Source organism: Mus caroli, unplaced genomic scaffold (assembly GCF_978045245.1).
Source record: "Mus caroli unplaced genomic scaffold, Mus_caroli_1 scaffold_14, whole genome shotgun sequence".
Classification (NCBI taxonomy): Eukaryota; Metazoa; Chordata; class Mammalia; order Rodentia; family Muridae; genus Mus; species Mus caroli.
Genome location: NW_028227269.1, coordinates 100,865,754 through 100,995,526, shown reverse-complemented (window position 1 = coordinate 100,995,526; position 129,773 = coordinate 100,865,754). Strand labels below are relative to the sequence as shown.

Below are 129,773 nucleotides of genomic sequence, written 5' to 3'. Positions count from 1 at the left end.
AGCGAGCCGGAAGGGCAGACAGTTGCAAGGGTGGGGAGCATTCAAGTTATGTAACCAGTAGCATCAGTAACACACTCCTGAGTTGCAGGCACGATGGTAATATAAAAAGACCCAAGAGAAGCTGTGGTCCATTATTACAAAGAACCTCAAGGCAGAAGCGCCCTCGGGCTGTTTAAAAGATAATCTTGGTGTTCCATATTCTTTTTCTTTGGTACACATTTAAATTATAATTTAAATATTATATATATATATACATACATATTAAAAAACTATAAAAGCAGTTTTCATTTTCATAGATTACCTTTTATTTCAAGATCAACACTCATCATCTCTCCTGAACCGCATCCAGACATTCTTTTCCGATTTGAGACTGTGTATTGATATGTAACTGAAGCTGTCCTAGGAGGAGCCCTATACTCAGGACTGGCCTGGTACTTCTGCTCCTTCTGTGCTACCAAATATCTAAAGAGGAGCTTTTGCTCTTCAGTGTGGGTATCAGACTACAGAAACAAGAAACCCCAAGAGATTGGAATTTTACTGGGAGGCTCAAGCTGGGAGAAGGGCAAGGCTGGAATGTGGGTCTGGCAGACGCCTCATCTCCCAGGAAGAGACCTCACAGTTCTGACACCTGTCAGACCACCTGGAGGAGGAGACAGCAGCTCCAACAGGGCTGGTGGCCATGCCCACACTTTGACCAGGACTGCTTACCTCTAGGTAGCCCTCATCTCCCCTCTAAAGCTGCATCTCATGTCAAGACTCTGAAGATGGACTTGAGGTGCCCGGGGCCTTTTTTTTTCCCTTGCCGAGGCTGTCACGATGAGTAACTCTCCTTTTCTTGCTGTTTACTGTTTCTTTGTCTCCTTAAATTGGCCTACTGAGGACGAGTGACCTGGGTAGTGAGAGCTGCCAGGGCACAGGCTAAGGCACCATAAACTGCCTCAGTTTCCTGAGTGTTGCACCACCATGACTAGCCAGGCAAAGAAACTGACAGGGGATCAAAGTTCATCCCACAGTGAAAACACCAGTTTTAAATCCATGGTCTTGATGGTTCTTTGGGCCCTTCCTTGCTGTTTTTCACTCTATGAATGCTTGCTGGATAGTTGTATCTACTGGCGCCTGTGAGAATACATCTCTATACCCAACAGCGGGATGTTTCTATCGCCAATCAGCTGAGCATTGTTTTTGCTATATTCAGTGGTAATCTGGCTGGCAACCCAAGTCTCTGTGTGCCAGCCACGAGCCATAGGTTGGTAGCTTTAAGCTTTGGGACCCACCGATGCCTGGCTCTAGACTTTCAAAGTCAGAGGCTTATTGCAGCTAGAGTTATATTTCTGAACTTTCAGTGCCCAGCCCCTCAGCTTTTAGCCACTCTGGGTAGCTGGGCAGTACCCTGCAACAGTTCCAGCAGCTTGGGCTAGGGGCTTTTTGCAGCCTCTTGCCTTCTGCAGTTTCCGGCTCTGCAGTTCTTCCTCTCTATAATCTCCAGCTCTCCTGGGTATCTTGTCTCCTTAGCTCTTCCACAATCCCCAATGTTTTCTCCTTCGGAGCTAGCTCTCAGCTGCTCTCTGAGCTCTTCCGCTGCCCTCTAGCTGCTGCTTTGGGCTGTGCCTGCAGCTGGCAGCCTGAAAATTTTTCTGCTCTTTGGTGCAGCCAGCTCATTCTGCTTGAACTATATACCACAAGCAGGCGATGAAACCATTCAGAAAGGCTTTCCTGAGACCTGAGGCTGCAACACTAGCTAGCTGTCAAGGACGGAGGAGGTGCTATGATGCTCAGGAGCTGCTGAGGGGGAGGGAGACACCTGCAGTTCTTGCAGACAAGGTCACACAAGGGTTACCTGAAGCTGTCAAAAGCAGGGTGAAGTCTCAGAGCCACCACCACGCGGAGTGAAGCTGAGTTTCCCAAAGCAAAGCTGTCATTACATAGGAGGACATGACCGTTGTGACAGTTTCTGGGGGCTATAAAGAAGTCTCTGCTCGGCATCTCTGGCTGGACGGAAGTTTCTGTGAACAGCAGTGAGGTGTAAAACAGTGGTCACAATGACATGCTGCTCCAATAAGCAGGTGTCTGAGAGCTGCCACACTGTTGCAGCTGCTACTGCCCCAGCACACCTTTGGGGGCAGCTGCAATCTTGTTCACTGTTGTCCTAGACTCAGGGACCATGGCCCCCAACAGCAGGAGTTACACTTGGTTCCCAGTCCTCTCTGATTTGGGGCTACTTGGTCAGGTTCCTGGGCTGCTGCTGCTGCCTGAAGGGCTTGACAGCTGCCAATTAAATGGCTAATCTGCTAGGCTATAACATCTTTAATCATTTAAAGGAACAAGCACATTAAAGAATAACTTTGACAGAGACCTAATACAAAATTAGCATAGTTTTCAAATAAACTTTGCCTAATGATAATTAAGTACCAGCTAAGTACCTTTAGGGGAGGGTTGGGTGTCCTGGTCTATCTTAGTTGTGTGGTAGCACAAAAGAGTTCCATCCTTCCTAGGCAAGGCTAACCTGCTTTCCTAAGTATTTCTCCTCTTTTCATTCCCACCAGCAGTACAGAAAAAAAAAAAAAAAGTAAAGTTCAGATCCTAATCAAATCTCACACTAAATATTGTTGGGGTTTGTTGATCATTTGCTTGTTTGTTTGAGAGGTCTCATTGTAGCACAGGTTGACCTTGAACTCAGCTCACAGCTAGAGCTATTTTTTAATGTTTATTTACTTTTATTCGTGTGTGTGTGTGTGTGTTACTCCACGTGTCTTAGTATATGTATGAGAGTTGGAGGACAACTTATGGGGAGTCCAGCTCTCTCCTACTACCATGTGGGTTCTTGGGATTGAAGTCGGGTTTTCAGGTTTGGTGGCAATCACCTTTACCCACTAAGTCATCTTGCCTGCCCAACTTGCCTATCTTGTCTTGTTTTCTTAAATCAGTCGGAGCCATGAGTACTAGCATGGGTACTTCCTTTACATTAGCGTGTTTGCGCCCCCTCTTTGTTTCTCTTTATTTGGAACTCTTTGTTTGTCCTCACAGTCCATTTCAGGACCTCATGTGTGCTGGAGGCTGACTCCAGGGTCTTCACCCACGCTAGAGAACTACTTCACTGAGCTATAGTCTCAGCTTTTTCGGCTATAAATTGCAAACACCTTTTTCTATTGTGTGTCTTGTCTTTTCATACTCTTTTATATATTTTGAGGAACTAGATAGACATCACTATTTATAAACAAGAGTTCACTATGTAGCTCAGGCAGGCTTCATACTCCTGCTGCCTCAGCCTTCTGAGGACCTAGATTACAGGTGAATTGTTTGTTTGTTTGCTTGCTTGCTTGTTAGTTTTTGAGAAAAGGTCTCATTTTGCTCAGACTAGCCATCAACTTACTATAGACTGGAGGTTAGATTTGAACTCCTGAATTCCTGATCCTCCTGCCTCCACAGCTAAATTTGGGATTATGGACACAAATGCTACTATGTTCTGAAGTTCCATGAGCCTTATGTTTACTTTTTTGTTGGTTTGGTTTGGTTTTATCCCTTGAATTAAAACACAGGCCTATAATCCCAGCAATTGGGAGATATGAGCAGGATAATCAAGAGTTCAAGATCATCTTGGCTATACAGAGATTGAGACCAGCCTTGGGTACATGTGACCCTATCTCAAAAAAAAAAAATCTTTTCTTCCCCAACTCAATTAAGCTATCCTCTAATATTAGTTTCTAGAAACTTTATTAATCTTATTACTTATGAATGCAATAATTAACAAACATTAATTTATTAAGCATTATAACATTAATTCCTGTCCTGGACATTTAAACAATTTTAAAGATTTAGTCACTTATTTTTATGTGTATGGGAGTTTTGGCTGCATGTATGTATGCATGTACATGACATGTATGCTTGGTGCTCATGAAGGTCAGAACAGGACACCATCCAATCCCCTGGACCTGGAATTACAGATGTTTGTGAGCAAACACCACCACTGCCCAGCCAAGCCCCCTGCTTTTATCCACTTCCAGTTAGTTGAAGATAAAATGAGGAGTTAGAACCTCTTAATGGCTCCTAAAAAACACTAAAATGGGGGTTGGTTTAGATTCAGAGGCATTTGAGGACACATACTCAAATGTTGAGGCTTTCCTCTCAATTTCTGTCTCTTTCTCTGTTCTTCTTTCCTAATGCCCGTGCATGCTCGTCTTAGTAGAAACAACTAACAATTAACAATTAGTTAGAAAACAATTAACATAGTCTTTTAAGGTCATGATTACAGAGAAATCTAGCAAGGGGAAATAACTTCCTTTGGGAAATTTTTTCAGAAAAAGGTTCTGATTGACAGGATTGTGTCACGTGCTTATCTATCTCGGATTCTATGTTTTCACTGAAGTATGAACTGTATACTCCATAGGCTCATGTTTTCAACCGTTGGTCTCTAACGGGGATGCTATTCTGGGAACTGGTGGAAAGTTTAGGAAGTCGGCCATAGCTGGAGGAAGAAGGTCACTGGGAGCTTACCTTTGAAGGTTACCCCTGGTCCCCAGTCTCTCTCCGTTTCTGCTTCCTAGCCATCAGGAGGCAAGTACCCACAAATTTCTGCTGAATTGTGCTAAACACCAGGTCAGAACCCATGTAAACAAAGATTGCTGTTAGAAACTCTGAAGTCCTTTTCCTATGTTTATGGTTCAGTAAAAGCAAGTTAGTGACGGCTCATTTTAAAAGATTTTAAAAGTTGTATGTGTATAGGTGTTGTCTGAATATCTTTGTGCACTGCATGCGTGCCTAGTGCTGCCAGGGGCTGGAAGAGGGTGTCGGATACTCTGGAACTGGAGTTACAGCTGGTTGTGGGTTGCAACGTGAACACTGTGAATCAAGCCTGGGTCCTCTGAAAAAGCAGCCAGTGCTCCTAACTGTGGAACCATCTCTTGATCCCCTAATGAGTGTTGTTCAATGGATATAGACAAAGCTGAAGTTGTGGGAAATAGTGGTGGGGGGTCCTGACTGTAGAGACCATGCAGTTATAGACTAGAGCTATAGAGGGGGACCTAGGAGGTCGGCATGAAAAATGACCCATCAGCTCCAACCAGATGGAGCAGTTGCCCTTAAAACGTTTTTCCACTCACCATTTGTCTATTGCTCACATCTGTGCTGCCAGTTGCTGACACTCATCAGCTCTAGGGGAATCCCTCTCCCCTTTGTGACGGCTTTAGGGGGTTTCTCAGTGCACATGAAACCCTTTTGATCCATTTTTGTTATTGCTGCTGTTGTTGCACAGCATGGCATCAGGTTTGGTGACTCCGATGGCCAGCTGTGCTGCTTTTCCTATGGTTTTGAGTTGTTGAAGGAAACACTGGGAGTAATCCCAGCACAGTGAGATGCCCTAGCTGTCCTGGAACTCACTCTGTAGACCAGACTGGCCTCGAACTCAGAAATCTGCCTGCCTCTGCCTCCCAAGTGCTGGGATTAAAGGCATGTGCCACCACGCCCGGCTTTCGTCCAGCTTCTTGATGCTGTGAGTCAGGAGCTTCCAGAAACCAGTGGGCAGCATGTACCCAGTTCTCTTGTTTCATAACCAAATGTTGAGCATCAGAGTCTGGCCCTTGGATCTGCACACATCCTGTTGTCATTACCCCCGACATTACTGTCATTTCTGTTAGTTCTCCTTAACTCTGACATATCATTGAGCAGGGTGAATTTCTGGGTCCTCCTTTGGGTGCTCTCAGGCTTTCTCAGAGATCTCTAACGTCTCATAGGAGATGGCAGCCACCTTTAGGTGGCTCTGGAAGCAGGAAGGAGAACTGGAGCAAACAGAATCCTTTTTTGAACAATAGTTACAGTTTCTGATATAATTGACAGACCTTCAGGAATTAGAATAGGGGCAGCCTGCATGCTGCACCAGGAAACGGTAAACTAATAAATCCAAGAGGAGCTCCTTTTTGAAAGAAAGCAGTTAATAATTCAATAGGGAAAATACAATATACTTAAAAATGTTTTTAAAAGGTCAGGAAAATATTCAAAGAAATAACAGTTCTTCTATTAGAAGTTGACAGAAACAATTTATGCCCTTTAACTGAATACCAAATCACTAAAACAAGAAAGCTCAAATATTCTTTTACAGAGACTAGGAAGATAGGGGTATAGTGCTTGCCATGCAATTGAATGAGATCTCCAGAACCAGTGGAAAGCTGCACACAGTCTCTTCATCTGTAATCTCGGTGCTACTTCAGAGAGATGGGAGACAGAGAGCTCACAGGCCAGCTGGACAGAAATAAAAAGAGACCTTACCTCACTGGGAAAGGGTAAGACTGACTCCTGAGTTTGTCCTCTGTCCTGCACGACCACACACACACACACCCCACCACCACATATTGAATTAAACAAAAAAGAAAGAAAGAAAGAGAAGGAAAAGAAAAAAAAAAGAAAAAGAAGGGGCTGGAACCCTTTTTACCACAAAACAGAAAGAAAGAAAAAACAAAACAAAACAAACAAAAAAAAACCCCAACCCACAGAAGCCAAACCCATGACAAAATTTCATTGCTTCTATCCTTTGAAACTTATCTAAACCTGTACACAATATACCAACCAGGAAAAAAGAAGAAGAAGAAGAAGAAGAAGAAGAAGAAGAAGAAGAAGAAGAAGAAGAAGAAAAAAAAAAAAAAAAGACTTGCAAAACACAGTGTTTATTCATAGAGAGCCAAGGGCATAGAACCTCAAAAGCAAGTTTCAAATCCATCTCCCAGAGAAGTGGAAAAGGGTACATTTATTGGACCAAGTTCCATGAACTCTAACTTGACTATCATGACCCATATATCAGCAATGTTGCACACAGTCAACTGAACGAAGTAGGTCATCAAGCAAAGTGGATTGGTGGGCCTGATGATACACACCCTTGTAATCTCAGTGCTCTAGGTGGAACTAGGAGCAGGAGTTCAAGGTCAACTTCAGCAAGTCAAATTTTAGCCTAGGCTACATATGGGTCTCAATACAAATACTTTCCCCCTCCCACTGAGAAAGTAAATAAGTGCTAAGGGCTGGTTAAATCTTTAATTGACTAGGTTAAATTGAGTTAATTTATTGAGGAACTAAGGACAGGAGCTTTTTATTCAGAGGTCCTTTAAAAAATGACCATAAAGAGGCCCAAAACATGGAACAGTGATTTAAAGCACTTGTTGCTTTTGCAGAGGGCCTGGGCTCGATTCCCAGCACCCACATGGTGACTATACCACCATCTGTGACTCTAGTTCAGGGGATCTGTGGGCACGCATGTGGCGCACATACATTCAGGCAAAACATTCATACACATAAAAAATTAATCTAACACCATCAAAAAAAGAAACGTAACAGGAAAGACTGGGGAAAGACGGAAAACACAAATTCCTGAAGGACAGACACAGCCTGGATTCTTGGCTTGCCTTGCCCGCTTCCCTAGCTGTAAAACAGTGATAAATAACGCCGGTCCCAGCTACCTCAAAGGGCGGTTTTGGCATCCAGACAGAAACCATGTATTTAACTGTGTTTTGAAAACTGTAGGGCACTCCATAAATGTAAGCCGGTTTTGTTACTGCCTCGCTGTAATTATGGCAAAATCACAAACAAGGGCTGTTTATGGAAGAGATCTGGCTCTCCCATGGGGGGCACTGTGAATTCCATCAGCCTAGTTCTTTGTTACTGAAACTTTTCAGTATCTTTTTTCCTCAAATACTAGGTAACTAGCAAAGTACTACCTATAAAAGTACCAAGAAGACAAAATAGTTTTAGAAATTCTTAACAAAAAAGAAGCCACCGAAACGCAAAGTCGGCCAGGAAGGAATTTTCCTCCGGATCGCAGTTCTTTTTGAGGCAAGCATTTTATGCCAACACCCGGTGGGTGGCGGCTGCCCAGAGGAAACGAAACAGTGGAACTGGCCTTCCCCTGCATAGCGATGATTACTCCATTTAGATACAAAGAATAACACGCTACAATTCCCGGAGCTGTGCAGGATGCTGCAACAAGTACCCCGCGCCCCTTCGCACCTCCCTCGGGCAGGCAGAGCCAGAAGAATGCGCGCGCACTCGCCTCTTGGCCTGAGCCCCTGGGAACGCGCCTCCCTAGCCTGCCCCTCCTCCCCAAGCCGGCGCGCCGACGTCGGGTCACGTGACGTGGGCGAGCCGACAGCGGGGGCGGGCGGGGCCGTCCGGCTCCGCAGAGCGGCGCAGGCGCGCCAGGGCCGCGCGAGGCGAGCCCCTCCTGCTCCCTGTCGGAGTCAAAATGGCGACGGGGGGAACCTGGAGTGGTCCCGGAGCCTAAGCCACTGACAGGAGAGGGGAGGGCGGCGGCGGCGGCTGGAGGAGAATGGCCGCGGGGGCTGGCGCCAGTGCGGACGGCGGCGCTGGGGGCGGCGGCGGCGGAGGCGACGGCAGCGGTCCCAGCAGCAGTCGCGGCGGGAGGAGCCTCCGAGGTGAGTGTCCCTCGGTGTCCCAGGCTTGAGGAGCCGTCTCGCCGGCCCCGCGCGGCCCGGGACGTCCGGCTGCCGGCAGGGGCGGTGGTTGGGCGTGGTGGCGCCTCGGCCTCGGCCCGGACGCCGCGGGGTTGCCGAGGCTCTAGCCAGCCCGGCTGTCTAGGGCCCAGCGCGCCGGCGGCGGCGGCGCGGGACGGGGGCCGCCCTCCCGGTCCCCGCGCCCCGAGGGGCGGGCCGGACAGCGCGCCGCCGAGCGGGCCGTGACCCAGGCGCGGCGCTCAGGGCCGGAGGGCGCGCGGCTCCCCCACCCCCGCCCGGGTGGCCGCCGGGACGAGCTCCTAGCGTCGGGCTGCGAGGGGCGGGACCCGCCGCACCCGGCGCTCGGGAACCCACACCCGGCGCGGACTCCTGTTTACGGGCTTGCGGGGTGGGCGTGAGGCCGCTGGGGAGGGCCGGAGCTTGGGGGGAGGAGCAGGCCTGGGGAGGACCACTCCCCGCGGGCGAAGTGAAAGCGTCCCGGGGTGAGTGCTCTGGGAGGACCGAGACTGGCGTTGAGCTTTGACAGGTAGGTGGGGGAGACAATACCGAGCGGAGCTTCGGCTGGAGCCGCGGAGGCTAAGCTAGCTTAGCTCCCCGGAGGACTTGGCGAAAGGCGTGCCTACCTTCTCTCCTGCTCTGCTGTTTTCTCCCTTCCACGCACTCACACTCTCGCTCTCGCTCACACTCCAGGGTGAGAACTTTCTCGCCGTCTTCGGAGAAACTCCGAGGAGTGTTGTATCCGCTTTGAACCACCACAGCGCCTCTCCCATACCAGCACACATAATAAGTACTCTGGAGTAGGCCTAATTTGCAGAGCAGTCTCGGTTCTCTGGCCCAGGGCACTGGTCCCTCGGCTCAAGCTTCTTACTGTGACGGAGCAAGGAAGAAGCGGGTTTTTTTTTTTTTTTTGCAGATAAATTAGCTTTTCCAGCAGACGTTATCTTTTGTCTCTGCGTAGCGTCTATGGCTCACCTATTACTCACATTGTCTTCTTTGTAAGTCTGGAAGAAAGACTTGAAGTTCTATGAACCGTACATTCTTCATAGCAGCTGTGATTCGACTGGTCTTGGAATTTTGGAGTCAGGAAAACCTTTAGAGATTGGGCGTGTTCTAAAGTGGGGGAAATGGACGCGGAAAGGTGCCATTCCGTGGGTCTTGTAGCTGGGGAGGGGTGAGACCTAAACTAGGATCTCGGCTTCTGCAGGTGAGGAAGAGCTCTTTTCACTCCACTCCAGCACTACTGTTTGTGGGTAGCTTTCACCACTGCTGCTCAGCTCAATCCCTAGGCCTTTGCACAGTAAAGTTGAACACAGAAACGAGTATCTCTCTCTGACCCTCGCAGCTACCTCAAAAATAGCTGCTAAAGAGGCCAGCCCACCCAAAACCATATTTAATAAAATTTAGTAACATTTCACTTGAAGTTGTCTTAGGTCCATAACTAGATTTTCATCAAACTATAGCCTGGCTCACTCTTGCATGGGTTCGTTCCTTCTGTAGTTCTGTAAAACCTAACTCCTATTAGTGTTCTCTGTCCCAACATGATTAGCATTAGCGTCTCAAGTTCTTTGTATCTGGCTCCAACCTTAGGATTTAAAACAGTGCTTTTCCAGGTTATGCTGCCTAGTCCCCTTCTCTCCTTTATTTGGGCTTCAGAATTTTGTTTATAATGTGTCACAGGTCAACTTTCAGAAATATGATAGAATCAAGTGATTATGTTTTCGTATTTTACTCACAGGACTCAGGTTATGTACAGTTATTGAAGGTCTGCTCTGTGTTTTCATTATTCCAGACATAGGGGGTAGGAGTCAAGAAATGTAATATATAGTAGGCTTTGCCTCAAGGTTCTTATTGGAAAAAGATGCACTCACATGAGTCTAGAAGCCAATCTAGTGAGTTCTACTAATATAGAGAATGCTGTGGGAGGTCAGGGTAGAAGGAGTTATAACCGGGCCTTGGGAGTTTAAATAACTTCCTGGGACACTTGGAATGTCAACTGGCCAATGAGTGTTTATATTTACAGAGAGATTGGAGCAGTTACTTTGTGACCAGGGTGAGGGGGTGGGGTTGAAAAAAAAGCAAGTGTATAAACTGGAGTTTAGTGCTAGGGAAAGGGGATAGAGGGAGACAAAGGGAGCAAGAGTTTCTCCTCTCAGGAGGATATTTTACATGAGGTACACTAGGTAGCCAGAAGGCTGACTCTGTAGAAGGATTTGAATGCTAAATTGAAATTTGGATTTGTCTTTTGTGCAAGTTATAACAAACCTTTAAAGGTGCTTATTATAAGCTGTCATCCACAGGTTGAGTTAAAATAAAGCAAGAATCAAATGAGCTAAGAAGACAGTAGCTAGTCATTTTACTACCTGACTCGGAGATGGTATTCTACACGAGGGTCATTTCTCTGCTTCCCAGATGCTAGGATTACAGATTTGTGCAGCCACACACACAGCAAAGTTCTCTCAAAATATTTCTTTGTAGTGCTGGAAATCAAATCCAGGGGTGTTCTACCTCTGAGCTAGGTAAGGGAAAGTCAGTAAGAAGGATTACCTAGCAGGTACATGTGTGTCTGTCTGAACACTTACTGAGGTAAAATATAAGTAATTCAATTTGCTATCCTAACTGTTGAAAATTGTACAGTTCTGTACCTGTTTACACTGGTGTACAATCATTTCCATTGCTATCTGCTGAATTAGTTTTTAAATTGTGTGTATGTGTGTCATTTATTTATTTTACTTGTTGTGCATTGGTGTTTTGCCTACATGTATGTCTGTGTGAGGGTGTCAGGTCTTCGAGTTATAGAATGTTGTGAGTTGCCATGTGGCTGCTGGGAATTAAACCTCTGGAGAAGTCAGTGCCTTTAACCTCTTAGCCATCTCTCCCACCCCCATAATTTTGGAGGGGGGGTGTTCGAGACAGGGTTTCTCTGTGTAGCCCTGGCAGTCCTGGAACTCACTTTGTAGACCAGGCTGGCCTCGAACTCAGAAACCCACCTGCCTCTGCCTTCCAAGTGCTGGGATTAAAGGTGTGTGTCTAATTATCTCTGTGTGTTCATATGAGTACAGATGCTTGTGGAGGCTAGATCCTCTGGAACTTAGAGTCACAGGCAGTTAGGAGCACCTGATATGGATGCTGGGAATCGAACTCAGATCCTTTGGAAGAGGCTCTTGGTTAAAATGGCTCTTAACCACTGAGCCATCTCTGCAGCCCTAAAAAAAAGTTACTTTTCATAGATTTTATTTTTTGTTACTGAATATACATGCATGCAGCCGAAGATCACAGGTGAAGTCAGAGGACTGTTATAGTAGTTGATTCTCTCCTTCTACTGTGTGGGTTCTCAGGGATCAGGTTCACCAGCTTGTGCAGCAGATAATTTACGTGATAGATGCTGTTGCTGGCCGCATAGTCAGAATTCATTATTCCCCTGTGCTGAGATTTGAACTGAAGGTTCCGTGCATGCTAAGTTTGTTTTCTCAAAGTGACACACCCTCATGTGAAGAATTGAATTCTTTAATCTAAACTGAAAAAAATTTGTACACTTTAAACAGTACCATGGTTAACTTCAGCAACTGAAATCTGTTATTCTACTGTATCTATGACCTTGACTAGGTAGAAGTACAATCATAGAATCTAAAACGTAGTATTTTTCTTTTGTGACTGGATTAATGGTCCATTCATGTTGTACAGTCTCAAAATTTCCTTCCTTTTTTAAAGCTGAAAAATTCATTCTAAGTATATACTACATGTTGCATCTTCATCTGACACCTGAGTTGCCTCTATCTCTTTTGACTACTATGTAAAATGCTGCTGTGAACATGGTAAAAATGACCTGTTCAAGACATGCCTTTAGTTTAGTTTGGATATTTTTCAAGCCAAAGGAAGTTTATATTCCCACCAGTAATGCACAAAGCTTGTGTTCTGGGGTGTGAAGAGTTCTCGTCCTTTTATAAGCCATTCTAAAGAGTATATGTGGTTCTCATTGTGTTTTAACATACATTTACTTAGTGGTTGGTGATGAATATCTTTTCCTGTATTTATTGGCATTTTGTTGCCTCATCTGTTGTTCCTTTGGGTTTTTTTGAGAGGGGTTTTGAGGCACAGGCTAGCATCAAAATGCTTAACTTTCCTAGTTCTGGAGTTAGACTACATCATGCCCAACTCCTTTGCCTGTTTCTTAAATTAAACGTTCTGTTTGGTTTTTGGTTGTTGAGTTGTAGGAGTTCTTTGGTTTTTCTGAATGTTGATCTCCTATGAAAATGTAAAATTACATTTTGTGTGTGCACGCACACTGTGCGACATCCTTGTGGAGGTCAGAGAACAGCTTGAGAGGAATTGTCTCTCCTTTCACCTTGTAGTTGGGGACATGGGAGAGACTGAATTCAAATCAGGCCCGGCCTAACGCCTACAACACAATACAAATGTGTTCTGCCTAGCTATGCTTCCTTTTCTTCCTTTGATATGGAAAAATTGCTTATTTGCTGGTTTTTTGAGACCAGGTCTTACTATGTGGTCAGGTTGGCCTTTGAACTAGGGGCCTTATTTCTATAACGCAAGCTGTGGGATTGCAGGCATGTACCATCACACCCAGCAAGAACTTAAAAAAATTTTCTTTTCTGTCATGCTGGGACAAAATCCCAACTTCAGCCGCTACTAAAGCTACACCTCTAGTCTATCAAAAAGTTTTTAATTATGATGAAGTCCAAGCCGGGTGTGGTGGCACACGCCTTTAATCCCAGCACTTGGGAGGCAGAGGCAGGCGGATTTCTGAGTTCGAGGCCAGCCTGGTGTACAGAGTGGGTTCCAGGACAGCCAGGGCTACACAGAGAAACCCTGTCTCGGAAAACCAAAAAAAAAAAAAAAAAAAAAAAAAAAAGAATTATGATGAAGTCCTGTTTACCTCATTTTCTTTGTTTTTAAAGATTTATTCATTTATTATATATAAGTACACTGTTGCTGTCTTCAGACACACCAGAAAAGGGCATCAGATCTCATTACAGATGGTTGTGAGCCACCATGTGGTTGCTGGGATTTGAACTCATGACCTCTGGAAGGTCAGTCAGTGCTCTTAACTGCTAAGCCATCTCTCCAGCCCCTCATTTTTCTTTTTGTTGTTTGTACTTTTGGTGTTGTGTGGAAATCGTTGCCAAATTCATGTCATAAAGGTTTTCTCTTTTTGTTTTCTATTAAGAATTTTATAGTTGTAGATACTCTATTTATGTTTTTAAGTATAAGTTTTCCCATTAGTTCAGTTTTCCTGGTACTATTTGTTTAAAATACTGTCGGACTCAATGGCTTTGGCACCTTAATGGAAATCATTTGAGGAATGAGGTATATGGTATAGTTGTAGTGAGTATGCTTACCATGTACTAGGAAGGAGAAGGAGGGAGGGAGCTCGGAACAAATACAATAATCATTGAACCATAAGTGCTAGGTTTTGTTTGGGGCTCTCTGTGTAGGTCTCTTCGTATTGGCACCAAGCTATTTTAATAACTACTTTGTCGTTGAGATTTGAAATCAATGGACATGAGAAACCTCTGCACTTTTTAGTGATTGTTTTGTAGTGAGATCTTTTGAGATGCCATAGAAATTTTAAAAGATTTCTTTAATAAGGACTATTGGGATTTTGTTCTATTAAATAATGAAAATTGCTTTGGGTAGTATTAACCTTTTTGCACTTACTTTGTATGTATGTATGATTGTGTATAAGATTGTGAGTGCACATGTGTGCCAGTGCTCTCGTACAGCTGTAGGAGTCATGGCTCTCCTTCCCACTTAAGTGGGTTCTGGTTATGTCTAATGTTGTAGATCTTAGAAGGAAAGTTTTTAGTCTTTTACCAGTGACTGTCAGTCTGTCTGTCTCTTTCTCTTTCTCTCTTTCACACACACACACACACACACAGAAGAGAGAAAAGGAAACAGACAAGACAGAGACAAGGTCTCAAGTTAGCATAAGTTTTTGTGTATAGCATTTGTTATATTGAAAAGTTTTCTTACATTCTAGTTTTATTGAGCATTTTAGCTGTTGTTTGTTTGTTTGTTTGTTTTTTCACTGTGAGTTTTTCAAGAGTTTCTCGCCTGATGAATGAGAATTGTGATGATGTTGACAGAATGATATGGCGGTCCTGGGGCTGGTGAGATGGCTCAGTGGGTAAGAGCACCTGACTGCTCTTCCGAAGGTTTGGAGTTCAAATCCCAGCAACCACATGGTGGCTCACAACCATCCATAATGAGATATGATTCCCTCTTCTGGAGTGTCTGAACACAGCTACAGTGTACTTATATATAATAAATAAATCTTTATAAAAAAAAAAGATATGGCAGTTCTGGCTTTATACATATTTTGTTCTGAGCTAAGCTCTTCCTATGTAGCCCAGGCTGGTCTGGAACTCTCAGCATAGCCCATCTATCCTTTAACTAATGAGGTACACCCTACCTCAGCTTCCCAAGTACTGAGACTAGGTGCAAGCCACTATATCAGGCTTATTTATGAAACATTAAAAAAAATTTTATGTGTATTTTTGCTTTAAAAAAAAAAAACTGACCGTGGGCATCAAACCTCTCTTTACAGTCTGACTGCTGTTTATAGTCTTTTGATTTTGTTTTCTTTTTGATGGCATCACACTATGTTACCCAGGCTGGCTGTTCTTGAACTCACAGGCACAAGTGATCTTACTGTTTTAGCCTCCCCAGCAGCTGAGACTATAAACCCACACCACTGTACCAGGCTCCAGTCACTTTGCCATCTCAAGTAAGTTACCTAATTTCTTTGAGGGTTAATTTCTCTCTTGTTATAAAAGAAATAAGGACCAGCAAGATAGCTTAGCAGGTAAAGACACTTGCTAAGCCTGATGGCTTTTAGTCTAATCCCTGAGATCCTCGCTCATAGTGGAAGAAGAGAACTGATTCCCACAGCTGTCCTCTGATTTAAACATGTATTCTAACATACAGGAGCGCACACACACATTAAAAAAAATAGTGCTGGATGTTGTGGTAGACACCTTTAATCCCAGCACTCAGGAGGCAGAGACAGGCAGATACTCATAACTTCTGAGCCAGTCCTAGTCTATATAGTGAGTTCCTGGCCAGCTCAGGCTACATAGGGAGATTCTGTCTCAACAAAACAAAACAAAAAGACAATTGTCTTGCCTAGATTTTTAGAAATCCAAGTGTGGATTTTAAATCCTGTCCTATTCTTTTCCATTCCTCTCCTTACCAGTCAAACTGTTGTTCAATAGCCACCAGCTAAGGCTGGGCCATTTCCCCCTATCCTCCCCACCTATCTCTGACTATTTTTGTATTTTTAACTTATTTTTATTATTTTAATTATATGGGGGTGGGGGAGCGGGAATATGTGCACATGAGTGCAGGTACCTGCATAGGCCAAAGGTGTTAGATTCCGCTGGAGCTAGAACTGCAGGTGATTGAGAGCTACCTACATACACTTAATCACTGAGCTATCTCTCCAGCCCTTCACTGTTCTTAATAATACTTCCACAATAATACTCCTAGGAAGCATAATTGTAGTATCTTTTCTACTTAAAAAAAAATCAGCAAACTTCAAAAAAAAAAAAAAAAAGAGTGCAGAATGTGTCCAGTCTTACATCTCCCATCACTCCAGCTGGACTAAGCTGTTTCTTATTTTCTATCCTTCCTTCCATCTGTGGTTTTCATCTGTTTATCCACGTGCTTGGAGTTTCCTTATTCTTTGTTATCAACTCTGTTAGCTGCCCATCTTCTGTCTCCATTTCTGACAAATATAGGGCTCTTGGAGATGAATCATCACCCACTCCAGGGTTAGGTTTTAGTTAGTCTAAGCCAATCAGTTGCATTCCCTTGTAAACTGTTACTTGTCCCAGTCAGATTGAGGTGAAGGAGACAGGCTATTTCTGGGGAAAATGGTTCTTCTTTCTCTTCATTTTCAAGACCAAGAAAACATGAGGCCCCTGTTGCTGTTGACAGTTGTCCTGTAAACACAGGGGATAAAACATTTCCTGAAGATACCAGATCAGAGGTAGGAGGAGTCCAAGTTCTTGGTGGATCATTTAGTTATCATGCCCTGTACCTTCCCTACTACAGGATTTCTTGTAACAGATACATTTCTTACTGTTTACTTATGTAAGTATGTGTATGGGTGTTTTGACTATATGTTTTATACTGTGTATCTGCACAGGCTAGAAGAGGGCTTTGAACCTCTCAAATTGGTTAGCTGCCATGTGGGAGCGGAGAATAAAATCTGGCTCCTATGGAAAAGCAGCAAGTGCTCTTAACCACTGAGCCATCTCTTCAACCACAAAGTTCTTGTTTAAACAAGTTCTTTGGAATTAAAAAATGTTCTGGTTGGTATGGTGTTGTTTATTCTCAGGGTCTAGTTATTTTATCTTTACCAACAGTTGTCTACTCTATTGACGCTTTAGACCTTTCTCCTATCCATATCAGCATATTGTAATCACTCACTTGATGTGTCTGACTGTAAATCAAAGTGTATAGAATGTAACATGTCTGTTCATGATAGATACCTAGCAAGTGACCTATCTAGCAAGTGACCTTGGGATTAAAGTAAAATGATTGTATAATTGTTGCATAAGCAAGTTTAAGATAAATGTAAGGTGTGTTACGATCTTTTAAGTCAAATTAATATGAAAAATTTAGACTAGATATTGTTTGGTGGCTTTCTCACAAAACAAAACATAGCAAAGCAAAACAAAACAGGGTTTCTCTGTGTATCCCTGGCAGTACTGGAACTTGCTTTATAGAAGAGGCTAGCTTCAAACTCTGAGATTTGCCTGTCTTTGTTTCCTGCGTGCTGAAGCACTGAGATGAAAGGCATGCACCACTGTAATTTAGTTTTGAGAGAGATCACTCTATAATTGAGGTTGGTCTTGAACTCACAGGAATTCTTTTGCCATAGTCTCCTAAGTGCTGGAATTAACTATGTGAGCTACTATGCCTGGTTAGATATTTCACTTAGAAAATGTGGATCGTGGGACAAGTGAGATGGCTCAGTTAAAAGCAAGTACAGAGGACCACAGTTTGTTTCCCAGCAACCACATCAGACAGTTTATTACCACCTGTAACTCTAGTTCCTCAGGCCCGATGCCCTCTTCTGGTCTCTGCAGGCACCCACATTCACATGCACAGATACACACATATACATCATTTAAAAATAAAATAAATCTTGGGAAAAAAAGAAGTCATTTGTTTGTCTCTTTTTAAAAAAGGAAATATGGTCTTATCCTGTCATAGTCCCTTATGAAAGGATATTGAATTGAACTTTTATAGTGCTATTCTTTCCTTTTTTAAGTGAGAAACATATGCCAGAACTAACTTCAGATATATCGTATGTGCATGTGTGTGTCCGTGTGTCTGCACACATGCATGTGTATGAAGCCCAGAGAACAGCTTCAGATGTTGTTCCATAGGACTCATCTCCCTTGGTTTTTGAGACAGTCTTTCACCAGTTGAGACCTCAGCAGATAGGGTAGATTAGTTGGCCTCCAGTGTAGAGCATTCACCTATCTCTGCTTCTTTGGTGCTGAAATTACAAGCACACCTGGCTTTAAAAAAAAAAAAAAAACATGGGTCTGTAGAATAAAGTCAGGTCCTTTCTAACTTGAGACATTTCTCCAGTTCTTATTGTGTCTTTTTTTTTAATGTTTTTTTAAAAGGCCATAATATTTATATATACTTATGGGGTACAATGTAATATTTTAATCTTCATATATATTAGATAATATGTGCTTTGAAAATTGTAGTTAAGTCTGTTCTGATGGCTAACCAAGACTAATGACAATATCCTGTATTGTTTCAGAAAGTTCTGGGGCTTAACTGGCCAAAGTCTAGTAAGGAGGTGTCTTATACCTGGCACTAGGATTTTCATTTAATCACCTCTGGTTTCTGGGAAGAACATTATATACCAGTGGAGGGTACCTCCATTCAATATTGTTGAGCTGGATCCAAATTCAGGCATCTTGGCTCCAGAGTTCTTCATCTTCACTGATAATACACTTCCCTTGCAGTGTAGTTGTCTGTTTATTGCTGTGCTCTGCTAGACATTAAGCACCTTTGGAACAAAACTTATGCTACGTTTTGTTCATTTTATGTCCCCAAGTGCTCAGCACTTATATAACCAGAAAAATGTTTTGTTGAAAGAAAATCTTGTACTTGGTTTTGATAATCCTAGGGCTTTAACCCAGTAGCTCACATATAAGCTAGGCAAATGCGTTACCATTAGATCTGGATGTATGTGTATGTATGTGTGGATATATACATAGATACATACTTACACATGTGGCCAAAAATTCTATGTAATTTGAGAGCAGAGAGGGTCTTGGGTGGGGAGTGACCAGGGTTGAGACAGTGGCTTCCTCTAAAGCCCAGATTGGTTTCCAACTCTGAAACTGAGGATGACCTTGAACTTCAATCCTCCTGCTTCCATCTCCCAGGTGCTGGCGTAGATCATGCCTGGTTTATATGGTGTTCGGGTCATATCCAAGGCTTTGTGCAGCACTCTGTCTACTAAGCTACATCTTCTGCTCTCTACTAACCTTTTTAATGGATATAATTTCTGTGTGTATTATAAATGTACCTCATATTTAATTTGTGTGTGTTGAGGGGGTGGGTGCTGGGGATCAAACCAGAACCTGTGTAATGTTAGACACTACCACTGAGCTTTACCTAAAAGATCAATGACATCATCATTTTCTTTTTCTCTAGTTCTTCTTCCTGTCTCGCCTCTTTACCAGCCCTTATATATTGTCATCCATATTCCTATTTTTAAAAGATTTATTTTAATGATATCTGTGTGTAGGTATGTGCACATGTGTGCAGGTGCCTTTGGAGGTCAGGGACATCAGATCTCGGAGCTGGTACAGATGGTTGTAAGCCACCTGACATGGGTCAGAACAGAACCTCAGTTCTCTGCAAGAGCAGTACCCGTCTTTAACTACTCATCTGAGCCATCCCTCTAGCCTGATCATTTTTTAAGTATGTTTTATTTCAATAACAATATGAAATCTGCCATCTTAAATTTTTAAGTGTATGATGCATTGATAAAGGTACATTGTTGTACTATAGATTTCTAGCGTTTAATTTCCTTGGTTATCTGAAACTTTATTCCTCTTGACTAATAAACTTCAATTCTTTCAGTCTACCACTAATAACCATTGTGATTCTGTGGATTTAACTAGTATAGTCACTAGTCAGTCTGGGTAGTGACCAAACCTAGTTCGATACCTTATATAAATGAGCCTATACAATATTTCTCTTTATATGACTGTATTACTTCACTTATGTCTTCAAGATTCATCTATGCTGCCAAATGGTTCCTTCTTTAAGGCCAAATAGTATTCCACCTTATATATGTACTACATTTTCTTTGTCATTTATCTGTTAATGAACATTCAAGTGGTTTACACATTGGGTCTTAGAATACTAAGTCACTACCCCAAGTCTTCTCTATATTTTGATTTGCTACCGAAAAGAAAAATAAATGAAAAGTAACACATCAAGATTTCCTCTTCCTGAAAAGATTTAAAAGCCAGAAAACCGAATTACCATAGTTACTGCACTGTAACTGAGGTACCCACTGTTCCGTGTGTGTCTCTTAAATTCACTTTCACCCCGCAGCCTGCACAAGAACACTTGAGACTTGTTGACACTTACTTAGGTCAAATCAAAAGCTAGAAATATGTTGAAGTGTTTTCATTTACATTCAAACTACATACACAGTTACTGGTGACAAGGTAGGAAGAGTCCTAAGAGCATAGAGTTGGGGGAGTTAGTAGAAGAGAAAGATACATCATAGAACTTAGCATATATATCTTATTCAAAATTAACTCTGTTCAGCTTGCTACATGAAATTCCAGCAGGAAAGAAAGTAAGATTTATGCTGAAGTCACCCCTTTGTCATACCATTACATGTTTTAGCATCCTTGGGAAGGGCCTCTAAGAATTGCAGGGATCTCTGAAGGTTTCCCTTGGTTTCTCTCTTCTCTATAAGACCAGTACTTCTTAGTTATTTTCTTTCAAGCCAGGAATAACTGCTGCTTAGGAAATCTGAATTTTGACACTGCTGTCTCTACACAGATACAAATGTTCACTCCTGTTGCCTGTAAGGAATGCTTACTACCTCTGGCCTCTCACAAGATCCTTTTACTTCTGTCCAGGGCCCAGGGCAGAGCTTGCAGTAGAGAGTTTGGAAACTTATCTCTAAGGTTGAGAGGTTATAAAGGGCCTTTAGTAACATTTTTCAGTGGAAGCTTGCTGAATTCTCTGTAATTTTTTTTTGTAGGAAAAATAGCGATCAAAGTGGGATTTAAGCATTTGTGAGTAGCCCCAGGGAAAAATATGTTGTCTTGAAAAATTTTACATCTTCTACTCCAGCAAATAGTAGTGGTGAGCCTGATACTTGTTCATAAGCTGACCTCTGTGTTGAAATGTCTATATCTTCATTCCTTAGTGTTTAGAGGCAGCCAGAGAAAGGCTGGCTTTCTCTAATTCCATGCCATAATCTTTCTGTCTTTTTTTCTGTATTCACTGTATCCTGTGTATCATTTTTGTATATGAAATTGGTCTTTTTTTATTTTTTTAAATCCCCAACATTACCTGGCTACATGGTATCTGAGTACTTGTTTGGTACTTGTGTCATTATCACAAGGAGACAAGAGGAATTAGTAAAGAGCAGAGGAAGGAAAATTGAAGATGGAATTCTTCGTATGTGCTACTGTCTCCCCAGTTTTCTGTGAGTCTTTCCTGATTGCAGTTTCCATTTCTAAGTACCTCATTTATTAATAAGTATTCACTACCAGCCAGGCATTCTTGACAGTCCTTGGCATACATAGTTAGTAAAGTGAGACACAGTTCTAATCCTGTGGGGACATAGTCTGCTGAGGGCTTAGACGGTGTCTACTCCTTTACAGAGAAAGAAGCATTGCAGCTGAAGTCTGTGTACATTTCTGGCAGCAGAGGAGAGGGATGCTCTCTCAGTTTTAAGTGAACCTCATTTAAATGCCATTTCTTCCCTGTAGCCTGTTCTGGCCCCACCCAGCCTAATACATGTTTTCCATACTTTTCCTCATTTCTTCAGCCCCAGCATTTAGTGCCTGTTCATTTTTCTCTGCCCCTTCACAGAATAGTCAATGTCTCAGCTGAAATATCCCAATTTCTTTAAAAAACTATTTTGAGACAAGGACTCTCACTGTAGCCCACACTAGCTTTGAGTTCACATGATAAGCTGCTTGTCTCAACTTCCCAAAGTGTGCACCACCATGCCTGGCTAAAAAACAGCTTTGTACCTTAACACCAGCTCAATACTTATCTCAAAATAATGTAGACTGAAGTTGGGGAGCTGAGGGAGAGAGTTAGAAGACATTTCATGGTATACCATGGTGTTTCTGCATTGGGACCCTCAAAACCAATGTGGTACAACTCTTACCATGGCCAAGAATTATTAAAACAGGAATACAAAGGCAAAGGGATCATAGGGCACAGTCCCAAGGGAGACGAACTAAGGCTCCCTTAAGTCTTCTCCTAGAGGAGACATGCAGGGCATATTTCATCCAGTGTGGAAATATGGCTGTACATGTGAAGTGTTGTCTCTTACAGAAGTTGATTGGAGACACAGTGCACAGAGTTTTTATTGAGGTCTGATCACAGAGGCCTTTTGACTTTACTTCTGCCTAAATTCTAGGTTCACAAGAGGAAAACAGCAATTTAGTATAAATTGTATTGCTTCCCCAATCTATTGAGGTTCTGTGAATCGTCCTGTCAAACAGTTAGGGGATGGAGGGAACACTCATGACCCCCGTACTCAAATAACTGCCAGGGCTAACCTGTAAACAAGCTTTTTGGGGAATAATAGGCTGGATGAAGCCTGCTGTCTATTTTCACTGAGCTCTGCGTAGTACCTTGGTTTTTTTTTTTTTAATCAATTTTCATATTTGTTATTTTCTTTCAAAATAGATCATTAGCTTAGTGCTACTGACTTTCATAGTGTAATTGAAAGTACCTTCCATGGAGCACTGTCTGTAGCTTCTTATTGGGCTTTGCTAGAAAGGTTTGTACCAGATTTTTACAACTGCTTACTGTGCCCTAATTCCCCATTACTACCACTCTGTCAGTAATTTGTCACTACCCATTCTTTCCCATTGTATCTTGTACCTTTCATGGCATTTGTCCCATTGTTTAACTTAATGTAATTATTTGTTTAGATATCTGTTGTCTCTCACTCAAATTTAGGATCATTAAAACCTAACACTGTGTAACCTATAGTTAGTATTCAGATATTATGTAGTGTGTAGGTCTCCATAACTGACCAATAGTTCCCAAACTGATCATATTTTGTGGTAGGATGTACATAATAGTAATATAAGTACTAGAATAGTTTATACTATGTAACGTATACAGTATAAACAGGAGATACGATTTATAACTAGAGACTTGCACTTTCTATTTTTTTAGGAATTTATTTTTAATTATTTGTATGTGTGTGTATCTTTCTGTGGGTATGTGCCTATGAGCGCAGGTACCTGTGGACCCAGAGGTGTTTGATCCTCTAGAACTGCAGTTACAGTAGTTATGAGCTGGTTGGCGTGGGTGCTAGAAATCAAATACATAGCCTCTGCTCCTAACTACTGAGCCACTTCTGTATCCCTTATTCTGAACTCTTAATTGAAGTTGTTATTTTTTAGTAAAATAGTCTGTTGGTATGCTTATGGATTAAACTGGAAACAGTGGAGAGAGAAAAAACACAATTTTGAAATAAATGACTTGGTCTAAGTTTGGTGAACCACTTTGGTATAGAAAAGGAGGAGGAGGAGGAAAATACCTTGTTTTGACTCTAGTTGTTCATGGTGTTTCTTTAAAAAGATACTTGCATAAAGTGTTAGATTTCTTCCCTACCATGTGTTTCAAACATAACCTATTTAAAATCCACTATGTGTTAGGTACTTAATCCTTTTTGTAGGCTGGGTGTGGTAGTACATGCCTGTAATCCCAGCACTCAGAAAGTACAGCAAAAATCATGAGTGTCAGAACTTCAAAGGGTATGGACAGAATTAGAAGTAAGTAAACACTAACAAAAACCCTAATAGTTTTAAAAGATTCATTTGTATATTCTCACATACCTGCATACATATATACATGCACATACATGCATAAAACATACATGTATTTTATGTTTATGAGTGTTTGGCTGCATATATGAGCATCATGTGTATGCATTGCCTATAGAAGGGAGAAGAGGGCATCATATCCCTTCAAGCTGAAGTTATTGATAGTTGTAAGCCATCATGAGGGTGCTGGATCTAGGTCCTCTGGAACAGCAAGCAAGTGCTTTTTTTTTTTGGTTTTTTTGAGACAGGGTTTCTCCGTATAGCCCTGGCTATCCTGGAACTTACTCTGTAGACCAGGCTGGCCTCGAACTCAGAAATCTGCCTGCCTCTGCCTCCCAAGTGCTGGGATTAAAGGCGTGCGCCACCATGCCCGGCCAAGCGAATCATTTTAATCACCGAACCATTTATGTAGTGCCTCTCTTGATATTTTAACATCAACTAGAATGTACTGCAAATTAATAACAAGAACAACTGAATTGAAAAGTGGGCAAGAAGGGCCAGCAGAACAGCTCAGGGGGCATCAGACCTGGTGGCCTGAGTTGGGTCCCTATGAAACACATGCCAGGGCATGCTCACTCCCACACACACAGGCAAAATAAATAAATATTTTTAAATGGACAAAGAGTATAAAGCAACACAGAAGTTAATAAGAATATTGAGAGATTAAGTTTCATATATATGTGTGTGTGTGTGTATGTATGTATATGTATAGAATAAAGATAGGAGACTCATTTCCCTTACTCAGAATGTAAAGATTAAGAATTGTGTTTAGCATTTTGTACATTTTCTTAGAAAGTTATTAGTAATCTAAATTGCACCTTTTCTGACAATATATCTCCAAATTACTTTTTCTCCCCTCTCCTTTTTCTTTCCTTCCCTGCTTGTGTCCTCCCTCCCTCCCTCCCTTCCTTCCTCCCTCCCTCCCTCCCTCCCTCCCTTCCTTCTGACACAATCTCACTGTAGCTCTGGCTAGTTCTGTGGCCTGGAACTGCCTATATAGACTAGAGTAACCTTGAGCATACCTGCCTCTGCCTCTCAAGTGGAATTAAAAGTATGTGCCACCATGCCTGATTTATATATCTTTTTAACCCAGTAGTCCTTATCTGTGAGCTATCTTAGAGTAGTCAAAGACATGTAAATGGGTAGCAACACTCCTTATAATAACGACCTCATGTGGTTATGATTAAGTATGTTCACAGTGCACCTCTGTGTTTGGATATTTAAAAGGCAAAGAACAGTGTTTTTATGTGGCTATGTTTTCTTCAACCCTGATATGTTTTGAAATGAAATTAGCTGTTTTCAGAACTGTCTGTATGAGTACCCTACTTAAAACTATTTATGCCAGGCATGGAGCCACATAGTTTTAACCCCAGTATAGAGATCAGAGGATCACAAGTCTGAGGGCAGCTTGAACTCTACACAGATCCTATCTCCCCAAATAATAATTATGTTCAAATACTAAGAAAGGAAGAATTGGGTTATTTCAAGTTTTCTTGGTGGTTGGGGGGGGCAGGTATAGGGAATTACCTTTTTATGTAATGTTCTTTGTATTTGGAAACAGTTTTAAACAACAGATTATTCTTATAATTGAGTAGGGAGTAATTCTGATTCTGAGGTGAAGGGAGAAGAGAACATGGAGCAGGTAAGTTCTTTGACATTGTGATTTGTTTAAATAGCTGAGTCTCTTGACTCAGCAGAGTATATTGGCACTTTCAAGATCTAATAGTAGACAGAAACACTTCGTTAAACCGTTAAACCTAAGGATAGCCTGCAATAGTCACACACACTAGCTTTACATTTTAATGTACATCTGAATGCATAATATTTTTCAAGGTTGAGCTTTAATAAATTTTAATTTTAATTTTTTTTTTTTTTTTTTTTGAGACAGGTTTCTCTGTGTAGCCCTGGCTGTCCTGGAACTCACTCTGTAGACCAGGCTGGCCTCGAACTCAGAAATTCGCCTGCCTCTGCCTCCCAAGTGCATTAAAGGTGTGCGCTACCACGCCCAGCTTATAAATTTTAATTTTTATAAATCAAATAACTATATTTATATTTTATTTCTAGTAATGTAGTCGTATATCTCTTTTAAAGATTCATTGTTTTGAAGTCCCCCTCCCCTTTTGAGCTAGGGTTTTATGTACCCCTGGCTGGCCTGAAGCTCCTGATTCTCCTGCCACTGCCTCCCAAATGCTACGATTACAGCCTTGTGCTCCTATGCCCTGCTGGGTTGACTTTTTCTAACCCTATTAAGAATGATCTAGGGCTTGAGAAATGGCTTCATGGATAAAGTGCTTGCTGCATTAGTGTAAGAACCTGAATTTAGGTCTCAAAACCTAATAAAAGCTAGGTATGATGGCAGGATTGAGAGGAACAGAGACAGGTGATTGCTGGAGGCTTGCTTGCTAATCAGTCTAGCTAAAATGCCAAGCTCAAAGTTCAGTAAGAGACCTTGATTCAAAAAATAAGTTATAGATGAACTGAAGAGATGATGACTCCGTGGTTAAGGGCACTCACTATCTACTTTTCTAAGAGGTTTGAGTTCAATTTCCAGCATCCATATAACAGCTAACAACCACCTATAATTCCATTTCCAGAGGACTCAACACCGTCTTCTGGAATGCACATGCATACATGCAGGCAAAATATCCACATACAAAATAAAATAAATTTTAAAAAAGTAAAGTCATAAAGGAGTACTTCCACTGCCAACTTCTTCTAATGTTTACACATACATGCACACATGAATGAATGCCTGTGTGCCCATGTTCACATACAATTCTATTTAAAAATTAAAAAAGAATGATTATGAAACTTTCCTAGCATCTATTCCCTAGGTTTTTCATGACTTTCTTTTGTTGTTGGGTAGCCTGGATTGTCCTCAAACTTTTGCATATGTGACTCTTTGAAGAATATTAGCCCAGTGTGATGACACACATCTTTAATCCCAGTACTAGGGAGACAAAGGCAAGTCAATCTCTGTGAGTTGGAGGCCAACCTGATCTACCTAGCATGCTCCAGGCCAGCCCTGTCTCAAAATAATAATAATAATTTTAAGAACTAAGAAATTTCAGACCATGTACATTGTAACCAATAATTAATTTGAGAATATTTCATAACTAGAAAAATCAGGAACACTAAGAATATACAATTTCATTTTAGGAGGAGAAGTCAGCCAACAATTCAGATACCACCTACTCCCCAAATTAAAATGTGTCTTCTGTAAAGCCAAAATTCTAAAATCCAGACTCATGTCATATCTCTGCAGTCATTTCCCTCATCCTCTGGTTTGAAAACCATTTCTTAAAATTACATGTATAAGAATGTCACATAGATAAGTGGGATGTTATGTACATTTATGTTCTTTTAAAAATGCATTTTTAATAGAGTAAGGAAAGTATCACTAGGGGACTGACAGCTGTTTTGACTTAAATAGGCTATATTTTAAAAAGAAAATTTTAAAGTCCGTATGAGCTTAGTAAGGTTCTCTTAAAGCTGAATGTGATAGCACATTCATGTTATTCTAGCACTTTAAAAGTTGAAGGCACAGGGAATCCTTGAGCTCAAGGATTTGAGACCAGCCTTAGAAACATGGTGAGAACCTGTCTCAAAGCAGGGACAGGGTTAGATACTTTTAACATTCGTGAATAAAAAGTTTTGGGGCTGCTTTTTTGTTCAGTGAGAAGTGGATAAGGGAAAAGACCGACCTCCCTCTCTGCTTCCCTCTGTCTCTACCTTTTTCTTTGAGACAGGGTCTCATGGAGACTAGACTGGCCACAAACCCATTTTGTAATCAAGAATGGCAAGCTTAATTATCAGAACTGGAGAGGAAGCTGATCATGGGGGTCATACACCTATAATCCAGTACTCTGAAGGTCAGGCAGGTCATGGCAAGTTGGGTGCCAACCAGAGCTGCTGATTGAGAAACGTGAACAAGGGTGAGAGATGGCTCAGTTTTGAGGACTTGAGTTCAGATCCTCAGTGCCCACCTAAAAAGCCGGGAGTCTGCAATCACATCTTTGGGGAGGTGAGGACAGGAAAATCACTGGGACTGACCAGCCAGCTAGCCTCACTGAGGCGAACTCTAGGTTTGGTGAGAGATCCCGCATAAACAAATAGAGAACTGGGCATAGTGTCACACATCTTTAATTCGAGCACTAGTGAGAAAGAGGCAGGTGGATAAGTTCAAGGGCAGCCTGGTATACATAGAGAATTCCAGGACAACCAGGGCTACACAGAGATAGAGACCCTGTCTCAAAAGGGAGCGGGGGGAGCAATTGAAAAAGTATCCTCTACATGCATCCACACATGCGCATGCTTCCTATATACATACCAAAAAAGAGAACTTGTAAAAAATAGAATAAGCACACTACTTGTTGATATCTAGCAGTTGTAAATAAATATACTTAGGTGTTGGGGTGTGGGGCATGAGAGGTAGGAGTTACAAACTTGAGTATTGTAAGGATAGTACTCAAAAAGGGATTTGGAGTTTATACATAGAAGAATAAGTAAGATTATGGTTAAGGATTCAGTAAATAAAGATAGTACCTAATCATTTTTGGAAATATCTTATTTATAGCTTTAATATTGAGACAGATAGTCAATTAGGTAAACTGGGTTTATTGGTGCAAGCTGTAATCACAACATGCAGAAGGCTGAGGCAGGAAGATTGAGAGCTCCCACCTAGTGCTTGCTACATAGCTTGTGAACCTACAAAGTAAAATAAATTGACAGAAGCAGGCAGAATTGTATTATAAGGTCTTACCAGCCAGTATGCATAACATGGGATGATAGTTAACTACAAGGGATTAAAATGTGTCCAATATGCGCGCCTGAACTCAAATTCTTAAAGTATGTCTAAATGGTTTAAAGTATGTTTCACTGGCCACCTTTAAAGAAAAATGTTCTAGTTTGTTTCTGGTTGTTTTCAAACTTAGTAAGCATGGACAAAGAAGAATTCAGCCCCTTCTATGCAAACCGTAGGACTGGCCAACTGAGTAATTGACAAGCTCTACAGAATTCTTCGAGCTAATGATTAAAGAAGAAATAGGTTTTGCAAACCCTAACAAATTAATGACTCTAGTGATTACTGGTGACTGTTAAACCGTTGAGAGTTAGTAGAAATTTTGTACCAACAGTTTGAAGTGCATTCCATAATTGTACTTTGCTTTCTGTTGCTGTGACAAACACCCTAAATAAAAGCAACTTGGAGAGGAAAGGAGTGATAGCATCTTACACCTTACAGTCTATCATTGAGAGAAGCCAAGGTAGGAGCTCAGGCTGGGAACTACAGCAGAGGTGACCGAGGAGCATCACTTCCTGCCTTGCTTCCCAGCCTGTTAGTGTATAGCCCAGGTTCTCTCACATCAATGTGACAATCAGTGACAAAAACTAACTTGGACAGTTACCCATGAGGCAGTCTTGGCTCAATAAATACACACATATGTTCATAAGCAATGACACTAAGGGCCGGGGAGATTACTCAGGGTAAAGAACTCGCCTACTCAAGCTTAAAGACTTGAGTTCAGATCCCCAGTAGCGTAGGCATTTCTAATCCTAGTATGCCCTACTGAGAGGTGGGAGGTGGAGGAGACAAGGCGAGTCCACGATGGAAGCTTGCAGGGAGCTAGCCTGGTTTCAACAACAAAATGAGAAAAGACTCTTTCTTAAATAAGGTAGAAGGGGGGGACCAACACCCAACACCAAGACTGCCTTACAACACATCTGCTGTGGTTTGCCTAAGCCCACACTCACTCTCTCATACACTTTAAACACACTCAAACACAAGAATGATACTGAATCTAACCACATTTCTAGATATGTCAGTTCACTGTAAAAGAAGCCAGGGGAACATTATATTCAGTCTCAATGAAGTGATTTATTTGGCAAAATCTAAACTGAGACAGTCAGATAACTTTCTTTCTTTCTTCTTTTCTTTTTTCTTTCCTTCTCCTTCTTCTTCTTTTTTTTTTTTTTTTTTTTTTTTAGTAGGGTGGGGGTTCAAGACAGGGTTTCTTTGTGTGGCTTTGGCTGCCCTGGAACTAGCTTTTCAGACCAGGCTATCCTGGAACTCAGAGATCTGCCTCTCTGCCTGTCCCACTTCCTCTACCTCTCTGACCCTCTAAACCTCTGCCTCTACCTCCAGAGTGCTGGGACTAAAGGTGTGTACCACCACCTGGCTGATAAGCCCATTTCTTTTTTTTTTTTTTTTTTTTAGGTAATTTCCTCAATTACATTTCCAATGCTATCCAAAAAGTCCCCAATACACTCCCCCCACCCCCAGTCCCCCACCCACCCACCCCCACCCCTTGGCCCTGGCATTCCCCTGTACTGGGGCATATAAAGTTGGCAAGTCCAATGGGCCTCTCTTTCCAGTGATGGCTGACTAGGCCATCTTTTGACAAATGCAGCTAGAGACAAGAGCTCTGGGGTACTGGTTAGTTCATAATAATGATCCACCTATGGGGTTGCAGTTCCCTTTAGCTCCTTGGGTACTTTCTCTAGCTCCTCCATTGGGGGCCCTGTGATCCATCCAATAGCTGACTGTGAGCATCCACTTCTGTGTTTGCTAGGCCCCGGCATTGTCTCACAAGAGACAGCTATATCTGGGTCCTTTCAGCAAAATCTTGCTAGTGTATGCAATGGTGTCAGCATTTGGAAGAGCCCATTTCTTAATAGACATCAGAAAATTACATGGAGGAAATGGAGATACAAAATGAGAGAGATTTCAGGGTTGTCATTCTTCCACTCACAGTGTGTGGGCCATATTTAGACCTTGATTCACACTGAGAAAAGGAAGAAAAATGTGAATCTGTGAAGTTCCTATTAAGGAACTACCATTGTTCTAGGTGAGGCTACTGTAGTTATTTTATTCTTCCTTTTAGAGGTTATATATATATATATATATATATATATATATATATATATATATATGGTTTACAAATAAAATAATATGCAATTTAAGAGTGTGTCAAAATAATTCAGGATGGAGAGGGAGAAGGTTCAAGTAGAGTTGATAAGACGTTGCTACAATTCAACTACCTTTCAAGTTTACTGATGAAAATAGTTTCTCTGCCTTTGTGTATTCTTCCTATAGAAATTGCAAAACTATCCCCCTGCAAAAGAGGAAGGGCTGAACATTTCTTCTGTCTGAATGTGATATTTACAGTGTTTCAATTCACAATCAGGAAACTTCACCGTTCATAGATAATTCAAAGTACTAGAAAGATTGTGATGAATCCATTTGGGGTTGGAGAGACAGCTCAGTGGGTAAACTGCTTGCCTCACAGGCATGTGAACCTGAGATTTGGATCCCTAGAACCCATGTGAAAAGCTGGATGTGATGGTTTGCCTTTTTAATCCCAAGGATGGTAGATGAAGGCAGAGATGGTTGATACCTGGAGCCTCTTAGCCATCTATCCTAGCCTTCTTGGTGAAATTCTAGGCCTATGAAAAACACTGTCTCAAATAAAAGATGGAAGGCACTAAGGTATGATACCTGAGAGAGTCCTCTAATCTCTGCACACATGTGTGCATACATGTATTCATATCACTTCATATATGATATGCACCCATCCACACAAACATACCAAGATGATTCCCTTTATCTCAGGTGGGTGATAAAATGCAGACTTAAGTGGCATAAAAATAGAGAACTAAAAAAAGCAATGTGAAAAGCATAAGATGCAGCAGTGCCCTTCAGAAAGACTATTTGCATTGAAGCCTTTTGAACATAAGATTAGAATCACTATTCCTAGAATCCAGTAGTGGCTTTGCCATTTTACTCTATTTTACTTGGAGTAAGGTAGTTGTAATGGCTGGTTTTAATTGTCAACTTGACACAATGTAAAATGACTTGCAAAGAGAGTCTCAGTGAAAGACTGTCTAGATCAGATCACCCTGTGGTTATGTCTATGAGATATTATCTTGATTATATTAATTGATGTGGGAAGGCAGCCTAAAGTGGGTTTGGATCCTGAATTGTATAAGAGCAAAGGAAGCAAGCTGAGCAGTAAGCATATGTGCATTCATTTTCTTTCTGTTTTTTTTTGTTGTTGTTGTTGTTTTTTAAAGATTTATTTATTATATGTAAGTACACTGTAGCTGTCTTCAGACACACCAGAAGAGGGCATCAGATCTCATTACAGATGGTTGTAAGCCACCATGTGGTTGCTGGGATTTGAACTAAGGACCTCTGGAAGAGCAGTCAGTGCTTTTTAACCACTGAGCCATCTCTCCAGCCTACTTTTTTCTGTTTTTGATTATGGATGTAAACAGCTGCTTCAAGTTCCTGCCTTGATTTTCTGACAGTGATGGACTGTAACCAGGAAGACTAATCCAAATTGACCCTTTCTCCCTTAAAAATGCTTTTGTCAGGATATTTTATCACAGCAACAGAACCAAATCTAGAATGAAGGTTTAACTTCCACCTTAACATGTTCATTCAGAGAATAAAAAATAGTACCTGTTCTGTTTACATGAAGAACTTGTTTTGAAAGTAATCGCTGCAATGCATGAAAAGAAAAGCTCTTTGAAAATTCTGCATCCTTAGTGTCTGGTGTGTAATAATCCTACTACAGTCATTAAAAGAAATTTTTCATTGGAGAGAATGTTTTTTAAAAACATGAATCTGTGTCATTGCTTTTCTATTTTAATATTTTTCATTTTCTATGTGACATAAAATACATAATTACCATTCTAACCAGTTTTAGTATATATTTTATGACATTAAATAACTCACATAGCTGTGCACCATCTCTAAAATACATTTTCCACAAATGTATTTTACCTGCTCATTAAATCCTAACTCCATAACCCCTGGTAACCACCATTCTAGTTTCTGAGTTTGAATTTGATTATGCTTCATATGAATGAAATCATGTACTATTTGTTCTCTTGTGACAGGTTTTCCTTACTTTCTACAATTTATCAATTTATCAGTGCTTTAGCAAGGGTCAGAATTTCCTTTTTAAAAACTCATTGAAAAAGCTTACTGCAGCTGGATGTGATGGCACACACCTTTGATCTCAACACTTAAGGTAGATCTGAATTCAAGACCTGCCTGGTCTACATTTGCCATCCAAGGCCATATAATAAGACCCGTTCTCAAATAAAAAAGGGGAGGGGGAAGGAGAGGAAGAGGGAGGGGGTAAAGAAAGAAAAAAGTTATTTCTAAGGATTGGGCCTAAGCCCTCTCAGATATGAGATGAGCACTTACCTCTATCAAGACCACTTTTCTTTTTATTACATAAAATATCCTATTTTATATATATATCATATTTTGTTTATTCATTCACTCTTCACTGGACACTTGAGTTGCTTTCACTTTTGGCTATTGTGAAGATTGTTTTTGTGAACATAGGTGCATAGATATCTATTTGAGCCCGTTATCATCTTTTCTGGACTAGATTCCCAAAGTAGGATTGCTGGATTATATGATAATTCTATGTTGAGGAAACTGTACTTTTAAAACTATGTATTTAAAACATCTCAGCAGTCACATTTGATGCTGTTTGTGCACTGAGTCCTTTTCCTGAAAATGTTTTTAAGGCTTAAGAGTATGAACAAGGAATATGGTTCCCAAGAAACAATTTTGAGGCTGCAGAGACTAAGGTCGTTATGATTACCAGTCAGCAAGTATTTGTTTACTTTGTGCTTACTTCTAAAAAGCGTATTTCATTCAGTTATTTTTTATTTAGTTATTATTTTTATGGATTTGAGGTTTTTTATTTATTCACTTTCATCCTGATCGAAACCTCCCCTCTGTCCTCTGCTCCCCATCCCACCTTCACACACCCCTCCCCCACTACCCTCCCTTCTCAGAGAAGGAGAAGTGGCCCAATGGCACCAACCCATCATAGCACCTCAAGTCATAGGAGGACTAAGTGCATCTTCTCCCACTGAGACCAGATAAGGCAACTCAGCTAGGACTGGAATCCAATGGCAGGCAGCAAAATCAGAGACAGCCTCCACTCCAATTGTTAGGGGACCAGCATAAAGACCAAGCTGCACATCTGCTACGGATATATAGGGGGCCTAGGTCCAGCTCCTGCATGCTCTTTGATTGGTGATTTAATTTCTGTGAGCCCTCATGAGCCCAGATTAGTTGACTTAATGTGATGCCCTTGCCGCACACCCCTCCCCAGTCCTTCCCTTCACTCTTCCACAAGTCTCCCTGAGCTCTGCCTAATGTTCGGCTGAGGGCCTATCTTAGTTAGGGTTTCCATTGCTGTGAAGAGACACCATGACCAAGGCAAGTCTTATAAAGGACAACATTTAATTGGGGCTAGTTTACAGGTTTAGAGGTTCAGTCTATTATAATCATGGTAAAAAACATTGATAACATCCAGGCAGGTATGGTGCTGGAGGAGCTGAGAGTTCTACATCTTCATCCAAAGGAAACCAGGAGCAGACTGGCTCATTCACATTGGTAGGAGATTCAAAGCCCAACTTCAAAGTAATACACTTTCTCCAACAAGGCCACACCTCCTAACATTACTACTCCATATGAGCCAAGCACATTCAAACCACTACAGACTCTGTTTCTATCCATTGCTGGAGACAGTTGTGCTAGGCTTCTGTCTTCAAGCATAGCAGAGTATCATTAATAGTGTCAGGAGTTGGCTCTCTCCCATGAGATGGGTCTCACGTTGGACCAGTCATGGTTGGCCATTCCTTCAATCACTGCTCTATCTTTATCCCTGCACATCTTGTAGTCAGGACATATTTGGATCGAATTTTTTGTGGGTGGGTTGGTGGCCCCCTCCCTCCACTGGAAATCCCACCTGGCTACAGGAGGTAGCCACTTCAGTCTCGATATCCCCAGCTGCTAAGAGTCTCATCTAGGATCACCCCATAGACTTCAGGGAGCCTCCCCCATCCCAGGTCTCCAGTTCTTCCCAGAGATGCCCCCCCATTGATTTCCATTCTCTTCTCCCAGCCCTCTCCTGCCTCACCCCAACATTCCCCCCACACCTGATATTCACCCCCATCCCCACCCCTATTCCCCTGTCCCATCCAGTTCCTTCTTTCCATTTACCTCTAATGTCTATGTATGTTATATTCCCTTCTGAGTGAGATTCAAGCCTTCTCCCTTAACCACCCCCCCCAACGTTACTTAGGTTCTTTGAGTCTGTGGATTATAGCATGAGTATCCTATACTTTATGACTAATATCCACTTATAAGTGAGTACATACAATGAGTGTCTTTCTGGGTTACTTCACTCAGGATGATATTTTTCTAGTTACATCCATTTGCCTGTGCCCTTGTTTTTAATAGCTGAGTAGTATTTCGTTGTGTAAATGAACCACATTTTTCTTTATCCATTCTTCAATTGAGGGGGATCTAGGTTGTTTCCAGTTCCTGGCTATTAGGAATAAATAAATAGATCTGTTATGAACATGTTTTGAGCAAGTATCCATCTTGTATGATGGAGCTTCTTACAGATGTATGCCCAGAAGTGGCTTAGCTGAATCTTGAGATAGGGCTATTTTCCATTTTCTGAGAAACATCCAAATTGATTTCCAAAGTGTTTGTACAAGTTTGCACTCCCACTAGCAGTGGAGGAATTCCCCTTGCTCCACATTCTCGCAAGCATGAACTGTAGCTTGAGTTTTTGATCTTAGCCATTCTAAGATGTAAGGTGGAATATAAGAGTTGTTTGGTTTGTATTTCCCTGAAGGATGTTGAACACTTCTTTGTTTCATGGGCCATTAGAGATTCCTCTTTGAGAATTCTCAATTTAGCTCTGTACTACATTTTTTAATTGGGTTATTTGGTTTGTTGGTATCTTAAATTCTTGAACTCTATATATTTTGGATATTAGCCCTCTGTCAGATGTAGGGTTAATGAACATCTTTTCCCAATTTGTAGGCTGTTGTTTTGTCCTAATGATGGTGACCTTTGCCTTACAGAAAGTTTTCAGTTTCATGAGGTCCCATTTATTAATTGTCAATCTTAGTGCCTGAGCTATGGGTGATCTGTTCAGGAAGTTGTCTCCTGTACCAGTGCTTCATTTAAGGCTATACCCCACTTTTTGTTCTATCTGGTTTTATGTTGAAGTCTTTGATCAACTTGGACTTGAGTTTTGTGCAGGATGATAAATATGGATCTATTTGAATTCTTCTTCATTCAGATACCCAGTTAGACAGGACTGTTTATTGAAGATGCTTTCTTTTTTCCATTGTATGGTTTTTACTTCATTGTCAAAAATCAACTGTAGATGTGTGTGGGTTTATTTCTGGGTCTTTGATTCTATTCCATTGATTAACCTGTCTGTTTTTATGCCAATACCATGCAGTTTTTATTACCATTGTTCTGTAGTATAGCTTGAAATCTGAGATGGTGATGCCTCCAGAAGTTTTTTATATATAGGATTGTCTTAGCTATCCTAGGTTTTTTGTTTTGTTTTAACATGTAAAGGTGAGAATTGCTATTTCAAGGTCTGTAAAGAATTGTGTTGAAATTTTGATGGGAATAGCATTGACTCTGTTGATTGCTTTTGATAAGGTAGCCACTTTTAATCCTACTGATCCAAGAACATGGGAGATCTTTCCATCTTCTGATATCTTCCTCAATTTTTTTTTCTTCAGAGACTTGAAGTTCTTGTCTTACAGGTCTTTCACTTGCTTGGCTAGAATTGCGCCAAGATATTTTATATGATTTGTGGGTATTGTAAAAGGTATTGCTTCCCTAATTTCTTTCTTGGCCCATTTAGTATTTGTATAAAGGAGGGCTACCAGGGTGTTTGTTTTCAATATACATTTAAACTTTTCCACATCCATAGCAGAAATCCTAGCCCCTCAAATGGCATTCCTCTTATGCTAAGCTACTGTTGTCATTTTTCAGCAGTAGTATATATTTCCTTAATTCTTTAAACAACCTTGTGTTGTAAGTGATTTTTTATCCTTTTTTTAAACGGAAAACTAGGTTCTTTTTAACACTTTTCTAAGCAGTAGCAAGACTTCTCTATTCTCTGGCATGAATGTCTTCTACCTTTAGGCCATCCAGTAATCGTTATAAAATACAAATACCCCTTCTTTCTCCATAGGCTAACATTTAATATAGAAATACGTCTCTAACCCCATCCTTATTTCCCAAGTCAGTGTCAAGTCACACCTTCCCTTTTAGAAACCCTATCTCAGCCTTCTTATTTTATAGGTGCAGAAACTAAGATCCATCAAAGTTAAGAGTAACTTGTCTCATGTATGTGGTAATCAGTGACAAAATACAGCCTCTGGTAACATAAACTTCTACCATTCTGGCTTCTGCTAAAAGCAGTAAAAAGTGTTTTTAAACTTCAGTCAGCATTTCTTTCTAGGCTGCAGTTTGAAGTTCAGTTCTTTGGTGCTCTGTAAGGAAGTAGGGTTCCTTCATAGCATGCTGAGAACTTCCTCCTCTCAGTGAACCGTAACACTTTGAAGCAAGGAAAAGTCCTGAGGTAAAGAAGCACCTGAGCCGGGCGTGGTGGCGCACGCCTTTAATCCCAGCACTCGGGAGGCAGAGGCAGAGGCAGGCGGATTTCTGAGTTCGAGGCCAGCCTGGTCTACAAAGTGAGTGCCAGGACAGCCAGGGCTACACAGAGAAACCCTGTCTCGAAAAACCAAAAAAAAAAAAAAAAAAGAAGAAGCACCTGGCTTTTTTTTAAACCCTGCATTTTCCAAAGAGGGAAACTCTTTGGAAAATGTTTATGTAGACTTTGTTTGTTGAATGATAGGGAGATAAGAAGTTGGTATATATGCTTTTTTTTTTAATTCTCACTCAATTGTTTGTTTATTCTGTGTGAGTTTTCCCACCCAGCTTGCATGTTTAACAGCATCCTTTGACTGGGACTGATCCTATTGAGAGTTAATAAAGGATACACCCCAAAATGGTGGCTTTAGAAAAGGAACTTATCCATTAAACTGATAAAGATGGTGACAAACACCTTTAATCCAGCACGAAAGGCTAGAGATCTTTGTAAGTTTGAGTCCAGCCCAATCTATAGAGTTAGTTCTAGGTCAGCCAGGGCTGTTGAAACAAAGAAACCATGTCTGGAGGCAGGTGGGTAGAGGAGGCGGAATACCAGCTTTCTAGACTTCTTGCGTCCATCCTTTGGTACTCACCAGCTCTGTAAGCCTTCTCTTTCCTTTCCTTTTACATCATCCAAATATTTGATTGTATCCAGTTGGCTGTAAATGATGGTCCAGGCTTGCCTGGAAAGAAAACAATCCAAGAGAGACTAAAATTCTGATTATTTCTTATTTCTAGAATCTAAAGACAACCAAGTAGATTAGGAAATCAGTAATATAGTACAGTGTACATTTGGGGATAGGTTGTTGATTACCTGAAAAGTAAGGAAGTTCTTCCTTAAGAGTTTTAAGAATGTTTATAGTGATAAAATCGAAAAGCCAAGCCAGGGTCACCTCCAGGATTTAGAATGGCTATAGGATATGGGGTAGACATCAGGTTATATCTGATCCTGAGTTCTTTACCATTTCTTTCCAAGGCTTTAGTTTTGTATTAGAGCTCCTATAGGACTCTATTTCAGTTCAAAGAATAATTACAAATTGCTAGTAGGTGGATCTGGAGAGATGATGACTCAGCAGTTAAGAACATGCACAATTTTTGCAGAAGACCTGAGTTTGAGTCCCACCACACGTGTCAGACAGCTCACAGCCTCCTGTAACTATGGCTTCTGGGAAATCCAATCCCTGTGGCCTCTTCAGGCACCTGCACTCTCTGCATATGTTCACACATAGACACATAATTAAAAGTAATCAAAATAATTTGTAGAAAATGGCTCATAGAATCTTTAGGCTTCTGTGAAAACTAAGATCTCTTAAACTTACTGATTTTTTTTTTAACAATATAATTTTTGTTTTATTGTTGTTTGAATTTTGGTGCCAGAGCTCCAATCCCAGGGCTTTATCCACATAGTCTACCACTGAGCTACCAAAAAAGGAATGTCAGCAAGCATCAAATTTCAGAAAGCCTTTGATTATTCATGTATTTTAAAATGTACTTTGATGAAAGAATTTATTTTTAAACTATTTAATGTTTACAATATATTATATTAAACATGTAAATGTAACTTTTATTTGCATGATGTAATTATTGTCTCCAAAGCTTACTGCCTCCATCTGCTAACTTTTGCCTAGTTCTGAAACTTCTAGTCTCCATACAATCTTATGTGGGCCCAGAATGTTTTCAGCCTCTGAGACTTACTGCTGAATAAGCTTACCCCTTCCTAGTTCTTTCTGATCTCTGGTTGGTTCAACTCAGCTCTTCTGGGTCAAAACTACTCTTCAAGCTGAATGGTTCAGTCTGGCTTCTCTATAAATTGTTCTTCTTGGCCTCAAATTAACTCTGGTAGTCTGTTCTCATCAGAAGGCTCCTTGCTCTCTGGCTCATCTATCCTCACCTGTGTCTGGCTTGTTCTGTCTCTGTTCAACTGCTCTCTCCTCTGTACTGCTCTCCCTTAAGTAGGTTTCCTTTCCTCTTTCTTCCCCTGAGAGTTGGGCAGATCCTACTCTGTGAAATCTTTCTCTGATATGTCACTTTGCCTGCCACTCAATTACACATCACTTTCAAACATGGGTGCTTCCTTCTACAAACTAACTACCTTCATTGTTTGGGATTAAAGGTGTGTGCTAAAGGCTGAGCCACATCAAAACTAGAAATAGGCCTTTTTTTTCTAGTAAACAACATAATCTCAGGGCAATGAGCAAATATCTTGCAAATATAATCCTATGAGCAAATATCTTGCAACATAAAGATTTTAGTATCCTTGCTTTATAATTTTTACAGAATGATTTGAGATGTGTTTGACTGTCTGTATATCTAACCACATATGTGGTTGAAGTAAATTTCAGAAGTACAATGTTCTCATAGTAGGTATGGAAAAGAAGCTGTGTGTACCCTAATCAAGCATGTGGTTTGACTAGAGTTATTTCTGCTTTACCCAGTATCTGTATCTAGTTAGAAAATCTTTAGCCTTACACTGAACACTGGAACCAGATTTCTATTTTTATTGTTAAACATTTCATCCTTTATTCTGAGGTTAGATTCATGGCTAGCTCATTTATCCTAACAACTCTAATAGTTTTAAGTTGTTTTTCTTAAATCATTACCTTTTTGGTTAGATAACTTATATATGTATATTCCAGATGGATATACAGGATTAGAAATGTTTCTACTTACCTTTATCTCAGTTTCTCCTCTAAACATCTATCTCCTCCTCTCAGCTTTGAGAATTAATTTCCTAGCTCAAAATTAATGTGTAGTCATTAAAATTTAACCTTTTTTTGTAACTGACCTAAATGTGTTAACATTACAGTGTTAGATAATAAAAAGCTTTGTTTTTATTTCAGGGTTTATGGGAAAGATAAACTAAAACATTGTTTTTGACTGGGCCTGATGATGCAAGCCTATTAATTATCTCAGCTACTTAGGAGGCAGAGGCAGGAAGATGGCAAGTTCAAGGGCAGCCTGAATAACAGCCATACCGTGTCTCAAAGTTTTTTAAAGGTGATATTTGGATACAATGTATCTATATGTATAAGCTTCTCAACAATTAAGACAAAAATTAACAAAATTTGACTTTTCCTTTGTCTTACTATATTTAAACAGAACAAGTAGCTTACAAATGCCAGGAGCTAATCATCTGCTTTTTTTAACCCCTCTTTTGTAAAATATACAGTTATAAAGATTGAAGATAAACTTAGGCCATTTTACCTTAGAATGGAAACCCGAGGGACCAGTCTTTGGAGATGGGGATCAGCCTCTTCCATGTGGACTGTTAGTTTATGATGGCTCATTGTTGCCTCCTGACTGTATCCCCCTCTTGGAACTTTTGCTGTAGTACAGATGCTTTTCCTTTGTTTTGAAATGCTTTTTTGTTTTGTTTTTTTGTTTTTGTTTTTTTGAGACAGAGTTTCTCTATGTACTCCTGGCTGCCCTGGAACTCACTCTGTAGACCAGGCTGGCCTTGAACTCAGAAATCCACCTGCCTCTGCCTCCTGAGTGCTAGGATTAAAGGCGTGGGACACCACCGCCCGGCCCCTGAAATGCTCTTCTTATAACTATGTAAGAATGATGTTTCTTGACATCTTAAAAATTACATAATGTTAAGCCGAAAATGGAAGGTGATACATTCATAGTTCAAACTTAGACTTCTTTACATTAAAAAAACTTACATGTGACCTTGACAGTATATTATTTGGGAAAAAAAATGTATGGTTTAAGGTACATTTGAAACAATAAATAATTTGTTTTTGTTTTATCAAGAAATGGATGAAAAGAGGCTACTGGATCCAGGGTTGAAGGTTCGTAAAGGCCTCTGGGCTTACCCTCTGAAGAACCAGCAGATGGAATGCCGGAGTGACTGAAGAAAATGGGTGCTAATGCATCTAACTATCCTCATTCATGTTCCCCAAGGGTAGGGGGAAACTCACAGGCCCAGCAGACTTTCATAGGTAACTGTGTATTTCCTTAATTTTATTTTCTGCTGTGACTGTAAATAGAAATGTGTTAACAGTTACCTTTGTAGATGAAAATAGTACTGAGCCATAGAAAAGTTCTTACAGGTCATAATTCTGTGGTTGGTGCCTAGGTTCCCTCTCTTCACCCCAATGTTAATCTGGCTTGTTATTAAATGTAGCTTTAGTGTGGTTGAAGAGAAAAGCATTTCAAAATTATATACAATGTTCTTATTTTGCAAATTGCCTCTCATTTCTTAAAAATCCATGACTGAACCCTTGATATAGTCCTTGCTTGCTAGAAAACCAAGGGCATTTTTTAAAATTTAGACAAATTTTTTATTCTATTTCTGGTTCTTTTTCCTTTCCTTCTTCCTTCCTTACCTTCCTTTTTACTAAAAATTGTTACAGAACATTTTATTGCATGTGTGAGTTTGCATGAGTGTGTGCATGTGTGCACATGGCACATATGTGAAAATTGAAGGACAACTTGTGAGAGTAAGTTCTCTTCTAATCCCCATGTGGGTCCCCAAGAATCAAATTCAGGTAAGGGGTTTGATGGCAAAGTGAATTTTCACTAAACCATCTTTCTGGCCCTTCTAAATTTGATTTATATCGTGTGTGTGTGTATGGTAGATGCAGGCATGTGTGTACAGTTGCTCGTGTATACAAAGGAATGCAGAGATTGACATCAAGTATCTGTCTCAATCACACTCCACCGTATTTGGCTTTTAAGATTTTTTTATTTGTATGTGTCTGTGCCTGAATATATGTTTATGTGATAAGTGCCTTCAGAATTCACAAAAGGATGTTGGATCCCCTAGAACTGAACTTACAGGTGGTCAGGAATTGTCTGTTGTTGGCGCTGGGAACCCAACTGAGAACCTCTGTAAGAACAGTGGTGCTTTAACCACTGAGCCATATCTCTAGCCCCTCTACCTTCTTTAAAGATGGGTTTGTCAGTGAACCTGGAGCTCATGTTTTAGCTACACCAGTTGGGCAGTGATCTTCTAGGATCTGCTTGTATCCAACCTCCCAGCACTGTACCATTGTGTCTAGCTTTTATGCTGATGGATGGGTGTCTGTATATGAAGCCATCTTCCCTGCCCCTTCCCAAGCATGCACGCACGCCTGCACACACATGTGCGCACACACACACACACTCCTACATTTATTTGAGCTCTTCTTGCCCAGGCTGTTATCCTACTCTTGACCTCCAGCCTCAGCCTCTAAATGGTAGGATTACAAATGTACACCACAGTGCCCAGCCCTCTTTTTTAGTATAAAAATGAGTTATTTGTATTCATAAAAGTATCTGTTTTTACATTTTTGCTCGAGTTATATAGGAATGTGTTTGTAAAACTTTAGGCATGAAATATATTAACATTGAAAGTGAATATTTAAAAAAAAATCATGATTTGTTTAATTTTCTTCTTAGGAACATCTTCCTATTCTCAACAAGGCTATGGTTGTGAGTCAAAGTTGTATAGCCTTGACCATGGCCATGAGAAACCACAAGACAAAAAAAAGAGAACCTCTGGCCTTGCCACTCTCAAAAAGAAGTTTATTAAACGCCGAAAATCTAATAGATCGGCTGATCACGCCAAGCAGATGCGAGAACTCCTCTCTGGGTGGGATGTTAGAGATGTCAATGCACTAGTGGAAGAATATGAGGGAACTTCAGCCTTAAAGGAGCTTTCTCTGCAAGCCAGTTTGGCTAGACCAGAAGCTCGGACACTGCAGAAGGACATGGCTGACCTTTATGAGTATAAGTACTGTACTGACGTGGATTTAATATTTCAAGAGACTTGTTTTCCCGTTCATCGTGCCATTTTGGCAGCAAGGTGTCCATTTTTTAAAACCCTGCTTTCTTCTTCACCTGAGTATGGGGCAGAGATAATAATGGACATCAGTACGGCTGGTATTGATATGCCCATGTTTTCTGCCTTGTTACACTACCTTTATACAGGAGAGTTTGGAATGGAGGACTCAAGATTTCAGAATGTCGATATCCTTGTTCAGCTTAGTGAAGAATTCGGAACACCAAATTCCCTTGATGTAGATATGCGTGGACTCTTTGATTACATGTGTTATTATGATGTTGTCCTTAGTTTTTCTTCAGACTCTGAACTAGTTGAAGCTTTTGGTGGAAATCAGAACTGTTTAGATGAAGAGCTCAAAGCCCACAAGGCTATTATTTCTGCACGGTCCCCATTTTTCCGCAATTTATTACAAAGGAGAATACGGACTGGTGAAGAAATCACAGACCGAACTTTGAGAACTCCCACAAGAATTATATTAGATGAGTCCATTATACCAAAAAAATATGCAAAAGTGATATTACACTGTATGTATACCGACGTGGTGGACCTCTCTGTTTTGCACTGTAGCCCCTCTGTGGGGAGTCTCAGTGAAGTTCAGGCTCTCGTCGCAGGGAAGCCAAACATGACCAGGGCAGAAGAAGCCATGGAACTTTACCACATAGCACTATTCTTGGAATTTAACATGCTTGCACAAGGTATGAATTCTGTTTGTCTATTAAGTTGAAAACAACTATTTCAATTCTATAATGACAGTGTCTAGAATATACAGGGCTAGTTTTTCTTGGTCTGTAATTATGAATGCTGAAACTGCAAGGTCAGCATTAATATAGCTCTTCATTTAATATTAAAATCAAGCATTCATTACTGATGATAAAGAACATTAGGTGAGATGCTTCCCTAATGTAAGATGATAGTATGGGAATAGGTGATTAGACACCTACGCCATCTCTGCTCTGACTTTGAACCAGCCCATTTCCCCAGATTCCAAGTGTATATTTCTGTATTTACCTTTAATACTTTGTTGATTCTTTGTTTACAGTTATAATAAATTCACTATAGAAATAAAAGGTAGGACACATTTAAATATAAATTTATTTGAAGTAAGTCTCTGACTTACATTTTAAAATAGGTCGTATCTTTTAGGCGCAACTTGTACATCAAATATTAGCTTGTAAAGCAGTTAGTCAGACCCACAATCTTGTTTGATTTGTTTTAAACAAACCAACCAACTAACCAAAATAAGATATACATAGATAGATAGATAGAGAGAGAGATAGATAGAGAGATAGAGAGATAGATAGAGAGATAGATATCATATATTTTCCATGTTATAAAAAATGAACATATGACTATTGTGGTAAAGAAGTATATGTCTGTTGGTAAATGCTAGAATCACTAACATTTCAGAGCTGGAAAGAGACCTTTCTCACCACAAAGGAAAAGTGCATATTTAGTTTCCTGTGGCTGTAAAGTAAAATGAAACGTTGCATGACCCGATATTACTTGAGAAATTTTATTTTCCTAGTGCAGTCCCTAAAAGAATTCTAAAAGCTGCCAACTAGAAGAGAATGTGTTTTAGTAAGAAAAACTTATCATGGCTTTCTATCTTGAAAAGTATTGAAATTTTCTTAAGCCATAGTAGGTTATAGATAATAAGATTAAAATCAGGCATTGAAAAGAGAACAAATGTTAAAATTTCTTATACATAATCTTTCAAATTTTAATTTACCATTGTCTTTCAGTAACAGGCAAGTTTTGTTTTTGTTACCACAGCCAGTGTGTCATTAAACTGTTTTTATTAGTTTAAAATAGTCATTATATTAATAGCTGACTATTTAGATGCCAGTTTATAGGGACAATATCAGAAATGACCTAGCAGCTTGACCTACCATTCCTTTATTCTATAAAGCCAAATTTGTGAGAAAATGCTTCTACAGAAAAAAAATTGAAGTTTGCCACAGCATCAAAAAGGTATGACAAATCTTTCTTTTCTCAAATTGTATTTAGATATTGACAGGTTTACATAATAAAATCCAAATGTGTACCATATATATTTACCTGTTTTTAAAAGTGAGAGTGTATACCTTAATGTATTAATTCTTTTAGTTTTGAGTGAAAACTGAAATTACAAGCTACCTCTTAGGTTTTTGGTGGTACCTGGAGCTCTTTTATTTTCTTAGGTGAATTTTTTCTGACATTTACATAGAAATTGCATTTGTACAGTACCTTTAAAGATCTAAAACATCCCTTATGTTGTTTCAATCTGGCTAAACAAGTAAGAGCTCTTGTCTCTTCTCATTCAAAATACATTCAGGGCCATGGTTTTCACTTTAGCGTCTTGTGCTTTGTGTGTAGCATACCTTTCCTTCACATCTGTGATAGGTCTCACTGATTTGCAAAAAGAATAATACCCCTCTTATTCTGAAGATTAAGAAAACCATATATGTTAATTCATGTGAAGAGTGCTTGATATGTAATAAGCCTTCAATAAATGTCAGCTACAAATCTTTCTGATTGGTATATCTTTATTGTCATACTTTTATTTTTCTTCTCTCCTGCCCTAGGCTAAAGCTAGCACTCTACTGCTGAGCTTCATCCCTAGACACACAGTCTTCTCTAAGAGTAATTTTACTAATTAAGCCCAATACTAAGTATATTTCATAGATTGTTTGACAGTTTATTGGTGTTAAATTTTTCTTTCAATTTTATCACAATTTTAAACGGGTTTCTCTCTTACCATGGTTTTTATCAAACTATTCAGGATCAGTTCTACTTGTCACTTTCCAGTTAGCTTTCCTAACAGTCTGTACCAATGATGCTATTGTATATGGAAAACTTGAATTTTTCCACACATTTCTCATAGTTCTAGCTATATACCATTTTAGAGAGAATTAAGTAGTCTTTTTATTTTATTTTGTGTATATGTGTGTTTTGCGTGTGTGTGTGTGCGTGTGTGTGTGTGTGTGTGTGTGTGTGTGTATGTGAATATATACACTGTGTGCATGCCTGGTACCTAAGGAGGCCAGAAGAGGGCTCTGGACATCCAGAACTGGACTAACAGATAGTTGTGAGCTGAGGCTTGATCCTAAGTCCTCTGGAAGAGCAGGTAGTGCTCTTAACCTCTGAGTCATCTCTTCAGCCTTTGTCTGTATTTTTTGTTCTGTGATTCAAGTGAGGATGTTCAGTTAAGAAATACTGTGAAACTAGGACTGTCGAACAACTTGAAGGTAAAATCATGATTTGCTTAACTTTCTTCTTAGGAACAGAGCTTGAAAAACCAAGGCAAGAATATTGAGTTTGGAGCCATCCAGGGCTACCTTGCAAACACACACAAAAATATTGGTAGCTCACAAATAGTATGCTTGAAGTGTAGAGCACTCAGCCAATGTGTATTAGGCCCTATGTTTAGTTCCTATCACTACAACAGACAAAATTCTGAATTCAAAAAATAAAACAGAAGGGGCCGAGCAGTGGTAGCACACACCTTTAATCCTAGCACTCAGGAAGCAGAGGCCAGCCTAACTATCTGAGAGTTCCAGGACAGCCAGGGATACATAGAGGAATCCTCTCACCAAAAAATCCAAAATGAATGGATGGATGAATGAATGAATGAATGAATGAATGAATGAATAGCAGAAGTTCTTAAAAGTAAGAACAGAAGAACAGAAATAAAAAATATAATAGGGTTGAGGGGTAAACTTGAATAAATCTAGAAAGACAGAAGCACCAATACTGAAGAAAAACCAAAGTATAAATATTTACACTTCTGCATCCCCAATTCAGGAAGCTAATAAAGATGTGAGTCACCAAATGCTAAAGCAAACCAAGAATAGAGAAACAGGACAGGAAATAGCATTCAGTGCATGAGGAGGGCAAAGTACAGCCGTGTTAGGGTTAAGGTTAGGGAGGGAAGAGTGTGCTGGTCTAGACCAGACCAGAACAAAAATCCTCAGACCTAGGAGATCAGTTACTTAATGTTTGAACAGAAAGTAGCAAATTAGACTGAAACTTTTATGACTCTTTTTAGTGCATTTCGGAAGAATTGGAAATAAATTCCGACAGTGAAGCGAGTGTGTAAAGGAGTTAATAGACAAAAGAGAAATCCTGGGCTTAGCTTAGCTCAGCAGTAAGGAAGATTTAAGTATTTGTTATAACAGGAACACTGAATATTAATTGAATAAAACAGAATACATAGAAGTGCACAGTATGTGAAAGAGCTAAAAAATTAATTGGGAGCAGGACTGTATACTATAGGGGTTTGTCTTTTAGGATAAACATTTTATTAGTACTCAACTTAAAAATTACAAGCATATTAAGCTTGATTACAGAGCTAATTTTAATTTTTATTACATTTATGTTTGTGCATGTGTACATAGGCATTCCTGTGCCACACCAAGCATGTGTGGATGGAGCCCAGGAAAGCTTGTGGAAGTGGTCCTCAGGACCAAAATCAGATCAGTCAATCCTGATGGCAAGCATCTTTACCCACTGACCCATCTTGCAAGCCCCAAAATTCATTTTTAAAATACAGAAATGACATTAATGCCATACCTAGAAAAGGCCACAGTCCTTTTAAAAAAATAACAATTTATCATTTATGAAGATTGTTGTTTTGCTGTTAAATGAATATGAAGATTCTTTTTTCATTGTTTTTGCCTGTTGTTTTGGGCTCTTTTTGTATTCACTACCTGAGGATCTACTTGAACTTCTGATTATGCCAGACAGCTCAGCCAACTGAACTATATTCTTGGCTTCATCTGTGAAGATTGGTAACAAATGAGATTATGCTTATAATTTTGATTTAGTTTGACTAATTTGATCATTCTAACAGCCTCTAAGTTTGATGGGTTCAGAAACTAATAAATAGCTTGTGCTGATAAAGCTGTTGTAAGTAACTCATACTAGTTCTTCTGATCCATAAACCCGGGAACTTAGGCCTGGCGGGAAAGAGGAGCAAGGTGAGAGCCAGTTTTACAGGTCTAGTACGAGGTAGTGGCCCAAGAAGGCAGACTGGTAGTTACCGAAGCGTCAGCTTGAAGGAGTATTTATTATGAGTTCAGTTTCTTCCTGAAACCAGGAAACAAACCACTTGGAATTGTTAGCCCAGCCAGGAAGTTTGAAGATTGTTGGGAGCAGGGACTTGAGTAGGTTGCTGATCAGAGTGCCCCAGAGTCTGGAGTCTAGAGCACTTAGTCAGAGGACAGGGCCTTCTTTTGTGTTTCAGCCATTCTTTCTAAACAGGCTGCTTTCTTCTATGGGTCATTGGAGTTTTTTGGCTTCCTAGCACTGGAGACTTCCCAATTTTGTGTAGATCTTAACAGAGGAGAGAGCCCACCTCCCAGAAGAAAAACCGGAAAGGGCTTCTTTCTGTGCTTGGGTTTCATCATGTGACCTAGGCCTTTCAGGTTGTGAGCTAGTAGCACAGAAAGAAAGCAGAGGCTATTGAGAATATTTGCTGGAAGCAGGAGAGCAACAGTGTCTACAGAAAAAAAGAAAAGGGTACTATTACCACTGTTACCACTGACCTGCCACAGAACAAGAGCTGCCTTGGCCCAGATTCTAGGACAGCAGATGGAAGAGTGCTCACTAGCCTTCTCTGATCTTGCCTGTTGAGTGAGTTAGCCCAGTAACTAGCATTCCTAGCAATGTTGTACACTAACAAAAAGCCTCTTCAGATAAATCCCTTTTTTTCTTCAGACACCTGTAATTATCCTGTAATAGCCACTCAAGAAGCCTAATTGATGGCAGTACCTATATTAAAAGTAAAATCAGCATATAAAATTAAGATTCGCAAATAGCTTACGAAATTGGAAGAAACCAGAAAGAAAAACAAGTGTTTTACTACTGTGACATTTTACAGCACCAGTAGCATATGCTGGGCAGTGGTTCTTAACATTATAAAGACAGAAGTGAAAGTGTAAAATCCACTTTCCTAGTGTAATGACTTTCTCAGCAGCTTTAACAATCCACAGACCTGCTACTGTCTTTGACGTGTAAATATTGCTGACTTCAGAACAATCGCCCAGAAGTAGTACCAATCCACCACCATGTGTCTTTTAATGTCAGACATTGCACTGCAGACCTTAAACTTATCTGGATCAAAAATTGAATTTTCACCTTTGGAAGATGAAATCTATTTATAATCTTCATTTGAAAATTGGATATATATTGTAGTTGCCAAATTTTTGGTCATTATGAATGTATTTTATTGAGTTAGAAATCTTAACAAGCCACAAAAACATTGACCTAGTTTTTTCCCTTAACTTGGCCAGCTTCCAAGAGTGTACACCTGAAAACATGAAAAGGGCAAAGCCAATGTCCCCACACACTCATCCATGTCTCTTTCCTTTTTTTCCATTGTCCTGCATATTGACACTTTTCCTCTTGTCACAGCCAGCAATTCATTTTACTTCTGTCTGTAACTGTTTCTTCTAAAGCAAGTGAGTCTGAGCATGATTCTGAGAGAAGAGTGAACTAGACTAAAGACTATTTTCAGCAGATGAGAGGAGCCAGCTCAACCTGAGACGTAAAGAATTACGTTTAGTTTCCTGAGTAGAAGGTTCAATTGACTGAGATCATGCATGTCTAATCATGGAGATTAACATTTATAAACAGTTTACTGTAAGTTTGAATAGAGTTCTGAATATAATATTTGCTTACATATCTTATTTACACAATTTTTGATATAGATTACACACTTTCCCTCTGTCACCTTTGTGCAGAGTACCTTTGCATTTTATTTTTATTTATTGCCTAATATTTTATTGCCTGAATAGTTTATTCCCTTTTACTTATTGCCTAAATTTCCAAATATTGCCCTAATCTTTAAGAACAAACTTAGTGCTTTGTGCCTTACTTTATATTAGCCACTCCAAGTTAAAAAGTATTTTCTATTTTCTAATAACTTTCAAATGTTTGTTATTGTTAGGTATTTCCATTTTCTAACTTTAGAAATGCCTGTGTTCCTGTCTCATTTTCCCTAGTCACATAATAATATTGTATGTTTCCTAAAGAAAGACTCAAAATATTGATACGATTTCAGTTACCCCAAGAATGTAGAATAGTACTTTGCTCTTAGTAGACTCTTCACTATGTACTGTGAATTATTTTTTTTAGTATTTATTTGGTTTTTCGAGACAGGGTTTCTCTGTGTAGCCCTGGCTGTCCTGGAACTCACTCTGTAGACCACACTGGCCTTGAACTCAGAAATCTGCCTGCCTCTGCCTCCCAAGTTCTGGGATTAAAGGCGTGTGCCACCACCGCCCAGCTGTTTTATTATTTTTGTATGTGTATGTGTGAGTGCCTATTCATGCATACTGTGGCTACAGAGATCAGAAGAGGGTGTTGGGTCCCCTGATACTGGAGTCCCAGGTGATTGTGAGCTTGCTGGGAAGCAAACCCAGGTCCTCTGGAAAAGTAGCTCTTAAACACTGAGCCACGGTTCCAGCCTCTTAGTTATTCTGAATAGCTAATGAGAGCTAAGTAATACTTTTTTCTTTGGATTTTAAAAAATACGTGTGTATGGGCATTTTGCCTCCATAAATGTTTATGCACCATGTGTATGCTGTGCCCATAGAGGCCAGAGGAGGGGATAGAATCCCCTGGTAATGGAGTTACAGAAGGTTGTGAGCTGCCACATGGACTCAGGTCTTCTAGAAAAACAGCTGAGCCATTTTTCCAGCCTCTGTATGATCTTTTTTTTATGAAAAGCGAGCTGAGCAGTGAGCCTCAGATATGATATGGTTCAGTGATGAATGCATGTTGGCTTAGCATGCCCAAGGCTATAGAAATTGTAAATAAAATGAAAACATTTAATCCCAGTATAGAAGATGAAAAAGAAGTATTCTGTAGAAAAGTAGATTTATATTCTAAACACTGAGCCTGTCATCTAACTCCTCAGTTAAGCAGCAGTCGAATTGATTGATCATCTGTTCACTTGATAGAACCAACCCACTGAAGTCAAGTCATTGCTGTTCATCATCTGAACCCAAAGAGTTTAATCCAAGAGAGAACTTTGAAACAGGGTCTCACTCTACAGCCCCAATGGCCTTTAATTCTATTTAGACCAAACTAGCTTTGAATTAAGACATCTGCCTTTTCTACTTCCTAAGTGTTGGAATTAAAGATGTATGCCATATGTGAGGATCCGGAAATCAATCTTAACCTTTTGAGCTAATTTATGATGTAGATCAAAGAACTAATTGTGTTTCTAAAGTTGAGCAATAAATTATATATCGTAATGGCAGTAATGCACACTTACAATCAGTAATATAACTAAATGTCACCATGGCTCGGACGCTCTCATTCTTGTCTTTTTTTTTTTTTTTTTTTAATTTAAGGAAAATAGAATTGTAAACAGTTGCCAATATTCGTTTGTTTTCTATTAAAAATTGAATGCTTATTCCCTTACTTATATACTTAAAAGACAGTAAAGAATATTATGACTTATTGTAAGACATTTTAATTTAAGTGTGTATGTGACACTTTGTAGCCATAACAACTATCTAAAATATGTACAGTGAATTTGCAGCAGATGCAGTTGAATGTCTATGTTTATTTAAAATTGTGTGACGTTTAATCAGAAGTCCTTTTTCAATAATAAACAAAACCTCTTTATATATAATAATGAGGTTTCAAGGACTGGAGGAGGGAGGTGAGATAACAACAGACTGGTAGATAATGTGGAATCTCAGTTTGCCTGGAATTGTTGAGAGACCTGTTCACTAAAGTTTTTTCATATTACCATTTATATTTCAAAGTGAAACATAAAAAATAAAACCATCATTGTAACCAAAACTTTTGGAGCTAGTCACAAAATAAAGAGCATAAACTATTTTTAAATTTCAAGTTAATGACAACATTGCTATTCAAGATTGTAACAGGAGAAAGAGAATGTTTGGACACCAAAGTGTACCTAGCTTTATGACAGCACTGGATATAAGTTGTTTCGCTTGATCTTGAAAACCCTGGGAAGCTAGTCCAAGTTCAGTGATAAATAAATGTTGTATGATCCAGTGTTCTGTAAATATAAACTTTGAACCTAGACCTGGGTTCCAATCCTATCTCTGCCACATACTAACTCTATAAAATCCATCCCTCAGATCATTTTTCCCTCTTCATAGAATCGTAGACACCTGGCTTAGCTTACATTGGATAGGGCTTCACAATTTTAAAACTGATTTGTGTTGCAGGTTGTAATCTCAGCCCTCTGGAGACAGAGCCAGGCAAATCTCTGTGAGTTCAATACCAGCCTGTTCTATATAGAATATTCCAAGCCAACCAAGGCTACAGAGAAAGGGAAAGAAAGAAGGAAGGCTATTTAATATAAGTAAAATAGAATTGAAGGGAGTGCAAATGACCAAGACAGGGATGGCAGAACATGCAACATTACAAGTATGGTGGCTTTTTAAACCCAGGATCAGGTGCAGAGTTTCTTCTTTTAAACCTAGATCTGCTCTTATCCAGGGCAGGACTCTTAACCAAATGTAAATACTTGCCTACTTCAGATGTTTAAAGGGACTGGAATATATTATTTCAAAATTAAGTTATACTAATAATACTATTTCACTAACAGTGTATAAAGGGCTCCTAACTGAGCTCATTTCAAGGAATAAACCACTTTTCACCTGTATAATAGCTATGCTTTTCTGTTGTAGAGAAAAGGCAAAGGCTTGAGTTGTTCTGACCCAAGGCTGCCTCCACAGATGAGCAAGGGTTTTAGATCAAGCTGTCCACTCAGGGAGCAAGTTTCTTGTGTCTTTTCACTTAAGGACTGCAAGTAGGATGCTTGGTAACATTTATCAGTTACCTTATATAATGATTCTATGCCAAATTTTGAACTTTGAATTTATTTCAAAAGCAGTTTGTGCTGGTTGTTGAAAAAAAAAAAGTGAGAGTGGTACACAAACATGGCCCAAGCATATGTCATCACTGCCACTGCTCTGTCTAGCTCAGGAGAGATGTTCTATGAAGAGCTTCATGGCTTTCTTGGCCTCTGCCAAGTTCATGTTTCATATGTTTGTCTTACTCTGTCCTGTAAATAGCATCATGCTATACCTCTTGCTCTGATGTCCTTTTTTCATACTTAATAATAAAACTTGAGAAATTTTTATGTCAGTACATATTATTTTTAATACATTTTCAGGATACTTTCTAAATATACAGAAAATAAATGCACTGTAGGTTAGATTCAAATAACACAAGTAATAAAATGTTTAAGAACTTGTAGTCTCTATCCACAGTGATAACTACCACTTACAAAAATACTGTTCGTGATTGTCCCCAAGTGTGGTTATAGAACTGCTAAAACATTCAGTGATGATAAGTTGGCCAGAAAAATGACTTCAAACATTTTTCTAGTATAGATTGACATGGTTCTAATCCCACTAAATATATCTCCATGAAGGAGATGACTTTGTATATTAAGATTTTAAGGGCTGAAGAGTTGACTCAGTTGGTAAATTGTTGCTATGCAAGCATTACAACATGACTTTGATTCTAAAATCCATGTAAAAACCTGGACATGGTAGTATGCATTTGCAATCCCAACACTGGAGAGGAAGAACCAGGCAGATCCCAGGGGGTCCGTAGTCAGTCAGGCAAGCTCTAGGTCAGTGAAAGACCCTGTCTTAAAAACAAAGTAGAGGGACCTAAGAAACACTATCCCAGATTGTCATCTGGCCTTTACCTATACATGTATATAAAACATTTTTATATATGTCATGCTTAGTGTTCATTCCTGTGTGCTGTGTTTTACATGTTAGTGTTTAAAGGTAAAATATCTGCACATCTAAAATTAGCACCAGAAAGCAGAAGTACATTTACACACTTAAATATCTTTATTATCAAAACAGTGTGTTGTCAAACATACTTCTCTTTAACTATAATAATATAATAAATAAACCTTTTCAGTTGATTTAATATGAAATTAGGCTTATACTGTCAGGCTTATACTGTGTGCTTGAATCAAAAAACAATACTGTCTTTTAAAACTGTTTGACGGACTGGAGAGATGACTCAGCAGCTAAGAGCACTGACTGCTCTTCCAAAGGTCCTGAGTTCAAATCCCAGCCACCACATGGTGGCTTACAACCATCTTTAATGACATCTGATGCTCTCTCCTGGTGTGTCCGAAGACAGCTACAGTGTACTTACATATAAAATAAATAATAAATCTTTTTTTTTAAACTGTTTGACTAGAATTCCGGGAAATTAATGGATCTTATTTTCTAAATATGTTATTTGAGCTTTTATCTTACTACAGTAGGTTTAGAAAATGCCATAAGCCAAAGTGTGTAATTAGTTTACTATTCTTTATTCATGTCAATTTAAAACTAGGTAAATAGAAGCCGGGCGTGGTGGCGCACGCCTTTAATCCCAGCACTCGGGAGGCAGAGGCAGGTGGATTTCTGAGTTCGAGGCCAGCCTGGTCTACAGAGTGAGTTCCAGGACAGCCAGGCCTATACAGAGAAACCCTGTCTCGAAAAACCAAAAAAAAAAAAAAAAAAAAAAAAACTAGGTAAATAGGACCAGAGAGATGACTCACAGGTTAAAAGTACCTTGCTGCCAAGCCCAGTGACCTGAGTTCAATCCCTAAGACCCACATGGTAGGAGCTAACACCTCTAAGTTGCTCTCTGACCCCACCTCACCCCTGCACACAAGCTCAGACATACACACATGCACAAAACATTAACTTTTTAAAGAAGAAATAAACTATGTAGAGATTTTCTTGGTTTGTAAGTGTGAGCACTCAGGCTGGAGAGATGGCTCAGTGGTTAAGAACATTTGCTGTTTTTGCAGAAGACCTGGGTTTCATTCCAGCACCCACAAGGTGGCTCGTAACTATCCACAACACCCTCTTCTCGACTCTACACGCACCATGTATATTCTTGCAGGCAAAACACTCAGACATATAAAACAATACATCAGGCTGGAGAGATGGCTCAGTGCTTAAGAGCACTGACTGCTCTTCCAGAGGTCCTGAGTTCAAATCCCAGCAACCACATGGTGGCTCACAACCATCTGTAATGGGATCTGATGCCCTCTTCTGGTGTGTCTGAAGAAAGTAATAGTGGTGTACTCATATGCATAAAATAAATAAATCTTTAAAAAAATACATCTTTCTTAAAAATGTATTTGCTTTTTTTTGGTTTTTTTGTTTTTTGGGTTTTTGGTTTTGGTTTTGGTTTTTGGGTTATTTTGGTTTTTGTTTGTTTGTTTGTTTTGTCTCTTTGTTTTTGCTTTCAAGACAGGGTTTCTCTGTGTAGCCCTTACTGTCCTGGAACTCACTTTGTAAACCAGGCTGCCCTTGAACTCACACAGATCTCCTTGCCACTACCTCACTAGCCCTGGGATTAAAGGTATGCACCACCAACACCCAGCTTAAAATATTTTTAAGTTTTTAAGTAGCATTTCAAGTGTTTAATGGTGTGAATACTCCACGTCTACATTTTTATGCCAGATTCCTTCCTTCCTCCCTCCCTCCCTCCCTCCCTCCCTCTCCCTCCCTCCCTCCCTCCCTCCCTCCCTCCCTCCCTCTCTCTCTCTCTCTCTCTCTCTTTCTTTCTTTCTTTCTTTCTTTCTTTCTTTCTTTCTTAGAAGTATTAAATAGAAATAGTTGAAGCTAGGGTAAGACCCATGGTGCGCTTACCTAGTGTGAGCAAATCCCTGTGTTTGCTCTCCAGTGTTACTCACATGCACAGTGGATGGGTAGTGTGGATCTCTAAATCTGAATCTATTACTGCTATGTGAATTTTTAAAGAAATTAAAGCAAAAGGGGGGTGCTGAAGGTAGAAAAAACTACAGCTTCTCCATTCATACAGGGTCCCAGAGTAAAATTAGTATTATAACTCCCATTCTTTTTTCATTTAGCACATTTATTGAAGACTTATGCAAGGCCCTTAGATTAAAGGAATGAATACCCAGTCCAGTGATATCACTAAGTAATTATAGCAAAAGTGCCTTCACAGTACACAGCAGTGGATACTGATGGAGCATGGTGGGAGGCAGAGAAACCACAAACCGCAGCAGAGAGACAAGAACTTCCAGAAGAGCAAGACCCGGAGAATGAGTAGTCCCATAATAATTAGGGACAGAAGGAATAGCAGATCCAGAGGTCTGGAGATAAAGTGGGAAAAGGATAAGATACTTATGGTTGAAGGATGATGACAGTGCAAAGATGAGCAAGGTATGGCAAGAAGTAATATAAGCAAGGCTAATATAACAAGTTTTGTAGACCATGTAGAGTCTTCCCCTCACTAAAACAAGTGTTGTGGACTGATTGCATTTGCATTTTTTAGAAAATTCTTTGGCTATAAGATACAGAGATCATAAGTGTTCTAGAAATTATTTTAGATGCATAATTTTGTGAGCAGATACAAATCTATAAATAGGTCAAAATTACCTTTTTTTCCCCTCTCTCTCTCTCATGTGTATATACACCAAAGGTCAAGCCCAGGGCCTTTTACATACCAGCAGGCACTTTACCAATGAGCCAGACTCCAAGCCTCTACTCATTCTTTGTATACTGTATTCATTTATTCAGGAGAATCTATTTACTTGCTGGTGGCAGTACTATTGTCATATATAAACTGAAAGCAGAAAATAATGTTACAGGTGAAATATTAAGACCAGGATTTGAATCCTGTTCCTTGTACATCCAAGAAGCTACTTTTTAAAAAGGATTTACTTTTATGTGCATAGTTTGTTTATGTGCATAGTTTAAGACCTATCTCTAATTGCCATTAGCTATATGTGTAAAATTTTGCTTGCTGATCTAAAAAGTGAGGATAATGCCATCCTGTTGGTGAGACTGCTCTCAGGCTTTGATATTATACACCTAGTGCTTCCTACATTGAGTAATGTATGATAAACATGAGATAAGCAATGGCTATTCTTATGTCAAACTTTCTTGTAAGTGTTCCTGCTGTACTGATATATTCTAACACAAAACCAGGCACAAGGTTAGTAAGGACTGTGAAGGGTGAAAAAGGAATCTTCATAAGAGCTAGTCAGAGATTTCTGTAAAGGGAACAGAAATAGAGACAAATTCTCTAAAGGGGTGGGGAGGGATGCGAAAATTAGAAAATTTGGTTAGACTTAAGAAAGCTAGCTTTAGCATCTGTTATCCAGTCTCTGTATGCTTTAAGTTCTCACTTGCTTTGCATCCATCTGAAAGGTTGGGTAAGGTAGCATGACCTGGAATCCGAGGCAATCCCTGAAGCTGTTCTGGGCAGCAACCGGAAGCAGGGCTCCAAGCATGTCACTTCAGCAACTCTGAGGATGAATTTCACCAAAGCTATACGTTCTGTAGTACATAAATCTCACAACCAAAATTTTAGTACCATCAAGATGATATGGATTGTGCAGGGTGTACAGATTAGTTAAAGATGAAATTCTGCTCCTTGTTTGAGCATGTGAGACAGCTGTATTTTTTTAGTTAATTTTAATAACCAATTGTAATGTCTTCATTTATGCCATGTGAAGGATGGCACGAAGAATCTTTACCTATCCTGTTTGATTCTCTTGAATTTTTCTAGTTCTTTGGGGGGGGGGGGGGCGGTGACCCTGTCATATCTCATTCATATCACCCTGAAAGGGGTCCAGAGCCTTTTCTCCTTTTCTATCAAAACAGATGCAGAGCCTTTCTCCAAAAATGTTCTTGGTCCAATAACCAGAAATCATTAAACATTTAGTTTGAACTCTATCCCAGAGGAATTTTAATACAGCCACCAAACTCAAAATCACACTTATTTTGATAATTAAAACTATTCAAAGCAAATAAAGCAGTCTAAACAGTGTTATGAGACAGGGTATTACATGGTGGCCCAGGCTTGCTTTGCACTTGAACTCAATGGTAGTCTTCCTGTGAAATGATTCTCTCCACTTTTGTATGGCTTCTGGGAATTGAACTCAGATAGTCAGGCAGATGTCACAGGTACCTTTGCCCACTGATCTCATCTCACCGGCCTTTTCAGTTTTTGTGTCTGTGGTGTCTTAATGTAAGTTCTCTCCATAAACTTGGTCCTTAGATAAAGACTTGCTTGAAGATCGTTTATTCTGGGAAGTTCTTGAAGAGAATAGGAAAGGTTACATGGAATGAGAGAAACAATATAATTACATGTTCTGAGGTGATAGTGTGGCCAACCTGATACTGCTGGAGCCCTCTCAGGAAGAGTGGGGATGGTATACCATTCAGAATTGTTGACAGGGAAGAAAAGGGGGTATTTATCCTTCATCATTCCTGTTGGGAAAGTGTTTGCAGTTTGCCTATGTATAGGTATCTAGCAGATTCCGGGAGGTAGCCTCTTTAGGATGTTATTATTTCTATAGCAGAAAGCAAACTGTTCAAAGGTATGGCTGGAGCAAGGTCTGGTAGACTTTTGAAACTGGCTTACTATAATAGGCAGAGCAGATGTGAGATAGGTACAGGGTTCCTAAAATTCAGTTTTGTGATGCATATTAGTTTGTGTGGTTGATTAAACTCAATTCATCATAGCTGGCCTGGTGACGTGGCCTTTACAAAAGATTTGGTTTGGGGATGATGATAGAAGTAGCCAGGGTCCAGTTTCCAAAACTGCTTGGGAATTCTGATTCCCTTTTATTATCAGAACTAAGCGTTACATCGTTGCGAGGGAAGCTGAGGAAGCAAAGTGCTAAAAGGGATGGCAATGGACTGGATGGGCTATGAGTCCAAGGAGCCAAGCTCAGCCAGCTGCTGAAGTGCAGCTGGGAGGAAGGAACTGCTGCCATTCATTTAGTGGTGGCCAGCAGAGTTGCAAGGGGTAAGAGCTGATCTTAAAAGAAGAGAGGAAGCAAGCGCACGGCATGTTTGTATCCACCTTTCCTTGTACCTTGCTGTGGTGACTTTTAGAGAACATTGACGGCTATTTCTCTCTGCTTCCAAGCTACATGTTCCTCCTTTGAGTGACTAACTTGGGACAATACTGGGTTGGAGACTGAGGGAAGTAGTTCATTCGTACTCTAAGTTGAAACACTGAAAATCAGTGCAGCCTCTTCCCTCACCTCTTTGAGAGTTGTTTTCCTCTTTGCCAATACTTCAGCCAATCTAAGGAAGCTTCCAGGTAGGGTAACCCACACCTTAATTCCAGATGTTTCTGAGCTCTTTTCTTTTTGACATCATTACTAGTTTTTTGTTATCAGCAGACAACAAAGCACCAGAAGATGCCATAGTGAATCCTTTGGTTTCTGCATAACCCTTTCCTGATCTAACACACTAATAGGCACACCTGCCAGTGTATGTGGGTGACTCTTGCATTGCATAACTGCATTACAAAACAGAAACTGATTTTCCCACTCTGTTCACTTCCACCTTGATTCAGATTGGGCATTACAAGGTAGTGAGAAGAGGCAGCAGATCGTGAAGAGGACCAACAAGCACAATCTCCAGACAAAAGCAGCTGCTTGTTTCCAGTGTGGAGTTGAAGGATGTCTTACTATGGTTTCTATTACTGCAGTCAATCAAGCACCATGACCAAAAAGTAAATTGTGGAGGAAAGGGCTTATTCAAGTTAAACTTTCAGTTCATAGTCCATCATTGGAGGAAGTCAGGAGAGGAACTCAAACAGGGCAGGAGCCTGGAGGCAGGAGCTGATGCAGAGGCCATGGAGAAATGCTGCTACTGGATTGCTTCCCATAGTTTGCTTAGCTGGCTTACTTATAGACCAGGACTACCAACCCAGAGATGGCACCACCTACAATGGGCCTAGCCCACTAATTGATAAAATGCTGGATCTCAGGCATTTTCTCAACTGAGGGCCCTTCTCTGATGACTCTAACTTGTGTCAAGTTGACACACAAAACCAGCCAGTACAGAGAAGTTTATTCTACTAGCCTAGAATATGGGGTGGATCTTAGGGCTTAACTTTCTTTGTTCTTCCATACAAATACTCCTGGTCTAGGTTTCTTTGTCCAAGTATGCCTATCAAGACATGGACTTGTTTGTCCTAGATGACTGGGAGTTTCCTGTGAGTTGTTTGTAACTGAGATCCTTGAGCCAAGCTTGATCTTGAAGTAGATAGTCTACGATTGCAGCTGCAGGAAGTCGGGTTGTTTTTTTTTAATACTGACCTTGAAATCTTCAGACTTTTAAAGATTCAACCTGTACATTTGAGAATTGGTTTAGTTGTTTCTCCCTCCCTCCCTTCCTTTCTCATTGTGGCTTTTGTAACTTCATTAAAGCCAGCCAGTACCGAGGTCTGAGCTCTTTCACTCTCCATTTCTGCTCACTCAGTACGACATGGTCACCTCCCCATTACGTATAGGGTGGTGAACTTTTGCCATGTATCCATAGTTCTAGAATTTCACTTAAGAAACGTGGTTTTCTAGGATATTTTTGGTTACTACTGTTCTTGTCTGGGAATCTCTCCTGTTTCTCACAGTCCCTGACAGAAGCATAGCTCAAATGATTATGTAGGATGCTCATTTGGTGACTATTTCCCAAGAGCAGGAACCAGTGACACTGGGAAGATGGGAGCGCTCTTAAGAATTCTCCCCCCAAGGAAGCGTAAAGAGAAACACTTACCCACACAGTTCCACAGAGTCCAAAGACTGGCCATTTAGGGGCTGGTGAGATTGCTCAGTGGGTAAGAGCACCCGACTGCTCTTCCGAAGGTCTGAAGTTCAAATCCCAGCAACCACATGGTGGCTCACAACCATCTCATAACCATCCATAACAAGATCTGACTCCCTCTTCTGGAATGTCTGAAGGCAGCTACAGTGTACTTACATATAATAAATAAATAAATCTTCAAAGACTGGCCATTTAAAACTGAGGCATAGGTTAGCTTGTCTTCTAGTCTTCTAGCCTGCATGTATGATTCTTTTCTTTTTTTTTTTTGCCTTGGACTTGGAATTTCTACTTTCCTTTTTAAAATAGTTAAGTAGGGACGTGTGATGGTAGCAGTGTTCCACAGACCTTTCCACCATGTGTGTGGTGCAGATACTTGAGAAATGCAGAAAGTAGGAAGGGAACTTCAGGAGTGGATATGTGAGATTCTGAGGATCTGAGAATAGGTGGTGTTAGTAGGAGTGGTCACGAGGGTAAGAGGAAAGATAGAAAGCAGAGTCATTGCAACTAGACTAGATATTGAGGTCAGAGTGTCCTTGAGATCTCACTCTGGCCTCCCCTTTGAGCCCTTGGTCCTTGTGATCTCTTTCAAAAGAATTCAGATGTGACACACAGTGTGAGTTTAGAAGAGTTTATTGTATAGGAAAGGACACTCTCAAGGGGTATCAGTGAACAATGAAAGGGACAGTTGTTCAGATCTTTATTTTATACTTTATACTGTTGCTGTTTGTTTGTTTGTTTATGGTTGTTTAGCTGCCTGTATACCTACCTGCATGCCAGAAGAGGGCATCAGATCCCTTTATAGATGGTTAGGAACCAACATGTAGGTGCTAGGAATTTAACTCAGGACCTCTGGAAGAGCAGCCAGTGCTCTTAACTGCTAAGCCCTACTGTTGCCTTTTTTAAACAGTTATTTATTTATTTATTTATTTATTTATTTGGTCTGTTTGGGGGGAGAGAGAGACAGAGAGAAGGGTGTGCGCTCATGCACATATGCTGATGACTCTCATTTACTTGCATATACTTGTCACAATACTCATGTGAAAATCAGAGGACAAGTTGCAGAAGTCAGTTCTCTCCTACAGTATGAGTTCAAGGAATGGAACTCAGGTCATCAAGCTTGGTGGTGAGTGTCATCACTCTCTGAGCCATTTCACCAGCCTTGTAGTCCCAGAAATGCTTGAATTATTTCAGCACACACAGTGAGACTCATGGAGAGTTGTTTTGAGACGAGGTCTTACTGCTAGGTAGCCCAGCTCAACTGAGACTGTGTTATTTAACACAGATAGGATGATTGTCAGGAGTGAGCAATACAGCTGGACATAGTGGTGCATACCTCTAATCCCAGCATTTAGGGCATTGAGACAAGAAGATCATGAATTTGAGGCCAGCCTGGGCTGAGTAGCAAGTTTTAAATGAACCTGAACTACCTAGCAAGACTCTTATGTCTCAAGAAAAGAGAAAAAAGTTACTGATGTAATAATAGCTCAAATTAAAACCTATCTCCTTCTCCTGCTTAATACTCTCATGTCCCTGTTGTTTCACAATTTATGTGGAGGTTAGTAAGGAAAGCAGAACCAACTTTCCCTTAAGCCACTTGTATTTTAAATTTTTATTTCATTTCTGGTGCCGTTTTGGTCCCAGGCCAAACTTGTACTAAAGTTGGGGTTTTGTTTTGTGTTGTAGTGAACTCTAATCTCCTTTTACCATTCCTTTCCTTTCTTTCCTATTTCTCCCCCCCCCCTTTTTTTTTTCTCTACCCCAAGTCTAGTATGAAACTAGATCTAAAATCTGCTTATATATGCCTGATGTCCAGGAGCAGTCAAAAGTTTGTCATTGTTACTGGGTGAGCATCTGTGAAGACATACCAAGGAATCAGGTCCTGACGCTATTGATGAGATGTTAGAGTACAGAGGAGCATAATGAAGAATTGATTCCTTTAGTTTTGAGACTGGGTCTTCCTATGCAGCCCTGGCTGTCCTGGAACTTAGAATGTACAGGAGGCCAGTGAGTGTGTCAAATTCCAGAGACCTTCCTGTCTCTGCTTCTTGAATCCTGAGATAAAGGTGAGCACCACACAAGGCTAGAAATGTTTTTTCTTAAGTTTTTTATAATAAAACAAAAACATAATCCTATTTTACACAACCATCACAATCATATCTTACTAAGTTTTAAGTTGATTTTATTTCTTTATATCTCAGCCTTTATTATTCATTCATTTTTATTTTGTAGCTTAATTAAGAGGAAATTTCTAGTCTGTATAAAGGAGAAAAAAATCAGCTGAAAGAAAAAGATAGACTTAATGAAGTAGGAACTGGATCTGTAACGTGTGGTTGGTTATCACACAAGCAAAATATATAAACTGACTTCATACAATCTGCAAATGTTGTGACATCGTGGCTAAATCTACCTGAGTAGATTGTTTTCTTTTTGTTGTTGTTGTTATTTTGTTGTTGTTCAATAAGACTGTAGGTAGAGTTTTTCACTGACCAGGAAATTGTTAATAAGTTTTTTAGTTCATCTGGAAAGTTACTTGGGTTATTAGTCATTGCCATGTCACAAACATTCTGAGAACCTCAGTGGTATAAGCAATCTATGCTGATTTCTCTCAAGCTCTGGGGTAGTGGACAGCTGTGGCCACTCTGGGTCAACAAGAGTAGTTGGTTTTCAGTGCTGCTCATTGTCCTCCTGATTAACAACCAGCATAAAGGGTCTTCCTTGGCTATCAACAAGGGTGCAAGTGGCTAGTCCCCAAAAGAGAAAGGGTCTCACCAAAACAGTCTGTTTGAAGTATGTTCAAAGTGGAAAAGAAAATAAAGAAATTTGAAATTTGAGTGTAAGTGTAAAAATCTTTTCAAGCAGTATGATATTACCACATTCAAGCAGTAGTTTTTGCTGAATTTTTAAAGTATTAGCCTCTAACAAAGTGGAAACTTATAAAGAAGCTGAACAAAGAAAACCCTGTTCCTTAAACTATGTATGGCAGTGCATACCTGTAATCCTAGCACTTGAAGAATGCAGATAGGAAGATCAGAAGCTCAAAGTCACCAGACTGAGCCACATGAGCCCTATCTTCATATAAACAAACAAAAAGTCACCATACAAGGGGATGGATTGGTTAAGGACAGTGATTTGCATGTAAGTGTGAGGATGAAAATTCCAGTCATGTGCCTCGTACTCATATGTAAAATGCCTGGCATAGCAATACTTCTGTATAAAATCCCATCTTTGGGGAGGCAGATAACAAACAGATAGGCTGGCCAGCCAGATTAGCCAAATTGTATGGTCTAAAGTTCAGTGAAAAACCTTGTCTCAAAATAAAATAGAAAGTGATTGATGAAGGCAATCCATTTTGAACTCTGGCGCGCACACACACACACTCACACATACACTCACCCCTGCCCTACTCATTCCCTCCCCCTCAAAAAAAAAAAAAAACAAAAACAAAAAAAAACCTTGCTCCTTGGCAGGAGATGGTTTGAGAACTGTGAAGGTAGCATTTGTGAATTCTACTGATTCTGAGTAAATACCTGCACTGTATATAAATGGACATTTTCATCTATACCTTGACCTGCAGGGATTTGTGTTAGTGTTCTTTTGTTCTCAGAAATCTAACCATCTTTGAATGTATATTTGAACCTAGAAGACTAATTCAAATATACCTGGCAAGTGACACTCTGGGAAGCCCTTAGTGGCCTCAGCCTTTTCCTGCCTTGCTGCTTTATATGTGGTCTTGGTTCCCTGTTTTTTAATCTTGACAAAGGCATTTTTTTTCCTTTGGAGGTGAGGGGAGACAAGATCTGTCCTGGTCTCAAATTCACAAAGTTTCATTTGCCTCTGGCTCCAAGTGCTGGAATTAAAGACATGTCCACCCCACCTGGCTATTTATCTTTTTGTTTAGGTGTGTGTGTGATGGGCATTCACACTATGGTGCACATGTTAAGGTCAAAGGCACCTTTGCTGAATTATTTCTTTCTTCACCTTTCACGTGGGTTCTGGAATCAAGTTTAGGTCACCAGGTTCATACAAGATCCTATCACTGCTGAGGATCTTGGTAGCCTAAAAGGCATGTTTCTTACCGTCACATATGAACTTTGACAATACAAGCCATACCCCAATCTTATGAGTATGGGCAGGAATAAGAGCTATGTGCCCATTGATGTTCAGCACCTTGGTGCTCCAGAATGCTTGAATGAGTGAAGAATACTAGGATATAGTTAGAAGCCCACTTTCATAGAGAAAATTTGGCCTCAGAATTATGTAGTTACCAAGGTGATTTTGCTCATTTGTTTGCTTTAAAATCTTGCTATGTAGCCCAAGCTGGCAAACCTCCTATCTCAGTGTTCTGCATGCTAAAATTCAAGGCATGTTCCATGGTACCTGACCATAGCTGGGGTTTTAAGTCTATCCTGCCTGATTTAAAGCCCTTCCTTCCTTCCTTAATCTGCTTCTTGGTAATCTTAATCTTAAATCTAGGGTAATGATGTCATCTCTCTCTTTTCCTCTGCCAGCATCCTGGTTTAATAGGATTGTTTCCCCCTGCTTTATTTCCAGACACATCTGTGCTAGCTTTTCCTGTCAATTTGATTCTCAACTAACTTCTACTCCAATCTCTAAATTTAAACTCTATCCTGGCAAAAGTTCCCCACTGTCTTTTAGATGAGCTCTGTCCTCAGCTCTTCAGAACTTTTCCATGCTTTGCACATTTCCTCAGCATGTTTGTACCTTCTGACATCACTTACAGCAGATCTCATTATGTATTTCATATAGGAATGCAATGAAAGATGATCATATATGCCCCCTCCATTTACTCCCCTCTGTCTCCTCCCATATCTCTCCTAATAAATCACCCTTCATGTCTTTTTTAGCAACTAAGTTCCCTGAGTGCAGACCTTTGTATGTCAGGTGTGGGACAGCCTACTGAAGCACAGGGACCTGTCAATGGACACACCCTCTAAAAGCATGGTTCTCCTTCAAAGATCTTATTTTACTGTTTAGATTAACTAACTGACTTTGGGTTTGCTCTGTTGCTATTTTCTACATTTGAAGTGGCTTAGATATCTTCTGACGTTGGTTCCTATTTAGTGTATATCCCTTGTACTCTGTTTCTAACTTGCTAAGCCCATTTCTGCTCCTACTTTTCTAGAAGGATCTATGAAACAGAGATGAGAGAAATTGTGGTTGTAATAATTTGATACTAAGCCAGAATCTCCCTTCTTTTAACATCCAACTGGTTGTTGGGCTCTGTCCTTAAAGCAATAGTAGTCTTTTTTTCTCTACCTAGTGAAGTCCACTGGGCATGTAACAACATCTCTTACATTTCTGCTCAAGTTTCTCTCATGTAAATTATATAATGTGTTTGCTGAGAGCTTTTTCCCTGCAACAGTTATTAAACTCTGCTGCTCTGTTACCACCTCTTAGCATTCTGTGATTCGATCAGTGCCCATCTAGAAAATGAGGGGCTCAGAGCAACACAAGAGAGCAGTCACCTTAGGCTCTGTGGAGAACTGAAACCCAAGAGTGCTTCAGTTTTGTAACAACCATACTACAGTTCATTTTCAGGCAGTTAAAATACTGAGATACTGCTGTGTATTAAGCTAGTTTACTTCTGTCATCCACTGTCTAGCAATTTTCATCACTCTAAGTGTAGAAATTGATCGTTTTTCCTACCTTTATTTAACTTGGTTTTGGCTGATCTCTAGCCAGCTGTGATTGGGCTGTGCAATGTCCTGGTAACAGTGCTTTCCACACACAGCCAGCCATCTGAAAGTTTGGAACATGGTTTTCATATCCATCCAAATTCACAATCAACATGGCAAACACAGGCTCACTCATCTGCTCCACTCCCCTCGAACTGGTGGTTTTTACAAGCAGTTCCTCTAAGCACTGTTCTGTTTTATACCTCATATCTGCAAGGATCTGACTTGTGTATCCAACACATTTTATTGACTACCATATTCAAAAGGATCTATAAAGATAAATTGAAGACAGCATCCCTGTTTGTGGTACTAGCATCATCATGAAGTATTTTGTTAAATGTTTTGTGGAAATCATGAGGCACAGTTATTTATGATGTATCCCTTCATCTAGTAGTAGTGTATCAGAAAAAGAGGAAGAGGCAAGTATGTGCTAAATAACTACTAGTATTCCTACATCACCTGACTATGAGATTCATTCTCTGTCACTTTGAACTTTGAACGATCAACTCTGGAACTATCATTATTGATATCTTTGATCTTTATCTTGTAAGGCTCTGAGTATAGTACATTCTGGGTAGCCATTTTTGTTGTTCTTGTTGTTGTCAGTGGTAGGGTTTAAATGCTTGGTTTTTTGTGTTTGTTTTGTTTTGTTTTTCATATTATTAGGACTCTTTATAGTGAACTGAAATGTTTCTGATTAGTCATTTCTGCCCTTTCACAGTTTTTGTCACTCATACTTGCAAGAGAGGGTGGGACAGTTTCTGGGGTTTGTTGTTGTATTTTCTTTAGTTTTCTCTTGTTTGCTCTGGCTGCTCTGAAACTCACACTGTAGATCAGGCCAGCCTCAAACTCCCACAGATCCTCCTGTTTTGGATACCCAAGTGCTGGGATTAAAGGTATGTGTCACCATGCCTGGCCATGTATTTTTATATATATATTTTTAAAAAGATCTATTTGTTTATTTTATGTATATGAGTACACTGTAGCTGTACAGATGGTTGTGAGCCTTCATGTGGTTGCTGGGAATTGAACTCAGGACCTCTGCTCGCTCTGGCCCAAAGATTTATTAATTATTATATGTAACAACGCTGTAGCTGTCTTCAGACACACCAGAAGAGTGAGTCAGATCTCATTACAGATGGTTGTGAGCCATCATATGGTTGCTGGGATTTGAACTCAGGACCTTTGGAAGAGCAGTCAGTGCTTTTAACTGCTGAGCCATCTCTCCGGCCTGTATTTTTATATTTTAAAGTGATTTTTCCTAAGGAGAATAACTGACCATTCTCAAATTTTCTTACTTTCTTTGAGCTCTTAAAATGACATAGTTGCTTTTTCTGGATTTTTGATTTATTTCCTTACTTCTTTTTCATTTTGCCAGAATTAAACACAAAAGAATATCAAATGTGTTTTGCCTGTCTTCTAAGGGCTTAAACCATCTCTTTGGATCTTGGTGTTCCACCAGGCAACTGTTGTCCAGGCCCTTCTGTCGTTTCTGTTTCCCACATCTGTCTTTCCAGTCTACTCTTCTTCCCTTAGATACAGTGATTCAGTTGTACCGTCTTGTTCAGACTATTGGGTTGGCACTTAAATACATGTTTGCTTCAGTAGCGAGGAGGATTCTAGCCTTTTCCTGTAGATCTGAATCTGCAGGCCACCAGATTTCCTATGGAAGTTTTACCTGTTGTTAACCTGTCCCACGAAGTCTTGATTTCTATAACTTGCCACTTTTTAACTGTGCAGCCTAACACAGTGATGTTCAATAAGTAATATTTCTGATTAATCTTAAGAAGTGTTTGCCTTCTCTTTTAGGCTGTGAGGATATCATTGCTGAGAGCATCTCATTAGATACCTTAATTGCCATCCTCAAGTGGAGCTCGCATCCATACGGCTCTAAGTGGGTGCACCGCCAAGCTTTGCATTTCCTTTGTGAGGAGTTATCCCAGGTCATGACTTCGGATGTTTTTTATGAACTGAGCAAAGACCATCTGCTTACTGCTATCCAGTCTGACTACCTACAGGTAATCATTTATGCATTCTCACGTCCATTGTCATTCCTGTGTGCACAAAGAAATTCGTCATACCTCCACGCTTATAGGATCGGGCAGGAAGAAGCAGACTTTGCTTAATGAACACCTGCTCCGTATTTGTTCACTAAAAGCCTTCTGGCACTTTGGGCCTCCATGCACACTGCTGTCATGACTCAACATTGTGAGCAAGCCCAGGACTTTCCAGCTACACTACAAAGCAGCCAGGCCAGGCCAGGAACACAGTTTGAGAGTGATTGTCTTGCCTTTCTCCAGTAATATCCATTTGGTATAATATCAAATACTTAGATTATAGACCATAGACTAAGCAGCACAAAATAAGAGTGGAATTTATTGCTAATTTGTTCAGCTCATCACAAGAACTCAAGAGTGTGTTCTGCTAAAGCATAATTGAATTCTCAACTGTTTATCTTCAAGCTGAGCAGTTTTCAGTTATTTCTGTGTCTTTGACTTATGTGTCAATTTAGTAATTTGTTTGTAATTTAGTAATAGGTTTTAAATATTGCAAAAAATATACTGTAAGGTAAGTGCTTTTAACTTAAAACTATACAACAGCTTTTAATGTTGTGAAACTATAAACTCTTTGAGCCATTGTGTCTTTGTATGTGAACCAGATAGACTATAAAATGGTATCACCATGGTCTGAAAATACTAAATTTAAAAAAAAAAAAATTATAATAAAAACCAAGTTGTTCACTGTGCTTCTCCTTCAATATTGCTTTGATTCCAGTAATAAGACCTGAAACGCTTGGCCTTCATTTGTAGAAGATCTTTTTCATTCACTCCATCTCGCTGTCCTGGTCAGTACAAGATGTCTATTGGAGTCAGTAGTTACAGTGCTTTCAGATGGTTGTCTTGAGCTGTGCACTCCTTCATGACAGATGAAGCACCTTGAGGAGCAGCCTGTTCGTTTTAAAGTCTAAGACTTTAAATAAAATACAGAGAGATGCTAGACACTTTACCATTTCACAAACTGCACTGCAAGGGCCACTCCTCAACCCACAGAAAACTTCGTAGCCTGCCTGGACAATTCGTCATTTTGTTTTTCCCATCACTGGAGAAGATAGTATGTTTGTCTCCATCTTATCCCAAAAAAGACTAGTCCTACAGGACCCTTATAATTTTTAAATTTTAAAGATAAATTTTAAAGTAGGAAATATATATTATTTTTTAAAAGATGGTAATAATAAAACCATTAGCAGGAATGAATATTGAGGTTATGGAATAAAAGAATGCCATCTTATATATCCACTGTTTATAGACCATGGGATTAACTCTAAAATTTCACACAGCTGATACAAATAAATTAATGTGGTAAGTTGCACTCCATATGTACATGATTATTTAAGAAAAGTCAATAATGAAACTAAATATTTTTCTAATTTCAGTAAAATAATCTTTTTTATTATAGGCAAGCGAACAAGATATCCTTAAATATCTGATTAAATGGGGTGAACATCAGTTGATGAAGAGAATAGCAGACAGAGGTAAGTTCAGAAAGTAAGCTTGCACCAGTCACCGTCTGTAAGGTTTCAGTGATCCCAGAAGCTTGCTGAGTGCACTCTCAGCAGTCTTGGCAGCACACTGGACTTGAAGAAACTAGAGGGGTTTGGTTGTTTTTGCCAAAAGTAAAGTATGTTAGTGGATTTGAGGGGAAGACGATAAAATAAATATGTCGATTTTTTTCAAAAAAAAAATCCTGATTATAAAAGATTGCTTTTATTACATTTTATGTCTGTGATAATATGTTAAGTGATTCATGGAATGCTAGAATATAAAATGTTTTGTAGACAACAATATGAACTAACCAGTACCCCGAGAGCTCGTGTCTCTAGCTGCATAGGTAGCAGAAGATGGCCTAGTCGGCCATCTTTGGGAAGAGAGGCCCCTTGGTCTTGCAAACTTTATATATGCCCCAGTACAGGGGAACGCCAGGGCCAAGGAGTGGGAGTGGGTGGGTAGGGGAGTGGAGGGGGAGGGTATATAGAGCCCGGCGGTGGTGGTGGCGCACGCCTTTAATCCCAGCACTCAGGAGGTAGAGGCAGACAGATCTCTGAGTTCAAGGCCAGCCTGGTCTACAAATTGAGTTTCAGGACAGCCAGGGCAACGCAGAGAACCCCTGTGTGAAAAACAGAAAACAGTAACAAAATGTAATGTAGTGATTAAGGTGTCAGACAAAAATTAAAGATATTCTGGACTCAATGATGAGTGTACAATGTGAACATACTTTTTAAAATGATTAACATGATGAATTTATGTTGTATACATTTTACTTTCATTAAGAAACATACAAAGTCCAGGCACAGTGACAGACAACTTTAATCCTGCACTCAGGAGGTAGAAGTAGCAAATCTATATGGATTTGAGTGCAGCCTGGTCTACATAGTTGAGAACCCTATCTCAAAAAGCCTGAGAAGGGAAGAGGGACTAAGGGTATATAGCTCAGTGATAAAGCATTTAGTTATTATGTGTGAGGCCCTAGCGTGTGGGACATCTAGCACCACAAAAGGTGTTTTCTTTGGTTTGTTTTTAATAAAATTTCCTCCAGCTGGGGCTACTGCTGGGTTGTTCCATACACAATATGGTCTTTTGGTTTTGGAAATACATGACTCATTTTCTTTTCATCTTTGCCACACTTAAATTGATTGTGTCGTGTACATGCACATGCACAGATGTGCACATATTAATCACAGCACATGAGTGGAATTCAGAGAACAGCTTGCCAAGAGTAAGACTGCCCTTCCAACAGAGTTGACTTGTTAGGCTTGGTGGCAAGTGCCTTTATACACCAAGCCCATCTCACTAACATGGAAATATAGGATTCTATACTAATCTTTTATATGATATCCTATCACCTTCCCCTCATCTAGTGCTCTCTTCCTCTATATACTGAACCTAAAAAATGTCTTTTTTCCTGTCACTTTTCAGCATTGTATTTATTTTGAGATCGGATCTCATATGGTCCAGGCCTATATAACTTCTGTTTCTCCTGCCTCCATTTTCTTAGTGCTGGGATTGCAATTGTGCACCACTGTGCCTGGTTTTATAAGTTCTTAGGAGTGAAACGCATAATTTTCTTTAGATCTTTCTGTTATATCAATACCTAATGAAGAAAAACTTTATTTCTTGCTCACAACAGAAGACTAAATGTCAAATATTACAGATTCATCTGTGTGCAGTAACATTCCATGTTATGGAAACTTAGAAAATTAGAACTAGGTAGAATGTACACTATATTTTGCTCCTTTGGATACAGGTGATTGATATATTACCATTAAATGTAAGTAGCCTGGGTTGGGCATTGGGCGTGGTAGAATATGTCTGTAAACTCAGAATTTAGGAAATAGGAGTGGGAGGATCAGAAGTTCAGATTCGTCCTTGGCTATGTAACAAATTGGAAGCCAACCTGGACTACCTGAGATGCCCTCTCCTCCCCTTCTCATACATGATTCCATGACTAGAAGTAGCAAATGCAGTGCATTGGCCCTCTTATATTAAAAACTAGTCACAGCCTTGATGTTAACAGATGGTCATTTTTCTTACTTTGAGTTACTATACATAGAAAGAATTTAGTATAGAGGTCATAAAGAATGTTCCTGGGCTGGTGAGATGGCTCAGTGGGTAAGAGCACCCGACTGCTCTTCCGAAGGTCCAGAGTTCTAATCCCAGCAACCACATGATGGCTCACAACCATCCGTAACGAGATCTGGCGCCCTCTTCTGGAGTGTCTGAAGACAGCTACAGTGTACTTACATGTAATAAATAAATAAATCTTTTAAAAAAAAAGAATGTTCCTGTATTTGGAGACACTGTATTTTCTCTTTGTCTGAAAACTTGTATATTAAATTAAACCTATTTACAACTTTTCTTAAAGCAGATACACGTATGTACAATATCTGGTACTGAGTCTTTACATAATAGAGAGGAAAACAAGGCTGTCCCTAGGACCAACAAGATGACTGAGTGGGTAAAAGTGCTTGCTGGCCAAGCCTGATGACTTATGTTTGATCTTTGGATCCCATGTAGGGAGGAGGAACGAAATTCTGAAAGTGGTCCTGGCCTTCACACTCAGTGCAATGGCATGTGCACACCCCCACACTCATGTACACAAATAAAAGTGTCTTAAAAGAAAAAGACTGGACTGGTGGGGGCTGGAGAGATGGCTCAGTGGTTAAGAGCATCAAATGCTCTTCCAAAGGGCCTGAGTTCAAATCCCAGCAACCACATGGTGGCTCACAACCATCCATAACAAAATCTGATGCCCTCTTCTGTAGTGTCTGAAGACAGCTACAGTGTACTTGCATGTAATAAATAAAAAATAAAAGACTGGGCTGGAGAGATGGCTCAGTGGGTAAGAGCACTGACTGCTCTTCTGATGGTCCTGAGTTCAATTCCCAGCAACCACATGGTGGCTCACAACCACCTGCAATGAGATCCTATGCCCTCTCTGGTGTGTCTGAAGACAGCTACAGTGTATTTTGTTATAATAATATTAAAAAAAAAAAAGGAAAAGAAAAAAGACTGTGTCTATGAAAATTGGAATTTCTCTGAAGGCTTTTCCTTTTCTATTTCGTAGAGCCAAACTTACTGAGTGGCACTGCACATAGTGTGAACAAAAGAGGTGTGAAGAGAAGAGACCTGGACATAGAAGAACTTAGAGAGATCCTTTCTGCTCTCTTGCCTTTTGTGCGGATTGAACACATCCTACCTCTGAACAGTGAGGTCTTGAGTGATGCAGTGAGTTCCTTTCTTCTATTCCTTTCAGGAAAAGAAAAGCGCCAAACTCAGCCTGCGTTGATTATTCTAAGTAATTGTTCTTACTGGCAAAAGACTGGAAACTAGAGTTTCCGACCACAGAAACAAACAAATGTCAGTTTGGCACAACATTGTGTCCCCAATGGCTAATGTGGTACAAAAAAGTATGCTTGGTACTGGTGTTGCTTGATGCTGATGTTAAGTGGGTGAGTCTTGCTTCCGAGAAAATAGTTTTCAGGTGAATTAATTTGGTCATCTATCAGTGTGAATCAGTTTGGTCTCTATGAAAAGAATAGATAGAAATTAACTTTGGAGACTCTTCATGAACAGTAGTAAATTAGATACAGGACATTGGCTCATATTTGTATAATACATGAGTCATTTGAGAGCATTTTAAGACTCAGTTGAAGATTAATGGAGCTAGGCAAACTTTAATCTCAGTACTCAGGAAGCAGAGGCAGGTGGATCACTGCATTCAAGGCCAGCCTCATCTACATGATGAGCTCCAGGACAGACCAGTCTACAAGAGACCTTGTCTCGAAAATAACAGAGAGGAGAAATTGGGGAATATGTATTAATGGAATTGATTATGTTACTCATAAATAAATGGATTTTTAAGTGTGTGTGTGTACATACACATACAAGTGTACACGTGTGCACCTAGGCACAAAGGGCATCAGAACCCTGCTAGCTAGAGTCCTGATCTTTGCAGGACACCTGACTGTTACATGGATGCTGAAATCTAAACTGCAGCCTTCATGATTGCTCTTAAACCATCTGTCCAGCTCCTAAAGTAATGGTTTTTTAACTAACAGAATTGCTTGAAATAATGAATATTTTATATTTATATATATATATATATATACATACATATATATACAGTTTTTTCTTTATCAAGTTTTTACATAACAATTATACACATATACAGTGTAATTTAATGAAAGTTTTCAAAGCAATTATGTATATTAAATCTGCTTAGTTAGCATACCTACCACTTTAAATGTTTGCAATTTCTTTGTAATAAGAAATTTTTGCTGTTTTGAAATACAGATTATATAGTATTGTTACCCAGTCACCCTACTATGTAAAAAAAACACAAAGACTTACTCCTTCTATTAACGTTCTTTTGACATCCATCCACAACATGGCCTTCCTTCTGCCAGCTCTAGTAACAACTAATTGGATCTTAAGTTCTTGAGATTGTTTTAGTCTATGAATGAGTGGACTGTATGCCTGGCTTGCTTCATTAACATACTGCCTATTCATGTGGACATTGATAGGACATTAGATGCCAGTATATATTCTGTTGAGTCATATGAGGTGTGTTTTTTAATTTTTTAAGTCACTTCTACACTGTTTTCCATAAGGCAGACCTATTTCTTTTCTACCAGTGATCTTAAGTGATCTTATTTTCTCTACAACCTTGCTGGTACATCCTGTTTTGTGTGTATATAGTGGGTTTGGTTTTTTTTTTTTTTTTTTTTTTTTTTGGGAGGGGGGGCAGGGTTTTTTTGTTGGTTTGTTTTTGAGACAAGGTTTTACTATGTACCTATCTTAGGTTTTCTATTGCTGAGAAAAGATACTATATCCATGGCAACTTTTTTTTTCCATGTTGTGTGTGCCTCCCAACTCCCACATACAAGGTTTCTCTCTGTAGTAGTCCTAGCTGTCCTTGCCTCAAAATCAGTCCATAGCAACTCTTATAAAGGAAACATTTAATTGGGACTGGCTTACAGGTTCAGTTCATTATTGTCATGGAGGGGCGCATGGCAGCACACAATCAACACGGTATTGGAGAAGGAACCAAGATTCTACATCTGGATCCACAAGCAGCAGGAAGAGAGAGGGAGGGGGAGGGAAGAGGGAGGAGAGAGAAAGAGAGAGGAGAGGAGGGGAGGGGAGGGAAGGGGAGGGGAGGAGAGAGAGAGGGAGATCAAAGGCGTGCACCACCACGCCCAGCATATTTTTAAAAAGAGAGAATATTTTACTGCCTTGAATAATAGTATAAAAAGTATTACAGAAGCCGGGCGGTGGTGGCGCATGCCTTTGATCTAAGGAACGTGACTAGTTGGCTTTATCTCCTACACCTCCTATGTCCATTCATATCCCACTGATTAATGGTAATTTCACCTTCTCCTCCCCCTGTATCCTAGCCCATGCAACTTCATCTCTCTTCACCCCTCCCCCCTTCTCCCTTTGCCCAGCCATTGGCCATTGACATCTTTACTGATTGATCAAAAACCAGCATGGGACAAGGACCTTTAGCATTTGGGCACGCAGATTCCCGAATGAATCAAAGCATGAGAACCAATCTCAGTTATAACAGACACCTAGCAAGATAAAGAGTCACAGTAGGACATAGAATCAGACTCGAGCAAAGCAGTTCACAAGGGAGAGGGACTCTCAAACACTATACGCAGGTTATGCAAGATAATCACTGATACTGAACCATTGCGTAATAGAAAGGCATTTGGGAATGTTGCTCAGTGGTAGAACACTGGCCTATCATGTGTAAGAACCTGGATTCAGTCCCTCGCACTGAAAAAGAAACCATTTGTTTAAACAATTTCAGTTGAATAATGGGACCAAGGGCTAGACTATAGTAAATTTAATGGCACATATGAAGAGAGGGGATTGTCGGGGTAGATGGGTTTTTCAGTGCACCAACGTCTAGACCAGAACAGAAGAATCTTACAGTTTCTGAGGAGCATAAGCTAGGGGACTCATGTTGCTTGATTACTGCCTCTGAGAGAAATTTAAACATGTCTACACATAAAGCAACAAAATAGCTGTAGGAACCAAAGAGATATGGCGTTGGTAACTTAATAAGGAAAGCTGATAAATTCTCTCTACCTCATTCATGAAATTAACTTAAATGTTCAAGAAATTGCCTTAGGCAAGTCTGGAGAGATGATTCAGCAGTTAAGAGCACTGGCTGCTCTTCCAAAGGACTAAGGTTTGGTTTCTAGCACCCAGTTCACCACCATTTGCAATTCTAGTTCCAAGGGCTGTGACACCCTCTTCTGGCCTTTGTGGGTACCAGACAAACATATGGTGCATATTACATACATGAAGGCAAAACACCCATACAGGTAGGAAGATATATGCATACATACATACATATATACATATGACAGTAAAGATGGCTCAGTGGGTGAAGGTGTTTGCTGCCAAGCCCAATGACCTGGGTTTGACTCCTGGGACATACATGGTAGACAGAAACAACCTGCTCAGGTTGTTTTCTGATCTCCATGGCACACATATACAAGCATACACACACGTACACACAATCATACACTCACTAAATAAGTGTATTAAAAGTTTAATAAAAAAGTGAGCCGGGTGTGGTGGCGCAGGCCTTTAATCCCAGCACTTGGGAGTCAGAGGCAGGCAGATTTCTGAGTTCGAGGCCAGCCTGGTCTACAGAGTGAGTTCCAGGACAGCCAGGGCTACACAGAGAAACCCTGTCTCAAAAAAAACAAACAAACAAAAAAAAAAACCAACCTATTACAGAACCAATCAGGATGGTGCATGCCTTTAATCCCAGTGCTCCAGAGGCACAGGCAGGTGAATCTCTTTGAGTTCAAGGCCAGCTGGTCAAATAGAGAGTTCTAGGCTGGCATCATGAAACCATGTTTCAAAAACAAAAAAAAAAGAACAAAACTAATACAGCAGTATGAAAAATGCTAATGATAAATCTTTTTAAAGGATATAAAAATTGGGCATGATAGATAGCACATGGCCTTAATCTAATCAGCACTCCAGAGGCAGAGCAAATCTCATGAGTGTTAGGCCAAACAGGGATGCATAGTGAGAACTGGTCTCAAAAAAGACATGGTGGCTCAAGTCTTCAGTCTCAGCACTCAGGAAGCAGAGGCAGATGGGTCTCTTGAGTTTGAGGACAACCAGGAAGGACTACACAGAGAAACACGGGGCCTCGGGGGTAGTTATCAGTAGAATCATAGTTATAATGGAATATTGTTTTATCTTTTCTCTACTTTTCAAATACTATTCTATGTTTTATTAATCTAAAATAATTTAAGCTAATGCGTTGGGTAGATGTTATACTTAAAGGAGTAAACTTGGGGAAATACTTTTTGGTTCTATTTCAAACTCTAGACTCAAACCAGATGATTTCCTTTTTTGGTTTGGTTTGGTTTGGTTTGTTTCCAAGACAGTGTAATCTGTAGAACGATCTAGCCTTGAACTCAGAGATCTGCCTGCCTGTGCCTCCTGCGTGCTGGGAATAAGGATGTGGACCGTTACACCCAGGCAGAGTGATTTTTGTATTCTATTTAGAAAACTATTGTAGGACATGGTTCAGGAACTATGTGCTTATTTGTTCTTGACTCCATTCTTAGCCCAGTATGGACCTGCTTGTGCCTGTGCGTTGCTGTGCTCTTACTAGTTGTAGTCCATACCATGCCAGGTGTTGCTTTCCTTTCATCTTCACCATCACAGGAGGACCCAAGGGGCTTACTTATGGGTTCCTAGCATCATTAAGGAAACAATGGAGTAACACTTAAAATTTTTAGTCTTGCGGCTCCCCACTTCCAGAACCACACAGCAGCCCTACAGTTAAACAAGGCATCTGTGGTCACATAGTTCACCATTGCTGTTACTAAACCCACATCTAAACAGATCTCAGTAAACTGAAAAGTGTTCCCACATTTTCTGATTTGGGGTATTAGGGTTGGTGGCAGGTTACACTCCCCGAGAAGAGAGTCTACTGTATAGTGTCCTGTGCTGTAAGAAAGACCAACAGCATGTTGTTTTGTCTTAGTGTTGGGGAGCAGAATAAACAAAGAAAAAATAATTAGTTTTCATCAAATTTTACCCAAATTATTCCAAATTAATAAATTTGTGTTTAAGTGTCTTTGTAAATCATCAGCCCCCTAGAGTAATATGGGCAATTATGGTGCATATTGTTTACCGCTACTGAACTTTTAAAGTATTACTAAGCTTACATAACATCCCTAGAGTCTTATTTAAGTTGTGGTAATGTTTGTGCAATTTGTTTTATAACTGTATTATTGTTGCCTTAATAGTATTGTAGCGCTGCATATATCTTGTTTATTTATTAAAAGTATTTGTTCATCTTGTGTTTAAGATGAAAAGAGGCTTGATCAGCACGCCGCCATCAGACATGCTTCCTACAGCAGAGGGCGGGAAATCAAACGCCTGGCTTCGGCAGAAGAACGCTGGCATATATGTTCGTCCTCGGCTGTTTTCTCCCTATGTGGAAGAAGCGAAGGTAAGGAAACATTGGAAGGTAGCAGATGAGTTTATTACCAACCACACGCACAGAGATTTAGTGTTTGCAAGTGAATCAGACATGTAGTAATAGGGAAAATGAAAGTAAAATCTAGTTTGTCACTTGTTTTCTGCAATGTTTAATTATCAAGGATGTTGTTAAAACTCAAGCTGCATTTTACCTCCTGGCCTTGCAAATTGTTAGAGCTGCACGACACAGCCATGCCTTACAGCTTGCAGAGTGCGGCGATGACTACAGGCTGCTTTGCCTGTCCTCCCTTTAAACTAAGAGACTCTAATAAACTGTGATCTCGTTGATTAACCTTCTAGAATAGCTGACTTTTGAGCTCTGTTTAGTTTTAGGGTAATTAGGGTAAGCATTTAAAGTTTCGATCTTGTTAGTAAATAGCAGGCCCTGTGTGTACTATAATATAGAAAACTCTCCAAGAAGAAAAGATAATGTGAGAACAAAATACTGCTTTATTAGATGTTAATATGAAGTTTGAGAGACTAATAGTCTTTTAAATCAGCAACAAGGTTCTGTTTTGTTTTGGTGGTGATGGTGGTGGTGGTGGTTGTTAGTGGGTCTCACTCTGTAGCCCTGCCTGGCCTCAAACTCACAGAGATCTGCTTACCTCTGCCTCCAAAGTTCTGGGATTAAAGGCATGAACCACTACACCTATCACAGCCAACACAATCAATGCCCTTAACCACTGAGCCATTCAGCCACATATGCATGATGTCCATGTGAGCACATGTGAGTGGAGAGCAGAGGACAACACTGTGAAGTCAGTTATTCTCCTTCAACCTTCACAGGGGTCCAGGGAAAGATGAGTGAGTGGTGGACATTGTAAGCAGATCTAAGACAGTAGAATGGCCCAGTCGTCAGCCACATCAGGTGTAGCACTGGGCCAGGGCCTAAGATGAGCTCCTCCCCACAATAAATGTGGACAATATTCATATATTACGGTATTTGGACCATTCTGCAGTGTAGTGAGAGAGGTGCACTGGAATTTATTTAACAAAATTGGGCTTATTTATAGATCTGTTACGTTAAATAGCAATGATTTTACATGTTTTACATATATATGTATATATGTGTCTGTCCGTGTGTGGGCGTGCGTGTGTGTGCATGCACACGCACGCACGCCCTTTCATTTTCCCTTCTTTGAAGACAAGGTCTCACTGTCTAGTCCTATCTGTTCTGGAAATCACTATGTAGGCCAGGCTAGTCTAGAACTCACAGAGACTTGCCTGTCCCTGTGGCTAAAGTGCTAGGATTAAAGCCGTGCATCCAATGCCTGGCCTAATTTTTGTGTTTTGTATTTTGAGCATTTTTGTGTCATCTAATACTTAGCATATCTACACACTGTCTATGATTTGTATAGTTTATTTCTGACCAATTTATAGACTTTTTAGAAGATGAAATCTTTTCAGAATATCTAAGAAAAAGAGAAGCTCGTTCTCCTTTTACCACTGACTTTAGACTTGATGAGAAATGATAACCAGGCTTTTTTTATATGATGATGATCATCATCATCTCACCGTGGCAAGTGTGATCTAATGAAGGCTGACCAGTTTCTCTCCAATGTTGCAGTCGGTGCTGGATGAGATGATGGTGGAGCAGACAGACCTGGTGCGACTGCGAATGGTGCGCATGTCCAACGTCCCAGACACACTCTACATGGTCAGCAATGCCATGCCCCAGTGCTGCCACATGATCAGCCACCAGCAGATCAGCAGTAACCAGTCGAGCCCTCCATCAGTTGTAGCCAATGAGATCCCAGGTAAGGCAGTATCGGTTCTTTTGTTTTTACAGTTGCTGGTTGATTCTCCCCACGTTTCAGTGCCCTTTGTGCATCATTCCATTGCCAGATATGCATTGTGGGGCAGAATCATTCCTGTTAAGAATGACTGGTTTAGAGGAATCAGATTTTTTTCTGTCATATAAGAACCTTTTTGTGGCAGGCATGATGGCATATGCCTGTCCTCCCAGAATCTAAGAGAGAAAGGCAAGAAGATCCTGAGCTACATAATGAACCCGTCTCAAAAACAAAAACCTTCAGGAGGTGGCTGCTGTGTCCTCCTCTCCCAAATGCAAGCCCTATTAGCTCCTAGTATAACTGTCATGTCCAAAGACAGCAATGACTAGTGGTCAGAAACTCAGGCCAGCCCTCCCCACTTGCCATTGCAGGCTTCAGAATAACTCTAACAGACTATGGTGTTCAGTAGTACCGTTCGTTTCTGCTTACACAGCTATGCAAAGATGAATCACATGGTGACAGCTTTTCATCACAGTCTCAACTTTATTTTGAACTGTTGTCTTCCATAAGTTGCTTTCATATTTGGCTATTCTGTGTGTACTTATATGTACATTGGGTAACAATGTGAGGAGAGAGGTTCTTTTATTTAGACGATTGTACAATTTGAAGGTTTGATATAGTCACATTTGGTTTTCTTTCTCCTGTTCTCCTCCCTCCCCTACTCTCTCTCTCTCTTTTAAGTGAGATAGGGTTTCACTGTGTAAACCAGGCTGGCCTTGTACTCCACCTGTGTCTATCTTCCAAGTATTAGGATTAAAGGCTGTGCTGGTGTGCTCAGCCTATAGTGTTTTCTTTTAAGCCAGAGTTACTGCAGATGCATATTACATAACTTCACCTTAGAATTTAACCTCAACGTTCCAAAAACATTCACAGTATGATCAGGAAGATTTAACATGTCTCTCATTTAGGTGATGCGATGTGGCCCTACTAAGGTTCTTTTTCTGATCCTCCCCAACATACTAAGAAAAGTCTATGCAGCTTATTGGAAAAGACTGTCTAACTGTGCCATTTATGTATATGACTTTGAGCTGAATATTAGTGTCCTCATTGTGGAATGCAGATAATGCCTCTTTTCTAGAGTCATTGTGCAGATTTAATGAAGTGCCACGACTCTATTCTAAGAAGTCTGCCTGGTTCAGAGTAAGCACTCAGGAGACTGTAGGCTCCTAAGCATTTCTTAGGCCTTTCTTCTCCTCTCATTCTAGTTTCTGCGTTGTGGCCATATAACCTCACTAGTAACTACTCAGTACTCAGACAGCCATGTATGTCAGTACTCATATTGAACAGTATGACTGTGTTCCAATAAAACTACACTCAGGGTACTTCTAGGACATTCACTTTCTTCTGTTCTCTTGGTTAGGGTTACTTTTACTGTCATAAAACATCATAACCAAAAGGATGTAGGGAAAGAAAGGGTTTATTTGGCTTAGATTTCCACATTGTAGTCCATCATTGAAAGAAATCAGGACAGAAACTCAAATGGAGCAGGAACATAAGGCAGGAGCCCACATAGGGACTACCGAGAGGTGCTACTTAACTGGCTTGCGCCTTATGGCTTGCTCGGTATGCTTTCTTATAGAACACAGGACTTCCCATCCTGGGATGGCTCCACCCACAGTGGGCTGGGCCCTCCCACATACATCACTAATTAAGAAGATGCTCTACAGACTGACCCACAACCCAAACTTACAGAGGGATTGGCTCAATTGAAGCTCCCTTGTATCAAGTTAACAAAAAAACTAGCCAGCACATTTGTGTTAGGTAGTTTCAGAGTGATTGTCAGGGAGTCACAGCTCTGGTCCTATTATCCCCTATAAACACAACTACCTGGTATACACAGAATATAGTTAATTGTTTATCTATCATCTGTCAATACACTTGTAGTTTGTACCATTGAGCACTGGATTCTACTGTCAAGCCAACTGTTTGTGTCATGGTATCTCTCACTTGCATATGTTATATGCACCTGTCTTCTGCTCAGAAAGCCTCCCCTGCTTCCTTTGCCTGCCTACTTTCTAGAACCCTCCTTTGTTAAAACTCGTCCAGCCTGGCGCTGCTTCCTGCCCTCGGTTTGCTTACTGAGTTTACAGTGACTAAAGTGAGAAGTTTTTGAGAACAGGGTTCGTGCCTTTTGCTTTTTAACCCTAATTGCCCAAGTATAACCCCTGGTGTTTGTAGGGCTCAAGACAGTTACTTGATATTTTGCTTGTGGTGTGAAATAAAACTAGGCAAGCACTGCCTCACTGAGTCGCATCTCAGCCCTTATGGTGAGTATTATTTGGAAGACATCGAATGCCTTCCACCTTCTGAAGAGAGTGGGTGCAAATAAAGTAGCTGGGGGTTTTGTTTTTGTTGGTTTGGTTCTTTTAGTTAGGGCTTCTCTGTTTAGCCCTTTGCTGTCCTGGAACTCACTATGTAGAACAAGCTGGCCTTGAACTTTGAGACCTGCCTGCCTCTGCCTCCTGAGAGGGACTTACCAGTACAGTTTTATTTGTACTGGGGCTGAAAATGTTAAATTTAGGAGCTGTTTAGTATATAATCAAGAGCTTTTGGTACCCAGAGAAATTTTAAAACCTTGGAAAATAATTTGAGACATATAAATTGAATATTTCCAGGGAATTAAAATACCATCTTTAAAAACTGTGTGAGAAGATTCTGCTATAGCATATGTTTTCCTTGTGCTTGCTGAGTAGTCTTACATAGCTCAGGAATTGTCCTGTCTTTCTCCTTCTAGTTCCTCGTCTCCTCATTATGAAGGATATGGTGAGGCGCCTGCAGGAACTGCGGCACACAGAGCAGGTGCAGAGAGCCTATGCCCTGAACTGTGGGGAAGGTGCCACCGTCAGCTATGAAATCCAGATCCGAGTGCTCAGAGAGTTTGGTCTTGCCGACGCCGCTGCAGAGCTCCTACAGGTAGGACACAATACTGAGGTGGGGAAGGGAGCCTGGAACATGAGTCAGGTCACCTGAGGAGCCCTCAGCTGCTGCTCTTTCTTCCTGCTTGTTCTTTTGCTACCGCTGGGGTCTTTAATAGCCTGCAGGTTTCTCCTGATGAGAGACAACTTGGTAGAGCAGCCTGAGCACAGAGTTGGCCCTGCTGTTTCTAATCTATTACGTGATGAAGTCACTTACCCTCACTGAACATCTCTTTTCTCATGTGAAGTGAAGACAGGACATTATGTAAAGCAACTGTGTGTATGGGGTGTAACGAGCATCTAGCAGGCAGCTACTGCAAACTTCTATCTCAGGAGAGATCAGAGGGGTGGGGTAGAAAATGCCAGCCAGGCCTCACTGCTCACTCACTCTGGTCACTGCATTTCCACTTTGGCTCCTATTACACACACTGGTCATCCAGGTCTCTTGTTTCTTCTCTTTTTCTCTCAGGAGTTGTTTTCAAACACAGCCTAAGAATCTTTTTTTAAACCCTCATTTGTGGTAATTGGATACAAAGAAAACAGTAACATTGATTCTACAATTAAAGTAGGACTTGTAAAATAGTCTAATAAAAATATCTAAATAACGTAAAATAAATTTTAATTTCATCTCACCAACTGATGCAAATGTTTTTACCTCACCTTCAATACCCTTAGCCTCACTTGAAACTGGTTAGTTGGTGTGTTGCTCTTTGGCAAGGCAGCAAATGATTCAGGCCTTACTTTACTGTTGTTTCCATCAGTAAAGCTACACAGTAGTATTTTACTTTTTTAATATAATTTTTTATTTTTTGAGATTATAATAAAATCTCATTATTTCCCTCTTTGCTTTTTTCCCCTCCTCGTCCCTTCCATGGATCCCCCTTCTCCTTGTCTCTTTCAAATTCATGGCCTCTTTTTCTTTAATTATTGATGTGTCTGTGTGTTTTCCTAGCTTTTTAAATACAACCTGTTCAATTGCATGTATATATGCTTCCAGGGCTGACCATTTGGTATTGGATGACCAATTGGTGTGCCCCTCCCTAGGGAAGACTCTTACTTTCAGCACTCCTTAGGTTGCTTGTTTGTGGCTATGGCCTTGTGATGTTCCCCTTCAGTGTTAACCTGTCTGTCGGCATCCTCCTTCTCAGGGCCATTTCTTTTCCCTTTGCCATCTTAAACTGTATTTTCTGTCTGGGTGTGGGATCACAGACTTTCAGTTCTAGCAGGCAGATCTCTGAGCTGAAGGCCAGTCTAGCCTACATTGGAAGTTCCAGGCCAGTGAGAACTATATAGTGAGACCTTGTCTTTTAATAAAAAAAAAAAAAAAAAAAAAAAAAAACAAAAAACTCCAGCACTTGGAAGGCGGAGGCAGGTGGATTTCTAAGTTCAAGTGCAGTCTAGTCTAAAGAGTAAGTTTCGCAACAGACAGGACTACACAGAGAAACCCTGCCTCGAAAAACAAAAAAACAAACAAAAACAAAACCCTAAAAGAAAAAGGCATCTTAGTTTTATAAATTGTACAGAAACATTCTACATTTATCAGTATCTCAGTGTAAGTTACTAATGCATAATGTGTAAGGATGGTGCATAGTTACTTTAGATGAATATAAAGATTTTGTATTAGAATCTTTCTAGAAAGATCCTTCCCTTGTCAGTGTTTAATTTCTTTGGCAATGGTGTATTTGAATTACATTTTAGTACTGGAATTTGGCTCTGTCACATGATCTCGCTGACAGCGCCTGAGCTGCTTGCCATACTCTTAGTGGATCAGCTTGTTCTGTGCTGTCTCCTGCACTCTGTCCCTTAGTACCTGACTTAATTCTCTCAACCTGTACATTTCCATTTTTTAAATCCAGTAACGGTACAAATGTAAAACCAGATGAAATGGCACATACATGTGATCCCAGCACTTGGAATGCTAAGACTGGAAGCTTAGAAGGTTGAGGCCAGCCTCTACTACATAGTGAATTAGAGACCAGCCTGTGCTATCAGGGGAAAAAGAAAAGGTAACACAGCCAGGCATGGTGCACATATCGGCAATCCCAGAACTTGGAGGTTGAAGCAGGCGAGTTGGAAGCTCATCAAGGTCTCCCTCAGTGATGAGGTCAAGGGCAGCCTAGGCTAACATGCTAACTTTGCATTTTTATAATCTTTCATAGAATCCTCACAAGTTCTTTCCCGATGAACGGTTTGGGGATGAAAGTCCGCTCTTGACAATGAGGCAGCCTGGGAGATGTCGTGTCAACAGTACCCCTACTGCAGAAACCATGTTTACAGACCTGGACTCTTTTGTGGCCTTCCATCCACCTTTACCCCCTCCGCCCCCTCCATACCACCCTCCAGCTACGCCAATCCATAACCAGCTCAAGGCAGGCTGGAAACAAAGGCCTCCCAGTCACCACCCTTCCCGTTCATTTTCTTACCCCTGTAATCATTCACTGTTTCACTCCAGAACAGCTCCTAAACCTGGCCCTCCCCCAGTCTATTTGCCAGGTGTTAAAGTAGCACCTCCCGACTGTACCAACACCACAGGCCTGGGGAGACAGACGGTTGCTGCTGCTGCTGCAGCTGCTGCCGCCTCAGCAGCAATAATATCTGAGAAGCAAGTGGTAAGTCTACACGTAGATAACTTTCTCACAGACAAAGGTATAGGGCCTTGGGAGCTGTTCTCTCAGCTCCAGAAATCCTGATGGGACTTAGCAACACCCAGAAGTGTTACTGACTAGCTGGGAGCTTCTCTTCAGGGGATTGAAAAACAGGAGGGCAGGCATAAATAGAAGAGACTTGAGGTGAGTAAGATGGCGGCAAGCAGTGTCCTGCTGCGCTCTGCCAGCTAGATGTAGCACAGTGATTTAACCGTGTACATACCAGAGTCCTGATCTTCCATTGCAAGCGTGTATGTAGACGCGTCTGTTCTGTTCCCCTAAGTACTATGGCCACTAGTATCAGGGTGTGTGACAAAGACTCCCCATTGATAAAACCAGCAGAAATAAGTCCTCATTTGTGTCTCCACCTCCAGCCCAATCATTTGTCAGACTCTCATTTTGACTTGGCTTTGGTTGCTAGGGCAAATGGGTGGTAATTGAGAGAGGGTTTTCATCTGATTTTTGAGCTTCTAGAGGTTGAACTTCTAATTCTTCATACTCTGTCATGTGATATCAGCAGCATTCAATGGAGAAAAATAAATGTGTACCTGTTCATGGAAACACCCGTAATGTAGACCTCATTGGAAGTGATGAACTAGTCTACACCTTTGGTCATATTATTATCAATGTAGACCTCATTGGAAGTGATGAACTAATCTACACCTTTGGTCTTATTATCCTTCCCCTTTTGGTCCTTCTGTCACCCCTGCTCTCTGATGGCCTAGCCTTACAGTTTTAAAAGTCCTATTTTATATTTTAAGTACAATTCTCTTTAAAGTATATTTATTAATATATTCACTGATACCATCCTGACTATAGTGAAAAATATAAATAACCTGAATTTCTAATAATAGAGTTAGATATGGTGGCACACACTTGTAATCCTAGCACTGTGGAAGTCTGAGGTAGAAAGATGGGTTCAACTTAGACACTTAGAAAATGAAAATTAAAAAAAGCTGGGCATAGTGATACATCGGTAAATTCTGTGCACAAGAAGCAAAGAATGAGAAGTGCTGCAAATTTCAGGCCATCTAGGGCCACCCTCTCTCAAAGAACCAAACCTAGAATGTTGGAGATAGCTTTGTGTTCAAAGTTTTCTTGTGCGATCAAGAAGACCCAAGTTTGTTTGTTTGTTTGTTTTTAAATTGTTAATATTTTGGTGTGTATGATTGTGTTGTATGCATATATAGTCTGTGTTCCACATGCACACCTGGTGCCCATGAAAGTTAGAAGAAGTTATTGGATTCCCTAGAACTGTAATTACAGATAGTTGGGAGCCACCAAGTGGCTGCTTGGAATTGAGCACAGGTCCTTTGGAAGAGAAGACAGTGCTCTTAGTTACTGAACTATCTCTCTAGCCCATACCTAAATTTAGATCTAAAATTAGAACCTACCTAGAAGCAAGGAAGGTGTGGCAGGCCACCTGGAATTCCAGCATCAGAAAGTTGAAAGGGATTCCCCAGACTAAGATGGCTAGCCAGATTAACCATTATCAATGAGTTCTAGGTTTGAGTAAGAGAATCTGTCTTGGCTCTGCATCGTGACATACACCTTTGATCCCAGCACTTGGAAGGCAGAGGCACAGATCTCTGCAAGTTCAGGGCCAGCCAGCCTGGTCTACGTGAATTCCAGGACAACCAGGATACATAGAGAGGCCTGCAGAGGAGGGTGGGGGGTAGAGGAGAGAAAAGAGACGTGGTGTGCAGGGGAAGGGGTAACAGGCAAAGATTAAATTACATATCAACAATACAGTAAAATGTTACATGGTGATCTCAAATAATCTCAAAGGAAGTTGAGTGATAGAACTGTGTGCACTAAATTTTGTATATAATATGGATTCATAGATAGAAAGCTGAAGAGCTACATAATGCTAACAGCGATAACCTCTTTAGGAAAGTGTAGTGGTTTGTATTATTTTATATGTATAATTGTACTTTTAGGACTCCTAAATACAATGATGTACTTTGTAATCTTGAAAGGATTTGAAAGAAATGTATGGGTCTTTTTCTTTTTGATCATGCTCCTTTGTTTCCGTCTCAGTGTCCACAGCCTGTGCTGAATGACCTGATGCCAGATATCGCCATGGGGGTGTCTACACTGTCACTCAAGGACAGGAGGCTCCCAGAGCTCGCTGCAGACACAGAATTATGCCAGACAGTTTCTGAAGCAGGAACGGGACCTCCCCAGCATCTGTCATGTATTCCACAGAGACATACACACACGTCTCGGAAAAAACCCACACTAGAGCAGAAAGCAGACGGTAGAGAAAATCCGCAGGATTACCCAGATCTCTATGACTTCTCGAATGCTGCTTGCAGACCTTCCACTCCTGCTCCTGGCAGACGCTCCCCTTCCCCTGCTCATGGTAGATACTTTGGTCCAGACTTGTACAGCCACAATAAGGCATCACCAAATGGCTTAAAGTCAGCTTACCTACCTGGTCAGGCCTCTCCTAAAAAGCAGGAAGATACTAGGAGAGAATATCCACTTTCTCCTGATGGGCATCTACACAAGCAGAAGAGTGAGCCAATACGTCTGGACGTTGTTGAGCAGCCTCCCCAGAGGTCAGACTTTCCTTCCGCAGCCTCAGAAAATGCTAGTAATGGTCCAGCCCATGTCAGGGCACGGACTGCAGTAGAAACTGACTTGACTTTTGGGCTGACACCTAACAGACCTCCTTCCCATTCTGCGTGTAGCTCTGAAGTTCTCGAAGAGCGATCCAGTAGACGACTGACAGACAGCGAGTCCCTGGGCCATGGAGCTCAGAGAAATGCAGATCTGGAAAGGGGTGATTCCATTAGCAGAGGACGGAGGTCGCCAAGCAAGCCAGACTTCCTCTACAAAAAGTCTGCTCTCTGAAGTAGCTTCCGAGTCTGTGCCTGAGATGTGAAACATCCTGTCTTATGATGTAACCCAACAACTTACTGACCGGTTTATCGACGCCAGCTCAGTTCCACATTTTATTCTAGCTTTTGTGTGTATATATGTTTATTATACATGGCATGCTAAGAGGGTTGTTTTGAATGCTGCATCTGTCTTTTGTGTTTAAAAGTTGTGTGGGGAACATCTTAAAGAGCAAGCAAGCTGGCACTTTCTCTCCTTTACAGATGACTAACTTTTTGCACTTGTACATTTTATTTGTATTGATTTTATAACAGTGTGTTAAACTTTATTGCTACATTTAAAGGACTGTATTTTCATACTTTTTGCATTTTACCTATCATCTACCAGTTTCCATGTGCATTGGATTGCACACTAAGATGTATTTTCTTACGAAATAGTTGTGTTTATTTTTTAATTATAGAAATTCCAAAGAACAGCACATCAAACGCTCCTCTCTTTTTTGGTGATCGTTTCAGTTCAGATCTCTTCGTGTTCATTCTCCATAAATCTGATGTCATTCTGTTTTGTAAGTCTTAAAAGCCAGTCTTCATTCCCCACAGCAGAAGTCCGGGTCTCGATGTTTTTTGATTCAGTGAAGAACAGGAAGGAGGTGTCCAGTGTATGTGTAATTAGTGTGGGTTTTGTTGGGACCCCTGTAGATTCTGGAGTAGAGTTACTCACTCAGTCACAGGGCCTAAGGAACTTAGATTTTAGTGTTAGAAACAGTAGAGCTGGGCTTGGTGTGAACGCATGGCTTGAATCTCAGCTGTGGGCGTTGGAGACAGCTGATCATAGGTTCAAGGTCATCTTAGACTACGTAGTAAATTCAAGATTAGGCTGGGTATGTGAGCCCTGCCTCAAAAAAACAAAATGAAACAAAAAACAGTAGCAGAGATGGTGATGTCACACACAGGGCATACTGATGGGGTGCCTGGCTCTGCATGTGATTCACCATACTGGGGGAAATGACTGCCTTTAGTTGTCTTGCATTTTGTGGGAAAAACAAAAAACAAAAACAAAAGGGCTCCAGTCTTATGTCTGTCGTTTGATATTTGTAATCATACGTTTTTTTTTTAATATTGTCTAGTATGTCTGGATTTTGGTGTCTTCTACAAAGTTGTATAATGCCTAGTGCTTTAACCACCAAAAAATGATTTTGTTTTCAGTAAAACACTACATGTCCTACTTGAACTCCACTGGAGATGCTGGTTTAGTGTGTACTGAATCACAGAGCACGTGGATTCGTTCATGATCCCTTCCCTTGGAAGGGCAGTGTGTGAGCTAAGGACTGTTTTAATTTGGTTGTTTTTTCTTACTTTGCAATGTAAATATATTAGTATTTAAGTTTTTAAATCACTTCAGCACCATTTGAACATTCATTTTTGTATTTTTATAAACACATAGCCGTAGCACCTAGAAGAAAAGAGACTTCCTGAGTATTCTGTGTGGAAAAGACACTTGGGAACCTCTTCTCTATGTGTATGCACATAGCTAGGAGTCACTTACACTCACTCTAAAACTATGCAGGCTAGGGAGCCTTCACAGCCACCGGAAAAGTGAATTGCACGCACTTTGAAGTAAATAGATTTCTACTGGGTATCAGCAACTCTGATTTCTCCTGAAATTGTAGTTTCTCTTACCATCTTTTCCTACTTTACCCTGTGGATATACACTCAGGAACGATCTGACATCTAAACCATCCTAACAGTAGATATTCTCAGGGATGGGAACATGCCCATCTCGGTATTCCCCCCAATCGCTGCCACGGTCCTGCTGCCTGACTAGTTAGCTCAGCGTCCGGGGAATGAGGCTGACCCTGGTAATGTGCAGTCTAAGCGTGCAGGCTTGGACAGGGCAGATAGATAGATATCTGCTGTAAGGTGGGGTCACATAACCTTTCAGGCTCTTGTTTTTGTTTTTGTTTCTGGTTTTTTTTTTTTTTCTTAAGATAGAAAACCACGGGGCTCTGCTCATCTTTAACAGTTGTATCTTTTGAAGCACAGTCTCGGGTTGCAGAAGCAAAAGCAATTCCATCCTGTTCCTGCCTGTTTCTGGGACCTAATTGTTTGATGTGGTTTGAGATTGTTCCAGATCAGACTGTACTGTGCCGGTGCTGCAGAGAAGCAAGTACATCAATGCTTTCTCACCTTTGATAGGTTTTGGTTTTTAACATTTTAGAACCATTGATCACACACTTTTTTTATTTTTTCTGAAAATTCATTAAATGTATTCTCCAATCCACATGATGTAATTATAAAGGTAAATGGACACTGTTCGTAGTCTTATTTAATTTATAAGGTTTGTCTTTAGTGTCTTAGTAGGTTACCTGGCCGGACTGTGTGTATAGAAATCTTGCTTTAATCTATGGGATTGTGGATTGGTGTGACTTGCAGGTGTGGTGTTGTGTGTGATAGGATAGGTGTTCATGGGAAGCTAGACTACGTGCCTCTGGCTGTGAACCATCTATGAAGTTTCTTAATGCTGTACTTACAAATGTGAAGTGTGAATAGGGTTGGTCTCAGAAAAGAAGGTATTTATGTATAATATAAACCTTAGGCCACAGGAACTGGCATTTTTTGTAGTATAGAAATTTAATAACCAAATCACAAAAATCCCAGCTCTCCTTTTGAGGCCAGGGACAATCAGGCCATTTGGACAATCAGCATTCCAGTCCCACTGAGTGTCGAGGCTGGAGAATCACCACTTAGGTTCTGAAGACGCTGTTGATCCTTTTCTGGTATTTTTGTTTTAGTTTTGTGATTTAAAAAAAAAATAACTTACATTTAAAGTTGCCTGTGGCTCATAAGGAGAAAAAACTAAAACCATTCAAAACATAGATCCTTACATTTCCATGCACCGTCTCCCGTTTACATTCCTCCACTGGCTTTGTTCTTTAGTGCAGTCCCTAGGCCCGAGCTGGCCTAGCATTTCAGTAACCTGTCGGGCTTTTAGGGCTTAGAGTGTTAAATACATGTCTTCTGTGCCTCTTCTATAACTCTGCCTAGTTCCTGATTGTGCTTCCTCATTCTGTTTGGTTGCAGGTCTTTTGTTAACATTTGTCATCCTTTATTGCATTTTCTTTCATTGTTTGTTGAAGTGATAGCAATGGGTACAACTCTTGTACATTTGAATAAAACTGATTCTACAGAGTGTAATGAGAGCTAATGAATGCCATGTGGTGCCAGCTGGGCCGAAGCCTGCCTCGGGTGCATTCTCTAGTGTCGAAGGATCAACACTCCCTGTATTTACAACAAGGAGATATGTGTTCATAATACTGAACTTGACTTTTAAGGGAAAAATGCTTTTCATGAAATTTGCTTAAGACCATTGTTTTGCAGTAAATAAGGCAATTGCGTGTTTCTTAGGGCTGAGTTAAGCTCTTTGTAGTCAAGACTATTAATGCCGCAGTGATGGGTGCTATCCCCGGGTTCTGCAGCGGTTCACAAAGTCTACCATGTAGTTACTTTCAAGCCTCATTCAGATAATCTTGCTAAGAGCTCTTCTGCACGCCCTGCAGGTGTTCTACTATCCTCTCTCAACACTGCTTTGAACAGTGCTCTGTAAAGTGTAAGTTCTTTTGTCCCAACAGTTGTACTAGCTGTCATGTGGTTATTGTCTGGACAAGTCTTTTGATTTTGTTTTCCTTAAAAAATATATCCATGACCGTACCAATCTTCTGTATTCAGAATATTATAATGCTGCGGCCATTTTTATAGAAGGACTGCAAGTTTGTGTCCTGGGAATATCTTGTACTCATGTGTTTCTGTGAGCTCTGAGATGAGGTATGTTGTGGAGGAGTCCTTGGGTTTGCCTGCACATGTCTGTCTGGGTTATGTGGGTAGACGCTGGGGCTTCTGCTCTTAGATGAGACAGTTGGAAGGAAGCCCTGAGGCTCCTGAGCTCCCTCGCCACTGCGCTTCTTGTGGTTGTGCTGTTAATGGTAAAGTCAAGTGCCTTCAATGCTAAAGGCTCAGAAATCTTTCTTAAACTGATTTCATGTCCTATGCAAGTGTTTTTACAACCTGCATAACCAGTACTTTGTAAAACTTGTTTACGCTTCAATTGTACATAGTGTTTTTTAAAGAAATATATAGTATTTTTATTTAGGTACCTCCAAACTTGAACTCGTCTGTGTGAAACATTGTAAACGATACATTTCTCTTTTGAGTACCATCACAGTTGTACAGAGGTTTTCACTGGTTCTATTTTTCTACTGTTACTGATAAGCATGTAACACTGACTTTATCCTACATAGAGTTGGCATTTCAAATAAACGGCTTGTATAGAACCGCTGAGTCGGACATAGTCTGTTCTAGCTTACAGCATTTGGTCTCCATCTACAGGTATGGTTGTACCCCTTAAGAATAGGGTCTGGAGTTTTTCTAGATTCTCTGTCTCATGTTTTCAGTTATCCAGAAACATTTTGATGATGGTGGTGATGTTTCCTTGAAAACTATCCATTTCTGGTCCAAGTTTATGTTTTTTTCACCCAGGACATTTTCGAGAGATTTCATTGTATAAATTGAAGCAGTGGTCTCCATAGGAAGTTCAGCCATTTACCTTGGCTGAACTTGGGTGGAAAGACTTGGCAGGATGGAGAGAGAAGACACCTTAGCTAGAAGCTAAGCAGGGCTGTAGAGGGCAAAGCCTGGGGTGGCATGAATGAGGACTCTGGGACAAACTAGTGGACCCAGCTTTGGACAGGCCAAGATACTGACTGAGATTGGCCATTATGCCAATCTCAAACATCAAAATTGCTACAAAAGCTTTGGCCTGAAATGGAGGGTGATGAGGCAGGTGTTAGACAGCTTTCCCATCAGTGGGAAGTGAAGAGGCTCAGGAGTGATGTAAAGAGAGCCAATCAGGGGGCTGGTGAGATGGCTCAGTGGGTAAGAGCACCCGACTGCCCTTCGAAGGTCCAGAGTTCAAATCCCAGCAACCACATGGTGGCTCACAACCATCCGCAATGAGATCTGGCGCCCTCTTCTGGAGTGTCTGAAGACAGCTACAGTGTACTTACATATAATAAATAAATCTTTAAAAAAAAAAAAAAAAAAAGAGCCAATCAAAGATGGATTCAGGCTCCAAAGGGCGCAGTATTTCATGACTTGCTTAACTCTTGGTTGTGGCGGCGAGTTTAAAGTTAAACGGGTCACAAAGGGGCACCCACCCGGGAGCTAGCTGGATTTGTGAATGGAACACACACACACAAGCCAGTTAATTTTAAAATGCCTTGACTAGCTCAAAGGCTGGGCATTCCCTGCAGCTATTCCCTGCAGCTAGCACACATTTCCCTCCTATAATCCTGGTTTAACGCCCTCCAGTTCTATATTTTATCTTTGTTGCCCTGGCTCCTTGTGGGCAGCTCCCTGGTCTTTGCTCCCCAAGACGCTTCTGGGCAGCCCTTTGGGTGACCACATTCCTTCTCACCTACATTTCTGATAGGGTTCCTTCTGCAGCTCTAAATCTGATCCACCTCCCCAGTTCCTAGCCCAAGAAAATCTAAAGGTCCCACCCCATCCCCCTCTGCCCAGCCATTGGCTGTAAGGCAATTTACCAATTTTATTTACTTTATTACCAATCAAAGCCAGCTGGGGGTGGGCTTCCTTTAGCCTATGTGTGGGACACTGCAAACAGGTTTGTTGGCTAACACAAGAGAACACCAGCTATTGCAGTTGGTAGGCAAGACAAGGAGGGTCTGAACCAGAGGGAAATGAGCTGAATATTAGTCATATGAGTTTGGCCAGGAGTTCTAAGGAGTACCTACCTGACAAGTGTATTTAGGTAGAAAGTCAGGGAGAGTGGTCTATATATACTTCATGACTGAGGGGAATTTTGTAAGATGGAAGACACAGGTGAAGACCCAGAGGACCCTACCTTCCTAGGTCTTTCAGAGGGGACACACTGACCCAGGCCTCCTACAACAGGAAGGAAAACTGCAGTGTGGCACTGCCAGCCAAGGCAGCTAAAGGGACAGCTTCATGATAAAATTAACCACACACGCTTAATATGGAGTAGAGAAAATGACAGATAAAATAAGGTGTATGTGACAATTCTCAAGAGTGCTTACAGGGCCTGCCCCTGAGAAGGCTAATGGAGTCGGGGGAGGTGGAATTGTAGTCTGTCTCTTGTTCTCTGCCTCTCTTGCTTAAGGGTCTTTCTTGGTAGCCCTGGCTGGCCTAAAACTGTGTAGACCACACTGGCCTCAAACTCAAGAGCTGCCCGCTTCTGTCTTCTGAGCGCTGAGGTGTGTGTCTCTATTCCCTGCTTGCTACTTTTTTATTGTACCGTTTTATACTGGTTTTTTTTAAATGGGGCTCGGAGTTGGTATCCTAAGCACATGCTCCACTACCAAGGGAAAGCCATCAACCAGCTCCTGCTCTCACTTGTTTATTTGGGGTGAGCACACATGCCACATAGAGCTTGTGGGGGTTGAGGACAACTTAGAGGAGTCAGTTCTCTCCTTCCACCTGGGACCCAAACTCAGGGTGTCAGACTCCACCCACTCACCAGCCATTGCTGAATTCTCACATGACCTATATTAACTCTTCAAATTAAAGGAAAAAGACTAAATATTACTTCTCAAAACCTTTTCACCTGTTTTTTGTTTCAAGCATCATGTGATGCCCAGAAGCCAGCATTCCACATCACTCCTCCCCAACCTCTGTGCTGATTCTTTCTGCCTCTCCTTCCTTTGCCTAACCCTTGAAAGGGGCGCTGTATGTCTTCATTTAGGGCTGGCCAGTCAAGCGTCAAGTTCTCAGCAATCTGGGCAGTTATAGGTCTCTTAAGTAACCGACTGCCGCACTCGTGTCTGACCAGAAACCTACGTATTTACAAGGCCATTTGCCAGGTACAGTGTGTCCATCTGCTGCTGCCCGGCACACCACTAGCCAGCCCATAGTTTCCAGAATGCCATCCCCTACTACAAATACAGAACCAAGTGATTTGAAACTTGGTAATTTCTAGGACCTAGGTCCCTTTTCTTAGCCATCCTATCCAGATTGCTAGTTACTTGCTGCATTCCTGGCTACACCCAAGGGCACCTTTCCTGGCTCGGAGGATGCCTTCATCAAGGTTTTAACTACAGGAACAGCTCAAGGATGAGAGAACACTTCATTCACCTGACTGTGGGCAGTATCACTCTCCCCATCTCTCTGACAGCATCCGTTACTGAAATTGGACCTAGGCTGGTAGCCCTGAACCTCATATCCACCACTCAACAGTGACAGGGGCTACCAGCATGTGAGTACTCATTTTTGGGTAGGTCCTGGGATTTGAACTCAGGTCACATTTGAGCAAACTCTCTTAACCCTGCTGAGCCATTTCCCCAAGAGCCAGGACCCATTTTATAGAGTAGCAGACACAAAATGAACTGCCTCCAATTCTGAACCGGAACCTGGAACCTGGGTAGGAAAGCTGTGGGCAGACACACCACCAGCCTTGTGGATTTAGGTAGGACCAGAATGAGTTAAAAACAAACAGGACCAAGAACAATGAGAAAAGCAACTATTTTTGAATAGGTTTAATTTGGATTTTACAGAAACCTGATTGAAGTATATTGAGTAATAATTTCTACAAAAATGTACATACAATGCCAGAATTCCTTAAAAGCAACCAGTATCACATTTTCTTCTGCATAAAACATGCATTAATATCAACTACCACATGTTGGCCCAAACCATCTCTACGAGAATAGTCAGTAAGAAAACTAGTTGTGAACAGGTACAAAAAGAGGTTTTCTGGTTAAGTAGGGAACCGTTCTTATGCAAGTCCTTCAACATAGGCTGGCTGTATTTTTGCTGCTCACTGACACTGCTGCTAAGCCTTGGTTCTGACCTATCAGGGGCAGACAGGAACTGTGGTGGTTAAATCTGACGTCTGGGAAGAGAAGTTTTGAGGATGTACATAGAAAGTGCAACTCTCAAATTCAAATCCTCAGCTCAGGAGACCCCGAGGCTGTGGGCACCAGGGGTCTGCCTGAGCCCTATCCAGGCCAGCTCAGTGCACACAGGCTTCGCCTGCAGCAGGAAGAACCTTGTAGCTCCACATAGCAGTCTTCCCAGGATCTGTCACTAGAAGGCTGCAAGCTGTATACAGTACCGAAGCCATGCCATTTCCTGAGGCCTTATTTGTAGGCTACTTCATCGTGTCCAGGAACTCGAGTATTCATGCATACAACTGCTGCCTACACACAAAAATCCCCACCAACATGTGGCCTAAAATGTCTTTAATGTACCTCACAGTGTACTAGGGAAGACCTTGTTCCTCTGGAGGGTGCAACTTAGGTCTTTGTGGATCAAAAGATGTTTTCCACATAGACTGAGGGAGCTTAAAAAGACTTCACACCATCTGAAAGACTTCTCTCAAACACAGGACTTTATACAACAATCCATGAAGACCCTCCAAGCCGTCAGGAGGGAGTGACTGTGTGCACTTTTACAAAGACTCAATATGTATATAGCTGAGGGCTTTGGCTGGAATCCTCCATCTTCTAGGGCTGTCATTACCCCACTTACTACCACTATGGTCAGTCAGTATCCTTGTCTTCAGCAGATTCAAGGGAAAAAATAACTTATTCAGGTTCCAATAACATTTTCCTAACAGAACAGTATTAAAATAGGTCCATTTTTAATATATGCTTCTGCATATCCCTGATAATGTAAGAAACCAGAGGACTCTGTAAAGCACCCACATGTTAAGGGGTAGGATCTGGTCATTTTTAGGCAGCAGCAAAGGGGCTCACATGAGTGGATTCCCTGGAAGCCCTGCGAGCAGTACAGTACTAATGCTGATGTTTGAGGGCCATTAGAATAGTAATGAAATTTCACTTCAAACTAATCAGCGAAATTCAGAACAAAGGCTTGCTTCCTCAGTCCTGCCATAAGCCAACCTCCAACAGACATCAACATCAGTCCCGGCTACTGTGAAGGCTGGTACAGAGAAAAGTTCCCAATCTCTTCAAGCCATGATCAATCTCAGGAAGCACTGAGAGGACTGGCAGAGCAGGCTTGAGGAAGCTTTGACCCAAGGCACCGTGATCATGGGGCAGAGGGGACTGCTCCCCAGAGGTCCGGGCTAACAGGAAGAGAACCTGCAAGACCCAGAAGACCCAGAGGGCAATAGCTCTGTGAGCATCCATTTGGAAGTCATGGAACAAACTGCTAGAAAAGAAGCTCATTTGCTTTCACGAGATCAAATCAAACTTCTTAAAACATGAACAGAAAGAAGTCTTGGGTTTCCTGGGCAGAAGAGCGGAAGTCTGTGGAATGAGCTGAGTCACAGAGGGTGCTTGCTGAGAGACCAGTAGAAACACTGCTGCTACTTAAGGAGAAGGGCCTGAGGCCAAGGGAGGATGGAAAGGGGACCAAGTGTGACACAGGTCTCTTTATTCCGGAACAGTGGCATTTTCGTGAACCTGACTGAGGAAGTGTGGCACTCCACTTTAGCTGCAGTAATACTGTAACCCGTCCACTCGCCTTCTCTTTTTTGATTGAAACTCTTCGAAGAACTGCTGAATGTCTTCTCTCTTAACAACCTGTTGATGAAAAGCCAAGATTTGAAAGGGAGCTACATTCTACAATAGCAACAAGAGGTCAGAGCACTCACAAGCAAGCAAAAGGACTCCACCGGTTCATTCCAGAGGCAGGAAAGCTACCCTAGTAGCACAGTCTGTAATCCTAGTATAGGAAGACAGCCACAAGTTCAAGGCCAGCCTGGGCTACCTAATGTGTCCCAGTTTCAAAAACTACAAAAATAAAACAAAAAAGAATTGCAGGCACCCCTCCACTCACCACAGGATTAAATGTGGATAAGTTCGCTGCGGTGCGAAACTGCGGTGTCCACACCTAAGCTGACAAGCACCAGAGCAGAGAACACAGGACGCTGTGCAGAGCAAGGCTGTCACTGACTGAAGAGTGGCAGATTTACAACTCAAATGAGTTTAATCAGTGGCACTGCTTTCTTTTCACAGCAGTGGAAGAAATCTTAAGTGTTCAGTTAACATCACTCTTTTACAGAAATACTCACCAAGGCCCACAGAGGCTGACCACTCAGTCACACAGCCAGGCAGCAAAGGACAATGGCTCAAACCTCAGTTTGTATCACCTACCTCAGCATCTGCCCATGAAAACTATAGAAGCAGCATCCATCTAGCAGAGCCACTTGAAGATCAGGTGAGCTAGAGTCTATGATGCACAAACCATCAGAATCCCCACACAACGCCCCGAGAGACCTAAGATCACTGCACATGCTCAGCAGCACAGCTTCTTCTGGTCTGCACAGCACAACACATCAAAGTATTCTGCTCTAGGTCTGTGCTTTCCTGTTGTACTATATAGCTGTGGCTGGCCTGGAACACAAAGACATACATGGCTTCTGCCTCCCAAGTGCTGGGAATGAAGGCTTTGTCCCACCACCCTCAGCTCAGCTTTGTGCTTTCTTCTACACTGATAGGGAAGAATATTTTTCTCTAAAAAAATTTTTTTAAATATACCTTGAGTCTAAAAAAGATGGTTGTTATATCAACAGAAAAATGGTTGGAGAGAAAATAAAGAAAAACCCTCAAAAAAAAGTCAAATTATGGATGCACTGCTTTTAAGTAATGACAAAGGATTTAAAGCTTCGCATACAAAGGTGTCTGTAATACCAAGACCAAGGAAAAACATGGATTAAAATGAGGTAAGCTGGGACAACCTATCCCTGAGTCTACTGCAGCCATCACAAGACAGGTTTCTTCACCTCTTTTAAAATACAAAGACGTGTTTATTGGTAGGAAGGAAGGATGGGGACAAGAGGAGAAGGAGGAGGAAGAGGAAGAGGAGGAGGAAGAGGAGGAGGAGGGGAACAGAAGAAAAATGCACTTGAATGCACATGAGCAAAATAATCAATCTGACCTAACCTTGGATTACAAACATTAACAGCAGCCATGAAGGAAAATTCTATTTACTCCCAGGTATTGTGGTTAGGAGACCTAAGCCCACACACAGCAGAGTCAAATTCTGAATTCTAGTTGTCTTCAGTCATGTTCACCTATTAACTAGGGAAGCACATGTACAAAGGTCAGAGGGTAACTCTCAGGAGCGCCCTCCTTCAGCACGTGGGTCCCACGCAGGTTATCAAGCCTGATGACAGGTGCCCTTATCCACTGAACAATCTCATTGGCCACACAAATCATTAAAAATGTATGTATATTTTATGAGTATGGGTGTTTTGCCTGCTTGTCTGTGCACCAACTGTATTCAATGCCCACAGAGCCAGTAGAAAGGGTTGGATTTCCTGGGATTGGAGTCACAGACAGTCATGAGCTGCCCTGTGGGTACTGAGAATCAAACTCGGGTCCTGTGGAAGAACAGTCCTCCTAACTGATGAGCCATATCTTCAGGTCCCCAAATAATGCCCCCTCCTTTGGAGACAGGGTTTCACTATGTAGTCCTGAGTGTCCTGGAACCCAGTGAAAGAGATCCACCTGCCTGTGCCTCCCAAGTGCTGGGATTAAAGACATGTGCTACCATGCCTGGCCTGCCCCAAATTTTTCTAAAATTACATTTTCTGTTCTTTTAAATTATCCTATCAAGTGCAAAATTTTCTCTGTAGAAAATAGTTTCAAATTGTAAACTGAAAAAGACATTTTTTTTTTCTAATATGGTTTTGAGAAAGGAACTAGGGTGTATTCTCAGGTAGGTGTGCCTGGGTGTGTGTGTGTGTGTGTGTGTGTGTGTGTGTATGGTGGCTGAGAAGCTCTTGCAATCTTCCTGTCTCTGCCTCCACAGCACTGGGGTTACAGTTGCATGCAATTATACCAAGCTTTTTATATACACTTTGGAATTTAATCTCAGGTCCATGAGAGTTGCATAGCAAGAGCTCTTTTCTGCTCAGCCATCTCCATGCTACATGATAAACTTAATAAAGAGCACTGTGACCACAAACTCCACCAGAATCAGACAGTGGGCTTGGCTCTAAAGCCCCCTAAGGGTCTGAGGAGTACTGAGGTTACACAGGAGGCGAAAGCCACACTGTTCCCATGGCACATTCAATTCTAGCTCAAGGAGAGACTTTGCAGTAGAGGAAGACAGCACAGATGTGGCCCACAACATGTGGCAAGTAGGGCTGGTTCAAAGCACAAGCAGGCAGAGCTGAGCACAGTGATGCACACCTTTAATTCCACACTGAGTCCAAGACTAATGGTTCTGAGTTTAAGGCCATCCTGGTCTCAAGGGAATTCTAGGCTAGCCACCACTAAAGAGACTCTGTCTCAACAACAAAACCAAAGCCATTTGGGACAAGACCCTTTTTGTGTCTGACTTTACAACTCATTTTATAGAAACAGCATCTTAGCCCCTATCTAGAAACCCAGAGACATGGCCTCCCTCATCCACGAGGACCAAGTCAGAGCCCAAGTAGACTGGCAGGACCCACGGGCCTCACCCAGCTGCCTGGAGCCACAGAGATGAAGGTGAGATTCTGCCACACACGTGAGCAGGGAAGACTGGGAAGTACCTATACATTGATCCAGAATTCTATTTTTAAAGCATTATATATCTTACAGTCATGCTATCTTACAGTAAGGACTATTGGTGCTGGAGATATGACTCAGTGGCTGCTCTTGCAGAGGACCTGAGCTTGGTTCCCAGCACCACATGGTGGCTCACAACAGCCTATAATTCAGTTCCAGGGCACTCAACTCCATCTGGCCTCCTTGGGGACAAGGCATGCATGTGGTACACATTCATACATAGAGGCAAACATCATACACATAAAACAAACATAAAATCTTTAAAACAGCGACAACAAAAAGTACAGACTTCCTACACAGGAGAATGTTTTAGCCCAGGATGAGAAGTCTCCTTCCAACTCTGGGCTTCTCAGAGTCCTAGTGTAACTGCTTCTGCTGAGTCATCCTCCCATTCCCGACCCAGGATCTGAATCAGCAGATTCCTTCCAATAGTCCTCCACTACAGTCAGACCCTATGTAACTGTCCTGCCCTTCATGTTCCGATGTCTCTCTTCTGGTCCGTCCTAATCCTCCCTGACCTGCCAGTACCTAGGAAGTAGTTTCTTTGTGACACTTTCACCTCCTCAGCCAGGCACGGTGCTCAGTCCTGTGATCCCAGCCTTTGGGAAGCTGAGATAGGCAGCAAAAAGGAAGTCAAGTACTCCATTTAAGCTGTGCTTTTCCTTTGTTTGGTTGGTTTGGTTTTGGTTTTTCAAGACAGGGCTTCCCTGTGTAGCTCTGGCTATCCTGGAGATCTCTCTGTAGACCAAGCTGGCCTCAAACTCATAGAATCACCTGCTTCTGCCTCCCATGGTGCTGTGCCACCATATCTGGTGTTATTTTAATCTTTTTTCCCCCTAACAATTTTTTAACATTAAAGAAAATGAACAATTCATTCAAGCCAAAAAGCTGTGAATAAGGTTCTTGAACGCAACATACCGTGCCTTCATCAGCAAATCTCTTCAGGTAATCCTTAAGTTCAGTCTTCAAGTCATTGTATTCTAAATCAAAAGCACAACAATACCTCAAATTCACATAGGCCATATACTTTTAAAACCTGTGCCATTGCTAGGCAAGTGTTTAACAGTTTATACCAATGTTTTCTTACTTAAAATGCAGAGAACATTGTTTCCCATTCCTCTCAAGTCTGGCTTCCCTCATTATGGTATCTGGGTTTAACAAGAACAAACACCTCCCAGAAATATCCTCACTTTATAAACACTAGCTGAGCCTTCTGCAAAGGGCTCCTAATTTCTCCGTAAATCAACTAACAGGCTCATCAGACAGCTTTTGCTGTTGTTGCTTTGCTGTTTTTAAGACAGGGTTTCTCGGGCTGGAGAGATGGCTCAGCGGTTAAGAGCACTGACTGTTCTTCTGAAGGTCCTGAGTTCAAATCCCAGCAACCACATGATGGCTCACAACCACCCATAATGAGATCTGGTGCCCTCTTCTGGTGTGTTCGAAGACAGCTACAGTGTACTTATGTGTGATATTAAATAAATCTTTAAAAAAAAAAAAAAGACAGGGTTTCTCTGTGTAGCCCTGGCTGGCCTGGAACTCAAGAGACCAGCTTGCCTCTGCCCCCCAAGTGCTAGGACTAAAGGAGTGTGTCACCATCTCTACCAGCCTCATCAGACAGCTTTAAACTCATGTACTCACTCGAGTTTATGTACACTTGAGGCTTTATCACAGCTGATGAATCTCTTAAACACAGCCCCTATCACTGAAAAACAGTCAGGTTCTTGGAGTCTACCTGTGTGTGTGTGTGTGTGTGTGTGTGTGTGGTGTGTACATGTAAATTCACCCCCAAAACAGTAATATATTCATATGAAAACATCATAATAAAGTCTATTACTTGTACACCAACTAAGAAAAACTTTAAGTTTTTAATCTAATGAAGGTAAAAAAAAAATTACTGATTATAAGTAAGGGAAATGATCAATGCTATAATAGGGAGCCAAGTGGAAAGTGGCTAAAACTGGCACCTTACCTCAGCAGAGCACGCTGGAGCTTCCTGACTTCCTGTAAAGCTCAAAACTGCCACACTTCCCAAAGGGAGAGACAGTGCTCAGTGGAGACTCTTCTCAAAGGGTGGAACACTCTTCTTACCAGGCTGTGCTCACACACCTGCCCTCAGTTAAAATAGTTCACGCTGAGGGCTTCTTTCTCTTCCTTTCTTCCTTCCTGACTGGTCTCAAACTTACAAAAATCCTCCTGCCTCTGCCTCCCAAGTGCTGGGATTAAAGTATGCACCAGCGCCACCTGGGGAAAACTGTGGTTTCTTAAACATTATTCTAGCATGAAATGCTAATGATCCTTGGTAACAGCAACTAAACTTCAGAATTTTTAAAAATCAAACAATAGCTAAGGTCTACTACATAATTCTAATTTTCGTTAGAGTTACAAACACAGGTGATCATCCATTTTCCTGCAAAATGAAGAAAGCCTTGTGAACAGGATTTACCACAGATGAGCTCCACTTGCTGGACTCTATTCATGCTGCTGAGGGTGTCCATTAAAGGGTCCCTTCTATCAGTTGCCTGGTCGCTCTTGCCTTTGTTCTCATAAGCCAGAACTGTATCACATTCATCTGTCAGGAACAGGACGTCTAGTTCTCCATACATTTTCTTTAAAAAAAAAAAAAAAAAAATTTTCCGGTTCCCCCATTTAGAATGTCATTTTTAGAAAGTCAAATTAAGGAGAATAAATAATAACTTTAAAAATTTTTAAAAATCACACCTAGAAAATTGTAAGCTTCAAAGTTGACTTGTTGAATTTATACTTTTGGCCCAGATTTTTTTCAGAAATCTTCCAACTTCCACAGTCTATATACTCTGAATTTAAGATCTACTAGTTTACTTTCTAAGCAATTCTACGATATAAAGAACTGGTAGTTTTTTTTTTTTAATTATTTTTATATGCATGGGTATTTTGCCTGGACATAAGTCAGTGCACTACTTAAAGGTAGGTGCCCACAGAGCCAGAAGAAGCCATCAGATACTCTGGGTCTGGAGTACAGGCACTTGTGAGACACCATGAGAAACCTGGGAACTGAGCCAGGTCCTCTTCAAGAGTAGTAAGTCCTCTTGCCGGCTGAGCCTTCTCTCCAGCCTCAGAACTGTTTTCTACTAAAACCTGACAGGAAGTATCACATAGTTCCTATTTCCCTACAAGAATTCAGTCTACGGGCTGGAGAGATGGCTCAGCGGTTAAGTGCACTGAGTGCTCTACCAGAGGTCCTGAGTTCAATTCCCAGCAACCACTGGTGGCTCACAGCCATCTGTAATGAAATCCAGTGTTCTCTTCTGGTGTGTCTGAAGACAGCTACATTGTACTCATATAAATAAGTCTTTAAAAAAAAAAAAGGAACTTCATAAATTTGGCCCATAGGAAATCAGTGTCCCCTGAACTCAGATATCGATCCTTGAATAAGTCTTGCAGTGTCTACTCTGTGAACATCAAGTGGAGCCAAACACTCACCATACAGTCTTGACAGGTGCATAGTTTGCTGCGCCAGTTCAAGGGCCAATAGGTGGCAACATCTTTCTTTACAAACTGCTTGGCTTGGAGTTCCTGAAGTCTGCAGCTGGACTGTGGCTCAGTTTTGATATTTTCTTTCTTAAACACTGTCTGAAATAAAATTAAGTTTTGAAGTGAGTTTTTGTATTTTTTTTTTATTATTATTATATGTAAGTACACTGTAGCTGTCTTCAGACTCCAGAAGAGGGAGTCAGATCTTGTTACAGATGGTTGTGAGCCACCATGTGGTTGCTGGGATTTGAACTCCGGACCTTCAGAAGAGCAGTCGGGTGCTCTTACCCACTGAGCCATCTCACCAGCCCCGGGCTTTTGTATTTTTAAGTTTAAAGAAATAATTATGTGTGTGGGTGCTTTGCCTACGTGTGTTTCTCACCATGGTGCCCATGAAGGCTGTAAGAGGGCATCTGGAAAATGTGGGTTCTAGAAGTCAACTCCAGGTTCTCTGGAAAGCAGCCCAGTACGCAGGCAAGCGAGCGAGCGAGCGAGCGCGCGCGCACTCTCTCTCTCTCTCTCTCTCTCTCTCTCTCTCTGTGTGTGTATGTGTGTGTGTGAACGCGCACGCATGTGTGCATGTGTAGGAAGGACACTGACATTCAAGAGTCTTTTTCAATCAATTTCTCCATTTATTTTTTGAAACAGGGTCTCTCACTGAACCTAAAACTCATTGATTGGCTAGAATATCTGTCAACAAACTCCAGGGATCGGCTCATCTCCAACATCCCAACACTGGGATGCAGATGCATACTGCACAAGGCTTTGTTGTTTCAAACAGGCTATCACTATACAGCTCAGGCTAAACTAGAACTTGCTATGTTAACTAGGCCAGCTTCAAACTCACAGAGATGTACCTGCCTCTGCCTCTAAGTGCTGGGATCAAAGTGCCATCATGCCCAACCTGGCCATTTTGTTTCGTCACCTGGGTACTGGAGAACTCAAACCCTCATGCTTGTCCATCAAGCACTTTGTGACTGAGGCACCTCTCCAGCCCATGCCCAGCATTTTCTCATGGGTCTGGGGATCAAACTCCAGGTCCGAGCACGCAGCCCCCAGTTTCACTTGGGATGTGGCATGAATATCATACACTACCTGGAGGTCAGACTCAGAACTAGAGCTGGTGCAGGGCTCGTTCTTCTGCTCAGCTTTCACCTCGTTGACAGAATCCCTGCCATGGTCCGGAACATCCTCTTTCAGGCCATTATCTTGGGGAGCTCCATTTTCAGGCTTGCTAACATCTTCATCTCCCATCCCAGTAGCATTCGGCAGCAGCCCATCATCTTCAGCAGATATCCTGGTGACTGTGGGTTCAACGAGACACACACAACAAAGCTGGCCATAGGCCTCTCAGATCAAGAAATCATATTCTTAAAATATCTCAGACTAGGAAACAAGGCAACCTGAACCTCTGTAACAACAAGAAATGAATTAGGGGCTGGAGAGATGGCTCAGCGGTTAAGAGCACTGGCAGCCCTTCCAGAGGTCCTGGGTTCAATTCCCAGCAACCACATGATGGCTCACAACCATCTCATAATGAAATGATGTCCCCTTCTGGTATGCAGGTGTACATGCAGATATACATTAAATAAATAAAACTTAAAGAAAAAAAAAGAAAGAAAAAAAAAAAGAAATGAATTAGCACTCTTACCCGTATGCCTGCCTATCCAAATAAATGGTTCATTAAAAAATATGCATCACTACATAAGCACCTTATACATAAAGAATATACTACATCTGTTAAAAGAAGGGCTAACTAAAGAACCAAGGCTGTGGGAAAGGATTTAACTAAGAAAGAAAGAAAGAAAGAAAGAAAGAAAGAAAGAAAGAAAGAAAGAAAGAAAGAAAGAAAGAAAGAAAAAGGCAATTCGAAAACACGAGCTTTCAGTTGAAAGGAGGGTCTGGAGACAAACAGCAAAGAAGCTCATGGTGGGGTGCTGCAATCTAGGGCACAGCAACTGACACGGAGAGAAAGACAAGAAAAACCCAGACTGAGAACCCATGAGTTTGAGGCCAACCTCTGTGACAGAGAAAGCTTACTTTGAAAAACAGCCAGACAGTGCAAGGGGAGGCTTAGTGGAAAGCTCCTGCCTAGCACCTAGACCTGAGGGTCTGGGTTTGATTCTTAGGACGACAGACACATCAGAACAACCAACCAGCCAAAAGCAAAAAGGAAAATCCTGTGGCAAATGCATATAGCTCGAATGTCTGTAAAACATGGGCACTGTCTGGGAGGAGAATGAACAGAAAGAGCTGTGACCGTAGCAACCCGGAGGTTGCTAGTGTAGGGAAATCTTAGGCACAGTTATACTGCTTGTAGCTTTTATGTTCAAAATCCCTAAAGGTAAGCCCAGGAAATCAAGATGGCACAGCAGGAAATATGCCCAGTTAAGTGGAATCATCAAATAGAGCTATCCACCATGACATCTTGTGCTTTTACTCTGTTTCTCGGTGTGTTGCCTCATAACATATTGTTTCCCCATCTTCTATGGGTGGGATACATACACATCACAAAATATATAAGTTAAAAGCCAACCTGCAGTGCTGTGGTATTAAAAGGAATGGCTTTTAGAAGGTGGCTAGGTCACAGGGCCTCCCATCATAGCTGCAACTAACATTCCTAGGAGACTGCATGTTCTCTCCATGGCCTGAAGACACACAGAAAGTCCCATGTATGAAGAATGGCCTTCACATCCATCAACTTGACCTTTACTGTCAGCTTTAAGAACTGTGAGCAATATTTACCCATTATTCAAAAGTCTAATGCATTGTGTCATAGCCGTAAGAATTATGATGCCAATCCTTTCAAAACATGTGTTAAATATAACTACGTACTTTAGCTCTATTTGTTCTTCAAAATCCCACCCAAATACTTCCTCCTGCACTTTCTCTAACTCTGGTCACATCAATACTCTGCATCATAGTATTCAAGTTCACATTTGTTCCTGGTAGGCTCCCAACCAGTCCACTGGGTAGAAGAGGGGCACAGCTGGATGTTTCTAGATCTCTCTAAAGTCTAGTTAGAAATAGCTACTGAAAATTCTTGATTGAACACACAGATTTCATGAGCACAAATCTGTGTCGCATCAACCTCGCAGAAATACTTACCTGCCAACTGGGCAGCATAAGCCCACAAGAACGAACAGCGCCTCATACAAGCCTGACACACCATCTCCTGGAAATCCCCACTCTCAGGGGGAATGGCACCAAGATGCTGTGGATAGAGAAACCCAGATGTTTCCTGTGATCGCCAAGTCCTCTATGATGTTTGCTTTTATAAATAGAGAGTGCAAGAATACACTGATTACATCCTCATCAAAAGGAATATAAAACAGAAAAATATTGTTTTGAGACAGGGTCTCACTATGTAAGTGCTGGCAGGCTTGGAAATTGCTATGTGAACCAGACTGGCCTTGAACTTACAGCTGTCAGCCAGTCTCTGCATTCCAAGTACTAGCATTAAAGGTGTGCTCTTTGACCCAGTGAGCAATTTCCCAGCCCCATTTATTTAAGACAGGGTCTCAAGTAGCTGAGGGTAGCCTTGAACTTCAGATCTTTCTTCCTCACCCACTAAGTGCTAGAATGTTGCTTACCCTGCCATGGAACCAGTCTTCACAGACCACACACTGTATCATCTCATCTGGAACCTGACCCAAAAAATAGAAAATGTTAATGATTGTTTTGAATTCTAGTGTACAGAAGTAAATCTGGCCCACAGCAGAATTAAAAATTAGGTAATTCTCTAGCAACTCTATGAGAAAAGTCAAGAGGACAGGCCCATTCTAGATGAAGTAGTTTGCAAGTGAGCATCGAAGCTCCTTGACAGTCAACACTAGGAAAACTGCACACCAAAGTAGAGTATGGGGGATGATTTTCCATTTATCTTAGGCTTTCATTCCAACTAGTTAACATCTAACTGTTTTCCCATCCTTTTACTGTGGTGTTTTATTAAGAAATACATACATACACTAGAAGTTTTGTTTTGTTTTCTGCCTCTTAATTTATTACTGTTTTGAAAGGGAGGGAGTCTTCTGTTTCAAAAGTACTATAAGTAAACATTTTACCCCATTCTTAAAAATATCCAGTTCTGGGCTGGTGAGATGGCTCAGTGGGTAAGAGCACCCGACTGCTCTTCCGAAGGTCCAGAGTTCAAATCCCAGCAACCACATGGTGGCTCACAACCATCTGTAACGAGATCTGACTCCCTCTTCTGGAGTGTCTGAGGACAGCTACAGTGTACTTACATATAATAAATAAAATAAATCTTTGAAAAGAAAAAAAAAAATATCCAGTTCTAAAAGATATTTGTTAAAGACACTTCAAATTCCCCCTTATATAAAATGTGATTCAATAAATATGGTTCCAAATGATTAAAAAGCCAGAAAGGTGGAAGTTAACTCCTCTATAATGCACAAAGTACTCTATCAGATCCATAAATATACAAACAAAACATTGCCTAAGGATATGAAAAGCCAGCACAGAGATCACTGTACATATCCCCAAAACTCAGACAACTGTGTAACCTCCTTCATGCCGAGGGAGATGACTCGGTGGTTAAGAACACTTGCTACTCTAACAAAGAACCTAGCACCCAGAGCGGCTGAAGCCCCGCTGACCTCCACGTGCACCAGGTACCCACTTAGTACACCTACATACACATGGGTAAAACACACATACATAACATACAGAAAAACAATTCTAAAGGAACTAATAATACATGGTCCTATGTCATTGATCTGCCTGGCAAGGCTTTAAAGGGTTGATAATACATGGAGCTAAGAGTGTTAAGAAAACCTGTTAAGGGATCCCTGCAGTCAATGCTGAGTTTAAAACAAGACAGGGCTACACACTAAGACTGACTCACTTTTGCCAGGATGGCACTAAAATCAAAAAGTGCCTATCCCCAAAGCCAAAGCCAAAGCCAAAGTGAAGACCTTGAAAGCCCAAATGGCTGTGTTAAAAAGCATCCACAGCTACAAAATGATATGCATGCCACCCACCTTCCTGCAGCCCAAGATGCAAATACCATCAAAAGCCAGGAGGAACAAGCTTGACTTCTGAGCTATCATCAACTCCCCTGACCACTGAGTCAGCCACAACAACACACTTGTGTTCACTGTGGGTGTCAAGGCCAACAGCACCAGATCAAATGGCTATGACACTGATGTGGCCAAAGTCAACATTCTCAGAAGGCCTAATGGAGAGAAGGCAGGAAGAGGGCTATGTTCGGTGGACTCCTGATTATGATGCTCTGGATGTTGCCAACAAAGCTGGCAATTGATTGGCAATCTAAACCAATTATAGCTGGCTAATTCTACATGTACACATTTTTTTCACCATTAAAAGAAAGGAATGGAGGGAGGGAGGGAGGAAGAGAAATACTATCAAAATAACTACCACTGGTTGAACTCTTTTGGTAGTCACAATCACAATTTTAAATACAGATAAGAGTATTCTTAGACCCACCAACAGCTGTGCTTTTATATAACACCTAGAGTGCTATATAGAGTTAGATACCTGTGGATGTACACTGAATCCTGTAAGGGGCCATCTAGATAGTGCTGTTCTGCCACAGAACAGTTAACTGACTTATGGAAGCTACAAGGCAGGCTTGCATTGTCTTCTCTTATCTTGTAGAGACAGGATCTCCCTATGTAGCCCTGACTGGCTTGGACTTCATCATGTGGGTCAGGCTGAGCTTGAACTTGTGAATGAGTGCCAGCCTCTATCTCTTGAGAGCTAAGACTAAAGGCCTGAGTCACCACATCCAGCTGGGCTGGTAGACTGTTTACTACAGAAGCTGACCGGGAAAAGCTAGTTGCAGAAGTAAATGCACAGATAACTCAGGGATTTTGTTTACACTTGTTATTGAAATTTTAAAAGAAGCCTATTTGCATAGCTATTTTCTTTCACAGAGGAAAGAAGCTGAGATTTCTCAGAAAATATCTGAGGGTGAGAAAAGAAAGTCCTCTCCGATATTTTCATTCTATGATATACAAAAATAAACAAACTAAAACTAAAACAAGCAGCAGTAACAAAACCCCAGTTCAGCTTGAGTTTATTTTAAACTTCTGACTCTCTTACCTCATCTTCAGGATCAGGATAAGGTCTCTTACAGATGCAGTATAATCCAAAAAAGTTGTCGTTGTACTTATTGCAAGAGTTTACCTTTGCTTTGTCCTGAAAGAGAATAAAGTTCAGTACATATACTGGTACAATACTAGGTCATGAACCATCAAACTTATACATTTAAGAAATCTCGGCACTAAGCATCTTCCTACAAGCTAGTCATTAACTTTCAACTAACAAAAAAGAAGTCACTACTCAACAAATAATTTTTTAAGCTACAGAGACAAAAACAGAAAAAAAAAACTTTATTCTCTCTATCTTCCTTGCAGCAACTGAGAAAATTTTATTTATATACTCATACAATAAAACATAAAAAAAAAATCATATGTATGACCAGCTTGTCTGGGATTTCAAGACACTCTTTTAAAAACAGTTTTCAAGCCAGGCGTGGTGACGCACGCCTTTGATCCCAGCACTTGGGAGGCAGAGGCAGGCGATTTCTGAGTTTGAGGCCAGCCTGGTCTACAAAGTGAGTTCCAGGACAGCCAGGGCTATACAGAGAAACCCTGTCTCAAAAAACAAAAACAGTTTTTGAGACAGGGTCTGTGTATTTCTAGCTGGAATCCAGGGTGACCTTGATCTCAGAGATCCACCTGTTTCTGACTCCGCAGTTCTGAGAATACAGGTGAGCAAGCACCACCATACTCCACTTCCTTTTGGTTTGTGCACTTGAGTGTAGGTGCCTGTAGAGGTGAAAGGAATCGATTCCCTTGGAGCTGGAGTTACAGACAGCTCTACACAACTGGGTGCTGGATGCTGGAGACTGAACCCAGGTCCTCCAGAAGCACAGTACATGCCCTCAACTGCCAAGCCCTCTCTCTAACCCTCAGACATTTCCTTAAATGCACGAGTGAATACTAAGACTTTCAGGTTATTGGAGTGCAAAAGGAGGAAAAGTGATTATCAAAAATTAGTCATAAACTTAAAGGAGGAAACAGGTTTCAGCAATTATTAATGATTAATGTGGCGTTCTCCATCCTTCTTCCTTTATCTGCAGTTTCCTACAGCTTCTGTGAAAGCATTGTTTGATTTTGTTTTGCAGACAAGTTCTTAGCACAGCTCTTCACTCAGCCCCATGCTTTGCTCTAGAAACCTCAGCATGGCACAGGTGAAGATCAGCCTAAAGAGTATCTCCTCCCAGACCTGAACTATTAACTACAATCTATATAGTAGACTCTCAACACATTATCTAGTGTTTCCAACCACATAAAAGTGAAAATACTCAAAAGAAAATGTTTTGGAAAATATTTTGGTGGGTTTTTTTTTGTTTTTTGTTTTTTTTTACACTTTCGTAAATACCAACCTCAGCTCATTAAGTACACTTAAAAAAAAAAAGATTTATTTTTATTTATATGGGGCAGGTGGGGTCCCCTGGAGCTGGAGTTACAGGTAGCTGTGGATGCTGGAACTGAACTGGACCATGGGAAGAGCAATGAGTGCTCCTAGCCACTGAGCCACCTCTCCATCCCTACTCCCAAGTACATTTGTAATCACAGTGCTTACTTACAGGAAATAATTTGCATTCCAAATTTTTAAACTTGCTGTTTCCACAATCACAACGAAAATTTCTATTAAAAAAAGGAAGAACATATATTTACGTCTTCTTTCAAAATTAATCACTCTTTCAGTACCAACCATAACTCCCTCTGACTCATTCCTAAAATCTAAATGGCATCCTTTCTGATGTTCGGGTCTCTTGTTGGAGTTTTCCAACAACAAAACAGATAAATACAAATTACCATTCTGGACATCACGACACATAAAAAACAAATATCTGTATCACTCACACACACAAACAAATGAGATAACGAAAAGATGAGAAGTTTGAGCTAGTCTCCATAATTAAAAGGCCTATAGAAAAACCATTCTCTCCCATATTAATTTTTACCAACACACAATTATTCTGAATAAAAAACAAGATTAAGCAGCCATTGAGGTTGGGAAAGAATCTAAACATTCAGAAGACACTCAGGAAAAAACATTACCTTTTTGTGTATAGTTCAAACAGTTTATGGCTTCCATGACATTCATAACTGCAAGCTAGACAAATTCCTGCCGGTTCTTCTCCCTCTGGCGTGCAGGTGCTACAGGCGTACAGTGCTTGTCTCTTCACTGAGCCCTGAGATACCAGCCCAAAACAAAAAGGAAGAAAAACAGAAAGACTAGTTAACCAACAAAGGATCAAAACCACTATTACAAGCCCCAGATCTATTCAGATGCTTAGCTATATGTAAATTTTTTTCTTATAGCAATAGGAAGTTTAAATCTGTGAATAACTTGATCAGTTTAATCATTTTAACACATGAAAATAAAGGTGAGTTTACAGTTTACAGGTTTAAGAGAGTAATACACCTTTTTTTTTTTTTTTTTTTTTCGGTTTTTCGAGACAGGGTTTCTCTGTGTAGCCCTGACTGTCCTGGAACTCACTCTGTAGCCCAGGCTAGCCTTAGCTCAGAGATCTGCCTGCTTCTACCCCTGAGTGCTAGGTAATCCATGTGCCACCACCACTTGGCTCACATTTCTCTTCTTTTTTTAAAGAGGTTTTAGTTATTTATATTATGGATATGAGTACTCTATTTGCATGTACACCTGCATAACAGAAGAGGGAGGGCATCGACCTCATTACAGAGGGTTGAGAGCCACCATGTGGTTGCTGGGAATTGAACTCAGGACCTCTGGAAGAGCAGCCAATGCTCTTAACCACTGAGCCATCTCTCCAGCCTTCACATTTCTTGTTTTAGAAATTCTTATAATTCAACCATAGAGGAAAATTAATCATTTTAATTTGGAGAGAGATGTATAAGGAAGCATCTAGAAGTGTAATTATGCCCACTACTTACTGTCAAGTAATGAAGTATAAAAAAGGGCAAGTGTGTTCAATAGAGACAAATGTTTAAAAAAGTTGGAAGGAAAAATAGCAAAACTTAGAAGTGTTGGTAAGGGGATTCTCAGCACACACCAACGTGCCAGGTTTTTGTGTGGTTACGGGGACAGAGCACAGGTCCTCGTATTGGTGCAGCAAGTGCTTTACTGAGCCTGCCAGTAAACTACCACACACTTCTAGTCTATTTCAATCTGCTCCTAGTTTACTAAAGAATTCGCCGGGCCAGCGAGATAGCTCCGTAAACCATCTGTAAAGTCACTGGCTCTGTAAGCCTGGAAACCTTCGATCCACCTCCAGAACCCATACAGAGGTGGCAAGGACAACTGCTTCCACAAGGTTGTTCCCTGACGCCTGTCTGCATATGCTATGTGGTACACGTGCCCACACACATCAGTAAGCAAGCTTGTTAAAATCAACCTGGAGTTAGAGAGATGGCCCAGAGCTTAAAAGCACATACTGCTCTCTCAGAGAACTAGCATTGCATTGAGTCCCTAGTACACACTGTTGGCAGCACACAACCCCCTGCAACTCCGGTTCCAGAGGGGATCGGATTCTTCTGCCCTCAAGAGCATCTGTGCTCACATGCACATAGCCACACAAATACTTTAAAATCTAAAAAGACAAAAGTCTTCCAGGTGGTGGCACACACTTTTAATCCCAGCATTCGAGAGGCAGAGGGAGGCATATTTCTAAGTTCCAGGACAGCCAGTGCTACATAGAGAAACTCCGTCTCAAAAAAACTAAAAGAAAATAATTATTATTATTGATATACTTATAGAGATATGACTATTTAAAAACAAAAACTTAAGACCAGGCCTTTAATCCTAGCACTTGGGAGGGAGGTGGATCTTTGTGAGTTCAAGGCTAGCCTGGCCTGCATAGTGAGTTTCAGACCAATTAGAACCACTCAATCTGACTGTCTCAAAAAACAAAAACAAAATTCACCAGAAACAAGACTTTAAGCCAAGCATGGTGGTACACACTTGTAATACCAGCAGCACTTGGGAGGTAAAGATAATAAAAAATTCAAGGCAGATCTGGGGTACATAAGATCCTACCTCCAACAACAATTTTAGTTAATATTGTATAAAGATAAGTATATTAATAAACAGCTTACATACAGACTTAGGACCTTTCTTTCCTTCTTCCAATGAAAGGGTGGGTGTGTGATTTAATGGTCACTGAATGAAAAGGAGAAATAAAAAGGAAAGGACATGCCTGTTCCTTGGGAGGTTGAAGGAAAAAGTTTACTATAAAAGGAAGAGCACGAGCCGGGCGTGGTGGCGCACGCCTTTAATCCCAGCACTCGGGAGGCAGAGGCAGGCGGATTTCTGAGTTCAAGGCCAGCCTGGTCTACAAAGTGAGTTCCAGGACAGCCAAGGCTACACAGAGAAACCCTGTCTCGAAAAACCAAAAAAAAAAAAAAAAAAAAAAAAAAAAAGGAAGAGCACGGAAGCAAGGACTTTTAGGAGAGTCCAGAGGCTAAAGATTCTGAGCTGGGCCCTGGGAGAAGAGCGAGGAGGGGAAGGGGGAAGGGATGGGGAGCCAGGTGCTACAGCCAGGAGACCCAAGAGAGCTGCATAAACAAAATGGCTGGATTATTTAGGGAAGGGAAGCTGGGGGGAAGGGTAGCCCGGCTCCTGGGCTGGAGAAGTCTGGGAAAGGGGGTTGGGTATGCCTTCCAGGAGAGTCCGGAAAGGGACAGCAGGGCAGGGAGAACCTGGAGGCCACCATCGGCTTTGATATGTTAAATAGGCACAACAGCAGAGTCCAGGGTTTGAGACCTAACAATGATCCTCCAAATTTAAATACCAGCGACCATTCTATGACTATTTCTGGGATACAAGATTTATTCAACAATCTCGCAATTTTACAGTGCAAACCCAACTTGGTCAACGAAGACAAATAGTATTATGACTTCAGTCCACGCCACACCATAACGCCAAGTCCCTTCACTCCTACCCTAGTCTTCCACTCCACCCATGGGCATAGTTAGCCTGTTTCCTTCCACCAATTCTCATCCTTGTTAAGTTTCCTTCCTACCCACCCTTTTCCACTTTAGTACTTAAATGTACAGTATGCGTCAGTAAACACTACATCTCAGCCCCTCAAACTCTCACGTTCACAAGGTCCCAGAAATGCCAAACAGATCCTTTTCTCTTGGCTTTACAGTCCCCAGGGAGAGGGGATGTCACATAGCACATACACACGGAACTTCATTTAACCAGAAAGGGGGTGGGGTGGGGGCAGCTAGCAGTTAAACTAGACTTGCAGGAGTGTCCGGAAGCCGAACCTCACCGGAAGATTTTCAAAGCCGGCCCACTTTCCCTTTACTTTCCCCCATCTGGTCCCTAATTCACATTCTTTGGGGGTGGGAGAAGTGGAGCGAAGAATATCTGGGTTTGAGAGGTCACGAGAACAACCTCGTGAAAAGCAGGCCACCAAGAGGCGACAACTGGAGGACCGGAGCCTGCAGTGTACCGTCAGCGGAACCAAGGGACAGCCCTGGTAGCGACAAGCTGAGGATGAAATGGCAGCCGGGCCGGGGCTGTAGAAGCACAGAGTAAAGGGCCGCCGGGAGTGGGCCGGGCCGCGGCCAGCGGGGAAACAGGCAGGACGGCGGGAGCAGCCGGGCCGCGCGCACCTGCGAGTAGGAGCACTTCTCCGAGTCGCTGCCGCCCAGGACGGCGCACGCCTCATTCTCCAACTCCTCGTCTTCCTCGAGCACGTCCACCAGCGACACCACGGGCTCCAGCTCCGCCTGGCACCCGGCGGGGCTCTCGGCTCCGGCCATCCTCAACTGTCACCGGGCTCCGCTGCGTGGGCCCAGGAGGAGGCGGGAAAAGTGGCCGCCGCCAGGGGCGTCGCGAGAAGGCGGGGCCCCAGGAGGAGGCGGAGCCCGAGCACCAGACAGCCAATCCTAAAGAAGGACACGGAAGAAAATGGGCGGGCCAATTTCGGGAAATCGGAAGTCATTCCTCCTTCTCCTCGCCTCTCCCGCCCGCCCCGGCCGCAGGCTGGCTTCCGCTTCCGGGTGGCGTCTCTCCGTGGCGCGCTGTTGAAGCTGAGCGGTCGCCATGGAGCTTTCGGGCGAGTACGTCGGTTGTGACGGGGAGCCGCAGCGGCTACGAGTGTCCTGTGAGGCGTCGAGCGACGCGGACCCTCTCCAGAGCCTGTCGGCGGGCGTGGTCCGGATGAAGGAGTTGGTAGCGGAGTTCTTCGGGACATTAGTGGAGCAGGACGCGCAGGGCGTGGCGGAAGATCCGGACGACGCTTTGGATGGTGAGCGCGGGGGGCGGGGCGCCGGGGAACACTGGCGGGACCGGGCAGTATGAAGGGCAGGCTAGAGAAGGCGAACCCCGGGGAGGAGGAGCAATCGCTTCTAAAAATCCTTAGAACTCGCTGCCCTCTTTGTCTGATCTCCCACCGCCCCCCGTTTTCGCGACTTTTCCCACAAAAAACAAACAAACAAACGTGGCGAGCGTTGGACTAGGGACTGGTCAACGGACGAAGTCAGCTCCACTCCCATGCAAAGGATTAAGATAGGCAGACCTGCTCGAGAAAGTGGCTGTCTGTAACCATTGTTAGCTGGCACGAAGACCCGAAAGGGCGGGAAGGTAGACCTGGTTGTTGAAAAACGAAAAGGAGTGAAATTAGAAACGAGAAAACGTGTTTGACAGAATGAGGAGAGCTTCGAATGACCGAGGCCCACTTTGTTTTAGGGACTCTTAACCCTCTCAGTTTTGTAGATATTGTTTCGAAAGTAAAAGAGTTTTTGTTTGTTTGTTTGTGTAGCTTTTTGGTATTTTTAAATTAATTGGTCGTTTCATTCATGTATTCATGCATTCAGGTCATGTTCTCTATCCCCCGCTGAACCCCTTCCCGACAGGGCTCCTCTCCCTTCTTTCCGGCCTTTTGTTGTCACAGGATTTATTTAAATATATTTGTATGATATTTACTGGAACTAGGGCAACTCAGCAGTGACTAGACCACTGAAGAAAAACAATGACTCCCCCGCCCCCCATTAACTGCCAACCGCTCCTCCGGGAGGGGTGGCGCCTCATGAGCCCCTCCCCCTTCCATGATGGAATGTTTGGGTTGCCATCTTGTGCTGCCAGAGTTTAAGGGCTATATAATGTCCGAAAGCACTACAGCCCTTCCCATCCTCTTACTTTCTTTCACCCCCTCTCCTGTTGTAGAAATTAACTGTTAATTTTGGTGGCTTGGGGTTTGTTTGCTTTTAAAGATAGATGTTTACCTGCATGCATGTCTGTACACCTCTTATGTGCAGTGCCTTTGGAGGCCAGAAGAGGGCATCAAATCCCCTGGAACCAGAGTTACAGATAGTTGAGAGGGTGCCTTGTACATGCAGGGAAAAAGTAGGCGGTGCTCTTAACCACGGAGCCAAGTTCAAATCCCAGCAACCAAATGGTGGCTCACAACCATCCGTAATGAGATCTGACGCCCTCTTCTGGTGTGTCTGAAGACAACTACAGTGTACTTACATATAATAAATAAATTTTTTTAAAAAAGGAACAATAAAAAGTATTAGCTAGATTCACGGTTCTTCAAAGGAGCAGAGCTGATAGAATAAATTGATATAAAGATATTTATTAGAGTGGCTTATGGCTGTCTCCTGACAGAAAGACTAAGCATCTGATAGTTGTTTGGTCCGTGAGACTGGATGTCTCAACAGTCCCAGTCATGCACTGGAGTTCCTGCAAAGTCTTAAGAGAGCTGCCAGTTTTCAGTCTATGTTGGAATCCTAAAGAAGTAGGTTCTAACACCAACAAAGGAGTATCTTGGGCCTCTCAGTAACAGGATAGATGAACTTGATAGTCAGTGAGGGCAAGCAGGCAAAAACCAAAAGCTTCCCTCCATATCTTTTCACATGGGCTGGGCAAGTTGACATTACTCGTCATTCTAAGATATGACAGGCCACATTGTTGGTGGGAGTGTAAAGTGGTTATCTTACTTATGATATAGTTAGAGAAGAGCCTAGCTATATGGCCAAGGTATTTGTATATATATTTTGAGTCTGAGTCTTATTTCTGGGAGCATTGGTCTAGGAGGAAGAACATGAATCAGACTTCTACAAAATGATACCCTATGTTGGGTGCCAATAGGTTGTAATAAATTAGGAGTTTCTACTCCACCTTAGATCATTTAGTTCTCAGATTAAAAGACTTCTATTACTGTTTTGTAATATGTAATAATACGGGGTTTTTTTGGTTTTTAGTTTTTAGAGGCAGGGTTTCTCTGTATAGCCCTGGCTGTCCTGGAACTCACTTTGTAGACCAGGCTGGCCTCAAACTCAGAAATCCGCCTGCCTCTGCCTCCCGAGTGCTACAGTTTTAATGCACTAGAGCTGGGCAAATATCTCCCTTCTAAGCTATTCTGAGCCACTTCCCCCAAAATAACCCCGAGTTATAACTTGCCGTGTTCTATCAGGGCAGCTCTTAACCCCAACTGGCCTGTCCTCATGGCCTGGCCATGTTTTCATGACTCACCTACCCCATGGTGTCTTCTGGTTCTCCTCAATCCACAAGAACCGAAACCATACCTACCTCTCCTATCCATCTATAGGCAGTAGGCATCTTTATTCAACCAATAGTTTTAAATTAAGGAGCAGGGTCACATATCATTACTTGATATATGTGAGGATTCTCTTATCCCTGGGGCAACCAGACTTTGGGGGCCAGCATTTACCATTACATTATAGACAGGCTGGCCTCAAACTCAGAGATTTGCCTGCTGCTTCCTCCCAAGTGCCGCCAAATGAAAGGTATACATTTACTTTGTTTTTAAGACATGTCCTTACTGTGTAGCCCTGGCTCCCATGGAATTTACTATGTAGATCAGGCTGGCCTTGAACTTAGATCTCTGCATGTCTCCACCTCCTAAAGGCAAGGATTAAAGGCTATCACACTCAACAAATTCCTCAAGTTTTTAAAAATTCACTTATTTTATATGTATATGGGTAGCATGTTGCATATGTAGAGTGGGTTCTCTCCTTTTTGGGGAGTTCAAGGGATTGAACACGGGTCACCAAACTTGTACTGCATTCACTTTTACCCACTGAGCAGTCCTACTGGCCCCAACCCTAGCATTTATAAACTGTAATGTATGTCTGGTTTATGAGTCCCCAAAGGGAAATGGTCTCATATCAGTCCCTTTACCTATTTGTATTTCTTCATCCACTAAACATAATGTCATACAACAAACATTTATTTTTAAAAGGTGATGATGAAGATGATGCAGAAGATGAAAATAACACTGGTAGAACTAACTCAGATGGACCATCTGCAAAACGTCCAAAACCAGCATCTTAACAATAGTGTTAGGACATTAAGACTGCTGCTAGGTTGAGTGCGATGATGCATACATGTAATCCCAGTTAATTCAGAGGCTGAGGCAGGAGAATTCAAAGTTGGAGGCCAGCTTGTGTGCTGCATGTCAAGACTTTGCCTCAAAAAAAAAAAAGCCAAGATAGCAGAGCGCTGCTATTTCATCACCTGCTGGAACTTACAGAAGACCTGTGCTCTAGTTGGGGAACTCATTTCTTTTGTTTGATTGGAACAAGTTCATCACAAAGCAAACTTCCTTGTTTCTAACAAAGAAAAGAACAACAAATGTGTGGGAGTGAACTCTTGTTTTCTCATCCTAAAATAAAATGGAACCATTCATAGTGGACGGAATCTAAATTGGCAAATGAATTTTTATGTTTGTTTTTCTCCTTTAAAATGATCATTGAATCAAATGGTGTGTGTCTACATCTTTTCGGTGTTTATAAAAGCTGCTTATCATAGTTCATAGGCAATTAATATTTAAAAGAATTGATAAGAGAAATATGATTTGTGTGTGTATATATACGTCTGTACAAGTATAGATGTGAGGCTCAAATCAATAAAATACATTGATTGTAACTTACATATTTTCTGTAGCCTTTTTTTTTTTAATTTTAAATTTTATTCAAAAGGGAACTGTTGAATAGTTCCTAAAATATATTGTATGTGTTCCTTTTCTGCTGTTTATCGGTGGAACTAGAGTGGGGTTTTTTGATTTACAGTGCATCTTTCCTGATTTTGACACTTGATATGCAAAATATACCTAATGAAATTAGAATAATTCTTTTAATTATATCTGTTTTGTTTTGAGGCTGAGTCTTGCTATGTATGTGGCCTAGACTGGCCTGGAATTCATTACATAGCCTGCCTGGCTTTGAACTTTTAATAACTTATTTCTGAGTATTAGGGATCACAGGTATGCACACCCATGCCTGGCTTTTTGGTTTGAGACAAGGCTTTGCTGTATGCTGAGGTTGATCTGGAACTCCCTAGATGTAGCCCAGTCTGTCCTCAAACCTCTCATCTCTCTGCTTGTCACCTCTTGGGTGCTGGGATTACAGCTTTATCCTGGGCCTCTGTACGCAGACTCTTAGATGCAACAAATTATAATGACTTCGTTCGGAGAGTAATTACTCAATCTCAGAGTAGTTACTTGCCTTAGGTTGGTTACAGAGCCAACCATTAGCCTGATTTGTTTGTTTGTTTATAGCTTTTGAGGCTGGAGATATATACCTCAGTGGTAGAACGCTTGGCTAATATGCACAAGTCACTGGGTTTGCATCAGTATCTCAAAATGAAAATGAAAACACTCTTTAGGACTGGAAATGAGTTCTGTGGTAGGTCATTTGCTCTGTTTTAAGTTTTGTTTTGTTTTTTAATTGGGGTGGGGGGGTCTCTGTGTATTCCTGACAGTCCTAGAAATCCCTTTGTAGATCAAACTGGTCTCAAACTCAACAGAGGTCTGCCTGCCTCTGCCTCATGAGTGCTGGGATTAAAACCATCCATGCACCACCACTGCCTAGATTTAAAAAATAAATAAATAAAAGACAAGTCTCATAACTTACCCTAGCCAGCCTAGAACTTGTTCCTTAAACCAGGCTGGCCTCAAACTCCTGAAGAGCTGCCTCTGTCTCCGCCTCCACCTCCAGTGTTGTGCTAATATACACAGCTTCCAGATGATGTTACTCAGGGGACTCAGTTGACACACTTTACATTTGTTAAATGTTTTACTTGGAGCATCAGCATTCCACCAAGCACTCTTAGGTAATACAAACAATTTCAACTAGGAAAAATTACTAATGGCCGGACATTCTTGTTTAATGATGTTTCTGATATTCAGTTGTTAATTTATCATTCTATATTTACATAATCCTTAAAAAAACTTGCCTGTATATAATTTAAAATAGTATATTTGAAGTAGTTTAAATTGAGGGAGCTGCAGAGATAGTTCAGCAGTGAGGAACACTGGCTGTTCATGCAGGAGACCTGGGTTCAGTTCCCAGTACCTATATGGTGGTTCACAACCCTCTGTGACCTGACTCCCTTATATCAGGACACAGATATACATGCAGGATAAAAATAGTTTCAAATGATAGTTCAATTTGCCCCTAAATTTTTTACATTTCCTTTGTGTACTGAACTTATTATAAAAACATTTCAATATAGTACTTGTGCTTATATAATGTTTTGAGGTTCTTGGCTATAGGTTTGATGGATCTTTTATTTGGTTTTGATACTCATTCCAATACTCTTACTGCTGCAATTAGCCATATACAAGCAGAACAATGCCACCTTTTGAAACAGTTCTAACTTCATATGTTTATACTGGAAAGTGAGTTCCAGGACAGCCAGGGCTACACAGAGAAACCCTGTCTCAAAAAAACAAAAACAAAAAAAAAGCAAAAAACAAAAAAGAGTTAGCTCTAGCCAAGCACTTAATAAAAACCTTATATATGAAAAATTCTAAGACAACCGATGTAACAAAACTACATTGACAAATAGTTGAAATCTTGGCTCAAACAGAAAAAAAATCACTAAATCCTGAGACCTGAAAGAGTTGGATTAAACTGAAACATGTGACAGATTAGGCCACACAATAAATATTAGCTTTTGGCTTTGTTCTCTAAGGAGAGGGAGCTAGATTCGTTTTTGCAGTGTGCTAAGAGAAGTATATGTTCATAAATACATACTGAGCATCTGCTGTGTGCCAGTTGCTGTTGTAAGCATACGGGCCATCACAATACATGATAAAAATCCAAAATTTTGAGATGTACATGTATCATGTGAGGATAGGTAAGTACTGTGGGGAAAAGTCACTCTGGGAGGAATGCATGTTTTCAGTAGGTAGAGTCTCAAGAAGGTGACATTTGAGCAGACTTTGAAGAAAACACAGATAAGGCATGGAAGGAGGCTTTATAACATTTCTGAAATGGTCCTAAGTCAAGACCAGTGGAGCCCAGCAAGGAAGCACATGTCTGTAATCCCAGCACTCTGGAGGCAGAGGCAGGAGTGTCCCGAGTTGCATAGTGTGAGGCTTGTCAGAAAAGGAAAAAAGAAAAGATAGTGTGCCTGGAGTGGAATTGAGCAGAAAGAACAGCAGGGAATGAGAGAGAGGTATAGGTGCTGATACAAGACTTTTCTCTGTGTGGCCCTGCCTGTCTCCATCTGTAGACCAGGCTGGCCTCCCTCAGAGATCTGCCTGCCTCTGCCTTCTGAGTGCTGGGATCAAAAGTATGAGACAGCAGACTTGAAAACCAAGATAGGACCTTGAACTTGTAGATAAAGCTGTCCTTGAACTCTGGTCCTCTTGCCTCTTCTGAAGTGCTGGAATTATAAGCACAATTGATAAACAGGGTTGCCTTTGGCAGCTTAGACAGGTTAAATGTCATGAGTCTGCTAGTAAATGTATAGTGAAGTATAAGCAGGCAATGAAGTGAAGCCAAGTGTAGTGATTGCATGCAAGTGATCATGCTACTGAGGAGGTTGAGGGAAGAGGACTAAGTTCAAGACAACTTTGGATAACCTAGCGAGCTTCCCTTCAGAAAAAAAGGCAGCTAGGTAGTAGATAGTCAAGTGAAACTCTGGGGAAGAGTACCTAACCACAGGACTGGATGAGGTGACAGAAACCTAAGCACACCAACACAGAGTTGGAGGGGATCCCCAAGAAGAATTCCTCAAAGAAGCAGCTAGCAGCTATGAGGAAAAAGAAAAACCAGAGAATGATCTAGAACTGGGCTACTAAATACATGCAGCTAGTGGCCACATGTGGCTGGCTGCTCCTCTTGGTTTGTGACTCCTGAATGAGTACATGAAGTACAGAACATGAAGGAACATCCTAGACAGTGCTGCCCCAGAAGCCAGCTGAAGAACCTATGTCAAGGGTCAGAGGGTCAGAAACTCCTTAAAAAGAAACTCGAGAATCCAGAGCTGGTGGTGAGTTCAGTGTTAATCACCAGTGCCGCTGTGGACTCACTGACAAAACCTAGCAGCTTTGGCAGAAAGGGAAGCAAACGTCTGAGAGAAGCATGTTCAGAGCACAGGGAGGATTTAATATGAGGACATGTAGACCATGTGTAAATGGCTCAAGTTTCTGCAGAACACTTTCTGATTCTGTCCCAAAGAGAAACACAGCTCCAATACTTGAATCTTCAGTAAATGCTAAACACTGTGGATCAGTTCTTTGAACCCTAGTAGAAGCATCTGGAAAATGTTTAAGACAAAAAGAGTTGGACCCGCCTCCCTGGACCTTTTCATTGTATGTGAGGAGGTTTTCCGGGTTTTAAACACTAACTGCATGGTGATTTCCAACCACAGTCCAAAGTTTTCTAGGACTTTATGTGTGGGAGGATTTGTAACACGGTGGTGCATTTGTGATGAAAGGATGAACAGTGAAGCAGCACAGTAGTCACTTGTGCCAGGGAAGTAGGAAAAGACTGACCGTACCCATTCGGGACAAGCATACGCACGTGTTTCAAGCGGTGGTGACTTACTCGTGTGAGCACTTTATCTCATGCCTCCAACCAAAGAAAAGCTGTTTGTTCCTTAAACAGATTGTAAAACAGAATCAGATTCTATACTTCAGGGAATTTTTACTTTAAAGTTAATGACATCTAAGTCAAAAGTGTGGACTAGTGAAAAAAGTACCATAGACACTTCTGCAGCTAATCTGTTTACTGTGCCTGCACTTTTGAAAAACTCAAGTATTTCAGTGAAAAAACTTCAATGGGGTTGTTTCATTTCAGGTAGGATTGTAAATAAAATGACAATGGCACGGTTGGTAAAGTTTGCAGGATTGTTTGTTTGCAAGGACACATATTTTTGTTTATGTTTTTTAAAGGGGATTGGAGGGAGCCAAGCAATTTGGTCCAGTGGAAACTGGGATCCTTGGAAAATTGGTAAGTCCCAGGCCAGTAAGAAAGACCCTGTCTCCAAAATCTAAATGGATAGCACCTGAGAAAACACGTTCATGGTTGTCCTCTGCCCTCCATATATACACTATGGCACCCAACTTAACATTTGTACAGAGATAAGGGAATGTGATTTTTTTAAAGAGCAGATTAACCTTGTAAACTAACCATTAATAACTAATTACATCTGGAAATGCCTTTAATCCCCGCAAAGGCAGTTGGGTCTTTGAGTTCAAAGCCAACCTGGTCTACAGAGCAAGTTCCAGGTTAGCCAGAGCTACACAGAGAAACCCTGTCTTGACAAAAATAAAAATAAATTACTACTACTTCCATAATAATTAAAAAGGAATCATTAATTTTTCCATAAGTACAGAGATAGAATCTTAAGCCAGATAGATATCCTGGGTTCAAATCTTACTTCATCTGATTTTTTGTTGTTGTTTTCAGGTAGGGTTTCCCTATGTAGCTGACTGTCCTAGAACTCACTACATAGACTAGATTTACAGAGATCCACCTGCCTCTGCCCCTGAATGCTTGATTACAGGAATATGCCACCATACCCTGCCTATGGCTCTTAGCTTGGCTTTTCCAGTTACTTACCATGTCCATGGACAGGTTATTAATTCCTGAATACTTCAGAGTCTTGTAAAATGGCACTCGTCCCAGTAGCAACAGCTGCCTTGGTATTGGGAGTAAAGAGTTGAAGAATACTTCTAAAACGTTTCTGCAGCATGCACGTTAAAAGCACTCAGAAGATGGCGCCTGAGTCACAGAAGTAGTTTTGTCAAACTGTTTCCCTGGAATACTGAATATATTATAGCAAAAGATGTGTTATTTCAGCAACTAAACTGAGTTGATTTTTGAGTTTGTGGGGTTTGGTTTTTGTCTTATGGGGGGTTGTTTGTTTGGGACAGGGTCTGTCTTTGTAGCTCTGGCTGTCCTGGAACTTTTCATGTAGACCAGGCTGGCCTCCAGCTCAGAGATTCGTCTCTCTGCCTCCCAAGTGCTAGGATCAAGGGCATGGGCCACCACCAGGAGTTCATAAAGTAGATTCTGATGCTTTTGAGATAGTTTTGTCTTTTAAGATTAAAGTTTGAGCCAGGCACGGTGTCACAAGTACATCTTTCCTTTAGCCCCCAACTCTGGGAGAAGGTATGTAGATCTCTGAATTCAAGGCCAACCTGGTCTACATAGCAAGATTCGAGACAGCCAGAAAATGTCTCAAAACAACCAACAACCAAAAAGGATTAAATTTTGCCATGGAATTTTAGCCTCTCTGTTCAAATACAGCATTTAGTGAGGTTGCTGAAAAACTTTAGGACTAGAGTTATACAGCACAGTGGTTAAGAGTTGGCTTGTATGTGCGAGGGTGTCAGTTTGATCTTTAGCACCACAAAAAGCTAGCAGATGGTACAATTTGGAAAAAAAAAAAAAAACTTCACTAAAACTCATTTTCATTTTCGGTATGAGTCGGGAGACAGCATACACAGGTAAATAGTTGATGTTTGTACACAGCATGGGATGTTGTGTCAGTGGTGAGGAACTGCATCAGGCTAAAAAGTGCTGCTCTCATTCATAAGGTGGTTGTTGTAGCTCTAAAGCAATGACTCAAGCCATGGTTATTAAAATGGTGTGAAATGTGTTAGTACTACTACCACTGGATACCCTGATTTCACCCAGGAAAGGAACAATATCTCTTTAGTGATCTGTGCTGGTACACCTGGTGTCTGTGTGTTATTTCTAGACCTCAACCATTTCATCTGTTCAGTTCCTACATAGTTTTTCAAAGAACTATAGATTAGTAGTTTAGATAGCTATTACCCAAAAAGAAAAGAACAAATTCTGTGTATCTAAATAGCCATCATCATGGCTGGAAATGTAATTCAGTGGTAAAAGTACAAAAAGCAATGGGTTGGTGGTGACACAAACCTTTAATCCCAGCTGTTGGGAGGCAGGAGCAGGCAAGAATTTGAAGCCAGCCTGATCTACAGGGCAAGTTCCAGGACAGCCAGGGCACACAGAGTAACTGTCTTGAAAAGCACAAAAGGCTTAGATTCTATCCCCAGCACTCTCCCCTACCTACCCACCTCCCCTGAAAACAACAGAAAAGTGATAGCCATCTCATTAATTTTCTACCAAGTCCATGTAAACTGAAAGCAGGATTAGTGTCTTAGTCTGAAAAAGTTTAAAGCAAGCAAAGTAATTGTATAAAATTTAAATTTTATGATCATGGTCAGACCTTTTTACATTTAACACAATGGAAATATTTTCCCCAACGGAAAAATTTCTGAATCATACTATGTTGTACATAGAATAGAAATAAAAAAAAAAAAATTCAGGTGCTTATTCAAGTTTCTAAAGACTGCAGATTACAAACCACTATTTTACTTCCAAACTCTGAAGTCATCAACATGATTGTGTAGTACTATATTTCAGGCTTTACCTAAAAAGTCATTATTCAGATAAAGTAGTCAGTCCTCTTGTCACTTTTTTTTAAAAGTCTCTGTTCCACCACAACTTCCTGAGATCCGTGAAGAAACTGCAGTCTTGTGGTCAGCCACTATACAGTACTGGCAGTCTTACAATAAGGGAAAACGGTGATGGGTGTTGTTATGTGTCAATCAGTTGTAGTCTGCTGATCTGATTAGAAGCCTTGACAAATGCCTGGTGACGATTGCAGATAACTGCCAAGCATATGGGGATAATACAGTAGCCCACTGTTTTGGGATCCGCTCTTGTACAAGAATAAAGGAACAAAAACATCTGTAAGTACGGTATCAAGAAAATAATTGTCCACAACCAAAAGGGCAGGGAAAGTAACCGAGCTTTCAAGGAGTGTGTCCATGTGGTTCCTTCCCGAGGCTCCTCAGGGTGCTGCTGAATGTGTTCCAAAGCCAACCTGTTGTAAGTCTCATTGATTTCAAAGACATAATAAAACGCTGCTGCACTTGCTAGCAAATACAGTCCCACTCCAATCCATCCCATCCGCTGACGGAAGTTCATCATTCTCCATGCTCTGTGCCTTCAATGCAAACACAGAAAATTTGTTAGGGTCTTATAATGTTGCCATGGCAACTATTCCAAGTGCCCATGATTTAAATTCAAGAGTTCTGAAAAGCACGAGCATTTTAAGATTTAACAGCTGTAAACAGCTTACAGGTGGTTTTATATAACAGTTGTAAGCACATAAAAATACTGGTTTCAGTGTCTACTGAGTGCTGTTATTTATGTGAACCCCAGAGTGAATGAATCATCACTTCTTGTTTGAGTAGACCCAGTACACCTTCGTTCCAGATAATGTAACATCTAGTTTCCCCACAGGACATTGCTCTTGACAGTTGAAATGCTTTTTGGCTTAACACTATTTCAGACGTGAGCACTGGGTTGAGTTCTACTCGTTAAACCAACGTCGGAGTCCCCAAGTTAAGACTGTAACTCTTTCAAACACTTACAGTGGTCCCGAAAATCTTCCTGTTCCCCCTGCAAGCGAGCAAGAGTCACTCAGTTCAGAACAGTCAGGTGCCTTTGGCATTTCAGAACAAGCCACCTTAAGAGAAACCCTCTGGGTCGCGCAGCTGAAGAAGGTGAGCGCGGCGGCGGGAGCACGAGCTAGTAGTGATTAAGCTCAGCGTGACTACGGCTGGTCACGCGGCGGCGGCGGGCCCCGTCGCCCTCCGGAGCCCCAGGCGGGGGGAACCACCTGGAGAGGCCGGGCCCGCCCCCCACAGCACCCGCCGCCGAGCTGAGCTGGGCAGTGGCGCCAGGCCTGGCCTGCAGAGCCCCGAGCTCGGCTCCCGGCCGGACGCCGGGCCAGCCTGACAGCCAAGCCGAGCAGCCCCGGGTCTCACCTTCCTGTCCTGAGTGGCCCGCCCGCTCGCAGTCCCGGATACCGCCGCAGTCAGAGCTTCCGTCTAGGGCCGGAAACGCGCGCCGGCCTCTCATGACGTCAGGCTGTCGGCTTCGCGCCGCCTCCGGAGGCGGTTGTCTGCTCCCTGAGGCGTTTGCTGCGGTGGTTGTTCTGCCCTCGGCCGGGAGGCGGGCGCGGGGAGCCCGTGTCCCTCCATCGTCGCGCTGCAGACGTGATCCCCAGGTCTCATAAACCCCGCAAAGGTCAGACGCCCTCTCCAGGACCCAAGCGATGCATCTATGGGCAGGTGGTCCTGATGGCGTTCGTATCTAGGCACCGGTGGCGGGTGGGCGGAGGAACTGCTAGGGAGTCAGACACGGTTAACTTACGTGGATGCTCTGTTTTCTCAGGCTCCCGGACCGCTGCGTGTTAAAGAGACGAGTACGCACATCACCGTGAGCGGCGGCGGCGCCCTGGTCGAATTAGAATTTAAATACTCTGAGCACCATGACACTGAGACTTCTGGAAGACTGGTGCAGGGGGATGGATATGAACCCTCGGAAAGCACTATTGGTTGCCGGCATCCCTCCGACCTGCGGAGTGGCAGACATAGAGGAGGCCCTGCAGGCTGGCCTTGCTCCCTTAGGGGAACACAGGCTGCTTGGGAGGATGTTCAGGAGGGATGAGAACAAGAATGTAGCCTTGATTGGGCTTACAGTAGAGACTGGCAGTGCCCTGGTCCCCAAGGAGATACCTGCAAAAGGTGGTGTCTGGAGAGTGATCTTTAAGCCTCCTGATGCTGATAGTGACTTTTTGTGCAAATTAAATGAGTTTTTAAAGGGAGAGGGCATGACGCTGGGTGAATTAACCAGAGTTCTTGGGAATCGGAATGACCCTCTCGGCCTAGACCAGGGCATAATGATCCCTGAAATTCGAGCACCCATGTTAGCACAGGCATTAGATGAGGCCCTTAAGCCTACCCTGCAGTATCTGAGGTACAAAAAGCTGAGTGTGTTCTCAGGCAGGGATCCTCCAGGACCAGGTGAGGAAGAATTTGAATCTTGGATGTTTCATACTTCCCAAGTAATGAAAACATGGCAGGTGTCAGATGTAGAGAAAAGAAGGCGGTTGATAGAGAGCCTTAGAGGTCCAGCATTTGAAATTATTCGAGTCCTCAAGATAAACAACCCCTTCATTA

General features: G+C 41.4%; 5 protein-coding genes across 9 annotated transcripts in view; 3 read left to right on the top strand and 2 right to left on the bottom strand.

Moving 5' to 3' along the window:
* The first annotated feature begins 8,182 nt into the window (after nucleotides 1–8,182).
* Nucleotides 8,183–89,517, top strand: Btbd7 (BTB domain containing 7). Of its 2 annotated transcripts, none has more exons than XM_085830630.1 (11): nucleotides 8,183–8,411; nucleotides 40,818–41,005; nucleotides 42,447–43,526; nucleotides 67,928–68,136; nucleotides 69,575–69,650; nucleotides 72,740–72,900; nucleotides 78,029–78,172; nucleotides 79,769–79,958; nucleotides 82,729–82,907; nucleotides 85,069–85,518; nucleotides 87,595–89,517. In XM_085830630.1, exons 2-11 carry the CDS (start codon nucleotides 40,924–40,926, stop codon nucleotides 88,411–88,413), a joined length of 3,390 nt encoding a protein of 1,129 aa, XP_085686756.1. In that variant the 5' UTR covers nucleotides 8,183–8,411; nucleotides 40,818–40,923; the 3' UTR covers nucleotides 88,414–89,517. The 2 variants fall into 2 exon arrangements, with proteins under 2 accessions (XP_085686756.1, XP_085686757.1); XM_085830631.1 differs by lacking the exon at nucleotides 8,183–8,411 and adding an exon at nucleotides 8,883–8,976.
* Nucleotides 89,518–95,956: 6,439 nt separating this feature from the next.
* Nucleotides 95,957–116,305, bottom strand: Ubr7 (ubiquitin protein ligase E3 component n-recognin 7). The gene is made up of 11 exons (XM_021178617.2): nucleotides 116,119–116,305; nucleotides 112,576–112,709; nucleotides 112,098–112,158; nucleotides 110,546–110,641; nucleotides 108,055–108,108; nucleotides 107,570–107,675; nucleotides 105,557–105,765; nucleotides 104,411–104,560; nucleotides 103,395–103,557; nucleotides 101,870–101,931; nucleotides 95,957–97,975 (listed from the first exon to the last, which is right to left on the bottom strand). Exons 1-11 carry the CDS (start codon nucleotides 116,266–116,268, stop codon nucleotides 97,883–97,885), a joined length of 1,278 nt encoding a protein of 425 aa, XP_021034276.1. The 5' UTR covers nucleotides 116,269–116,305; the 3' UTR covers nucleotides 95,957–97,882.
* Nucleotides 116,306–116,505: 200 nt separating this feature from the next.
* Gon7 (GON7 subunit of KEOPS complex) lies at nucleotides 116,506–120,404 on the top strand. Its single transcript, XM_021178622.2, has 2 exons — nucleotides 116,506–116,756; nucleotides 119,715–120,404. Exons 1-2 carry the CDS (start codon nucleotides 116,552–116,554, stop codon nucleotides 119,804–119,806), a joined length of 297 nt encoding a protein of 98 aa, XP_021034281.1. The 5' UTR covers nucleotides 116,506–116,551; the 3' UTR covers nucleotides 119,807–120,404.
* Nucleotides 120,405–126,436: 6,032 nt separating this feature from the next.
* Nucleotides 126,437–128,658, bottom strand: Lyset (lysosomal enzyme trafficking factor). 2 transcript variants are annotated; one of them, XM_021178621.3, is made up of 2 exons: nucleotides 128,577–128,658; nucleotides 126,437–127,750 (listed from the first exon to the last, which is right to left on the bottom strand). In XM_021178621.3, the coding sequence occupies exon 2, from the start codon at nucleotides 127,732–127,734 to the stop codon at nucleotides 127,339–127,341; it is 396 nt and encodes a 131-aa protein (XP_021034280.1). In that variant the 5' UTR covers nucleotides 127,735–127,750; nucleotides 128,577–128,658; the 3' UTR covers nucleotides 126,437–127,338. The 2 variants fall into 2 exon arrangements, with proteins under 2 accessions (XP_021034280.1, XP_021034279.1); XM_021178620.2 differs by having other exon boundaries at nucleotides 128,181–128,634.
* Nucleotides 128,659–128,669: 11 nt separating this feature from the next.
* The window catches only part of Moap1 (modulator of apoptosis 1), a 1,987-nt gene continuing 883 nt past the window's right edge, over nucleotides 128,670–129,773 (top strand). Inside the window, exons 1-2 of one of the 3 annotated variants that reach the window (XM_021178618.3) lie at nucleotides 128,670–128,882; nucleotides 128,986–129,773. The exon at nucleotides 128,986–129,773 is cut by the window's right edge and continues 883 nt beyond it. In XM_021178618.3, coding sequence (XP_021034277.1) covers nucleotides 129,083–129,773 — 691 coding nt within the window. In that variant the 5' untranslated portion in view covers nucleotides 128,670–128,882; nucleotides 128,986–129,082. The remainder of the gene's footprint in view (nucleotides 128,883–128,985) is intronic. The other 2 variants (XM_085830629.1, XM_021178619.3) reach the window with 2 other exon arrangements.

Excerpts from the sequence above, each read along its gene's own strand:
- Ubr7 (XM_021178617.2), bottom strand. The coding sequence starts at position 116,268 with ATGGCCGGAGCCGAGAGCCCCGCCGGGTGCCAGGCGGAGCTGGAGCCC. Across the intron at positions 112,159-112,575 it reads TTTGAACTATACACAAAAAG|AAATTTTCGTTGTGATTGTG; the intron begins GTAATGTTTTTT and ends TTTTTTTAATAG. Across the intron at positions 97,976-101,869 it reads GATTTGCTGATGAAGGCACG|GTTGTTAAGAGAGAAGACAT; the intron begins GTATGTTGCGTT and ends TTTCATCAACAG.
- Btbd7 (XM_085830630.1), top strand. The coding sequence starts at position 40,924 with ATGGGTGCTAATGCATCTAACTATCCTCATTCATGTTCCCCAAGGGTA. Across the intron at positions 79,959-82,728 it reads TGTAGCCAATGAGATCCCAG|TTCCTCGTCTCCTCATTATG; the intron begins GTAAGGCAGTAT and ends TTCTCCTTCTAG. Across the intron at positions 82,908-85,068 it reads CCGCTGCAGAGCTCCTACAG|AATCCTCACAAGTTCTTTCC; the intron begins GTAGGACACAAT and ends AATCTTTCATAG.
- Lyset (XM_021178620.2), bottom strand. The coding sequence starts at position 128,260 with ATGCCAAAGGCACCTGACTGTTCTGAACTGAGTGACTCTTGCTCGCTT. Across the intron at positions 127,751-128,180 it reads GGAAGATTTTCGGGACCACT|GCACAGAGCATGGAGAATGA; the intron begins GTAAGTGTTTGA and ends TTTGCATTGAAG.
- Gon7 (XM_021178622.2), top strand. The coding sequence starts at position 116,552 with ATGGAGCTTTCGGGCGAGTACGTCGGTTGTGACGGGGAGCCGCAGCGG. Across the intron at positions 116,757-119,714 it reads TCCGGACGACGCTTTGGATG|GTGATGATGAAGATGATGCA; the intron begins GTGAGCGCGGGG and ends TATTTTTAAAAG.